Source organism: Hyperolius riggenbachi, chromosome 1 (genome assembly GCF_040937935.1).
Source record: "Hyperolius riggenbachi isolate aHypRig1 chromosome 1, aHypRig1.pri, whole genome shotgun sequence".
Taxonomy (NCBI): Eukaryota; Metazoa; Chordata; class Amphibia; order Anura; family Hyperoliidae; genus Hyperolius; species Hyperolius riggenbachi.
In genome coordinates this window covers 344,007,475-344,151,653 of record NC_090646.1, presented here as the reverse complement: position 1 = coordinate 344,151,653, position 144,179 = coordinate 344,007,475, and the positions used below count along the sequence as shown (strand labels likewise).

Genomic DNA, 144,179 nt, shown 5'->3' with positions numbered 1-144,179 from the left:
GATTTAGATCTGGACTTTGACTGGGCCATTCTAACACATGGCTATGTTTTGTTTTAAACCATTCCATTGTTGCCCTGGCTTTATGCTTAGGGTCGTTGTCCTGCTGGAAGGTGAACCTCCGCCCCAGTCTCAAGTCTTTTGCAGACTCCAAGAAGTTTTCTTCCAAGATTGCCCCGTGTTTGGCTCCATCCATCTTCCCATCAACTCTGACCAGCTTCCCTGTTCCTGCTGAAGAGAAGCACCCCCAGAGCATGATGCTGCCACCACCATATTTGACAGTGGGGATGGTGTGTTCAGAGTGATGTGCAGTGTTAGTTTTCCACCACACATTGGGGTTGATTCACAAGAGAGTGCTAACAGTTTTTTCACGCTAAACAATGACGTTTTCGCGCGCAAACGCAAAATCGATATTGTTTTCACGGGACAATTTGCGTTTGCGGGCAAAAAATTTATCGGTTCGAGCAAAAATTCGCCAGCGCGCGCAATGCGAAAATTCACGCGAAAACGGCCCTGCTAACAGTTAGCACTCTTTTGTGAATCAAGCCCTTAGTGTTTTGCATTTTGGCCAAAAAGTTCCATTTTGGTCTCATCTGACCAGAGCACCTTCTTCCACATGTTTACTTTGTCCCCCACATTGCTGTGGCAAACTGCAAACAGGACTTCTTATGCTTTTCTGTTAACAATGGCTTTCTTCTTGCCACTCTTCCATAAAGGCCAACTTTGTGCAGAGCACGACTAATAGTTGTCCTATCGACAGATTCCCCCACCTGAGCTGTAGATCTCTGCAGCTCGTCCAGAGTCACCATGTGCCTCTTGACTGCATTTCTGATCAGCGCTCTCCTTGTTCGGCCTGTGAGTTTAGGTGGACGGCCTTGTCTTGGTAGGTTTACAGTTGTGCCATACTCCTTCCCTTACTAAATGATCGCTTGAACAGTGCTCCGTGGGATGTTTAAGGCTTTGGAAATCTTTTTGCAGCCTACACCTGCTTTAAATTTCTCAATAACTTTATCCCTGACCTGTCTGGTGTGTTCTTTGGACTTCATGGTGTTGTTGCTCCCAATATTCTCTTAGACAACCTCTGAGGCCGTCACAGAGCAGCTGTATTTGAACTGACATTAGATTACACACAGGTGCACTCTATTTAGTCATTAGCACTCATCAGGCAATGTCTATGGGCAACTGACTGCACTCAGACCAAAGGGGGCTGAATAATTACGCACACCCCACTTTGCAGTTATTGATTTGTAAAACATGTTTGGAATCATGTATGATTTTCGTTCCACTTCTCACGTGTACACCACTTTATATTGGTCTTTCACGTGGAATTCCAATAAATTTGTTTCATGTTTGTGGCAGTAATGTGACAAAATGAGGAAAACTTCAAGGGGGCCGAATACTTCTGCAAGCCACTGTACCTACCTACCTGTTGTTCACAGTGCACCCACCCACCTACGTGAGTTGAGCGCACGCAGTGTCACTGTGCCTGTCCGCTACCTGTCTGTGTGTTACAGGTGCACATCGTAATACCCATCACTGCATATACCTACCTACCTGTTGTTCACAGTGCACCCACCCACCTACCTACGCGAGTTGAGCGCACGCAGTGTCACTGTGCCTGTCCGCTACCTGTCTGTGTGTGACAGGTGCACATTGTAATACCCATCACTGCATATACCTACCTGTTGTGTTCAGTGCACCCACCTCATCACTGCATATACCTACCTGTTGTGTTCAGTGCACCCACCTACCTACGTGAGTGCACGCAGTGTGATATACCACTCCGTGCATACCTGTTAACTGCACCTGTGTGACTGCACATTGTATTAGTCAAGTCAGTGCATACCTTTTCACTTCATCCCCCCCGATACGGACACAACAGACAAAACAGGCAGAGATAGAGGCTGACCCAGAGGAAGGCCACCCGGCAGGTCTGTGCAAGGTAGTGTTGATGTGATTTCGTGCGGCCCTGGCCCAAATTACAGTGCTCAGAAGAAGGCATGTCCCATCAACTCGCAAGATTTTTTAGGACGTGGTTGACTATTTAACACAGAACACCTCATCTTCCGCAGCTACCAGCGCTACTTCAAGCACCACGTCCGTTGCATTTGACACTTCGCAGGAGTTAATTAGTGGGGAATTAACTGATTCACAGCCATTATTATTACAACCAGATGAAGGCGCTAAGCAAGTTACACCACCTCATATGTCTGAGTTAGGCGGCGACACTATGGACGTAATGTTTGAGGAGGAGGAGGATGAAGTACCTGCTGTTGGTGCAGTTTTGGAGGTGTCTGAGGCAAGCAAAGCTGGGCAGGATGATTATGATGATTATGATGATACGGATCCCACATGGGTTCCTAATAGACAAGATGACCAAGGGGACAGTTCAGAGGGGGAGTCAGAGAGGAGTAAGAGGAGACGAGTTCCTGAAAGAAGCAGGGGGAGCTCGTCGTCAGAAACAGCTGGTGGCAGCGTCTGGCGCCATGTATCGCCACTTATGTACAGCCAGCCAACATGCCCTTCAACGTCAGCTGTTGATGCCACCATAGTGCCATCACCCCAGGGGGGCTCAGCGGTTTGGACATTTTTTAATGTTTGGAGCAATGCCATCTGTTTTCTCTGCCTCCAAAAATTGAGCCGTGGAAAGGCCTACACTCACGTAGGGACAAGTGCCTTAAGAAGGCACATGGAGAAAATGCACAAACTGCAATGGGAAGAGCACCTGAGCAAAAGCAGCACACAAAAGAAAAGCCACCCTCCTTCTCCTCTTCCTCCTTCAGGTGCAGCATCTTCAGACGCTTTCTCTCTTGCACCTTCACTGCCACCCTCCTCCACTCCGCCTCTGTCCTTGAGCGGTTCCTGCTCCTCTTCCCACAGCAGCCAGGTGTCCGTGAAGGAAATCTTTGAGCGGAAGAAGCCAATTTCTGCCAGTCACACCCTTGCCTGTCGTCTGACAGCTGGTGTGGCGGAACTGTTAGCTCGCCAGCTTTTACCATACAAGCTCCACACACTGTAGATGCCTGGAGAGCGCGTCCAACAGGTTTAGACAAACCTGTAACTAAAGCCGGTGCCTTGTTCCAGCCGGATTGCTCCCACGGCTTTAGGCAATACCCAGAAAGACACAAGAGACGGCACACTACTGGCTGCAAACAATTTTGCTGTATTGGATCAAGTACACTACATGTTACGGATATTACATCCTTCCTCAGGTGTCAAACAGCAAATGAAACATACACCATTATATATCATTATATATCATCAGGAGAGCAACCACACCCATCATGGCTAACTCCACCCTCTCCCATAATCACCAATGTCCATCTCCCAAAATAGTCTTTGCGGTCATCTGGCACTCCAACAGGCTACCAATAATACATAGAAAAAACTGACCGTCATTCAGGCACTTCCAACGATGGACTGCCACTACTCCACCTAAAAATGACATGCAATACATAAATAACATGTATACACTGGCAGCGTTATACACACATCTTAGAATTATACAGTATACCAACATCTTTTTATAAAAAACATTTGAGAGGTAGCCTCTCATTCATACCTCTCAGGGCTACAACATCCAGCATATGTATCCATCTGGATTCTTTTTGTTTTAATACTTTCTCTAAATCACCCCCTCTATTCGATGGATTTAATGCCTCCAAAACACACCATCTCAGCTGTGATGCGTTGTGTCCCATAGCAGCAAAGTGTCTTGCTACCGAAGTGTCATAGCTCTTTCGTTCACCTTCAGCAAATTTGCTGATGGACCTCTTATGCGCCTGTATCCTGGTCCTCACTGCTCTAGTGGTCTCTCCAACATACATTAGCCCGCATGGGCACTTGAGCCCATAGATAGCCCAAGGTGTAGAGCAATAGTGTCTTCCTTCCTTTGACACTTCGGTAGCAAGACACTTTGCTGCTATGGGACACAACGCATCACAGCTGAGATGGTGTGTTTTGGAGGCATTAAATCCATCGAATAGAGGGGGTGATTTAGAGAAAGTATTAAAACAAAAAGAATCCAGATGGATACATATGCTGGATGTTGTAGCCCCGAGAGGTATGAATGAGAGGCTACCTCTCAAATGTTTTTTATAAAAAGATGTTGGTATACTGTATAATTCTAAGATGTGTGTATAACGCTGCCAGTGTATACATGTTATTTATGTATTGCATGTCATTTTTAGGTGGAGTAGTGGCAGTTCATCGTTGGAAGTGCCTGAATGACGATCAGTTTTTTCTATGTATTATTGGTAGCCTGTTGGAGTGCCAGATGACCGCAAAGACTATTTTGGGAGATGGACATTGGTGATTATGGGAGAGGGTGGAGTTAGCCATGATGGGTGTGGTTGCTCTCCTGATGATATATAATGGTGTATGCTTCATTTGCTGTTTGACACCTGAGGAAGGATGTAATATCCGTAACATGTAGTGTACTTGATCCAATACAGCAAAATTGTTTGCAGCCAGTAGTGTGCCGTCTCTTGTGTCTTTCTGGGTTTTACCATACAAGCTGGTGGACTCTGAGGCCTTCCGTAAATTTGTGGCCATTGGGACAAAGCAGTGGAAGATACCAGGCTGCAATTATTTTTCTAAAAAGGTGATACCCAAACTGTACCGTGAAGTTGAGAGGCAAGTAGTGTCATCTCTGGCACACAGCGTTGGGTCAAGGGTCCACCTGACCACGTCGTCCTCCTCCTCCTGCTTGGCTGAGTGGCACTTCAACTCTACTGGTGCTATGATCTCCTCTCCAGCTACACAGCCCCATCTCCCCAGGGCCTATGCTGCATGCCAGGTACGACGGTGTCACTCCATATTAGACATGTCTTGCCTCAAAGCGGAGAATCACACTGGACCAGCTCTCCTGGCTGCTCTTAACAAACAAGTGGATCAGTGGCTGACCCCGCACCAGCTGGAGATCGACATGGTGTGTGACAACGGCAGCAATCTCCTTTCCGCATTGAATTTGGGAAAGCTGACACATGTACCCTGCATGGCACATGTGCTGAATCTAGTCATTCAAAGATGTGTCAAAGTACCCAGGCTTAGAGGACGTCCTGAAGCAGGCCAGGAAGTTGTGTGGGCATTTCAGGTGGTCTTACACGGCCATGGCACGCTTTGCAGACATCCAGCGGAGAAACAACTTGCCGGTGAGACGCTTGATATGTGATAGCCCAACTGGAATTCGACCCTGGTCATGTTCTCTCGCCTGCTAGAACAGGAGAAAGCCGTCAACCAGTACCTTTACAATTACAGTAGGACACAATCTGGGGAAATGGTTCTGGCCCCCGAACTGGACACTGATGAGAAATGCATGTAGGCTCATGCGGCCATTTGAGGAGGTGTCCAACCTGAAGAGTCGCAGTGAAGGCACCATCAGCGACTTGATCCCGTACGCTTACTTCCTGGAGCGTGCCATGCGTAGAGTGGTGGATCAAGTTGTGGAGGAGTGTGAAAAGGAACAGTTATGGCAGGAACAGTTGTGGGAGCAATTTACATCAGAATCAGATGTTTCCTCAAAACCTGCGGCAGCACAGAAGGGGGAGGAGGAGGAAGAGTTGTGTGGGGAAGAGGAGTCAGACTTGGATGATGAGGAAGGTGTTTCTTTGGAGGAGGAGGAGGAGGCGGCGGCAGAAGAACAACCGCAGCAGGTGTCGCAGGGGGCTTGTGCTGCTCGACGTTCCCGTGGTATTGTTCGTGGCTGGGGGAGGAGGAGGACTTACCTGACGTCACTGAGGAAGAGCAAGAGGAGATGGATAGTACGTCTGCATCCAACTTTGTGCAGATCTCGTCTTTTATGCTGTCCAGCCTGTTGAGGGACCCCCGTATAAAAAAACTTGGACATGTTACCAACTCACCAGAAGGCAGAAAGGATGCAGCACATGCAGAACAAGCTGGCGACTATGCTTTACAATGCGTTTAAAGGGAAGGTTCAGGGAGGGTGGGTAAAAAATAAAAATCAATTTCCACTTACCTGGGGTTTCCTCCAGCCCGTGGCAGGCAGGAGGTGCCCTCGCCGCCACTCCGCAGGCTCCCGGTGGTCTCCGGTGGCCGACCCGACCTGGCCAGGCCGGCTGCCAGGTCGGGCTCTTCTGCGCTCCAAGGCCCGGAAATTCTGCCTCCCACGCCGGCGCGCTGACGTCATCGGACGTCCTCCGGGCTGTACTGCGCAGGCGCAGTAGTTTTGCGCCTGCGCAGCACAGCCCGGCAGACGTCCGATGACGTCTGCGCGCCGGCGTGGGACGCAGAAGTTCCGGGCCTTGGAGCGCAGAAGAGCCCGACCTGGCAGCCAGCCTGGCCAGGTCGGGTCGGCCACCGGAGACCACTGGGAGCCTGCGGAGCGGTGGCGAGGGCACCTCCTGCCTGCCACAGGCTGGAGAAAGCCCCAGGTAAGTGGAATTTGATTTTTATTTTTTACCCACCCTCCCTGAACCTTCCCTTTAAGGGTGATGTCACAGCACAACGCAATAAAGGTACCACTGCCAGTAATCCTTCTCCCATGTCCATGCAGGCAAGGACAGGACGCTCCAGCGATCTCATGGTGATGTCGTACATGCGGACATTCTTTAGTCCAACGCCTCGCCTTAGCGCTTCCGGATCCACCCTCCACCAACGCCTGGACCAGCAGGTAGCCGACTACCTGGACTTAAGTGTGGATGTAGACACAGTGAGCAGTGATGAACCCTTGGACTACTGGGTGCGCAGGCTTGACCTGTGGTCAGAGCTGTCCCAATTTGCCATCAAACTTATGTCTTGCCCTGTCTCAAGCGCCCTGTCAGAAAGGACCTTCAGCGCAGCTGGAGGCATTGTCACTGAGAAGAGAAGTCGCCTAAGTCACAAAAGTGTTCAGTACCTCACCTTTATCAAAATGAATGAGGCATGGATCCCGGAGGGCTACTGCCTGCCCGAAGACTAAGTCAGTCCCCACACACAGCATCTCTGCCTGCACGCCATGTGACTGGCTGCCTGCCCCAAGACTAAGTCGCTCCCCACACAGCATCTCTGTCTGCTTTCTCCGCCACCACCAACAGGGTCCAGGACTTCAGGCGGATTCCTGAATGTTAAATTTTTCTGGTGCGTGTAAATGCTTGCCTAATTTTTCTGGGTGCACTGCAGCTGCAATGACAAAACAAAAGGCATGTACATGTGACCATTCTCCTTTGTGATCATTACCTTGCTGCAGTGAAGAGGCTTCCATATCACACTGAAGCAATGACCGCCGGCTATATGAGTGTCTCGGGGGGGTGGCACACCCAAGATAATAAGGTCGTTGCTTCATTGTGGCCAGACCAAATTTGATCAGCTGGACAGTCACTGTTGTTCTATCATTGAGCTACCACAGCCCGGCGACCATATGGGCTTGAAAACCACCACACCCTGCACTCTGGCCATGGTGCGCACCAGTCCAGCACGGCCGTCACTATGCAAACAGCTGTTTGCGGTGCGTTACACAGTGAGTTTAGTGTGTCAGTGTGAAGCAGTACTTTAATTACACTCCCTGATTGATGTATACACATGCAAGATGTTTTAAAGCACTTTAGGCCTGCAATTTAGCATTCAATGTGATTTCTGCCCTTAAAACGCTGCTTTGCGTCCAATCTGGATTTTTCCCAGGGACTTTTGGCATGTATCTCACTCTGCCATGCCCCCCTCCAGGTGTTAGACCCCTTGAAACATCTTTTCCATCACTTTTGTGGCCAGCATACATTTTTCTAGTTTTCAAAGTTCGCCTCCCCATTGAAGTCCATTGCGGTTCACGAAAGTTTGCGCGAACCAAACTTTCGTGGGAGGTTCGCGAACCCGGGTTCGCAAACCGAAAATCGGAGATTCGGGCCATCTCTACTTACAATACGACTGACATCTGACTCATGTGTATGACCCTGCCTGTTTATTGACTACGATATTGCCTTGCTACTCTGTACCTCGATACCTCTGACTTTGTGTACGACTACGGCCTGATCCTGACTACGCTTTACGTACTACTGTTTGTGTATACACTTGTACGTTACCTCATCACGTATCAGCGTGATAGTAATTGCTTTTGTTTCAGTTTGTGACTAAAAAGAATACACAAGACATGGGCCTCAACCCTAAAACTCTCTAAACTCTATTCTACAACTTATCAGGGTTAAAATGTTACCACATACTGTATGTCTTTTGTAGTTTTGCTAAGACTTTCCCAAGTTTGATCATAATTTTGAAAATTACTTTTTTATGTTGGATTGTGTTTGTCCCTTCCCATTTTTTATGTGATGTGCGTCCAAGCTTTAAGACACACCAAAATGTATTGTACAACTCTTCACGGTTAAAATGATACCACATGTGCCTCATTTAGTAACAAACTAGTGGTGCACGCTCCACAAATACACTAGACAAATATATTCATCCAGTTAGGCTTCAGGCTGGTTTTACACCTGGCCATTGCTCCGCCCTATCACACGGCAACACAAAAATTCATTCATATGATTCTGCAGAAGAGTGCCCCTCCTCCGCATGTCTTTGCTGCCCCTCGCCCAGCGACATACTCCCTGCTGGACAGGAAAAACATCACTGGGATTCTCGTGTTTCCCCGTCGTATTCTCATCGTTCCGAGCATGGGTGCCGCACTGCTGCTGACAGTAAATTTAAAATCCCTACTTTGCTCATGGACTTACATGACTTTCTCCATCGCATCCCTGCAGAAGTCCAACAGTAATGAGCTGTTGACTTTGCGGCGTGTTGACAGACTATCGGGAACTTTCGTCGAGATGCAACAAGTGTGCTAGGCCCCATTGCCTTGCATTGTGTTGTGTTACCCTGCAGAAAAACAGGGTAACACAATGCACACTTGCAAGGCAAATGTAAAAGGGGCCGGAAAGTTGGAGGTTCACTTTACATTTACTGGACTTGAATGGAACAGGTTTGGAGTTGATTGCACTGTTTATAACGAACACATGGCTGTATTACTGCATGTGCCACTAGAGGGCACTTAAATCTCACATCCAGTCCCCAAAGACAAAAGCATGCATACATATGGTGACTTATGAATGCAGTTTGCTTGTTAGCGCAGGAAACACCCAGAGCAATAAAGCTGGTGGGCATACATTATGAAATTTGGTTACATGATTAGATAATAACCTTTAAAGAAAACATTTCCTTTTTACAGCTGATACAAATCCTGCAATAAGTCTCCAGTGTGTCTACTTCCTGCTTTCTTGGAAGCAGTCATATTGCTAACATCCTATGTTTACAAATTAGCAGCTGTGTGGTGGCAGAGGAGATTCCTGAGCTGACACAGCTGAAGAGATTAAATTACACTGGTGATTAGTCACAGATGAGGGGGAATAAGACAAGCTAAACTCTCTGAATACATATGGGGTGCAATTCTCTCTGTTTTCCTTCTGTCCTGTGCAAGCGTTCAGATCCACTTTAATAAAAGCACTGAATTACAAAAAAAATTAAAATAAATAAAATCTATCAAAAGTGAAGGCCCTCAAACAGTGTTCAAACATTTAGGGTAGGAACACACTAGGCAGAATCGCATATGCGGTTTCCATAGCACATAGTGAAAACACACATATGCGATTCTGCCTAGTGTGTTTCTACCCTCAATAGATTTATCGTTGATTGGTAAAGCCTGTTCTTATCTTTATCAAGCAAGGTGGAATTGCAGGTGAGGGTGTCATAAGCGGGAATGATGTGTAACCCATACCTCTCTGTGTTGTCCTTTAACCGCTTGCCGAATGCGTCATGCCGATGGGCGTGGATGCAGCCCCAGGACCGCCTAACACCGATCGGCGTAAGGTCCTTGGGCATGGTTTGCAGGAGATCGCGTGCGCCGATGCACACGCATCCCTGCGCTCTGCCTTCAGTCTCCCAGGGGCGATCGCCACTAGGAGACTGTTAGATGGCGAAACCGCCCTCTAATTAACCTGTAGGCTACTTACACACCAAGACGTTGCGTTTTAGGGGATGTTATGGTCGCATAACGTGCCCCTAACGCAACGCATGGTGGTGCGGGAGAGGGCGGTAGAGTGAGCCGCGTTAGGCGGCTCTATCCGCATAAGGTCTTCCAGGGTGGCGCTGATTGGCCGGCGGGACCACGTGATACGGAGCGAGACACTCCGCATCACGTGGTCCCGCCGGCCAATCAGTGGCCGCCAGTGCAGTGCATATTAAGTAGCCATGTGCGCGGCTACTGTAGCGACATCTCCCCGCCTCCTCTCCGCCCCCCACTGAGCATGTGCAAACAGTCTAACACGGCTAAAGCCGCTAGAATGCACAGCATGCTGCACTTTCACTACAACGTGCAGCGTTACATGGAACGCAACGTGGGCAGTGTGAACAGCCCACTTGTGTTACATTGCTGTGCGTTGGGGGAGCGTTACAGGCTGCACTAACGTGCGCCTGTAACGTCCCTGTGTGGAAGCAGCCGTATAGCTCTGCGATCTAAGGAAGCGCTGTACTGGGGACACGGCTGTCCTCTCCAGAGGCAGGGAAGTGATCGGCTGTCATAGGCTGAAGCCTATGACAGTCGATCACGCTGATTGGCTGGTGGAGGGAGGGGGGAACATAAAAATTAAAAAAAATGTAAAATTTAATAGTAAAATTAACAAATAAATATTGACAAAAAAAATAAACACTGGGAGAGCGATCAGACCCCACCAACAGAAACAACAGAAAGCTCTGTTGGTGGGGAGAAAGGGGGGTGGATCACTTGTGGGCTGAGTTGTGTGGCCCTGCAGTGAGGCCTTAAAGCTGCAGTGGCCCAATTTCAGAAAAATGGCCTTGTCTTTAGGGGGATTTAACAATGCGGTCCTCAAGTGGTTGAAAATCAAAAGTACAACTTTGGCCCCACACCTTTTTTTCTCTGCACCCAGAAAGATACTGTTAGAAAGAGTCAGGGAGCATACTAGGCAGTGTGGGAAAGGTTGTGTTTTTGCAGCATATGTGTTTGTGCGTTTTGTTTGCGTTTTGCGTTTTTTCCCTGCACATACGTTTTCTTGCGTTTTCCGTGCGTTATAATGCGTTTGCGTTTCGCATATATAAATCACATATGCGTCTTGTATGCATTTTATCCAAATCACTAGGAAGTCAACAGGAAGCAGAAATACATCATCAAACTTGTTTTTTGGGGGTTTTTTTTAAACATACAAAAAGCATCAAACAAATATTAAAACTTGTAAGCAACTAGTGCCCTCTTGTGGTAAGCTGATTTTCAGTAGCTCTCATGCTTAAAGGACTTACGAGGCCAAGTCCATAAAAATAAAATAAAAAAAGTTAGCTACCTGGCTCAGCTTGTAAGGCACGGAGGACGCCGTCCGCGCCCTCCGTGCCGTTCCGCCTGGTCCCCGCCGCTGCACAGCTCCCCGAACGGTCCCCGACCGCGCCGCCCGGGTCGGGCTCCCCAGCCTGTACCAAGATGGCCTGCGGAGCTGGCCGCGGCTGCGCAGTCCGCATAGCCGCGAGTGCGGCTGCGCAGCTCTAAGGCCAACCCCCCGATCCACGCTACTGTTGCGTGGATCGGGGGGTTGGCCTTAGAGCTGCGCAGCCGCACTCGCGGCTATGCGGACTGCGCAGCCGCGGCCAGCTCCGCCGGCCATCTTGGTACAGGTTGGGGAGCCCGACGCGGTCGGCGCGGTCGGGGACCGTTCAGGGGGCTGTGCAGCGGCGGGGACAAGGCGGAACGGCACGGAGGGCGCGGACGGCATCCTCCGTGCCTTACAAGCTGAGCCAGGTAGCTAACTTTTTTTATTTTTTTTTATGGACTTGGCCTCGTAAGTCCTTTAACTCTATTGACAATTGATGTGCTGTATGGTAGGAATAAATTCCTCTCTGACCAAATTCAGATTGATAATATGGCACATTGGGTGGAAATCTATGTGTATAAGGCCACTTTATGGCAGTGTAAAGGTGCCCAATAACGGTACAATTTTTTAACCAAATGTGATCTTTCAAAGCAATTTTAATGATCAAATTGTATAGAAAATTTACGGTTTATGAAGGCGATAAGGAACGATCCTTTGGTCGATTGCTTAAGGCTACTTTCACACCAAGACGTTGCATTTTAGAGGACGTTAAGGTCGCATAACGTGCCCCTAACGCAACGTGTGGTGGTGTTGAAGTTGGACATCAGATTGAAACGCGTTATGCAGCTCTCAAAGCAGCCGCTCCAGGATAGTGATGGGAAGTCCGGATCTTTTTAAGGATTCGGATCATTTGAATCGGATCATTGAAAAGATCCAGATCTTTGAACCGAATCATTTGAATAATGGCAGTATTTGTATAGCGCCTTTCTCCTGTCGGACTCAAAGCGCTTGCGAGGCAGCCACTAGAGCGCACTCAGTAGGCAGTAGCAGTGTTAAGGAGACTTGCCCAAGAAACTCCTTACTGAAATAGGTGCTGGCTTACTGAACAGGCAGAGCCGAGATTTGAACCCAGGTCTCCTGTGTCAGAGGCAGAGCCCTTAACCATTACACTATCCAGCCATTTGAATCATTTTACTAGGGAAGCAGACTGGGTGAATGATTAGCAGGACAGGACTTTCCCTGCACTGTGAGGTTGTGTGGTGAGGAGCTCCTAGAGGTCTGCTGGTGGATTGCTTGTAGCCGACTTTGCTGCTTCCTTTTGGGCTTGTGGTGAACTTGAGGTCCCTGCTCCAGGCCTTGGGCCTAGCAGGGGCCTTGTCGATTCTAACCGGCCGCTCCAGGCATGGAGCGGCCGGCTCATACCCCCCCTATCACTTCACCTTACCTGGGGGGAGGAGAGATAAACGCTGATAAGGTGGTGGCCTGGTTCCAGGAGGTGAAGGAGCTCTCTGAAAGCCTGAGGGAGTTGGAAAATAACTTTAAAAGCATCAGGTACAGACATGGGCTCAGCTGGAAGCCAGAGCTTCTAAAGACGGATTCAACTTTAATATGCTTGAAAGCTGAAATTAAAGACAGGAAGAAAAGGCTGGCTTATCTGGAAAGTATTGGCGGTCCCCTGTCAGAACAGACAATGCACAAAAAGCGTTTTAAAAAAATGCTGCAGCCGATATCGGATCTGGAATCTGATGATGATAACACGGATAAGTGCGCCATAGTGGAGAGTGACAGTACATCCAAAGAGGCCACCCCATGGGTGAAAACCGTGCAGCCCGAGGGGAGTGTGACTGCCGTCAAAGGTGAGGAGGAACAAGTACCCTGCTCTGTGGTGGGTGCCCGGGAGGGTGTGAGCGGTGCCTGCACTGCTGCTGCTGGGGGGGTGCATGCCACTGCAGGACTGGGTGGTGTGTCTGCCGCTGGCGCCCCTGAGGTGGCGGTTGGTAGTGGTGTGGGTGCTGCAAGCACCAAGGCCGCGGTGGCCATGTACCCCTCCCCACCATTTGGAGGTGGTTGTGCTGAGGCTGTAATGGCCTCCCTGGGTGCCCGCACGGTCTCCCCCCCTGGTAACCTTACTATCACTGAGTCTTCCCTGGATAATGCCTGTGGTCCTTTGCCGGGCTCCCTGGTGGTGTCTGGGGTCGATTTGGGGGGTGAGCTGTGCACCCAGAGTCCAGAAAGGGAAAGTCCTCCTCAGCCGCATTATGTGCCACAAGATGGTGCTGACCGCGAGGAGAGGACGCCAAGCAAGCTTCCTGTGACGTCAGAGGGGGCGGAAGTGCCTTTTCTGCCATTGGCAAGTGGAGTTCCGCGTTCTGGAACGGAGGTCCGCGATGTGGATGCGGAAAACCGGTCACATGAGCGTGGAGATTCGGAGAGCCGCCAGGACGCGGAAAACCAGCCGCATGCACAGGTGGAACTTAAACATGAGGTTGCAGAGGACCAGCCGCAAGCGGATTCCGTGTGTGGTAACGCGGAAAACACCTCAGCTATGGAGGAGAAGAGTCAGGACAACCCTGCAGTAGAACAAAAAGTTGGTGTGGAGCTTATGGACTCTCAAGGGGCCCAGGAACAGTGCCCTCAAGCAGCAGATTTTGCAAACAAAAGCACTAACGATGGACAGGACTGCCTGGAGGAGGAGCTGGTAGTTAAATGCAAGACAGGTGAGAAAACAAGTTCTAATACTAAACAAATTAGAAAAGGCAGAAACAGGGTTAACAAACCAAAGAATTTATTTGTTGGAGATGGAGGTAGTAAGAGAAATGTTTATACTGAAAATGACTGTTCCTCTATGGACGAGGATTATGCACCTGCTTTGTCAAAAAAATCTGTTAAGAAATTTGTGAAGGAAGGAGGTGGGAAAGTTTATGTAAATAAGAGTATTGCTGTTCAAAAGCCAGCTCCTGATAAAAGCAATGTGTTGAAAGGTGTTGTTCAGGAGGGTGGGGCGGGGCATGCAAATGTCCCTGCAAGTGATATCTCCTTAAGTGTTTCAGCAGGAGATGAGGGTACACCTTCATCTCCTATTGACAATACTACAGAAAGGGCTTCTGTCCTTTATAGGGAAGAAAATGGAGAAATAGCAATGGTTACTAAACAAGGAAAAAAATTAGGAGGAGAAGCTCTTGACAAAATGTGGGAACATTTTTACTCAGAGAATGAATCTGAATTTGATGTTCCCAAAAAGAAAAAAGAAAAAAAGAAATATTGTGATCCTCCACCAGTGGAGAAAGAAAAAATTGTAACAGAATTTAAAACTATGAATAATCTGTATAGGTTAGAAAAAGAAAAACTAATTGTGATTGATTGTCATAGTAATGAATTTAAGACATTTTTTGTTGAGCCAGGAGGAGATTATAATGGTCTTTACCTTATTGGCATAGGAAAAGCAGATGTCGGTAAGCAAATTGAGTTCAGAGCAAATGGGAAGAGAGTTCTAATTGAAAATGAAATAGTAAAATGGTATTCTTTTGGTGGTGAAATGGAACGCCTAGAAACTATTTTTGGCCTCGGGCCGAATGCCCCTAAATATGAGGCTCCTCCTCCTGCGCCTACAGTGGTTTCCAAACCTATTATTGATGCTTCCAGGGCTGATGGTGCAGGTGCTGAGCAGGGGTTGCCAGAATTGGAGAGCGTGACCAGGGTGGGCTTTGATTTTCCTGCCCTGGGTCCTGTCTCCAAACCGGGTGCACTTGCGTCCATGGCGGCTCCTGCTCAGACTACTGGTACGAGTCAGCCTAGGTCTTACTCCAGGGCTCTGAGAAACAACGCTTCGGGGAGAAGAGCCCTGGCTCCCCTGGAGTCAGAATTGGAGGCTATCGCCCCCGGCAGGAGAAACGTGGTACGACTTAAATGGGAGCAAAATTCCACTGTTCCCAACAAAAAAGATTTTGTTAAGTTCCTCCTGGACATGGGGGTGAGGCCTGTAGATTTATTTGCAATTCTGGCTCCAGGGGATCCTCCCACGTACTACGATGTGAGCTTTCTCTCTTTGCATGGCATGGAATCTTTCCTTGAAGAAAGGCAAAAGTACTCAAAAAATAATCTGTGGCATGGGTTTTCTGTCACGCCATTATCTAGACAATCTTTGGAGAAGAGAGCTCACATCGTGGTACAAAATGAGAGTATCCCGGTCCGTGATTTGTTGGCCTGGGTCCAGCATTTTGCTGACGTGGTGTCCCCGCTGCACCGGGTTCTGGATGACCTGGGTATTTGGTGGGGGGAATATGAGGTGGCGATAAAACTTCATGCAAAGGAAGGGGTAGCCACCCATATTCCCCGTTCTGCTCTTATTGGTCGTGATAAAATCATAGTGTATTACCCGGGTCAGCCCAGAACCTGCAACAGGTGTGGCAAAAGGGGTCATCTCGCCAGCAACTGCCCCGATCCCAGATGTAGCCGGTGCCAGGAGTTCGGGCACTCCTCAGGTGGTTGCCGCAAGATAAAATGCAACTTTTGTTTTGAGTTTGGCCATCCCTATACGGAGTGCCCGACCTCCTGGTTGGCTATGCCTGCGGATCTCAAGAGAGCCATGCTAGACCAGATGGATGAGGAGAGCCAGCCTGTCTCTGTGCCAACTCCAGATGTTTCCGTACAGTCAAATCCAGTCCCTAATGTGTCTGAGTCTACTGTGTCTCCTTCCTCTGTTATCCCTCCCGCTGGTTCTCCTGTTATATTCACGGCTGGCGTGGCCTCTAAGGGGCAGTCTGGACTCAGGCAGTCGGGTCGCATCCGGGATGCTGCTCAAGGTGGGGAAGGCTCTTCTCCCAAGCCTCAGAGACCTAGACCTCTAAAGAGGTCTGAGAGGGGCAAAAGAGGTGAAGGTTCCACAGAGCCTCCCTCTGCTGCCCCCCACAAAAATTCTACCCCTTACCCTTTTTCCCTTCCACCCTCTAATCCTCCCCCTCCCCCCCCCTCCTCCTCCTCTTCCTCCTGATACTAACAATTCCCTTCCTCCCCCTCCTGATATTAATAACCCCCTTTCCCCTCCTCCCCCTCCTGATACCAGAAATCCCCCCCCCCCTCCTCCTCCTCAACCCGATCCCCCTGACCCAAATATTATCCCTGCCTCCCTTTCCCCTCAAACAGCCTTTCCGGGTTTTGGGTGTTTTCCCTTGACACCTCGTGGCAGGGAGCATCTAACACCTGAGGAAAAAGAGTTTCTAGAGAGAAAACATATAACCAGAGAGAAAAAGAATATAAAAACAAAAAAAGGGAAAACTTTTTCTCTCACGGAAAAAAACCGTGAGTCCTTTTTACAAAAAAGGCAGGAACTCAAAATCTCTAACAGATATGAGATTTTGTCAGGAAATCCTCTCTCTTCCGAGGAAGAGGAGATGGAGATAGGTGGTACAGCTCCTGAATGAGGAGGTACTGTCCTTTTGTGTTTACGTTTTTTCATTTTTGTTGATGTTGTGTTTTTTTGTTTCCTTTTTTGTCCTTGTGTAAAAAACACAAAGAGAAGCCTTAAATTATTCTGATGGCGGTTCCCCCACCACTAATGTTGGCAACAATCAATGTTGCTAGCATCAAAACATCTAGAGCTCGAAAATTGGCATATGCAATTCTGGCCGAACTGGAGGTTGACATCTTTTTCCTGCAGGAGACCAGGCTCACCTCAATGTCCGACCTTTGGTTGGCAGAGAGGGACTGGTTGGCTGGTCCGAGTTTTTGGTCTCTTGCGGGAGAGCCTGGCAGTGGTGTGGCGGTCCTGTTTAGGGCCGATATGGTGACATGCCGGCGAGTAATTGAGGTGGAGATGGGAAGGTGTCTGGTCTTAGACGTCTGCGTGGGAGGGCAGAACCTCAGGCTTATTAACACCTATGCCCACCCTGGGTCTAAAGGGGAGAGGAAACGCCTTTTTACGCAGATCAGGCCATTCCTTTTTTCCACTTATCCTGTGATCCTAGGTGGTGATTTTAACACCGTCACTAGGGCAAGGGACAGGTCAAGTACCAGGGTCCGGATAAGTGTTGATGGTAAGTATTTAGATAAACTAGCTAGAGAGGCTGATCTGGTGGATGTGCACATTCGCCACTCACCGGATCTCACAGGGTTCACTTTTTATAAAGGCGAGAGTAGATCTAGAATAGATAGGTTTTTTGTTTCAGAGACCCTCATCACTTCAACCCCCAAGTTGTTGGCGGTGGAGTTCTCGGATCACCTTATTCTATCGGTGGGTTTGAATGCTTCGGATGCTCCTCCCAGAGGTAGGGGTATCTGGAGAATTAATTCGTCCCTGCTGCTGGAAGATGAGATAAGACAATCCTTTCAGGAGTTTTTTCAGGCACAGGTCACCATCCTGGACTGTTTTAACAATAGGTCTGAGTGGTGGGAGGAGGTCAAAAAACGTGCTGCCAGACTTTTCAAGAGTCTAGCGGTCCGGAGAAGTATTGTTAAAAATATTGCTTACCAGCGTCTGAGGGGGGAGTTGAACACTCTCGTTTCGGAAGGCGGAGATCCGGGGGAGATCTCTGAGGTCAAACTTCACCTCAGGCAGCAGCAGTATGACCGACTGGCTTCTTTGACTCTGGAGAGGGATCATGGCAAATACCACTCGCCTGATCCTTACCAGAGTTTCAAACAAAGCTCAGCGCTTAAGACGGTCCGTGGTTTCAGGGATGGCTCGGGATCTCTGGCAAAGTCCAGGTCGGAGATTCTATCCATCGCTAGAGATTTTTATGCTGATCTGCTTGGGAGGAAACCACTTGACCAGACGAGAGTGGAAGACTTCCTGGCGTCCATACCAGGTTTGGGAGATATTGATATTTCTTCCATAAATTTGACGGCAGAAATTACTGCGGAAGAAGTCGAGAGAGCCATTGCTGATCTCGCACCCAAAAAGACCCCGGGTCCGGATGGCATGACGGCCGAATTTTATAAGGCTTTTGTGTCCATCTTGGCCCCTCAATTGGCTGGTGCCTTTAATGACTGTCTCGCTGAGGGCCAGTTACCACCCTCCATGAGACAATCTGCAGTGATTCTGCTGTCAAAGGGTCGTGATCCTGAGATGATTGAGAACTGGCGTCCCATCAGCCTTCTCAATGTCGACAGAAAGATCTTGGCAAAAATTTTATTCTGGCGTTTGTCCCAGGTAACAGACATACTTTCCTGCCATCAGTACTGTTCTGTCTCTGGCAGGAGTACACTCTCAGCACTATTAGCTATCCGGGAGGTCCTGGAGCGGTGCAGGGCTGAGGGTTGGGGAAAGTTTTTGCTAACATTGGACCAGTCCAAGGCTTTTGATAGAGTCAACCACGAGTACCTATGGCGGTTGCTTAGTGTATACGGTTTGCAAGACGGATTTGTGGATTGGTTACGAACATTGTACAAAGAGGCTGAGAGTTTCATGCTCATCAATGGATGGGTTGGCCAGCCTTTTGAGGTGAGCTCGGGGGTCCGCCAGGGTTGTCCTCTAAGTTCTCTGCTGTATGTGTTCGCCATCGACCCTTTTGTGAGAAGGATAGAGGGCAGCACGCTCGGTGGAGTTCCGGTGGGCATCACTGGTGTCTCGTCTCTAAAGGTGGTGGCTTATGCTGATGATGTTACCGTGGTAGTCTCGAAAGCAGAGGAGGCGTTGGTGGTTGCTGAAGAAATTGCCCGGTACTCATTGGCATCTGGTTCAAAAATCAATCCAGATAAGTGTGAAACTCTTTGGATGGGTAAAGATGGAGAATCCTTTGTACTTCCCGGTTCCTTTCCCGTGCCTCAGGATGAGATCAAAATTCTTGGCATCAAATTTGGCCCAGGCGATTATGGTCTGCGAAATTGGGAGAGCAAACTGCAAGATGTCAGCACTAAAGTGGCTCGCTGGAAGGGTTGGAAGTTGACTCTTAGGGAAAGAGTTGACTTAATCAAAACCTATCTGGTACCAATCATGTTATACGTTAGCTATGTTACAATTTTGCCACCATCTCTGTATACCAGGACCTATGCCTTGTTTTTCCAGATGTTATGGGGAAACAGGTTAAACCATGTGCGGAGAAATGTTACCTACAGAACTAGGCGAGAGGGTGGCTTAGGAATGGTCAACCCAATTGTTTTCTTCTCTCTGATTTTTATCAAATTTAATTTTGGTAGTTATCTGGCAGAGAGCCCGCCTATTTGGGTAGGTATCTTTCAGACCTGGTTTGAACCTTTTCTTAGAGACTGGAAGAGCGGTGGCTCAGTGAAAAGTCTGAATGCACGTCATGGCTATCTTCCGGCCTATGTTATACCCTGTGTGAAAAAACTACGGCAGTGGGGACTGATGGTGGAGGACATCAGGTCGGTCGAGAGGAAAGCCCTCTCGATTAGGGTGATGGACTCTTACTTTTCTGAACCACTGGCCTTAAGGGATTGCCCAGGCACAATTTTGGAGGAGGGCTTACGTTTACTTAATTCGCCGCGTATTCCGAACAAATTGTGGGACATCGCCTGGCTTACTTTCCAGGGCAAGCTTTACGTTGGAGGAAACATGAAGTGTCGAAGGGTGGAGGAACGTGTTTGTCCCCGACAGGAGTGTACTGTTGAGGAGGACATGGACCACTTTTTGATGTCGTGTCCCTTTAATGTAGAGGTATGTAAACAGGTGGGAGGGGCCCTAGGTGTTCCCTTTCTGGAGCATCTTAGTTATGCTGAGTGGGCTTATGGAGCATTCAATCAACGCCAGGGTTTTGATTTGTGCACGTTATACATAGTCAGTTTAGTGGTTAGGAGACACATGTGGCTTGCACGGTGTGATGTATCGATTAGGAAAAAAATCTTGCCTGTCCAGGTGGTGGTGAACGATATTCTTGGTGAAGTTGGGGTTATCAGGTTCTTGGAGAGAAAGAAGCTGGGGAGAGGAGCTTGGGTTCTGGCTTGGCAGAACATCAAGCCTCCTTGACTTAGTGAAATCTCTCCTGGGTGCTGCTTTTCTGTCACTTTCTTTGCACCCTAGTTTTTTTGCATACTTTTACTTGAATTTTTTAGTGTCTGGCCGCAGACACAGTGAAAATCGTCCCTTTGTGTTTTATATTTATTTGTAGGTGAAAGGGTTTTTTCCCTTTTTTTTTTTTTTTTTTTTTTTTTTTTTTTTTTGTTTGTTTGTTTGTCCTGTTTTTGTTAATTAGTTTTGTCCTGAGGTTTTCTTTTTGTCTTTAGTCTTGTGTATTATTTATTTTGTTATGGGCGTAAAAGTCCCTTCCTTTGTTTTGGGTATAAAAGACCCATAATTTTTTGGTATGACTGTATAGTATGTTTGATGTAATGTGGGTATTGACATCACTTTTTTGGCAATGGGTGTGGTTTTTTTTTTTTTTTTTTTTTTTCCTCTTTGTATGAGTGCTATAATGTAGGTGTCGTCATTGTATTTTGGTGGTAGTTCATGTTGTGTGTTTTTTTTTTTTTTTTTTTGTCATTTAGTGGCATGAATGGAGATGAATGGTACCTCCTCATCATCTGTTTAAATTATGATTATCTCTGCTCATGAAATTAAGTTTCTCTGACGTGATGTATATATTGTATATACTGTATATAGATTTGTTCTTGTGAGTCCTATTACAGTTTTGATTTGCATTTCTTTGCTTATGTTTTGATATTTTGTTTTGCACTATTTTGTTCATGCATACTTTTAATTTATTTATTTCATTTGTATGCTATATACATTAGTTATTCTTAAATAAAAATTCCCTGCACTGTACATTCTGTATGTTCCTGTTTCTTCCAGACAGACATCCACTGTGAACCGAATCCCAGCTCACTGCATCTTACTACCTGTTGTGTTGAGTGAACCCACCTCACTGCATCTAAGTACCTTTACTGTTCAGTGAACCCAGCTCACTGCATCCAACTACCTGTTGTGTTGAGTGAACCCACCTCACTGCATCTAAGTACCTTTACTGTTCAGTGAACCCAGCTCACTGCATCCAACTACCTGTTGTGTTGAGTGAACCCAGCTCACTGCATCTAAGTACCTTTATTGTTCAGTGAACCCAGCTCACTGCATCCAACTACCTGTTGTGTTGAGTGAACCCAGCTCACTGCATCTAAGTACCTTTATTGTTCAGTGAACCCAGCTCACTGCATCCAACTACCTGTTGTGTTGAGTGAACCCACCTCACTGCATCTAAGTACCTTTACTGTTCAGTGAACCCAGCTCACTGCATCTTACTACCTGTTGTGCTTATTGAACCCACCTCACTGCATCTAAGTACCTTTACTGTTCAGTGAACCCAGCTCACTGCATCCAACTACCTGTTGTGTTGAGTGAACCCACCTCACTGCATCTACCGGTAAGTACCTTTACTGTTCAGTGAACCCGGCTCACTGCATCTAACTACCTGTTGTGTTGAGTGAACCCACCTCACTGCATATACCTAGCATCCCCCCGAGATGGACAAAATGGACAAACCAGGTAGAGGAAGAGGTAGAGGCAGACCCACAGGAAGGCCACCAGGCACCGGCAGGTCTGTGCGAGGTGGTGTTGCTGTGATTTCGTGCGGACCTGGCCCAAAATACAGTGCTCAGAAGAAGGCACGTGCCATCACTTCCCAAGATCAGGACGTGCTTGACTATTTAACACAGAAAAAAATACATATGTTTACCTGGGTACTTCTGCGCAGTATAGGTGACTAAGCATAAGAATGCATTCTTCTGTGAACTAAAACCCCGGCTTTTAACTTAGCTGTAGGGATAACAGTTGTGCCTGGATGAGTGAATCTGTGAATGCATTTGTTTGAACATTTGCATGCGAGAGTGCGAAGGGTTAATAGATTTTTGCTATTTAACACAGAACACCTCACCTCCCACAGCCACCAGCGCTACAACAAACACCACATCCGCTGCATTTGACACTTCGCAGGAGTTATTTGGTGGTGGTGGTGAAATCACTGATTCACACCCACTACTGCAACAACAAGAAGAAGGCGCAGGTACACCACCTCATACGTCTGAGTTAGGTGGCAATAGTATGGACGTAACGTGTGAGGAGGGGGATGATGAACCACCTAAGTTGGTGCAGTTGAGGAGGTGTCTGAGGAAAGCGAAGCTGGCCAGGAGGATTATGATGACGATTATACGGATACCACATATGTTCCCGGTAGAGGAGATGACCAGGGGGACAGTTCAGAGGAGGAGTCAGAGAGGAGTAGGAGGAGACGACTCCATGATAGAAGCAGAGGGAGCTCGTCCTTAGAAACAGCTGGGGGCAGTGTTCGGCGCCATGTATCGCCAGCTATGGCCAGCCAGCCAACATGCCCTTCAACGTCAGCTGCTGATGCCACCGTAGCGCCATCACCCCAGGGGGGTTCAGCGGTTTGGAAATTTTTTCACGTGTGTGTCTCAGATCGGAGCAAAGCCATCTGTTGTCTCTGCTTCCAAAAATTGAGCCGTGGAAAGGCCAACTCTCACGTAGGGACAAGTGCCTTATGAAGGCACCTGGAGAGAAAGCACAAACAGCTATGGCAAGAAAACCTGAGGAAAAGCAGCACCCCTCAAACACAGGCCACCCTACTTCTCCTCTTCCTCCTTCAGGTGCATCGTCTTCATCCACTTTCTCCCTTGCACCTTCACAGCCACCCTCCTCCACACCGCCTCTTCCCTTCAGCGGTTCCTTCTCCTCTGCCCTCAGCAGTACCCAGCTGTCCGTGAAGGAAGTATTTGAGCGTAAGAAGCAAATGTCTGCCAGTCACCCTCTTGCCCGGCGTCTGACAGCTGGCGTGGCGGCACTATTAGCTCGCCAGCTATTACCATACAAGCTGGTGGAGTCGGAGGCTTTCCGTAAGTTTGTGGCCATTGGTACACCGCAGTGGAAGATACCAGGCCGCAATTATTTTTCACAAAAGGCCATACCCAAACTGTACCGTGCAGTTGAGAGGCAAGTGGTGTCATCTCTGGCACACAGCGTTGGGTCAAGGGTCCACCTGACCACGGATGCCTGGTCTGCCAAGCACGGGCAGGGCCACTACATTACATACACAGCCCATTGGGTCAACCGCGATCTCATCTCCAGCTACACAGCCCCAGCACCCCAGGGCCTATGCTGCATGCCAGGTTCGACGGTGTCACGCAGTGTTAGACATGTCTTGCCTGAAAGCGGAGAGTCACACTGGAGCAGCTCTCCTGGCTGCTCTTAAAAAACAGGTGGAGCAATGGCTGACCCCTCACAAGCTGGAGATCGGCAACATGGTGTGTGACAACGGCAGCAATCTCATTGCTGCGTTGAATTTGGGAAAGCTGACACACATACCCTGCTGCCTGCAGGGCACATGTGCTGAATCTGGTCGTGCAAAGATTTGTGTCCAAGTATCTAGGCTTAGAGGACGTCCTGAAGCAGACCAGGAAGTTGTGTGGGCATTTCAGGCGCTCTTACAAGGCCATGGCACGCTTTGCGGACATTCAGCGTAGAAACAACTTGCCGGTGAGACGCCTGATTTGCGATAGCCCGACTCGCTGGAATTCCACCCTGCTGATGTTCTCGCACCTGCTAGACCAGGAGAAAGCTGTCACCCAGTACCTGTATCATTACAGTACAAGGACACAATCTGGGAGGATGGGTCATGGAGCCCTTTGAGGAGGTGACCAAACTGGTGAGTGGCGATGAGGGCACCATCAGCGACTTGATCCTCTACGCCTACTTCCTGGAGCGTGGCGTGCGTAGTGCGGTGGATACAGCTGTGGAGGAGCGTGAACGGGAAGAGTTACGGCAGCAGGAGTCGTGGGAGCCATTTACACCCGAAACCGATGTTTCCACAACACCTGCGGCAGCACAGAGGGGGGAGGAGGAGGAGGAAGAAGAGGAGTCGTGTGGGGAAGGAGAGAAGTCAGACTCTGATGATGGTGATGATGAGGAAGGTGTTTCTGTGGAGGAGGAAGAGGCGGCGGAAGAAGAACAACCGCGGCAGCCGTCACAGGGGGCTTCTGCTGCTCCACGTTCCCGTGGTATTGTTCGTGGCTGGGGGGAGGAAGAGGAGTTGCATCCCGTCACTGAGGAAGAGCAAGAGGAGATGGAGCGTACGTCTGCATCCAGCTTTGTGCAGATGTCCTCTTTCATGTTGTCCAGCCTGTTGAGGGACCCCCGTATCAAAAAACTCAAGGCGAATGACCTGTACTGGGTGGCCACGCTACTAGACCCTCGGTACAGGCACAAAGTGGCGGACCTGTTACCAACTCAACACAAGGCGGAAAGGATGCAGCACTTGCAGAACAAACCTGTCAATGATGCTTTACAATGCGTTTAAGGGTGATGTGGCTGCACAACGCAATCAAGGTACCACTGGCAGTAACCCTCCTCCTCCCAAGTCCACGCAGGCAAGGACAGGATGCTCCAGCGATCTCAGGGTGACGTCGGACATGCGGACGTTCTTTAGTCCAACTCCTCGCCATAGTCCTTCCGGATCCACCCTCCACCAACGCCTGGACCGGTAGGTAGCCGACTACCTGGCCTTGAGTGTGGATGTAGACACTGCGAAAAGTGACGATGAACCCTTGGACTACTGGTTGCGCAGGCTTGACCTGTGGCCAGAGCTGTCCCAATTTGCCATACAACTTCTCTCTTGCCCTGCCGCAAGCGTCCTGTCAGAAAGGACCTTCAGTGCAGCTGGAGGCATAGTTACTGAGAAGAGAAGTCGCCTAAGTCACGACAGTGTTCAGTACCTAACCTTTATCAAAATGAATGAGGAATGGATCACGGAGGGCTACTGCACGACCAAAGACTAAGTCAGTCCCCACACACAGCATTTCTGCCTGCAGGCCGCTTGCCTTCTCCGCCACCACCAACAGGGTCCAGGACTCTAGGAGGATTCCTGAATTTTTAAGGCCGCTGCTAGCAGCACTAATTTTTCTGGTGCGTTTACATGCCTGGATAATTTTTCTGGCTGCACTGCGGGTGGCTGCAACAAAAAAACAAAAGGCATGTACATGTGCCCATCCCCCTTCGTGATCATTACCTTGCCGCGGTGAAGGGGCTTGCGTATCACAATGAAGCAATGACCGCCGGCTATTTGAGTGTCTCGGGTGCGGGTGGCACACAAAAGATAATAAGGTCTTTGCTTCATTGTGGTCAGACCAAATTTGATCAGCTGGACAGTCACTGTTGTTCTATCATTGAGCTACCACAGCCGGCGACCATATGGGCTTGAAAAACGCCACAGCCTACACTCTGGCCACGGTGCGCACCAGTCCAGCATGGCCGTCACTACGCAAACAGCTGTTTGCGGTGCGTTACACAGTGAGTTTGGTGTGTCAGTGTGAAGCAGAACTCTAATTACACTCCCTGATTGATGTATACCCATGCAAGATGTTTGAAAGCACTTTAGGCCTGCAATTTAGCATTCAATGTGATTTCTGCCCTTAAAACGCTGCTTTGCGTCAAATCCAGATTTTTCCCCAGGACTTTGGGCATGTATCCCACTCCGCCATGCCCCCCTCCAGGCGTTAGACCCTTTAAAATATTTTTTCCATCACTTTTGTGGCTAGCATAATTTTTTCTATTTTTTAAAGTTCGCCTCCCTATTGAAGTCTATTGCGGTTCGCGAACTTTTACGCGAACCGAACCTTCCGCGAAGGTTCGGGAACGGGGTTCATGAACCGAAAATCGGAGGTTCGCGACATCTCTAGGTATATGTGCCTTCAGTATAGGATAGCTGGGTATATGTGCATTCAGTACAGGATAGCTGGGTATATGTGCCTCAGTATTGGATAGCTGGGTATATGTGCCTTCAGTACAGGATAGCTGGGTATATGTGCCTTCAGTACAGGATAGCTGGGTATATGTGTCTTCAGTATAGGATAGCTGGGTATATGTGCCTTCAGTACAGGATAGCTGGGTATATGTGTCTTCAGTATAGGATAGCTGGGTATATGTGCCTTCAGTACAGGATAGCTGGGTATATGTGTCTTCAGTATAGGATAGCTGGGTATATGTGCCTTCAGTACAGGATAGCTGGGTATATGTGCCTTCAGTATAGGATAGCTGGGTATATGTGCCTTCAGTATAGGATAGCTGGGTATATGTGCCTTCAGTACAGGATAGCTGGGTATATGTGCCTTCAGTACAGGATAGCTGGGTATATGTGTCTTCAGTATAGGATAGCTGGGTATATGTGCCTTCAGTACAGGATAGCTGGGTATATGTGTCTTCAGTATAGGATAGCTGGGTATATGTGCCTTCAGTACAGGATAGCTGGGTATATGTGTCTTCAGTATAGGATAGCTGGGTATATGTGCCTTCAGTACAGGATAGCTGGGTATATGTGCCTTCAGTATAGGATAGCTGGGTATATGTGCCTTCAGTATAGGATAGCTGGGTATATGTGCCTTCAGTACAGGATAGCTGGGTATATGTGCCTTCAGTATAGGATAGCTGGGTATATGTGCCTTCAGTACAGGATAGCTGGGTATATGTGCCTTCAGTATAGGATAGCTGGGTATATGTGCCTTCAGTATAGGATAGCTGGGTATATGTGCCTTCAGTACAGGATAGCTGGGTATATGTGCCTCAGTATAGGATAGCTGGGTATATGTGCCTTCAGTATAGGATAGCTGTGTAAATGTGCCTTCAGTATAGGATAGCTGTGAATATGTGCCTCAGTATAGGATAGCTGGGTATATGTGCCTCAGTATAGGATAGCTGGGTATATGTGCCTTCAGTATAGGATAGCTGGGTATATGTGCCTTCAGTATAGGATAGCTGGGTATATGTGCCTTCAGTATAGGATAGCTGTGTATATGTGCCTCAGTATAGGATAGCTGGGTATATGTGCCTTCAGTATAGGATAGCTGGGTATATGTGCCTTAGTATAGGATAGCTGGGTATATGTGCCTTCAGTATAGGATAGCTGGGTATATGTGCCTTCAGTATAGGATAGCTGGGTATATGTGCCTTCAGTATAGGATAGCTGGGTATATGTGCCTTCAGTATAGGATAGCTGGGTATATGTGCCTTCAGTATAGGATAGCTGTGAATATGTGCCTCAGTATAGGATAGCTGGGTATATGTGCCTTCAGTATAGGATAGCTGGGTATATGTGCCTTCAGTATAGGATAGCTGTGTATATGTGCCTCAGTATAGGATAGCTGGGTATATGTGCCTTCAGTATAGGATAGCTGGGTATATGTGCCTTAGTATAGGATAGCTGGGTATATGTGCCTTCAGTATAGGATAGCTGGGTATATGTGCCTTCAGTATAGGATAGCTGGGTATATGTGCCTTCAGTATAGGATAGCTGGGTATATGTGCCTTCAGTATAGGATAGCTGGGTATATGTGCCTTCAGTATAGGATAGATGTGAATATGTGCCTCAGTATAGGATAGCTGGGTATATGTGCCTTCAGTATAGAATAGCTGGGTATATGTGCCTTAGTATAGGATAGCTGGGTATATGTGCCTTCAGTATAGGATAGCTGGGTATATGTGCCTTAGTATAGGATAGCTGGGTATATGTGCCTTCAGTATAGGATAGCTGGGTATATGTGCCTTCAGTATAGGATAGCTGGGTATATGTGCCTTCAGTATAGGATAGCTGGGTATATGTGCCTTCAGTATAGGATAGCTGGGTATATGTGCCTCAGTATAGGATAGCTGGGTATATGTGCCTTCAGTATAGGATAGCTGGGTATATGTGCCTTCAGTATAGGATAGCTGGGTATATGTGCCTTCAGTATAGGATAGCTGTGTATATGTGCCTCAGTATAGGATAGCTGGGTATATGTGCCTTCAGTATAGGATAGCTGGGTATATGTGCCTTAGTATAGGATAGCTGGGTATATGTGCCTTCAGTATAGGATAGCTGGGTATATGTGCCTTCAGTATAGGATAGCTGGGTATATGTGCCTTCAGTATAGGATAGCTGGGTATATGTGCCTTCAGTATAGGATAGCTGGGTATATGTGCCTTCAGTATAGGATAGCTGTGCCTTTATTATAGGGCGGGCATGGTTATCTCCCTCCAGCGGTGGCGTCCTGACTTCACTCCCTCAGCCGCGGCTGCCTGGAGGGCAGATATGCAATTCGGCGGCTGAGGGAGGCTCCGGTGGGCAGCATGAGTGGAGGCAGAAGTCTCGCTTCAGGTGCCGCCCCTAGCCATGACACTGTGTCATAGGAGAGCCGCCCCTGGCTTCTCAGCCACGCCTCTCTCCTCCCGATTGGCTGCGCCTCTTTCCTCCCGATTGGCTGTGGCTGCGCTATCAGCGACCAGCAGCAGAATCTGATAGGACACGGCCAATCGGCCGCGTTCTACAGCTGCTGGCCGCAAAATTCAATGGGACATGGCCACGAGGCCGCGATCTACCAATCAGGCAGACCTATTGGGCAGCCCTGCTCTAGAGTATAAATGTGCCCCCCTGTGTATGCATATATACATTTCCTGTCCTGTGTTGCCCATCGCACGCTGCCAATCTGTCTTCTGAATTCCCCACTCTTCCATTAGTGCTATACATTCCGCCGGCGCATAGCATGTGGCGCGTGTGTGTCACACATGCGCTACACCGGCAGCATGTATACTACTAATGGGAGAGCTGGGGATTTCGAAGACAGATGGGCACTACGCAGGGGCTGGTAGAAGCTGCAGGGGGCTGGTAGAAGCCCCAGGTAAGTGTATCTCTTTTTTATTGGCGTAGCTAAGGAGCAATGGGCCCCGGTGCAAGTTTTCAATTGGGCCCCTAATGTACTCTATACATAACAATTGATGCAGCGCACCAAAATCTGCCAAAGACAACTACAGCGTCAGAGGTACAAGAAGCAGATGGAGGACAGTTTGTTAATGGTTATCACTATTTAAAGCATCTATAGATGTGAGAATCACCAGCACAGGACCAACAGAGAGCTAATACTGCAGTTGAGGGAGGGATCCTTGAGGCCTCTCTGGCCCAAGGGCCCCAGTTCAGTTTAGGTTCACTTTAAGTAAAGTTTACTAGGGTGACCAGGCGTCCTCTTTTGCCCGGTCAGGTCCACTTTTTCCATCCTGTCCGGGGCGTCCTGGCGGGTTCTAGAAATGTCCGGGTAGTACGAGCATGAAGAGCCGTTTGGGAGCCGAATGAGCCGGCTCTTTAGGAGCCGAGTGGCCGAGCCAGAAGAGCCGATGCTTTCTAAAGAGCCGGAATTGCCATCACTAGACTGAGCCTCAGTCTAGTGATGGGAATTCTGGCTCTTTAAGCATCGGCTCTTCTGGCTCAGCTCCCAAAGAGCCGGCTCGTTCGGCTCCCAAACGGCTCATCATTGCAGGCAATCAATCCCTGCTGCTCTGCTCCGCCTCCGCTCCCATCCACTGAGAGCAAATAGCGGAGCAGAGGGGCGGCGGCGAGGGGCGGAGTTAGTCAGTGTCAGTGAAGTCACGCTGGGCTGTTGTGGCCTGTGGGAGCAGTAATTTATTTATATAAGCTGAGACACAGACGCAGTGCAGAGAGTGCAGACTGCAGAGGCCAGGGATCAGAGCAGAGAGCGACACAGACAGGGAGCAGCAGTGGCCGTGCAGACTGCAGACAGGCCAGGGATCAGAGCAGAGAGCGGAGCAGTATAGCAGGAAAAATGCCGAAGCATAAGTGCAGCTTCACGGATTAACTGCAAAGAAAATTTCCCACATACCGACCCGGTCGGGACAAGTGGGAGGCAGAGTGCACCGGAGCCCGTGCCGATCGTCCTCTTTTTTGGAAATCAAAATATGGTCACCCTACTGTAAAGCAAAAAAGTTTCACTGACTTGGGGCTTCCCCAAACCCCCTGCAGTCGTCCTGTGCCCTCACAGCTCCTTGAGTGTCCTCCAGTCCCCGCCGCAGCTTAGTTTCGTTTTCGGCCGACTGACAGTCGAACTCCGGCAAAGCGTCCTCTTCTTCTCCTTCCCTGCCATCAAGTGCGTCATGCGCAGTACGCTTGCGCCTACGCATGACACGCTTGACGGCGGGGAATGCGAAGAAGAGGATGCGTTGCTGGCCAAAAACAAAACTAAACCGCAGCGGGGGGACCGGAGGACACTTGACGGAGGGCTCAGGACAGCTGCAGAGGGCTTGGGGATTTATTATTATTTAGTAGCATCTTTCACAGTGAGTAACATGAGTATGTACAGCACTGTGAAAGATGCTACTAAATAATAATAAATAATAACAATATTTATATTGATAATAATTTATAATAATAATAATAATAATTAATAATGGTCAGTCAGACAGCACCATTGTAATATTACTTATTGCGCTGACTGCTCCCTGTCACCCTTAGGCAGCGCGATGTGTAGTTTGCACGCTTCCCTTTTCAGTAAATAGCTATGTGTAGTTGCCTCCGCTGGCTGCCTAGTGCGTGCAGTTGTAGACCGTCCCTCTAATGGTTAGTGTTGCCGCTGCTGGTTCTCGTACAACGAGGTTGGAAGTTTGCCTACTCTCCCTGGACTGCGGCCAATCAGGTACCCCCTTGCATGTTGGCCCCGCCTGCCGCTTAGATCCCAAGTTTCTCCTCCGAGAATAAGCAGCGGAGACAGTGGGGGTAAGCTGGGGTCTATCGGGGGGCACTTGGATGCCGGGGAATGTGGGGTGACCGGCCAGCAGCGCAAGACTGATGCTACCCTCTGAGGTGGTACCTGGCACAGGGCCTGCTGCTATCATCTGGCACGGGGAGGGGTAGCTGGGAAGGATGACGTGGTGGGGATGCGGGCTAGGGGGTTCGTCCGAATGGGCACATTTGGAGCAAAGTCTGAAATGCATAGATAGAACATATGTAAAGCTGATAACCAGGACCTGCATGTAAGTGGGAGAGGTGGCGCATCTGGTATAGGGAGAGTAGAAGTAGCCGTGGTCATCAGGGTGGGGTTTGACTATGATTCCGGTTAGGTGAAGGTCCGGAAGAAGGGACGATCATATGGCATCAAGTAAATAAAGTTTATTTTCATAATAACAAATGGTCCTCCTTATTTACAAGCAGTAGCGAGTGCATCTCTCATGTCTGACATGATAATGGCTCACCCTGTGGCCTCTCAGTTGTGTAGGTGAGAAATGGCACACACAATACAATTACTGGGTTATCTGCTTCATTATCTTAACTATCAACACAAAAGGTTACCCTGAAAGGAAGCTTCTTAGCTCTTAATTACCGGGGTTTATTTCGGGGGTGTTCTAGAGCTGTTGGAACTCTACAGTTGATGATGGTCAATCTGTAATAGAGAATCCTATGATTTTGTCATTAATCCCCTAAACCCACCTGCTATGAACCTAATTTAAGTTAGTTAGCTGATGTTAGCTAAAATAGATAAACTATGGCCTAGTAGAGTGACTTTCCCCAAATGTGCCTGGCTAATGGCTTTGAATTCAGTGTTGATCATGTGTAATGTGACATTGTAAAGATTTTCTTTACATGTGATGTTTAATAGTAATAATTTTAAATTAAAACAATGTTTAGGAACAGTAACATATGTGGGTTAGTGAGGTTGTGTTTTTGCTTGATATTATTATGGTTTCTTAGTGGAAATGTAAGATCTTGGCTAATTGCTGTAAGTTTCTTGGACTTTACCCCAGCAATCTTCATCATTATTTGCATGGTTTAAAGGCTCAGGTATTCCGCCATACTGATAGTACTTAATGGAAGATTTTTTTCTCCATATGACTTGCTGTGTAGCATCAAAACAGTAGGAGGCCAAACAAATGTAATTGACATTCAAGGATTTTTCCTGTGACTCAGGTAGATTTGTCAAGGCAAGTGCAAACAAACTTTACCAATGTAGAGCAACTGCCAGAACAACCAATCAGGTTTCCAGATGGCAAACTTAAAAAAATCAGGTTAGTTGCTTTTTGCATCTGCTCTACATTTTACCCCAATATAATTTGAACCTGGCTTCACAAATTAACTAGTCTGTAATAGGCCAATTTATCCACTGTTAAACCAGATGTTAAAAGTCAGTTCCATGTAGCCTATGCATATGGAAATCATCCTTCATGTGAGGTTTGTAAAAGATAAAATCTCATCCCTGCCTTTCTGCTTCAGAAGTCAGGTGACTTTGGTAAACTTTTTTTTTTTTTCTGAAATCGTGTACTATTATACTAATGGGTTTAAGTACACTCCAAGTGTTGCTCCCCTAGTGTTTGGGAAAGATGAGAATATCATCCATTGATCATGCCTCGTGTCTAAAACAAACCTCCCTTTGTGCCATAGTGGAGCACTGACCCTGTGTACAGGCACACTTTGGGGAGTGTCCCCTCCTCCTTGGAAGCATCCAGTAGCTTTGAGAAGGGGGGATTCCAGCTGCCATATTAACTATTGAATGACCAGCCTCAAAAGGTTTAGTACAATACTGTGCAGCTGACAAGATCGGCCTCAGGCGTGATATGCCATGCTGGCTGTTTACAAGTGTTCTTAGAGACAAACTTTCATTGAGGACGTCTTCCATGGTTACAGCTCTTTTGCTTAGTTCCATTCTACAGTTTGTTTTCACTATGGCGTACTATGTAGCAGATCAGATCTTCTAGTTGAAAGTGCTGCTTCTCTGAAAAACCTCCTGTATAGCTGATCAGGCCCTGCCACAGAGAGTGTGTGTGGCCAGTGTTGGTACATTTCCGCATGCTCTGCAAAGCATGCCTGTTTGGTTCAAGGAAAGTGTGGGTGTGAAGTCTCTTAACTGGCATACATGTTGTAGAGCTGTGTAGCACACTGGCATATAATCAGTTAATCCAGCCTATCTGCTTAGATAATTAAGAGCTAATGTCCATGGGGGAGGGGGGTATACTGCCCCTCCTTCCATTAATTCTTTCCCCTTAGGTCTCCCACCCAGTTTCCAGTTGGTGTATTTGTTTAATCTTTGAACACACAGTGTGGAATCCCTCATCTCCTTATACAATTGACTGCCTGGACCTACTGTGCTGGTCAGTGGAGCAGCTAGTACATGTATACACATTCATTTTTCAGGGAGCTATTTGATGGTCATCTCATAATTGAGGGCTACTGTAAGATTTATTTTTTCCTGTAAAGTGGGAGGCACTGGTGTGTTGTTACAGACAGGCTTTTTCTCTTTGACCTGCTAAATCTCCTGCTTTGGTAATGTCTAATATTTAACCCTCTTTGCTACTATAGGAATGTTACACTCACAGGGACTGCTAGAAATGCAGTGGTGTGTGTATCATGTTGTAGTAAGCTGTCTGGCATAGGAAGGGTTGATTGCTGTGCTACTCCGTCTAAGTTATGTTAGCTGTACTGGCCTTTTTTTTTTTAAGGAAATGCATGGATCCCTCTACCAGCAGGGTGGGGGATGGGGACATTTTTTTTCCCTTTTTAATTTCCTCTTAGTTTAAGAACACTTACCCCTTTCTGTTTGTTGAAAAAAATGCTCTATAAGGGTAATAGTGTTTCTGTACTACATGTAGATTTACTTCCCTCACATGCCTTCAGTGGGGCTTATTGAGGCACTGCGCACACTGTGCTTTTTGTGCCTGTTTTCGTATGCGTTTTCCCCAAGGATAGCACATCTAGTGCTTTCTAGTCCTAAAGTTTTTCATGTCCTGTTATTTAAACGTGGGTTGTAGAAAACGCACTGCAGGCGCAATTTAGTGTCTCATTTCTGCACAGCACCTAACACTGTACTGGACAGGCTGTACAAAATGACATAAAATGCATGCTGCTATGCACTTTCTCATCCACTATTGCATCAGTTTATGAATGTGTATAGTAGTGTGAACAAGATGTTAATAATAATTTTGAGTTCATGCAAATGTATGCAGCTTGACTTTGGTTCGTTGTCAGGCTACATAAATTTGCATAATGTTTGTGCCAACTTATTAGCCTCTCATTGACCATCCCTACTTAAAAAAGGTGATGATCTGCAGAAATAGTGCTATTTTGGAGATATGTATTGATCATACTGTTGAAAATTGCAATCAGCTGAAATGATCATAGCTTCAATCAGGCCTCTTTTCCACGAACTGTTTACAGGCAGTGAAATGCCTCTCAAACTCTCACAACTGCTGGCTGCCGCCTGGTAACTGCTGGCTGCCGCCTGGTAACTGCTGGCTGCCGCCTGGCAACAGCTTGCTGAGCACTCAGCTCAACAGTTCGTGGAAAAAAAGGCCTAAGGCTATTTTCACACTGGGGCGTACGTGAAAAGTATGGTTCATTGTTCAGTTAATGTGCACATGGTCAGATACCATACAGCATGTCTCACTTTATTCCAACTGATATATTGCACCGCACTGCTAACACTCCAATATGAACCTACAGGTACAACATAATAGCATTGCGTTTATGGGATTGTATTGTCCGATGCACCGCATCAAGTCGTAATTATCAGCAATAATGTCATGGTCACCATATTTATAAAGGACGAATAGCTCATTACTGTTTTATAGGTCACCAAATAGTGTGCGTTGCTTTCAGGGAGGGAAACGCCATCAGGCCTCGTTCACATTGCGTTGTGTTCGCATGTCTGTCCGCGTTGGGCAGGTTTTGGGGCTTTTTTTTTTCTTTTTGTGATTACAAATGTTTGATGTTTTGGGTTTTTTAAAACTCTTTTCTAAGCGGTTTTGCTGATCGATTGCGTTTTTTCACTTCCTGACGTTAGTCAGGAATTGAACTTTTTGAACCGGAAAAAAAATACAATGTATTTATTTTTAAAAACGTTAATGTAATCGCTGTACAAATCGATTTTGCGAGAATTTTGGGTTTCTTCTATACCTTTCATTGAGGTGGAATCGCCTCAAATGGTCCACGGCCCGCGCTGATATGAACCTTCTCATAGACATTCATTGCAGAAGCCTTTGGGGGCGGTTTTTAAAAAAATATTTTTATCGCCCGCGTGTGAAAAAGGACGAAAATGCCTCCAGTGTGCACGAGCCCTCAGTGTAAATAAGGGAAGAGCTTAAAGGGAAGATCCGCGCTGGAAATATAAAACAAACTGCACTTACCTGGGGCTTCTTCCAGCTCCTGGCAGTCGATCTGTACCCTCGTAGCAGCTCCTGCGTCTCCCGGTGTCCAGCGGTGAAGAAGCCGACCTTGCCAGGTTGGCTTCATGTGCACGGGGCTGACATTATCAGGCAAAAAAATGAGTTTCACTTACCTGGGGCTTCTCCCAGCCCCATGCAACCATCCTGTGCCCTCGCAGTCGCTCACTGCTGCTTCGGTCCCCCGCCGCCAGCTAGTTTTGTTTTTGCCGACCTCTGGGTCAGCGGGCCGTATTGCGTACATTTTTACGCATTCCCGCTGGTGCAGGAACATCAATACATACATTTTTACACGTTTGTGGTTTAATGCGTACATTTTTACGCATTGAACCACTGACGCATAAAAATGTATGTGTTAATGTTGTTGTTTTTTTTGTTTTTGTTTTCTTTTTGCCTGATAATTCCTTTAGGAAAGAGTTTGTGTCAAGCATGTGTTTGCTGGTCTGCAGCCATTTGTAATTTTTAAACATAGTGATCATTGGCTGCAGTACAGGAAAATGGGCTGTATATTGCATTTTAAACAGATCTAGGTACAAATGGAGCGCTAAATGGTGAAATATCAAAGTGTAACGTTATTCGCAAAGTGATAGGGTACTCATAAGGTAAAGCTGAAACACTCGCATATCAGCGGTACAGCCAACCCTGGCAGGCCGATGACAGCGCGATCGCTGGGGGGTGGGCGTGGCTGCAGTCAGCGTGTATCTGACATCATTACGCTGGTCGTGCGGTCGGCAAAGCAGTGCGTGGGCCAACTTTTGGGGCGAATCAGCGCAAAACTCTCACAAAATCTTTGTGTAGTAATTGCTTTTGCGAATACTTTTTTTTTTTTTTTTTTTGGTCAAAGAGTTCACTTCCTGACTACAAGTCAATGACTACAAGTCAGGGAGTGAATTAAAAAAACGCTTGGGGAAAAGCACAAAAACGAATCGCCCACCCGAGCGCCAGGAAGAGAAAAAAAAAACCACCTCCAAAAATGGCCAAAGCGAACGGCCACGCGAGCGGAGTGCAATGTGAACGAGGCCTAAATGACAACTGAAATGATAGGTGTATGGAGGCTGCCATATTTATTTCTTTTTAAGCAATACCAGTTGCCTGGCTATCTTTCTGATTCTCAGCCTCTAATACTTTTGTACCACAGACCCTGAACAAGCATGCAGCAGATCAGGTGTTTCTGATATTGTCAGATCCGATAAGATAAGCTGCATGTTTGTTTCTGGTGTAATTTGGCCTCCATATTTATTCCTCTCACTTCAGTTTTCCTTTAAAGAGACTCCGTAACAAAAATTGCATCCTGTTTTTTATCATCCTACAAGTTCCAAAAGCTATTCTAATGTGTTCTGGCTTACTGCAGCACGTTCTACTATCACCATCTCTGTAATAAATCAACTTATCTATCTCTTGTCAGACTTGTCAGCCTGTGTCTGGAAGGCTGCCAAGTTCTTCAGTGTTGTGGTTCTGTGATGCATCTCCCCCTCCAGGCCCCTCTCTGCACACTGCCTGTGTATTATTTAGATTAGGGCAGCTTCTCTCTTATCGTTTACAAGCTGGATAAATCCTCCTCTGAGCTGGCTGGGCTTTCACATACTGAGGAATTACATACAGGCAGAGCTGTCTGCACTCTGCAGCAAGAAACAGCCTGACACTTCAGTGGAAGATAGCTGCAGGGGGAAAGAAACGCACAAATGATCTCTTGAGATTCAAAAGGAAGGCTGTATACAGCCTGCTTGTGTATGAATGTATTTTCTATGTGTGGACATACTGTACATCAACCTACTTCCTGTTTTGGTGGCCATTTTGTTTGTTTATAAACAAACTTTTTAAAACTGTTTTTAACCACTTTTAATGTGGCGAGGAGTGGCAGAATTGTGACAGAGGGTAATAGGAGATGTCCCCTAACGCACTGGTATGTTTACTTTTGTGCGATTTTTAACAATACAGATTCTCTTTAATAAAACACATCCCTATAGTGCTTATGCATTTCACCTGATAAAGGGGTAGCTGCAATACTCACATAGTTTTCATCTCTGAAGAAAAAAATGTAACTGGAAAATTCTAGATCCATAAATAATTAGAGGAAAATTCAGGAGTAATTCATGAAAACTGAAACCTCAGACACAGGTAAAATATGCTGTTGGCTAAGTAAGCAGAGTGCCCCAAATGTTACCTCTTTATGTCAAGTGGTGCATCTGTAGGCTGTAGCTCTGAACATGAAGGAGATAACAGCAGGCTTTGTGGAGAGGATGCTGTGTCACAGACAGAGCTGATTGAGAAGATGACAGCCTGCACCTCTGGAAGTCTGTGCTGTAGGGAATGGCTGCTAAAAGCTCACCTGAGTAGTTTGTTTGCAATAATGAGAAATGCATTTTGCTATTTTTGCAAATTATCTTCTCATTTGTATATATTGATCATAACAATGAGTACATTAAATGACAATGCGGTGATGTAGTGGCTGGCTCCCTTGCTCTGCAGCCTAAGGCCCCTTTCACACTGGTGCGTTGTTACTCTGTTTTGCTGCAGGGTAATGCTATGCCAATAAAAGTCTATGGGGCATTTCATACCTGGTGAGACGCGTTCCCCCAGAAGTGGTTAATTTGCAGCGGAAATCCCCTGAGGCTTTTTTTTTTTTTTTAAAGCATTGTGGTGTGATGCGGTCATCGCACTGCAACATTCAATGACGCCGGTTGGCAGTGTGAAAACCAGCCTAAGAATCTATGGTCTGCATGGAGTTTATATGTTTGCATAATGAATGCATGCTTCTCCTCGCACATCCCAAAATCATACCCTGGGATAGGTTGATAGGCTACCCTCTCAGAAACTGATACTAGACTACGCTAGGGTAGCGGATCTATTGAGCATACTGTTAGTGCCCGCAGCTCTCCTTAGCTCAACATGCACATTGAGTGCCAAAGGAGAGAAGCCCTTAACAAATGTTGCTTCGGTATTTTTTCTTTCATATGTAAAACCAATTTCTGAAGCATTTTTACCATTGTTACACATTTGTATAGTGTGGTTATTTTTTCCTTGAACTGTTTTTACAAAGTTAATTGAATGCCACTAATTCCCTTGGTTGGGTTTACCACATGATGTTCCTTCCACTGTCTAGGACCAGAGGGAAACCGTTATCTTGCCAGCTTGTTTTTAGCCTGTGGGAGGAAAACCCAGCATCCAGAGGAAGCCCATGTAGACATAAAATATTTTGTGCATGCAGTTTGTTGTTCACACCCAAGTCTCTAGTTTTGAAAGGTATGAATGCTAACCACAGATATGTTGATGACCGGATCGCTGCCTTTCAGTTTCCTGATCTGTGAATTTGCCACAGCCATTAAGATGAGAGATTGCTTGATATTTTACTAAAATCATTACTATAGACTCAGTCTTGTGTATACACCATGAAATTAGATAGATGGGTGTAATTGATAATTTCCGACAGGTTCGATCTGATCCTTATGCTGGGAATACACAGTAAGTTTTTGTGGCTCGATTCTGCAGCCCGATCGATTCCCCGCTCGATTCCGCGGGCTATTCTTTTATCTTCCACTCGTTTTCCTTATCTTTTTCCATTGTCCCCCATGCGGAATTGAGCGTGGAATCGATCGGGCAGGTGATTATCAATTGAGCCATCTAAATGGCTCAATCGAGTGGCAAAAACTTACCATGTATTCCCAGCATAAAGCTCAACACACACCATACAATCTTGGTTGTACAGATTTACCAAATCTGTAGTATAAGGGCCAACAGATTGAAAATACCTTAAATGATTGATTGGATAAGCTCTTATACTACATGAAAGTGGTAAGATTGAACAACCAGAATTGTATGGTGTGTGTGTTGAGCCTTATTCTGATTGATTTTGTATAGAAGTGATCGAAAAGTTGATAGATTTAAAAAAAAAAAAAAAAAAAAAAATGAACAAACTGGGTCGGACATGTCGGAAATAATTGATTCAACCCATCTATGTGAGGGTAAATTGCATTGTGTGTACCTTTACCTGGTCATATACCCACATTGGAGTTTGGCCAACGATTTCCTGACATTTTGAATTGCCCCCTGAGCCCAAGTATGGTAGTACCAATGGTACACATGTACTATGTGTTTAGGACCTGTACACATGTACATTGCTGGAGGTAGCACAGGTAAACACAGTTAAAACAACAATTTTTGTGGCCTGTGGCCGCCACCCTCGTGTGTGTGTGTTTGTGTGTGTGTGTGTGTGTGTGCAGGCCGTGATAAATTGCAGCAGTTTTTTACAGTGCACTATTGGAGTTTCACGGAGGAGGCACAGCGGGTAAACACACGGTTTACCTATTTCTTCACAGCCGGCTTGCAAAGTTTTCAATTTCTCTGGAATATTAATACATGTCCATGGAAAACATACTAGTGTATTCCCCTGAATGTATGAGAAGCCAGGTGGTGACCACCAGCCCTCACTTGAAATTGAGATATCAGATGTTTGTGGTCTGCTCCTTTTTAATATCAGTATGCTGATAATCCTCCATTGTATATGACCTCTTCTTGTCCTAATTCTGTTTCTCTTTTTCTCTTTGCAGAGGCCATCCTTTCACTTCAAGCCAGGGTATTTTTCTCTCTGGCACTTCACAAAGACCAAAGCATGAAGAGAACCTTAGTGTATCCAAGCTGAGTCCTCCTTGCTGCCTGCTTCCAGTTTTGGACTGCGGTACAGGTCTCCATCAGCAAGTTTCAGTTTCCTCAGAAGGTGGAGGAGGCAGTACGTGGCCCCCCTCGCCCGCCTCACCGCGCTATGAAGCTGCAGGCGGTGATGGAGACGCTTCAGCGCCAGCAGCGGGCGCGGTTGCAGCAGGAGATGGAGGCAAGGCAGCTTCAGCAGGATTCTGTAGGTTCTATCCCCGATGGAGGTTATCCTGCTAATGGTACTGATGAGGCAGAACCAGAAGCCTTGAAAATCCAAAGAGCACAGGCTGCAGCACTGGCTGCCATGAGGGCTGCTGCTGCAGGACTTAGTCAACAGGCAAGTCCCGCTGCCTCGGAGGAAGAGGATGAAGATGAGGGGGAGAGCATGCCTTCAGAGGATGAGAGAGACAGGGATGGTGAAAGTGAACATTACCAGGACATGGGATCAGAGGAAGAGGAACTGTAAGTGCTTGTTTGTATGTTTGGGTTGCAGTATATACCTGTTACATTTAAAGGACAAACTGTACTCTTGAAGCATTCTTCACAGAATAGTTTAGATTATCCTGATTACAGTGCAGAAATTACATATGTTTTGACCCCATTATCTGATATTTCTATAGAAGGATGTCTCCATCTGCTGCTATTCAGGGAGATCATTGGCTTTATTGTAAAGAAGACTTCTTTTTATGCTCCCCTTCCGATTGCTTCAACGCAATGTTGAAGCAATCGGAAGGGGAGCATAAAAAGACTTTAGTCTTGGTGGGTTGGGGGAGCCTCTTAAGGATCCTGATTTTTTTTTTTTTTTTTTTTTTTTTTTCCCCTACAGTACGAAAACACATTGCACATTTTTGGATTGCAAAAAAGTATGCGTTTCCTTGCAAGTGTAACCCCTACCTTAAAGGGAACCTAAAGTGTAGTAGAAAAATGACAGTTCTATTAACCTGGGGCTTCTTCTGGCCCCTTGCAGTCGCCCTGTGCCCACGCCGGTTCTTGTACTGCCCAGGACGCTCCTGGCGACGGGAGCGAGGGCACGCAGGTACAGTGGCCATCGACTGGCCAGTCAGGGGAAATCAAAATTTGGCCACAGCAGGGGACCAGAGGATCGAGAGTACCAGTGTGGGCACAGGGCGACTGCAGGGGACCAGTAGAAACCCCAGATAAGTAAAACTGCCTTTTTTTTTTTTTTTTTTTTTTTTTTTTTTTTTTTTTTTTTTTTTTGCTACACTTTAGAAACAAGTATGCAGATAGTCTTCTGACTGATGCTTCCAGTTAACATAGGTGATCCAGTGCACTGGGCTGTCAGTGAACCTAGAACTACTTTTCCCATGAGATAAAACTGCTGCCCAGTGCCTCATGTGAAGAGCATTTGTGCTTTTTACGCACCTCAGCCAGTCATATTTCTTGTCTTCTTTGCAAAGCTCTTCTGTAACTTGACAGTTGGAAGAAAGACATGTGTTTCAGGGGAACCAACAGTCATTTTTATATACACTGTAGACAGCCAATGTAGGGCACAGAGCCACAGACTTCCTGTTCCCCCATGGGAAAATGAGAGAATTAGAAAATCAACATAAATGGGTAGCAGAGCAATTCTTGTTATCACCCATTATAGCTGTATACTGTATACATTTAGTTTATTAAACTGATTTTGACACATTTTTGTGTTAGACACTGCAAATAAATCCTATTTGGACTGTGATACATGATCCACTCGTTTTCATAAGTTTTTCTTCATGCTAAGTTGACGCTAGCTTTGTAAAAGTGTGAATATTTTATACATCATCTTTTAAAGAACAATCTAATGAGATTCTCTTTAAAAAGAAGCCACTTGAGTATTCTGTTGATGTAACATGGATCGGGAAAGCCTGTTCTTGCTGCAGTTTGATGTGCTGGGTGCGCAGGGGAGCCATGGGTAGGAGTGTTGTGAGAGTGGGCCTGCATTAGCTTTGTATTGCAGCAGGCAGCACAAAGCTTGTAATGCCAGAGATATTAGATGAGAGCTGTGCTGAGTTCCTGTATTGGGTAGTGCAAGGGGGCAATTGATCTTTATCTCGCAGATATTGAGCATTCTACCTCATTGTAAAGTGTGTGGCTCTGCATAGTCTGAAAGGGAAAGAAGTAAAGGATTGGTGTAAATGCATGTACAGGCAGCCTGTGAAGTGTTAACAGCTTAAACCACTGAGCGTTTGCCTTTCATTAATGCCATCTCTGGTGTCTGCTGTGGTACATTGTTAAGAATCTGTGTGGTAGCGCTTAGTGCCCTGCATATGACCTAGAGAAGCAGTGCGTGCCAGAAGCTGGCAACGGGCCCGCTAGTATTGGCTGCCGGTCAAAGGCGGCTAGAAACCTCAGACAGATAGGAACTTTTTTGAAGTAGTATCTCTCTGTTCACACTGCCTCTGCCAAGTTCTATCATCTTGGCAATGATGTTGTTCCCTGCTGTGTTTTCTGTGGTGTTAGTCCTTTGCACATTCAGCAATTACTGCAGATCATGTTGCTGTGAAGATATACAACTAGCTCTGGATTATTTCACAGAATCTAGCTACTGAGAAGCCTTGTTAACCATGCAGCAGTTCCTCCGCAGCAGTATCTCACATCTCACATGACTGTCAGTGAAAACTTTTGCATTCTCCATTGTTTTTCTGTTATTGAGCTTTATGAACTCTTAGGCTGGGTTGTATTTCAAATTGTTGTTTGATAGCTATTGTTTTGATTCAGTGACTTTTGGAATTCTTTTGTAAATATCTTGGTATACCTAATGGAAGTATTTCAAAATTCAATTGTACTTCAAAGCAAACCTTTCTTTGGGTCATACCTTAAATATGTTGCATTTTTTTTTTCTTCATGTGAGCAGCTATCTCACTGGTCAGGTCATCCCTCCCTATGCACAAAACAGGGAGAATACATGACCGGTCCAAAGCTAGGCATGTACTGTGATTTATGCCCACACTGGGTACAGTCAATAAATCCCTGATAGATTATTCATCATGGAAATTTCACTTGTTTTACCATTTTCATCTGTTTATAGTCAATACAATTTCTGCCTAAATCAGTTTGAATATCTATAGCTATCTTTGTACTTTTAGATACAATGCAAAGCTATCAGAGTTTTTCTCTTACCTTAGGTCACCTCTGCCTATTAGCAGAAAAAGTGTCAGGGTAAATTAGTTCGCAATTCTTGCTTTGCTTGTATAAGGTTTACATCTTAGTTAATCCTGAACCATTAAAATTGGTTAGCTGTTCACTTCAGCACAGGAGCTGCACTGATGAAATAATCAATATAGTCAGTGTGCTGTCTTATTTGCAAACTTCCTTCTGAAGCAAGGTGTATGTTAGGTATTCTAGAAGCTCTCTTCTTTGTTCCCTTATGCAAGTAAATGCCTTAGAGCCATGTCAGAGCGAACACGGTAAATCCAGCGCTGGAGACTTGGGCGCAGCAGCGCAGGAGACTTGGGCGCAGCCGGCGCCACCATAGGCCGTAATAGGAACTACGGCTATCGCAGGCACATGGAGTAACTTCAGCGCCGTCAGAAGACGGATCTGAAGTTGCTTTTAAAACAATAATTCGGCTTCCAGCTATTGCTGGAAGCCGAATTATTTCATTCCCCCACTATCCATGTCGGCCTGGAGGGGGAATAGTAATTAACACGGCCCGGACTTGTGCGGCAGCAGGATTAGCCATATACTGGCTGTGTCCTGCGCCCAAGTCTCCGGCGCCGTTCTCTCTCGTACGCCGTCAGAGGGGCAGCTCAGTCACAAAAACTAGTAGCTGTGATGAGGCTTCATGGATTACAAATGAAATTGACAGCAACCAGGTGCTAGCTGTAGCAATTACCGTATTTTTCGGACCATAAGACGCTCTGGACCATTAGACGCACCCAGGTTTAGAGGACAAAAACCAGGAAAAAAATGTTTTATTAAACCTGGTGCATCCATGGAGCAGGGGCATCTTGTGCATCTTCTCCTTCCCTTAATTATGTCCCCCTTTTGTAGTTTGTGTGTCTCCTTTCTGTCCTCTTCTGCCCTGCCTGTGTCCTCTGTCCCCATCTCTGCCCCTGTCCTTGTCCTATGTGCCTGATGTTTCCCTATATGTGCCTGTTTCCTCATCCCTGCCCCCTGCGTCATTATCTCTTCCCCTGGTGTCCTTTATATTTGCCCCCAGTGTCCTTATAGCCGCCCCCTGTACTTATAGCTGGCCCCAGTACATATAGCTGCCCCCCTGTACATATAGCTGCCACCCTGTACTTATAGCTTCCCCCTGTAGTTATAGCTGCCCCCCAGTGTCCTTATAGCTGCCCCCTGTACATTTAGCTGCCCCCAGTGTGCTTATAGCTGCCCCCTGTACTTATAGCTCCCCCTGTACATATAGCTGCCCCCCCCCCCGTACATATAGCTGCCTCCCTTACATATAGCTGTCCCCCCCATTCATATAGCTGCCTCCTGTACATATAGCTGCCTCCTGTACATATAGCTGCCTCCTGTACATATAGCTGCCCCCCTGTACTTATAGCTGCCCCCCTGCACTTATAGCTTCCCCCCCCTGTACTTATAGCTTCCCCCCCCCCCCCTGTACTTATAGCTGTCCCCCCCTGTACTTATAGCTGTCCCCCCCTGTACTTATAGCTGTCCCCCCCTGTACTTATAGCTGTCCCCCCCCCTGTACTTATAGCTGTCCCCCCCCCCCTGTACTTATAGCTGTCCCCCCCCCTGTACTTATAGCTGTCCCCCCCCCCTGTACTTATAGCTGTCCCCCCCCCCCCTGTACTTATAGCTGTCCCCCCCCCCCTGTACTTATAGCTGCCCCCCCCCCCTGTACTTATAGCTGTCCCCCCCCTGTACTTATAGCTGTCCCCCCCCTGTACTTATAGCTGTCCCCCCCCTGTACTTATAGCTGTCCCCCCCCTGTACTTATAGCTGTCCCCCCCTGTACTTATAGCTGTCCCCCCTGCACTTATAGCTGTCCCCCCTGCACTTATAGCTGTCCCCCCTGCACTTATAGCTGTCCCCCCCTGCACTTATAGCTGTCCCCCCCTGTACTTATAGCTGTCCCCCCCTGTACTTATAGCTGTCCCCCCCCCCTGTACTTATAGCTGTCCCCCCCCCCCTGTACTTATAGCTGTCCCCCCCCCCCCTGTACTTATAGCTGTCCCCCCCCCCCCTGTACTTATAGCTGTCCCCCCCCCCTGTACTTATAGCTGTCCCCCCCCCCTGTACTTATAGCTGTCCCCCCCCCTGTACTTATAGCTGTCCCCCCCCCTGTACTTATAGCTGTCCCCCCCCTGTACTTATAGCTGTCCCCCCCCTGTACTTATAGCTGTCCCCCCTGCACTTATAGCTGTCCCCCCTGCACTTATAGCTGTCCCCCCCTGTACTTATAGCTGTCCCCCCCTGCACTTATAGCTGTCCCCCCCCCCCCCCTGCACTTATACTTTCCCCCCTGCACTTATAGCTGCCCCGGTGTATTTATTTCTGCCCCCCCCCCCCCCTGTACTTATAGCTGTCCCCCGTGTAGTCATATCGGCTTCCCCGAGCGCCGTCCTTAATGCTCTGTGTCCCGCCTGCCTCTATGTAGCGTGAGGCTTACCCCATAACGCCGCTATGAGTAGCGGTAATCCTCCTTGTAAAGCCGCTGAGGGGTTCACGCTCGCAGGCAAAGTATTTCCCTCTTCACTTCCGCATATGTCACTAATGCGGAAGTGAAGGGAAATACTTTGCCTGCGTGCGTGAATCCCTCAGCGGCTTTACAAGGAGGATTACCGCTACTCATAACGGCGTTATGGGGTAAGCCTCACGCTACATAGAGGCAGGCGGGACACAGAGCATTAAGGACGGCGCTCGGGGAAGCCGGCATGACTACACGGGGGGGCAGCTATAAATACACGGGGGTAAGCATAACGCTACATAGAGGCAGGCGGGACACAGAGCATTAAGGACGGCGCTCGGGGAAGCCGACATGACTACACGGGGGACAGCTATAAATACAGGGGGGGGGGGGGGGGCAAGCAATAAGTTCACCGAGGGCAGCCACAAGTGAACCACATAAGGAGCCGGGGGAAAACAAGATAAACGCCTGGGGACATTGCCGACAAGCAGATCGGAATGTTCCACTTCCACTTCTTAAGGGGAGGCAGGTCTGTTTTGGTAAATTTGGACCATAAGATACACCAATATTTTCCCCCTCTCTTTGAGGGAAGTAAAGTGCATCTTATGGTCCGAAAAATACGGTACCCACTGAGATTAACGACTCAAGAGATCGGACTCTTAGTGATTAAATATTACAGTAAACCCATCCCCACTTACATCTGTTAAAAATAATTCAAGGTGTGTACCACGTAGTTTGTGCCAACCCAACCAGCTTTGGCTTTCTAAGAATAAAGACCCCACCTCCTTCATAGTTTCCAGTATTTGCACAGCTAATCATTCCACTCTCCCCAGAACTCTGGGTAACTGGGTTTTTCCCACTGTAAAATCGGTTGTTTTCTTTGCCCACAGTTCAATTTCATTTATAGCCATTGTTCTTAAAAAGTTGGAACATTGTCTAAAATGTAAAAGACAGAATGCAATGATTTGAAAATTGTACAAACCTATTTGTGGTTCACCATGAGCTTGCTGGGTACTCTGTAACTCTGGGTGTGTCAAGTCTTACCGCATAGAGCCACATTAATCTATGCCATGCACTGATGAAGCTCAACCAATCCAACCAATTTCTCTATAAAATACACTGAGGGCACATGGGGGAAATAGGAGAGAAAGAGGGGGACACTGCAGGCTCAAGGGAACAGAGGGGGACACTGGAGGCACAGTGAAGCAAAGAGGCACAGGGGATGCATGCATGCAATTAAGGCACCAGGAAATTGGCCGCAGGGCAAAGTTGAAAAAGTCTCACCCTACTTCTGCAAAAGTCTTGGTAGCATTAATTACTATACCCCCTCTAGGCCGTCGTGGATTTAGGGGTAAGACGTAATTCAGGTGCCTGCTATTGCTGGCAGACAAATAACTGTTTTTATAGTAATCACAAATTACTGTCTGAGCGCCACTGTAGCCATAACTCACATTACAGCCTATGGTGGTGCATAGTGCACCTACATTTTTTTTGCCTTTCTCGACAGGGGACAGAGATGGCAGTGTTTTGACTTCTGAAAAGATTCAGGTTAAAGAACTGTAGTGCGCGGTATGAGTATGGATGCTGCCATATTTATTTCCTTTTAACCTCTTGCCGACTGCTCCACGCCAATTGGCGTGAGCAGTGCGGCAGCCCCAGGACCGCTCCATGCTCATTGGCGTGAATGGCCGTCTATGGGGCTAACAGGACATCGCGCGCAGGATGCGCGCACGTATCTCCTGCTTGGGGGGGCGGAGCTCCGCCCTGCTTTCAGTCTCTGAGGGGCAATCGCTGCTCGGGAGCCTGTTAGACGGCGAAACCGCCATCTAATTACGTTGTATAGCGCTGCAATCTGCAGCAGCGCTGTACTGGGGACAGCCGTGTGACACGGCTGTCCCCCTGGGGGACTCAGAAGTGATCCGCTGTGATAGGCTGAAGCCGATCGCAGTGATTGGCTGGCCAGGGGAGGGAGGGATTTAATACAAATTAAAAAAAAAATAGCACATTTTATTAAAAAAAATATTTACAAAACAAAAATTAAACATGGGGGAGCGATCAGACGCCACCAACAGAGAGTTCTGTTGGTGGGGAGAAAAGGGGAGGGGGAATCACTTGTGTGCTGAGTTGTTCGGCCCTGCAGCTTGGCCTTAAAAGGATACCCGAAGTGACGTGTAACATGTGATAGACATGGGTTATGTACAGTGCCTAGCACACAAATAACTATGCTGTGTTCCTTTTTTTTTATTTCTCTGCCTGAAAGAATTAAATATCAGGTATGTAAATGGCTGACTCAGTCCTGACTCAGACAGGAAGTGACTACAGTGTGACCCTCACTGATAAGAAATTGCAATTATAAAACACTTTCCTAGCAGAAAATGGCTTCTGAGAGCAGGAAAGAGATAAAAAGGGGGAATTTCTTATCAGTGAGGGTCACACTGTAGTTACTTCCTGTCTGAGTCAGGACTGAGTCAGCCACTTACATACCTGATATTTAACTATTTCAGGCAGAGAAAAAAGATCACAGCATGGATATTTGTGTGCTAGGCACTGTACATACACATGTCTAGCTCATCATGTCACATGTCACTTCGGGTATCCTTTAACGCTGCAGTGGCCATTTTATTAATAAATGTCTTGGTCACTAGGGGGGTTAACACTGCAGTCCTCAAGTGGTTAAGCAATCCCAGTTGCCTGACTATCCTGCTGGTCCTCTGCCTCTAATCAGGGCTGTGGAGTCGGTACAAAAATCTTCCAACTCCGACTCTTCAGTTTATGAAACCACGACTCTGACTCCAACTCTGGGTAACCAAAATGACTCCGACTCCTTAGTCTAATATTTAACAGGGCTGTGGATTTTGTACAAAAATTTCCCGACTCCGACGACTCAGTTTATGAAACAACTCCGACTCCGGGTGCCCAAAATTGCTCCAACTCCGACTCCACAGCCCTGTCTCTAATACCATAGTCCCTGAACAAGCCTGCAGCAGATCAGGTGTTTATGACATTTATCAGATCTGACTGGAATAGCTGCGTGCTTGTTTCTGATGTGATTGACACTGCTGCAACCTAGTGATCAGCAAGGCTTCCAGGAGACTGGTATTGTTTAAAAGGAAACCAGTATGGCAGCCTTCATATCGCTTTCACCTTGTGTTTACTTTAAAGGACAACTGTAGTGAGTGGTATGTGGAGGCTGCCATGTTTATTTCCTTTTAAACAGTTCTAGTTGCCTGGCAGCCCTGCTGGTCTATTTAGCTACAGCAGTATCTGAAACACCAAAAACAAGTATGCAGCTAATCTAGTCAGATCCAACAATGTCAGAAACCTCTTCTCTGCTGCATGCTTGTTCACGGCCTGTGGCTAAAAGTATTGATCAGCAGGATAGCCAGGCAACTGGTATTGCTTAAAAGGAAATGCATATGGCAGTCTCCATTTACTTCTCACTACAGTTGTCCTTTTAATGGTGTACTTGGATTTTGTGAAAAGACTATCCTATAGAGTCCTTTATAAATACAGATGGGACAGGGTACGCCACTAAGTGAGCAAGTGTGGTTTACTATAATGTAACATTTCCAAATATGCAAATCTCTTTGACCCCTGAAAGCACATCTGTACATCCAGAACTGTTGGTGTATAGTGGGCTTATAAATTTTATAGAGCCGCATCTATCCAACATGCATATAGCCGGTTTCAAACAGTGCAAAGGCAAATATTAGAACATTGAATGCAAACCTGTGACATTTAAAAAGGAAAAGCCACATTTATCTCAGCCGAGGGCAACTTCTGGATCCTCCAGAATCTTCCCCTGTCCCCCTCCACCTCGCCATTCCAGCAGTGGAACCCCTGAAGCTCAAGGCTGTGCTTCTGTACAAGTACGAGCGCAAGAGCAGGGAGTCGCTGCTTGGGCTCTGACAAAAGTCAAGCCTGTTCGGCTCTGTGCTAGTGCACTGGACAACGGGCTTTGGGGGGGTTCTGTCACTGGAACAGCGAGGAGGGGGGCGGCGGAAGCCTCTGGATTGTTCAGATGCTTCCCCCTAACTAGACAAATACCTAATTGGGGGGCTTTAGGTGGGAAGGACAATTTGCCTTGTTGTTAGTACACCGTTCAAAAACCAGCATCTGTGATGGTGTGAGGGTGCATTGGTAACACACACACACACGTGAAAAAAAAGCACCACTAATGCTGAACAATATATGCCGGTTGTAAATCTACATTTGCTGCCATTCAGTCTTTTTCAGATACCTTGCTGATTTCAGCCACTGCCAAACCACACGTACTTATTGTAGCATGGCTCCAAAGTAAGGCCTAGTACACATGAGGAAGTCTGGCAAAGGTTCGGGCAGTTAATTAGGCTGGAATCAGACCAATATACACGTGTATGATTGGCTCAGTGACTATTTTTGTCACCCACAGGCAGGGCTGCGGAGTCTGAGTCGGGGCAATTTTGGGTGCCTGGAGTCGGGAAAAAATGCTCCGACTCCTAATAAATTTAAACTGTAATTAAAATAGAAAATTATTATAAAATTTTCTATTTCTCAGATAATAGTCATCATAAATAATTTTTACATACAGTAATAGCTGTGCTTAGTCCACAAAAATGAAATAAACCAATCAAAATTAGTTACTTGTGCTGCTTCAATAAAGCAGTCCCCGTATTTTTAAAGTCAGATTTACACATCTGATTGTGTTGTACAGTATATATGATGTGTACACAGGAATCTCTTATATATACTAAATAACATCTATGCTGTAAGTATAAAGCCTGATGTGTAGCTGTGTCACTAATAGAGATGGTCAATGAGGGAAATAATTCTGCGTTGATTCTAATTTATGCAAATGTATGCACTCTCTTTGCTCATGAAATAAAATAATTTAATATGTTAAAATTTGGTTTGGTGACTATGAATTAAATGGTACCTGAGAAGGCTGAAAATAATTTTTTTATTTTTTTTATACATACCTGGGGCTTCTTCCAGCCCCTTTTCAGGCTAATCAGTCCCTCGCTGTCCACCTCCACCACCTGGATCTTCTGCTATGAGTCCAGGTAATTCAGCCAATCAGCGCAGTCCGGCTGCATGCCGCTTCCACGGCCAGGAGCGTTCTGCACCTGCGTAATAGTGCTGCGCAGGTGTAGTACGGTCCCATCGGCGGAGTGTGTGCATGCGCACTACACCAGACTGGCTCAAGTACCTGGACTCATAGCAGAAGATCCAGGTGGCGGAGGAGGACAGCGAGGGACTAATTAGCCTGAAGGGGGCTGAAGGAAGCCCCAAGTATGTATAAAACTTTAATTTCATCTGTCTCAGGTTTACTTTGTTACACAGTAGTACTTTACTCTACATATGCACTCTCCACAGAGCGGCAGGGAATCCACTGAGAAAGTTGTGCACATTGAACACAGAGGTGTTGTCTGTCACCCATAAACCTTGTTCAGATTGTGCATGAATAATGTGTAATAGAGGAAGAATCTCCCTATTCCCCTGCAGAGTACCTGCACATCACTCTTACATGTACCCACACTTACATTGCCTAGGGCCTGATAGATGTTCTTTGTTCCGGTTTGTACTTTTTACAAGTACTCTTACCAAGGACTAGTTTTAGTCTAAAGGGAATAAATATAGTAGTCTCCATAGCCTTCTCACTTCAGTTGTCTTTTTAAAATACCTAAGCGTTGGCAGTTAAGAGACGATTTTCATGTTACATACTTTCAATCAACAAGATTGTAATATGCAAATTAGAGGAGTAGGATTCGGTGGATTTTAGTACCGACTCCACATCCCTGCCCACAGGTCTATTAGTACACATAGGTAAGGGTTGCTTGGCATCCTAGGTAACAGGGGAAGCAAGAGCCAGACTTGTCTGTACTGTTGCTACTCTCCACAGCTGTGTCACATAATGAGTATCATCCCACCCACATCAGCTAGCATCCATCTTTATATCAACCAGTCCTGCACAATGCACACTAGGATGTATGCAGGAACAATCAATACCTACCAAAGCTAGGATCTGTGCAGGAACAATCGATAATCACCAACTTGTTCAATCGATAAACTTCTTGTTCATTTCTGATTGCCAGAATAATTCACTTCCAATTAAGACAATGCTGTCCTTTTTTTAATACTTTGTTTGGCAGTGAATATTGTCAAGATACTAAAATGGCTTGCATGCTGTCCAGGCCACTTTGTCCATTGAAATCATTTGGGTCCTTTTTAACACATAAAATATGATAAAGGAGGCCTGATATTTTTGAACAGCTGACATCTTATTTCAGGGAATAGGTGATGTTACAAAGTGGTAAACCTAACCGTGTTACAATTTTTTAAAATCGGTTTCTGGAACAGTTCAGTTGCACGGCACTATGAGGAAACTCGAATGCTCTACAGTTAGATGGTGGTTTTGTTTCGTTGCTATATAGTGTGTGTGTGTGTGTGTGTGTGTGTGTGTGTGTGTGTGTGTGTGTGTGTGTGTGTGTGTGTGTGTGTGTGTGTGTGTGTGTGTGTGTGTGTGTGTGTGTGTGTTGCTTATTCACTTTTAAGTCGTCGGGGATGTTGGGGTTAATAATGTTGGGTGTAAAATAAGAAAAAGATCGGGATGGCCAATCGTGTACGATCGTATGGATGTCAAGCTGTCCAATTGTACTTCATCTGTTATGTGCACTCTATATAATTTCATGTCTGGGATATTATGTCTCTCTCTTTTTTTTTTTTTTTTTTTTTTTCCCTTTACCCAATAATCTGGCATCTTATTCAAAATAAGTATATATTTTGCATAAAATAAAACATCTAACCATCAGATTAAATGGTGTTTTTGTAACATTTTCAAAAATAATTTACGGTTTAGTTGATTTGCAAATCCTCGCTCTCTGTATTTGGTTATAGCTTACACAGTGTCCCAACTCCTTTTGAAATGGAGTTATTTTATACCCTGGAAGTACAAAAAGTTGTGTTGATTATTGGCCATTACCAGGTGACAGATTAAATAGGTCAACCTGCATTTTTAGGTTATCCTAGCTCGTGACCTTTCATTCCTTTTTCTTTTGTTTCTCTCCCCCCCCCCCCCCCCCCCTCCAAACCTTTTATAGGAAGGGAAAATGGGATGAGGATGATTTTGAGGAGGAGGAAGATTATGAAGATATGGAAGAGGGTGTTGATGTAGGTGAGACTGGCAGATCTGCTAAAGGTTCAGTTCTTCCGCCAAAACACCCTGCCCAACAGGCATTACCAGCTCAGCGGCCATCAGTGGGAGCAGAGCGTCCAGGACTGCCCCCGAACACTCACCCTCAAATCCAGGACCATGGGGACTGGACATATGAAGAGCAGTTCAAACAGGTAGGTCACTGGTAATGGTTTTTAATTAAATGCTACTATTGTATTGCCAATGGCTAAGACCAGGTTGTACAGGTCAGCTTTGCTAACAGTTTTGTCTATGAATAGCATGTATGGTATACAAAACTTGTCCAGATATTTAAACCTTTCCTTTTTTCCTTTTTTTTTTTCCTTCTAAATACATGTAACAGTAAGGCTTTGTTCACATTAGGCAACGTATATGGCCGTGCGCTCGGGACATAAGCACACCCAATCGAATGCCATATGCATTGCACTACTGATCCCATACAGAGAATGGGATCAGCCATGCGCTTTGACAAACATGCGTGCATGCAGCAGTGCGATAGCGCTTTGCACTGCTGCGCAGCGCACATAGTGTGAACGGCAGAAGTACTCTCTATGCACTCCTGATGTTTTTGCTGATCGCATACCATACGCGCTGCCGAAATGCGCACCGCAGCGCGTATAGTGTGAACAAGCCCTTAATTTGCTTTAAATGGAATTAGAGAAGGTTGTGAGCACAGTCCCTTTGTTGTGCAGTAAATATACCTTATTTCTAGCAGCTAACCCATGGGGTTGGAGGAAGCCCTGGGTAAGTATCAAATCTTTTTATTCCGACATCTCAGGTACACTTTAAACGACAGTGACTTGCGAGCACACTGTTTCTCTTCATACTTCTTTACTTCTTCTTCCAGAAGCTGTATCTCTCCTCCCTCTTCCATAGTAACAGACATGTTCTCTATCAGAGTGAGTTTTTTTGCAGTTTGGGGATCGCTGGCGATTCCCCAGGACACTTTGCCAATGAAAGTGAGTGAGGGGGAACCCATTAGTGCGATTGCGATTAGGTGTAGTTACAATCGCAGGACATTCAGCATTTTGAGTGCATTAGTGCTCAATGCAATCTATAAAAGCGCTGCATAAATTGCTTATCAAAGTGATTATGCAGCGCTTGGGGGCCCCAGCGATTAGCATTACATAAATCTTTAATATTCTAACCAAGACTCTGTATTTCTGTCTTCTGTCCGTAGCCCCACCCCCTAAAGGAAGAGTTCACAGGCACTTCTCTGGTCATGGAGAAGCACATATGACCCCTTCCTTTAGGGGGCGGGGCTATCGACAGAAGGATGCCTAGTAAGTATATGGTTTATTTAAAAAAAAAACGGAAGAGCTGTACATGTCAATTGCCGTTGCAATTGCCCTAAGAATCGCTGCACACAGCGTTGTGGTGATTTTAAAGTGCTGCCGTGATTCCTATTGGGGCCAAGGCCTAAGGTAGATCTTGTGCTTAGCCCCCAAACTGTGTTCTAAAAGGATTGTGACTCCACCTCCTTTTGGGAGACAACCATTGTATGTTTGTTTCTTCCTTCCAAGACTGGTTAACATGATGCGATTTCCCATCAGATTGACTGAGTGATCGAGAACAGGATCGAATTTCACTACTGCACAAAATAGATCTCGTTCTCCATTGGGAGCAAATCTGACATGCCAAAAATTACAGCATTGTGTGTACTAGACATTAAGTACAGAGGTACAGGCTGCTGATTACTAAAAATATGTCCTCTAAACATTGTCAGTGATGAGCTTAAAAACAGAACATTTACAGCTAAATACACACAATTCAATTCCCCTTCTGATTGATGGGAATTGGACGATTACATGTCCGATCTGCTCCTGTTTGACAGCTGGGTCGATTTTCTGAAGGTATAATGGATAAATCGATCCCGCTATCGATCGGGAGCAGCTTAAACATGTACACACGATACAACTTCCCATCAAATTACCGATTGTTTGAATGGTTCATTAAGCATAATGCTAGGTACACACGATGCAATTTTCTGACAGATTTACAGTCAGATCGATTTATTTCTAATATGTCCGATCTATTTTCCAATTGCTTTTTCCATGGAAGTAAATCGGAAAATTGAAGTCGGATTGCACATGTTGGAAATAATCGATCTGACAGACAATCTGTCAGAAAAATTGCATCGTGTTCTAGCATTAGGCCCTATTCACACTTGCGGTTAGAGTCCGCATGTGTCCGGGGGCCGCAAAGAGACCGTACGGGTCTCTGCGGTGGCCACAAGTTGCCACCAGTTGCGGATCCGGAATGTATCAGTTCCGGCTACAATAAAGTAGCCGGAACTAGATACATTGCAGTGCCAGAAAGGCACTGCAAGCATGGGGGATACCGGCGTGTAGTCCGGGCCCCCCAAGTGGCATAGGACCGGTGCTGGAAGCATCCGGTCCTATTGCCAGTGTGATGAGAAACAGCCGTTTCTTATTGCACAGCATGGCCGCATGTTCGGGTCAGGATCCGGCCAGGGTCCGCAGCCGCACCGGGACGGACTGAAAAATAGCGCATGTTGGAAAAAAGCCGGATCGTCCCGGAGCTGCGTTCCCGGATCGGATCCGGACGGTCGCACGAGTGTGAATGGATACATTGATTAACAATGTATCCATTCACCATCCGCTGTGTACGGAGCATTCCGGGTCCGGGGAAGCCGGACCTGGAACGCTAATGTGAACCGGGCCTTAGAGAGCTGATACTTTTTTAAATTTGTAAAATTTCAGACCTTAGGAGCAGATTACACTCCTGTATCACCAACAGGAGTGCACAATCTGGTCATTGCTATGGAATTTGCATGTAATATGTGGTTTCATTAAAACCAGTCCATCTACTATACAGCACCACACATGCACAGCTTTGCTTCCACTTCTTGTGTAATAATTGCAGTATTTGTATTTGTACTAAAATCTGGCAGGTTTAAAGCAACAAATTTTATGTGCCACTATTAATTTGTTTTTTCTTTCCTCTGACAATATTGGTATATTGCTATTATTTGTCATTTCTTTGTTAGACTTCTTTTATTATTACTGATTAACTGGATAGCTGCATTGATTTAGTGGGGGTTGTTAATGCCATGGTTAAAGCAGGAGCTTGTGGTCCCTACAAGAAGAAAAGCTTTTTGTTTTCTGTGTCTCACTACACACAATTCCTGTTGTTCTTCTGCTGCTTTGACGCATTAAACAAAAGATTTGGGATTTACAAATGTAGTAGTTGTCAGATGTTAGTTTAAACGAAAACGAAGGTATCCAGATTGGCGCGTATCTGTACGTGCTTTCCCCTTCTGTTTATATTGGTAAATATGCATGGTTTCACGCTCTGTATTTATTTAGCATTTTCAGTAATATTTCTACAAACGGATGCATGGATTTCTGTACCGAGCCAAGTCTAATCAGTCCAGCTGTTGACATTTGGCTGCACTTCACCAATGCAAAGTTTCTGTGTTTAGTGCTCATTTAGCTTGGTGTGTGTGTGTGTGTGTGTGTGTGTGTGTGTGTGTGTGTGTGTGTGTGTGTGTGTGTGTGTGTTTAAAAAAAAAACAAAAAAAAACTGGTTTACCATTATCATGTGTTACTTGTTGAGCTGTTGTCAGCTGAAACATTTTAGTGTGTTGCATTGTAACTGTACGCTGTCATGTTGTCATTCTGACTAGCAGCAGGTATTGCGTGACTAGATCCTTGTTTATATCGCTGTGCTTCCCCTCTCCTCCCCTGATAATGCTTCTCTGTGTGGGTTTTTCTCTCTCACTTCCTGTAGTGGGGGAGGGAGGCATGCTGGGAGGGAGAAGGGTGTGACTGTGTGGGGGGTGGGCACAAAGGGGGTAGCTGGAGGTGTGCTAGTATTATATGAATAAAGTGCAGGACAACATAGAGGAACAACTGTTTAGTGTAGATACTAGCAGATGTTTTTTTTTTCTTTCTTTTTTTCCCTATCATAAGACAGATCTACAAAGTGTACTTTTTAAGACCATTTCCTATCTAGAAACTGAGCTTGGCACAAAATGCATAGTGTGTTTTCTTAAGGTGATGATGAGCATAATGATTTTGCATAAAAGGACTTGTTTTTACGTGTGTGTGTGTGTACTGGCTATTCAACTGGTCTGTAAATTCCTAAGACGGTTATGCAGACTGATGGTCACTGAGCTTTGCCATGTTACAATGAGGCTGCAGGGGAAATTGAAGTCCTTACAGGGTGAAATGTGAGTCATTTTCATGCTGGACAGGAAATATCTCTGGAAGTGTGGCAGACTCAGGGCCTCATTGATCAGTGTGTTTGCAGTAAGAGCCGTCTGTGTTGACTCAACAACTAATCAGATATTCATTTTCCATCGCTGGTATATTTGCATGGCATATTTATATCTCATTGGTAGACAGAACTTGTTTCAGACCTTTTGACAAAGAAGACTGCGTACATCTTAGGTTTTTTTTTTCTCTGCTTGTGGTTTTTAACTGAATCATTCAAATCCTTGTGTGAAATTCATAAAACTTACTAAAATTAGAACTCCAGGCTTGATTCTCACTAAACCCCATTCACACATTCAGGTGCATTTTCAGATGCATACAAAGAGCGTTTGTGTTTTAAGCTGTGTATGGCTGTTTATGATACAGGTTAATACCAAAACATGAGCAGTGTGTGGAAAAAACTGAACCGCACCAAGTGTAACACAGTGTGAACCAAACTTCAGTTGATGACATCAATTTCATGGGCTTGGGTCACTTGGAAGCTTCCAGTCTAGGTCATTGCCACAGTGGCGCACATGCTGTGGACAATTTAGGATTTAGGGCAGTGGTCCTCAAACTAAGGCCCGTGGGCCGAATGCAGCCCCCTGAGGCTTTCACTGCCGCCCCCCCCCCCCCCCTCCAAACACAAAATGTATAACTCATAGATGTGGCCAGCTGCATCTTTAAATATTGGCGCCCTGCACCACCCATCCACATACTGTAGAAGCCAGCGAGCAGTCATTCCCTGGTTTCCAATCCAATTCTGCATCAGGTGACACTGCTGTGCAACTGGATGGCAGGTTGTCACCTGGGTATGCTTCAGTATCTGGTGCATAAAGATGTACATCGGACGCACATGACTGTATGGCTGCTGCTGGGAGCTCTCCTCCGGGCATAATTGGGGGGGGGGGGGGGGGGGGAGAATACATACCTAGATTCAATGTAATAGTTTTTTCAACACTATTTATGTTCCGGGCCCCCTCAGCAGTCTGAAGTAGGTTGACCCGGCCCTTGACCTAAAAAGTTTGTGGACCTCTGGTTTAGGGGCTAGGGTGTTTGCCTTTTGCATTTTTTTTTTCCTCGATTTTAATAGTCATGCATTTGCAACTTTGTTCGCATTTAAAATTGTTTCAAGAGCCCTTTTTGGAGGGATTCAGGTGTTCCCTGATGTCTACAGATAGCTTATTAGTGATTGGACTTGCTGAGAAGCATGACTAATCATTATTGTTATGTACTGAAACAGACCCCGCCACTTGCTCCTGGTCATCCTCCTCCTATCTCCACAGAGCAGAACACGCTGATTAGCAGAGACCCAAACAGAATGTTTGTGCAGCGAAAACACATTCAAGAGTGATGATTTCAGATGACAATTCTTGCCATTGTAGTACCATTCGATAATGTGAAATGTAAGGTAGTCAGGAAACCACCCTACTCACAGCTGATTCACATGCAGGACGTGTCTCCTCAGGACAAAAGGGGCAATTGCTATTGTGTTTAAGACTGAAGTCAATCTGGAGTTTAGCTTGATCTGTTATTCTGTAATATAGAAAGAAAACTGTGTACAGTTGGCCATTAAAGGTAATACCTAAATCAACATTTGTTGGTTTGACGTCGGCAGATGTGCTCCACACTGAACCATACAAAGAGCGTTTTGTGTTATAAGCAGCCATGCACAGCTTACAATACCGGTTAATACAAAAAAACTCGCTCTAATATAATGCTGTAGGAGTTTGTTAATTTTAAAGCTGTGAACATACGTGAGCCAACAAAACTGGGCAAATTTAGGATTAAATTGTGTATTTTTTTTGCAAAATAAAAATACCTGCTTCACCAACTCCCTTTCTCTAAGACCAACAGATGCTGTAAAATTTACACTGATGGTCCCTCAAAGGAACTCAAGTAGTAAAGCTATCCAGCTATACATGGGTCAGTAGAGGCCTTGTATGGCATAAGATTGCTTAATTGTCAGTTGGGAATCAGTTGTGAAGTAGTGATCGGTTTACCACTCCAGTCTCCATCAGATCTCAGAATATGCGAATCAAACGAATTCTGCTTTTTCTAGCATTGTACTACTTTTGCCTCCTTTTCTAGCTATTAAATTGGACAATGTACCTGGAATAATTTTTTTCTTTTTCTTTAACGAACCTCTCCATAGGGAAGCATTGTGATAGTGTGCTGTGGGGGGCATAATTGCTTATGTTGGGGGTGCTCCTTCTCTTGCCACAGGAGTCACCATCTTGATATGAGCATGTATGCAGATCATGTTTGCCCATAGGAAAGTAAGTGGTCCATTCTGTTTATCCACTACTGTCTGCTCTGGGAAGCAGTCTGGCAGCAGATCAGATCCTGATATCCCATGTGCATCCCGGCCGCATCCGCCTGTTAAACCGCTCGGTTAATGTATCTCAATGAGATGGTGCACACCGGCGGTTTGAGGATTATAGCAAACCGCAAACGTGCCTCCTGCTGCACGTTTGCAGAAGCGTTTCTGCCTCAATGTAAAGGATAGGAAAGACGCAAACTGCTCTGAAAAACGCTACTTCAGAGCGGTTTGCAAGGCGTTTTTGTTACAGAAGCTGTTCAGTACAGCTTTTACTGTAACAATTTGTGTAATCTGCTACACAAAAACGCAGCCAAAACCGGTAGGCATGTTTAGAAATCTGCTCTAAACATGCCTAGAATCGCTCTGAAATCTGCTCCCAAAACTGCTAGCGTTTTCCAGATCTGCTAGCGGTTTTGGTGTGCACTGGGCCTGAATCTGATCCCTCGGGCAATATTGCAGGGCTGACATAGTGCGACGTGTTTGGTTGCAATGGGCAATGCAGATCCATGTTAGTGTGAAGTTGCTTGGCTGGGGGTGAGGTGAGGGGGAGTGGGTACAAATCTTTTAGCCGCCATTTGGATTGCTGTACACACGCGCTAGATTCTAGGCTGAGGCGGTCATAATCACCTCAGCTGTGTTTTTAGTGTGTATGGGGCTGCTCTTGCATATGGTTTAGGTTTTTAGACCCTGCCATTTTTGTTGCAGTGTTTGTAGCAGTGTTTTTCATCAGCTGAGTGATATTCGTTCTGATTCTATGGTAAGTTGGAGAGGGATAACTATGCAAATACAACTTCTCAAGCGTTTGGAGGACTTTTTATAGCCCGATGTATGCATCCTTTCTGGTATCTGCAAATTGTAACAGAACAGTACTTATACGATGTGTTTATATTCCTTTGGTTAACTGCTTTTTGTTCCGCTGGATTTCCACTGCATCGTTATAAGCAGGTTATGTAGTCACAAGTAATATCTCGTAACTGCATTACACGATTGTCAGTGCGCGAGCTCTCTCCAGGAATCCTGGTTTGGCGTGCTGCCCGTCTGTGTGGTGATTGTTTCCCGTCTTCGGTTTGGACTTGAGCTATGCTCAGTGAAGATGAATTATTTCAAATACCTCACTCTTTGATGTGTCTGCTGCTGCCGGTTTCCTCAAAATGACATTGTCAGGTGATAACTTTGTTTTTCTGGCTTGTACCTCATTAACCATTACGCAAAGCTGTTTATTTGGCTGTAGCTAATCACATTGACTGTGTGTGTGTGTGTGTGTGTATGTGTGTATGTATGTGTGTATGTATGTATGTATGTATATATGTATATGTGTATATATATATGTATATGTATATGTATGTATGTATGTGCTCACACACAATGGTTACAGTCAGCTGTATATAACTTGGGAGGTAACTGGTTAACATCTCTCAAGGTCGAGAACGAAAGTAAATCCTGGTTTGCGCTTCTAACATCACCATTTGAATCTCTGAACGGCTCTCAGTGCATATGCGCAATAATGCCTTTTCTGTAAATAACAGTATTTACATAATAGCATTGGAGTCTCACCCTTCCAGACACTCTAGGTGTTTACTTTATACTATTTTTACAGTCTGTGAAATAAAATTAACCTGTGAAAAAATCATGCATTTACATCTTATGATTGATTCATGTCTGGCTTGAATATGTTTCTTTGCTCTGAATTTAATGTGTGTAGAGTAGAGGTGCAGATCTTTCTGATTGACTCTGATCAGAGAGAGATCTCTAGTTTGCCCATACACTGCAGGAAGATTCCAGATCGATTTCTGTATGAAATCGCTTGGGAATCGTCCTCAGAATGTTAATGCCCCCCCCTTCATGCCATGCATTGAAATCATACCTGCTCCAAGTCTCCTATGCTGCCCATTGTAATGTGTAAGTTTATTTATACAGGGAGATTCACAAATGGTTGTGGGCTGTTTGGGGCAGCGGCAAGCATTTACTTACCTTCAGGGGGCTGCTGGTTAGCCCTCTGTATGTGGGCTTCCATCTAGCCTGTCCCAGCTGCCGCTGTTTGAAGTGGCTGCAATGATGTCACAAGGCCCTGACCACTGCAATCCATGCAGGGACATTTGGTTCAAGAATCTGATTCCATGTGATGAATGTGATTGTTTTTGTGTGAAAATTCACATGCTAATTCTCAAACATAGAACACAAGTGTTTTGTGGAAACGTAGCCTTAAAGCAGATCCGAGATGGAAAACTAACTATAACAAGTAACTTGTCTATATATCGTATCTAAAGTTGGGATAGTTTACACAGCAAATCTAGCTGCAAACAGCTTTAATAGAAAATGATAATTTCTTCCTGTGATACAATGACAGCAGCCATGTTGTTTGTAAACATTACACAGGGTCGGCTTATCTGTATCTTGATCACTAAGCCTGTAAAAAAAGAAACCTAATCCCCCCCCCCCCCTCCTCCTCCCCTCTGCATCTGAAATCAATGGCTAGTAACACCTCCTCCTCCTGCCCAGACTGAGCTCCCATGAGCCCTTGCTACTGCCTTGGCTCTCTGAAAACCTGTGGGCGTGGTTTATTTAGTTTATAGGAAATTAGAGTATTAAAACAAAAACATTGGCTTGAGGAATGCCCTTTAAACAATAGGAAAGGAATACAATTATGCAATGAGTAAAAGTTCACCTCGGATCCATTTTAAGAGGTGAATTTGACCCAGAGCGCTAAGCTGTTTAGCCAAATCTCTGGGTCACTCGCTGCTCATTTCCAGTCAGAATTCTTTGTCTCCTCCCACAGATTCAAGGCTGGGAGGGAGTGGAGGAGAACTGGAGTCAGGGATTATGTGCAGGAGGTGTGCCAGGGAGGACATGTGCAGGTGTATCCACCAGGGACGACATAAAGCCCCATACACATGCTAAATGAATCTTGGCCCTGATGGCCATTAACAACTGCCTCTGCTGAGAATCGAGCATGTGTACAGCAGCCCTGGGTTACGAGGTGAGTAAGGAGAACAATGCACTTAGCCAGTGATCGGTAGACCCGATCTGCCTGAATGATTGCTGACCAAGGGCATTGTTTGCCTTACTTGCCTTACACACCATGTCGGGCCATATAATGTCACACGCGCGGCATCAGTCTAGCAGTTTAGTAACGTATTTGTACAGTGTCGGCCCCACACTGTTACCTGTGTGATGTGTATGAGGCTTAAGAGTAGCTAACAGATAGTCTAGGTAAGTAGGCTTGCCAGTCCACCCCACATCACAAAGCCAATCTTTATGGGTTGAGGTGTGCCATGCAGTTTTTGAACAGACTCCCTACATGTGGTGTTCGAATAGCATGCCCAGTTGAGTTATTTGAGGAACATGCTATGATTTTTGCTGTGTGCCTGACCTATTGCCATATAAATACATTTCAGAGACTGCTCTCTTCGAAAGTCCTCAGGTAAGTCTTGCAAGTACACAAATGTTCTTTGGAGAGCTTGGTTTTGTGTCAATCTTCCACCTTTCTGTGTTGTCTGACTACCAACCTGGGTCTACGGACAACTGCATTAACCCTTTTGTCTGGATTTCGGATCTCAAATGGCAATGGAAGTTTCTGATCATGGCTAGCAGCTTTTTTTTTTTTTTTTTTGTCTTTTGATCTTGCAAATTTTTTTTTTTTTTTCAATGATATTGTTGTATTATAGTATCGCGTGCTACACTCCCAGATCAGCCTAGAAACCAAGCTTCCTCTTGTGGCTTAAGACAGCACCCATATAAAACCACAGAACTGCACGTTACAGGCACTTAAATATACAGTATATTAGACTCTGGTTGTAGTCTGCAATTTTGTATTCTCACTTTAGAAATATATTCAGTATCCTACACAATGGGTCAAATGTGTAACTTCTAACTTCTGGCCCTAATGTACATCAGGCTGCTCGGACACCCAGGCTTATGATGGTGAAGCTATTATGTTTTTTACTGATAATGTTAAAGCCCTTGTTCAGGCTTGTGCTGTTTAATGCATATCATGTGGATTATATCAGAATGTGTAATGCACAAAGTGTTTTGCATTGCTTATGAACTATTTTTTTCATTTACGTATTTGTTTATTTTTTCCTTGTGGACTGGCTGAGATTGCAATTCTGACGTCCTGTGCTAATGTCAGATGCTGATTGGCTGAACAGAGCAGTTTATGAGCTGTCCAAATTCCTCCCCCATCCCATCATCACACATCGACTTGTCAACACAACTGGTCACCATGAGTCTCAGGAATCACGGTGCCCCTTTCCCACTGCGGTGATCAGGCATGATGTGAGTTTTACGTAAATGCTATTTGCACGGCTTGCTATCGTTTTTTTACCACTGCGTTTTTAGGTTATAGTCTTTGAGAGCACTTAAAAATCACATAGCAAGTGCTGTACCAGCAATTTTTGTTCGACTTACCCATGTGGTGCAAAGCTTCACCCCTCATGTCCCAGAAATCGCACTATACATAATGATGATCGCACAAAATAATTGCACTGCATGTATGAGAAATTGCAATCAGTATTGCCAGCTTGTTTGTGAATGCGATTGTGATTTTTAGTGGAAAAGGGCTCTGACATAGTCCTTTTCACCTTTGACAGTGAAAGAGAAGCGTGAACTAGGGTTTAAATGACATTTTAAAAAGTCCTGAGTTGCAGAACTGCTCTTCCAAGTTTCACAGGAGAGTTGCAGTTAATGCAAATACATTCCATGTTGCAGCTGGTGGGCCTTGCATTGCCTCCAACTAATTTGTTTGCCTTCCAAGCAACAATATGGAAAGGAAAAATAAACAGAACTATTTTTTTTTTCATGTTTAAAGTGGACCTGAATTCTTGTACAGGACAGAAGGAAAACCGAGAGAAATGCACCCTGTATGTATTTAGAGAATTTAGCCTAATTCCCCCTCATCTGTGACTAATCACTAGTTGTAAATTAATCTCTCAGCTGCCAGCTGACTGTCATAGCAGAGATGGCAGATAAGCTAATTTGAAAGCACAGGCTGTTAACAATATGTCCGCTTCCATAAAAGCAGGAAGTATCTATATGTATATGTATATGTGTGTATATATTCAGATTTATTTTAGGATTTGCATCAGTTGCAACAGACTATTAATTTTTTTATTTTTTTAAGGTTCTTATGCTGTTGCGTATCTTTTAGAGAAGAAAGTTCTTAGTTCAAGTCCGCTTTAAGAGGAAACTGGGCCCATATGGAATTAACTTTTTTTTTTTTTTTTTCCCCTACATTTCCTCCTGCCTTTTAAACCACTAGCAAGCAAGCAAATGCAGTACTCAAAATAATTTTTATAGAAAACTTTCACCTACTTTTTGGTTGAAAAATTATCTCCTAGGGGAAAAAGTGAATTGCATATGGGTAAAGGGTATCTGGTTCTTTCCAATAATTATGAAAATGTGGAGGTACATTAATATACAGTAACTGCTACTGTACACACACACATACACACACACACACACACACACACACACACACACACACACACACACACACACACACACACACACACACACACACACACACACACACTATGGTTTCTGTATGTGGATTGTTCCCAACTATTTTATGTGTACATGCCCTAACCCATAAGCCCACACACACACTATATTAAGCGCAGCAGGGATTGGCAATAATGAACTCCTATGCCGAGAATCCAGAGTGTGTTCAACTGCACACAACCAGCAATCATCGCTATCTGTGAGTCCTCCCTAGTAACAGATCACTGCCGGCTAGCGACACATCTTTACAGCTTCGGCCCTGCAATGTCTCCTGAGGGATCTGTCCCGATCCCTGCTGGGTGGCATGCCGGAAGACTTACAATATTTATATTGCGCTCATCTCCTGATGGACTAAAAGTGCTTCAAAAACTGCAGCCATAAAGGGCACGTTCCACGGGCAACAAGGATCATTAGGGAGCCTTGCCCACAGACTCCTTACTGTTTCTGCCTGACAAGTTTTATATTGCAGATTAGTTAATTGAAACCTATACTTGGGGCCCATTTCCACTATCGCAAATTCGCATGCGAATTCGCATAGCCAATACAAGTGGATGGGACTGCTTCCACTTGTCAGGATTCCTTTGCGTTCTTCTGTGCAAAAAAAATCTGCACGGCAGAGCAATCAGAATTCGCATACAGCTATGCGAATCGCATGCAATGTATTTTTAATAGGGAATTTCGCATGCGGCATTGGTATGCAAATTTTCATGCGATTTCGCATGGAATCAGTGGAAAAGCACACAGGCACTACCATGGTTAAATTCGCATACATCGCCATCCATGCGAAATCGTATGAAAATTTGCATACAACCGCATGCAAAATTCGCATCCGCATGTGAATTTTTACCATGGCGATTCCCACCGCACAAGTGGAAATGGGCCCTTAACTATTGCAAGCTCATCCTTCATGTTTTTATTTTTTAAAACAGCTATGTGTAAATGTTGTAAAATATGGCCTTTCCATTGCAGATGATGTAGGTTTTAGTTTTCTTTAGCCACTGGATTGCATCACAGTTTGATTTGGTGTCTGTTACATTCCACGCTGTTTTTCCCTCTTCTCTTTAACTGAGGGCGGAGGATTGTGTGGGTGGAGGGCTGGGGAGGTTAAACGGTAACTTGTACTCTTATCGATTGTGTCCTCCCTGTTATTGGCTGTCATAACAAATTACATTACTGGTCAGGGACATATTTACTTTATAATTCTCAGATTAAGTGCACTTGCATTGTAGTATTCCTATGCCAAAACGGATTTGTTTTTGTTTTCTGTATCAGAATTAAACCTACATCATTTCCATATCCTCTGAATGGCAGCTGCCCAGATATGTTGAAGGTTTTCCTAGGTAGTGTGTAATGTCTGTCAGACAGCAAGGCATATTTTTCCAGATGCTTTCACAAGGACTAGGTGTTAGAAGGGAACAGGCCTTTAAGAGGCAGGACAAATTGATAACATCCGGATGAATAGGAGGTGAGGGTCCCTGCTCTGGTGTTGGACCCTTCACACAAAGAACACGTGGATCAGGGCGTGACCTTTACAAACTGAATTCACTTTGTACAATGGGGGTATACCCTCAGTCTCATTTAATGCATCGGTGACTGTGTTTGGGAAAAAAGGGAGCTTGAATTGTTTGGCGTGAGGGTGATAGCAGTTATGGGCTTAGTTTGGGAAAAAATAAGCTAATGCCATAATGGTGAATTCCACTATTATAGCATATTTTGCACGTTTTCTGATCATTAGACAAAATGTAATTGTAAAGATACCGGAGTAGCCATAATATTTATTTATTTTTTTTTTTTTAATGGCTTCATTTATTTAAACAACATTGTGCAACATAGGCATCCATGAGAAAAAGGAAAAGTCGCCATCAACCTAAAGTAGTAGATGAACACTGTAAGCACATTTTTTTTTTTCTCAGCAGGCATCGGTTATAGCAACATCATTTGTGTCTCTACATCTTCAAATTCCACAGATTCTGTGAACCCATGCACATTTGGCATATATTACATAAAATTGCATATCCCTAACCGCTCTCTAAGTCTCAACGTGCATTTGAGGTTAGGATGGTTAACAATAGTTATCCTAGTAGTTATGCTGGGCATACACAGCTCAGTTTTTGCTGCTCGATCGATTCCCCGCTCGATTCTGCGGACAATTCTCTTATCTTCCGCTTGTTTTCTTATCTAAGCGGCGAAACGATCGGACGTGTCGGAAATTATCGAGCCATCTAAATGGCTCAGAATTGAGCCATGTATTCCCAGCATTAAGGAGAAGATGGGGGGAGGAATACACACCTCAAGGACTATTTTTACACTATATACAACTTGTTGCATTTTTTTTTTCCCATCAGTAAAAATTGCAGAATGCAATAATCTCTTCAAAGTAAAGTAAATCCCAGGAACCTTTTTTAACTACGGACATGCAATTTTGGCGAATGTTAACTTCCTGCATGCTGTATTTCTCGGTCTTCCTCGCAGTAGGAGAAAAACACAATCACAGGTAAATCAAATTACAAACCAATCCCATTTTTTTGTTTGAAATTTGCAGCACTTTCTGGGAGAACTCTTCTTACATTTTTTTTTTGTTAGTTCTTTTTTTTCCTCCTTTTCTCCTGTGTAAGTTTTTCTGCACAACTTGTGTTTCCATTTGGGGAAACGAGTGCATTTATCTTCATAGCAGCTAATGTAATAGCAAAAACTGCTGTCAAATGTGTTTTTAGCTAGCAGAAATACAAGCTAAATGGGTACTACTCCATTGATTAACATTGGCTCTCAGTTTTCCTATCCAGAAAACATGCATGTAAACAAGTGTGGTCCCAGCCTAGCGCCTGTACACACTGCTGCTTTTTTTTTTTTTTTTTTTTTTTTTTTTTTAAATGGCTATCCCTTATCAAGGGGCAGAACCTGTGGTTGAAAAATCGCCATTGCATAGCACCACAATCATGATTTTCACTGTGTACGGTCCCTTATGGCCACCTTAACATAGGAGTGTGTAGAGGTATACTATGTAATATATTCCTTATGCCAACAAAGAAAACATTCTGTCATCCAGACTGTAGCATCAGATTGCTTCATGTGTGCCATGCACTAGCCAATGTCTGCCTTCTGTATGTGGCCATATTCAATATGTATATCTAACAGGAGCATTTTCAGTACTTAAAAGGAACCCGAGGTGAGAGACATGGAGGCTGCCATATTTATTTCCTTTCAAGCAACACCGGTTGTCTGAAAGTCCTGCTCCTCTTTCTGGTGAGTAATGTCTGTAACACACACCTGAAACAAGCATGCAGCTAATTCAGTCAGCCTGATCTGTGCATGCTTGTTTAGGATCCATGGCTAAAAGTATTAGAGGCAGATGATCAGCAGGACTGCCAGGCAATATGCATTGCTTAAAAGGAAACACAGGTCAGCCTCCATATGTATCTCACCTAGGATTTCCTTTAAATAGTGTAGTAACTATGTATTGCGTTTGCCAATAGTATGCATGTGAAAAGCAAGATGTAAATTATCCACTGTTTTTTAGTTTTGTCCCATTGCAGGAAAATCTAAGGCCTACATTAATCATTTCCAATTTTCACACATATGACCCATAATAACAGGTGGTAATGTGTTCATTGGATTAAGACTTGCAAGTACAGCCTAGTAGCTGAGCTATCTTTGTGTAACGGATTAGAACATTCGTCTGCAAATTGTTGTTGCAGAAGCATACACGATTTAGTTTGTAAGCTTCTTTGACATCATTTTATGTTTGTACATATTATCTGTCTAGCTAATCCAAACTGCTTCCGAGCATGTTCAGTACCTGGCATAACAAATGCTTTGTGGAGGTTTCAAATTGTGTAATATTTTTTGTATATCTGCTGTGCTGTAGCCCGCAGGGCTAGATTAATTTGGTATATAATATTTTTTTTTATTTTAAACTACTTGTAGCATCTGGTCTGAGTACATAGCATGGCCTGAAGCCTTGAAGACATAACAGCTCAATCTGTGCAGCATCAGTATTTTTTGATTGAAATAATGGTCAGAGATATTTGATCAGTGCGTCAAACTGCCACTATTTATTTTGTACGACTTCATGCAGTGCAAAGGTTGCCTATCTACAGATGTTAGATATTTGTGATCATATCAGGTAAGAATCTAGCATCAGTAGAGATCCGCCCAGCGGATCGCTCAGAAACAGCCGTATCAGTCCGCCGACAGTGCGTACGCACGCCGGACTGTCGTTGGAATGCCCACCCAGCGGGAGGTGACGACGGACCCTTCGTTACCTCCAGTCCGGCGTGTGTATGGACCTAAAGCTGGCTACTAACGGTCCAATTTCTAGCGAAAAATCGTTCGAGCGATCAGAAATTCTGATCGGATTGGTTGTAAATCTCCATTGGTGGAGACAATCGATTATGAACGAGTGAAAAAAAATGTCGCCCGAATGAATTTTCGTCGAACGAAAATTTGGATTTTCTTGGTGGTCGTGATAGATAGGAAGCAATGATTGGTTAGTTGATGGTGTAGTGAACGATTTTTCGTCCGATCAGAATTTCTGATCGCTCAAATGATTTTTCACTAGAAATTGGACCGTTAGTGGCCAGCTTAAGTCTCCCATTTCTTCTCAGAAAAGAGGTTGCTCTTCTGTGCAGAAATTGTTGCTAAAGCTGTCATTTAAAATTTCATTACAGCTAACAAATAAGTGGTTAAGAAATTGGTGAGGGGAGAGATTTGGGTATCTAGAAAACTGGGCAGACTTTTCAGTCAGCTGCAGGTTCTACAGTAGGGTTGGGCTACGATAATTGTCTGAAAATTCAACCAGGCAGATTGCCAGTTGGTTCAGACCCTCATGTAGACAACCATTGACCTGTCCAGGTTATGAAAATTGATAAGGAAAAACAAAAATACACTAGCACGCTCCACAGCAAGACCATGATATTTGCTTCCATAGATAGAGGACTGAGAAGATGTGACTGCCACCAGTTGTAAGCGATCCCTGAGAACAGTCTGATATAAACAGAGCACTGGTATGACATGAGTGCAGCATTGGTGTATGCTGAGTGAGCAGGAGGTGCTGTGTCTGTGTGCATGGGATATGGATATCCCGGGACATGTGACACTAATAATCTGAATTCCAGAGCTCACAGTCATCAGAAGCTGGGGGAAGGGAATAGGTTCTACACAATGCAAATGAAACATACAGAGGCTAAAACTGTTCTGGAACACTGTGAAAATAGAAGTGGCTCTGCAACTTTCCCACAGACATTTTGTAAACAGAGATATGGCTTTGAAAGCTAAAGTACCATACTGCATGAGCAGAATTGAAATATAAAGGGCAATGCTCATTTCCTGCTGTTTATTTTGCGTAAATGTGTCACTGTGATATCTAGTACTCTTCTCTCAGTTGTCGACAAGGAAAGCTTGTTTTAAGCCCCATCTACACGATACGATTCTTTGTGCGATTCGATTACGATTCTATTTACGATCCGATTAAATCCGACATTTCCGATGAGGATTCGATTCAATCCGATTTGCTATTTTTGCAATGGCAAATCGGATTGAATCGAATCCCGATCGGACATGACGGATTTAATCGGATCGTAAATAGAATCGTAATCGAATCGCACAAAGAATCGTATCATGTAGATTGGGTTTAAGACAGTGTGTAAAGTCAGCCAAACATGGGTCAATAATGGCCCAGTGTGGCTAGTGATGGCTCACTCCCCGATTTTTTTAGAAATCAATGTACCATCTTTCCCCTTGCAGTCTCCCCAGAAATCTGATTAAAAACTGTTAAAATGAGACACACACACTAGCTTTGTGTTGTTTGCCACAGTACACACCTATGTATCCTATGATCCCCCACAGCTTACCTGCCCGGACTTGGACACCAGTTATTGGCTATGTGGAGATCTGTTCATGTTTCAGGATTGCTGCTGCTTTTGTTGGTGGTCTCCCGTGTTTTTCCCCACATTGCTCACCCAACCCTGATCTCTCGCTAATGTAACACTTCTGATATTTAAATGGACTCCGAGCAGTGCAGAAACTATGGAATGATGCATACCATTTTGAAGCTATCTTTCTCCTCTTTCCAACATGTATAAACCACCGCCCTACGCCTTTTAGTTTTCGTCCGCCACGATTTCGAACGCAAAAATATCGGAAAATAAAAGGCGTAGGGTGGCGGTTTATGTGTCGTTGGAAAGAGGAGAAAGAGAGCTTCAAAATGGTTTGCATCCCTTCCATAGTTACTGCACTGCTCGGAGTCCCTTTAACCTTCCTGGCGGTAACCCCAAACGTAGTTCGTGGTAAGCCGCGCAGGAGGTTTTCTCAGGCCCTGCTGGGCCGATTTGCTTAATTTTTTTTTTTTTTTTTTGCTGAACGCAGCTAGCACTTTGCTAGCTGCGTCAGCACACCGATCGCCACTGGCCCGCGCTCGAATGCCGCTATCCGCGACGCCCCTTCGGCTCGCTACATGATTTAAAAAAAAAAAAAAAACTGCTGCGCTGCCTCCTGGTGGAAAACATTAGATCGCCAGGAGGGTTAATTCTGCCCTGCAGCCACAATGAAACATCTCCCCAATTAAAAGCCATTTATGGTACCTAACTTTTAACTTCCCTATGAAATCTCTTCCTGAGGACTAAGTTTAATATTCTAACTGTAACTAATAATGTTAAAGTGAACCTCTGGACTAAAAATCTACACAGCAGCACTGAAAAGGCATATGGTGTTTCTTTAACAGTTTTCAGCATCAGAACTTTGTTTTTCTTACTCAAGCCTCATTTTTAGCTGCACAGAAGAAAACTGCCCGGGCATGTTTCCCCTGATGCTGTGCAAAGCATGATGGGATTTCTGATGTTATTGTTCTCCTTCTGCAGTTTTGGCACAATTTTTTTCATTTTGAATTTGAGATCCAAAGACTAGCGCGCATAGCTGGGAGGGGTGATCAGGACACAGGACAGTTGGAACTGTCTCATGCTCCCTGTCACTTCCTTTCAACAAAAAATATGGCTGCCCCCATGAAATCACAAACCTTTGCCTGTTCTTTTAACAGAGTAACCAAGCAGCTCAGGGTGTGTAATAGTGTTATGCTTCATACACACTTGAGATAACAGTCTTTGGAAAAGGCAAGATTACAGACCAATTTTACTCCCTTCCATGTAGTATGAGAGCAATACTCTACACCGTCTATTCTATGGAGCTGCACTCCCCATCAGATAAAATCTTTGCAAGATGCTGCACACACAGATGCCCATACACACTCAAAAGATCATTTTCTGCAAAAGATCTGTTCCTGCAAAAAATCCATTCCTGCAAAATGCATTCATAGTCTGAGATCTGCAGATCCTCATACACACCTGGTTTAACAGGCAATCATCTGCAGATCATCTGCAGATCAGATCCACCAGGATGGATTTTCAGATCTGCAGATGATTGCCAGATATGCAGATGAAGTCTGTTAAACAAGGTGTGTATGAGGATCTGCAGATCTCATAGACTATGAATGCATTTTGCAGGAATGGATCTATTGCAGGAAAAGATCTTTTGCAGATAATCTTTTGAATGTGTACGGGCATCTTTGTGTGCAGCATCTTGCAAAGATTTTATCTGATGGGGAGTGCAGCTCCATAGAATAGACTGTGTAGAGTATGGCTCTCATACTACATGGAAGGGGGTAAAATTGGTCTGTGATCTTTCATTTTCAAAAGACTATGGTCTGATGTGTGTATGAGCCTTTACCTATCTATTTTAATTAACATAACTAATTTAACTTAATGACAGTATGTTTGTTTGTTTGTTTAGGCTGAAGTTCCCCTTTAACTCTACCCTATCCCATAATCCTCTCAACAGATGCCTAATCTCCTATCCCTAGCAGAAACTTGCCTTGTGTTGTCTTCGCCTGTGACTGGTTGCATCTCCAACACCCTGTACACTGCCCCTCTGCTGGAATATAAATTGCCCAACTGCACAGCCAAAGTTATTATTACATCCCCGCTGTGTGGCCAAAACCACTGCCATGTTGCCAAAACAGGTGTTTTTGCTTAGCACTGGAATCCAATCCTAGAGCATTAAATCTAGCTGCTTAACTTGAACCTGAAATAAGCCAAACATTAAAAGTTACTTACCTTAGTGGTGGGAAGGCTCTGGACCTACTGCCACTCCTGCTTCTCCCCCAATTGTCAATTTTTCCTTCTCTGATCATTTTGATAGATTTTCATTAAAATTCAGATATCACATGTTGGGGCATACATTTTTGGCAGATTCAATCAATGCTAAAATCTGCTGGCAATGGAACTTACAGATCTATGTATTATTATTTATTATTATTATTATTATAGCGCCAACATCTTCTGCAGCGATGTACAGAGCATATAGTCTAGTCCAGGGGTAGGAAACCCGCGGCTCTTTTTCACCTTTGCCGCGGCTCCTAGTGTGTGTCAGTGGCTGCGGCGCGCGTGTGACGTGTGCTGCCGCTGGCTGGCAGCCTATCAGAGAGGCCGCCAGACCGGTGCAGTGCAGGGCTTCGGGCAGCCAATTTCCTGTAGCCCTGCAGTGTAATGCAGGCAGGACGTGACGTCGGGAAGGAAGAGGATCGTGGGAGTTGCGCGCCACAAGGAGGTCAGGACCGGAGGTCGGGACAGGAGGAGATCGTGACAGGAGGTCTTCTGACTAGGTGAGTAAATGGGTTTTTCTTTTCATATCTGCTGAAGGATTGTGCATATTGGGGGCAGATCTGCTGAAGGATTGTGCATATTGGGGGCAGATCTGCTGAAGGATTGTGCATATTGGGGTCATATCTGCTAACGATTTGTGCATATTGGGGTCATATCTGATCCTGTATATAGCATTAAGCTAAGAAACAATAAATGCAGTGTTAGATTTGTTTTATAGTGGTTTTGCAGCTCCCAGTTTTTTTTTCTCTTTTCGGAAACGGGTCCAAGTGGCTCTTTATGTCTTAAAGGTTGCAGACCCCTGGTCTAGTCACTAACTGTCCCTCAGAGGAGCTCACAGTCTAATACCTACCGGATTCCTATGTCTGTGTGTATCGTTTAGTGTATGTATTGTAGTCCAGGGTCAATCTAGGGGGGAGCCAATTAACTTATCTGTACGTTTTTGGGATGTGGTAGGAAACCGAATTGCCTGGAGGAAACCCACACAGACTGGTATGTATGGCTACCTTTAATCATTCCAGGTGACCATCTAGTGTGTACAGGTGTCCCCATTTGGGTAACATGCCTCGTACTTGTATACTGGCCATTATGCTAGTACCACATCTCCAGAGTCTATTCAAGCGCACACAATATGATCAGACTGACAAAAAATTGGACGGAAATGCTTTAGCAGAGTGATGGGTTTTTATTTTTTTTTTCTCAATCACTTGGGTATGAAAATCAGTCATTTCAGTTATCTATCATGCTGGAATTTTTTTTTAATCTGAACTTGGCTAAGCTGCGAATTATTATTATTTTTTTTTAAACCTTTAAAATTGGTCTACCGATTTTCTCAAGGCATCTTCTGATGAACTGTTCCTGATGATGAAATAAAAAAAAAAAACTATCGTCTGCCCTGCTTGGCAAACTTCTGAAATCTCTTCGTAGACTGTTTGCAGATTTCTCTGAAGTGATGTACTGGTTGGATATTGCACCTGTAAATTGCTGAAGATTCGACCGATAGATATACAGAGCAGAATGAAGTGGCATTGAACAAACTAGGCTTGTGTAGAGGAAGAGAAGTCAGGGGGTAAAGGCAAGAAAAGGCCTATCGATGAGGATATAATTAGCAGGTACAAGGCAGTGGGTGTTAAGCGATATGTAATTCATCTTAACACATGTACATGTCTGTTATCTGTGATATGTATAGTCAGCACTTCTGTCATAAACATATTACAACTTATTTTAATGTCAGAAAGCAATACAACTATGCAGTAGCTATACCCACCTTTCAGTATAATTATGAGATTTCTACATTTATTAAGCTTACAAAACTTTTTTTTTTTTCAATATTGCATTTAGTAATGTGCAATGATGTGTTAAAAAAAATAGATGAAGAAATAGAAAATTCATCAGCACTTCACTTCTGTACAGATTTTCTCAAAAACTACAAGTCCAATTTGAAAAAAAAATGTTTTGGCTTGTTCCCATGGAAACAAAGAATCCATGCCGTTCGTATTGGCAGGTCGTTCGTAAGTCGGGGACTACCTGTACATATTCAACTTCCCGGACAGCACACCTATCTTGCTTCAATGGCTGTGCAAAGTCTAGTCCGTGTGGCTAGCACAGACTTGATATAGACCAAAAGCAAAAAAATGACCAGCACTTGCCGAATTCTTAAAAAGCCGATTTATTCACAAAAAATTGTGAACAAAATGTAGCCATGACATCCGGTCTTCCAGAATGTAATTATAGCTCAGTAGTAGTAGTAGCAGCTGTTAGCTGCATACAGATGCATGAAGATCTCCTCAGGTATAGGTTACGCCTTCATTGCAGCCCAATTCTGCTCACAACGGACTGTCGACGTTACGAACAGATCAACCGTTCTTTGTCAAGTGATGGCACTACCTGTACTGTAAAGTCTAAGGTACCGGTATATGCTTCATTTCTGACATATAGACTTGTTTACACCATGAAAATTGTGTACAAGTAATGAACATTGAACAGATGGGACATCAGGGTCCCTGAGGCTTAAAGCACACGGCAATATATATTTGCGTTTAATTACACATGATAGCACAGTACTCAAGTTGTGTGCAATTAGTAGTGGATACATGATACTCTGTTTTACATAATAAGGAGCCTGCTGTTTTTCCTTCTGGTTTAGTAATTATCTTTGATTAGCTATGTGAGATTTAAATAGTCTGATCATGCTGCCAAGGCCTATGACACACATACTTTAATGGGTGATCCCTTGCTGGTGATACATAGCTAGTAAGCTTTTACCAGAATATGCAGAATGCTCTTACATTGCAACTACAGCATGGTTAGCTGGAGCTGTTATGTGAGCTGTTTGATTTTATCACTAGCAACTGAATGTCCGTAGCTTTTCAGCTAGCAATGACAAACTGGCCCTCTTGGTAGTGGAAACTGTTTAAAGGGGAACTGAAGTAACAGGTATACGGAGGCTGCCATATTTATTTCCTTTTAATCGACACCAGTTGCCTGGCAGCCCTGCTGGTCTATTTCTCTGAAGTAGTATCTGAATAACACCAGAAACAAGCATGCAGCTAGTCTTGTCAGATCTGACTTTAAAGTCTGAAACACCTGATCTGCTGCATGCTTGTTCAGGGGCTATGGCAAATAGTATTAGAGGCAGAGGATCAGCAGGGCTGCCAGGCAACTGGAATTGCTTAAAATGAAATAAACATGGCAGCCTCCCTATACCTCTCTCTTCAGTTCCCCTTTAAGCGATTTCCTGCCAATGATGACTGCTTGCCTCCCGTGTAGTACAGAAGGTGAGAGGGAATCTCGTTATTGTTCATACACACAGCAATAAAGATCTCGCAGATGTTCTAGCCCACCGTAAATAGAACAAAGGCCCTGGTACCCATAAGGGGATTTGTGGCCAGCCTTTCAGGCGATCGACCCCCCCCCCCCAAGTGTACAAACTGTGCAAAGGTTTTCCAATTCATAACACTTGCATCCAATAAGTTATTTTAGATGTCAGTTTGTACCATTCAGTCGTTAGCAAAAAGACACGCCTTGTTAGCTGCCCGCCCCACCATGAATAGTTGCTGCCATGGCGTAGTGTGAAGTGACAAGAAAAAAGATAAAGGTATTATCTCCGATTTGGTTGGTAGAAGAATTTGCTCCCTGGAAATGGTCAAGCCAATTCATTTCACAAGGATTCTGAATAGAATCAGAGCAGACAAGATGGTCAGTGTGATGCTAATGATTGTAGCTTGCACAGTACAATGGAGAGAGGAGGAACAATGAGGTGGTACACATTTCAGTGACATCCTTTCTCATGAGAACAAATGAAGAGTATGCACTTGTTGGTTGTTTGTTTTTAGAATTATTTTTTCTACAAGATACGCCCTCTGTCCTTATATAGACTTATTGCCCGGGGTGGCTGAGCTGGTGAGCATGGGGCCTTACCACCTGAACTATACAAACCCACATGGGTTTGTAATGCATACTTGTCTGTGGCTGTTATCCTGTGTCTGGCTTCACTGAAGTAGTACAGTCATCCAGCCTGTGGATTCTGTGCTCTCCCATCATCATCATGCATGCATGCATGTTCTAGCTCAGTGTCTTACTAGGTAGAGGAACCAGGTTGAGGAGGATGGCCATGTCATCAATTTTTAGAAATACATTGAGCAATGTATACTCCAACATTTAGGCCTCTTTTTTTCCATGAACAGTTGAACTGTGTGCTCGGCAGGCAGTTACCAGGCAGCAGCGAGCAGTTACCAGGCAGTTGTGAGAGTTTGAGAGGCATTTCACTGCCTATCAACTGTTCGTGAAAAAGAGGCCTTAGGACTCATTTCCACAGGCAGTTGAGCTGTGTGCTCAGCTAGCAGTTACAAACCAGCAGTGAGCAGTTGCCAGGCAGCAGTAAGCAGTTACGAGGGCTGGAACCCACTAGAGCGAATTTTTTTTGTTGAGCGTTTAGGGAGCGTGATAAATCGCTAACGATTTTCCTAAATGCTCTGCGAATGTAAATTGATGGTGCAAATACCACAGAAGCGATTGCGATTAGCAAAATCGCAAACGCAGGACATGCAGCATTTTGTTTGCGTTTGTACTTCAATGTAAAGTATTTAATCACTGGCGTAATCGCTCATTAAAACCTGCATGGATCGATTTTGCTAGCGTTTTTAAAGTTACTGTACACATTAACAAAATTAAAATTAACTGAAAGGACCAATCAGACTTTAAATCGCTACACAACCGCTGACAAATTGATTACACTTTTTTAAAATCGCTCCCTAAAACATTCATGAAATCTCTTACAAACTGCTCACACAACGCTAGCGATTGCGATTAGCGATAGCGTTTTGTAGTGGGTTCCAGGCCTCAGTGTTTGAGAGACTTTTCACTGCTGATAAACTGCTCGTGGAAAAGAGGCCTTAGATGTAAGCAGGTTATGTGTGAACAGCTTTCATGATTTGCTGATCCACTCCCTCGCTACCCCCTGCATATGATAAATGATGCAGGTTTGTCACATTTATTAGAACCCAAATACCTGTTTTACTTCAGAGGTGGACTTAATTTTGAGTTGATTCAAATGGAAGCTATTAACATTTCCACCAACGCGAAATTATTAGCTTACTTTTTGGCCATTTCTACCTCTAAATACTGGTTAGGTGGCCTGATGTATACACTGGTTTACAAAACTGATTCAGATCACAAGATATGGTCAGTGAAGCGCAAAAGATTCTGGTTTGCATGCAAATTGTGTGCAGTTTGGACTTGTTTCAGTAAAATGTACCTCCTGGAGATTCTGATTGGCCCCTTTTAAAGCTGCATCCAGTTTGCATTAAATTTGCATGCAAGCTGTAATTGTTTGCACCTTGTTTACCATCTCTAGTGACCAAACCAGTGTATACTACTGCTGTAGGGGTGTCTGGCAAACCGGTGATTACCCTGCTGTCCCTCAGACTTCTTTTTCCCCTCACTATGTGGGTATTCTATGTGGGTCAGGTTGGGTAACGGTAAGCAGTGCTTTCTTCACAAGAGGGTTACACGCATGCACCCACAGCTAAAGCCCCATACACATGTTAGATACGTCGGCTGAGGAAGCCAATAATGAGTGCCTCAGCCATTAATCTGGCGTGTGTACAGTGGCCCCCAAACCCTGACAACCGATTGACAAGCGATCCGTTGGGTGGATCAATTTGCTCAAGCAATGGCTGATAACTGTGTGCAAGCCGCTCGCCCCACAATTTGCGTGACATCACGTCTGCCCTGCTCTGCCAGCCCTCCATTTCTCATCAGCTGTACTGCTGACTCCATGTCTGTACAGCCTCGGCACAGCGATGGTGACATCAGTCACATGTGTATGGGCATTAAGATGTAAGTTGCAGACCTGAACTGTAGAGTAGCACACCATGGAGACCACAGCGCAGAACGCAGCAGTTTATAATAACTGAAGGGTTTAATTAAAACAATTACATTCAATAATTTACATTCGACAATAGGCCGTTCGATTTGAGCCTGGTCACACTGAAAGCTGCACAGACCCTTTCTTTGATTAGACTTGGGCCACGTTCACCGTGACCATTGCGTTTCCTGTGACAGCAGGAATGCAGCACAATGGATCGCGACAGTGGCACAGCACGTGTTGTCAGGTACAGGGAAGCATACAGTCTATGGAAAGTAAGCTTCACTTCTACTGTTTTATTGGTAACACACTGTATGCAGTGTGTTACAGTATACCTAGTTGCAGCATTGTAACACTCCCGCCGCACTGTGAACGCTGCATAGATGGTGCATTACAGTGCAATAAGCCGCGTTACAAACCTTCCATTACACTGACTACACCACTGTGAACGTGGCCTTAACCCCTCTGGCGGTCTATTAAGAACCGCCAGGGGGCAGCAGAGCAGTTTTTTTTGTTGTTGTTTTTTTTTTAAATCGTGTAGCGAGCCCAGGGCTCGCTACATGATAGCCACTGCTCAGCAGCATCCCCCCGCCCGCTTCGATCGCCTCTGGCGATCTCCGATCAGGAAATCCCGTTCAGAGAACGGTGTCACGGACGATTGCGGGGACGCAGGCGCGTCCTGGACGACCGTGAAGAAAAAGCAATCGCACTCGATTCCCTGCATAGATTGCGCTTCAAAACGGTACAATCTGGGTTGAGTGTGTAGGGACAGCTGAAGTCCTTTTCTTAGCAAAGAGAGCACCATTCCAAAGGCTGGATGGCTCTTTTGATATGCTAATGAGCCTGAGCCTAATCTGCCCCAGAGAGTCCCTGGCTTCAAGCTGTGCTGATGGCCCATCCATCAGGTATAAGGTGACAAGCACCATGGCAGGAGCAATCTAGTTGGGCTAAAAGCCAGACCCACTGGCTCATTCCCAGCAGGGGAGGCGACACCTCGCTGGCTGCTCCAAACTTCAAAGAGCCTTTGCCTGGGAATAACCTGAGTCTCATAGCAAATCCATAACTTCCCAGATCTGTCATATTTCTGGGGTTCCTGAGATGGCAGCTTCACCAAACGTGGGGGAAGTGTAGCATGAGCCCCGGTGCTGGTTCTGAGGAAGTTTCAGAACCTTCGGAGGTAAGGACTGCCAGCTAGGCAGTTTCAAAGTGCCCTGATGATACCACAGGGGTCCCACCCCTCATGTCTGGTATCAGGGCGCTGGGTAAATCGAGACAGACCTGAAAATGTTAATAAATCTGCCCTGACCTGTACGGTTCGGTGAGATAGAGCCCATATATGGGTAGATATGATTTCTAGCCCCAGTACAAGGGGAGGGCTCATCTCATCTTTGAGGGGGGTGTATGGCTCCCCGCCCTCACTCCCTCCTACTGAGGCAGGGGCATAAGAATGGCTGAGGACCCAAACTCAGTGTCCTCCACACTGAACCATCTTGCACTCATCAGATGCCAGCTTGAGGATATGCTGGCATCCACCTGGTCTGAACTCTGGACTTTGAAACCAAGAACTTTATGATTCTTCCCACAATAAGGACATCTTTCCAGGAACTAAGTATTTTTCTCCCTTCTTTTATTTTTTATACTGGCTATTACTGTTTTAATAATTGTTGATTTTCATAATTGTCTGTATATATTAATTATTTATATTGCGTGAATAAACGACTTTCCCCAAGTCATTCACTGTTTCGCTACCCTGCTTATCAGCACACACAGAACTGATCCCGGAAGATACGCTACTGTTTGTCTGTTGTTGGCTAGACAGAATATCGTGTGTTTAACCGTTTTATCCGCAGGATTAGTCAGTCAGTTAGTGGGCTCCACGGTCCCATGATAACCGCGGTGGTGGCAGTTTACTCTGAACCAGTGGGTGAAGTGGTAATCACCCGTGTCTCACAGGCTTCCTTCTGAGTTGTCTGCGGCTAATTCTTAACGGTTCCTGCGCATTGACTGCGACCAGAGTTCGCACGATCTGTGCGCTGGCACCGTTTAGAAGGCTAAGTGCGGTCAGCCACCAGGGCTCCTTGTGACAAACGGGATTTCCTGGAGGGCTTCCCCCGTCGCCATGGCGACAGGCCGCATGACGTCATCGACGTCGTGACGTCATTGGGAGACCCGATCTACCCCTCAGCGCTGCCTGGCACTGATTGGCCAGGCAGCGCACAGGGTCTGGGGGGGCGCGGTGGGCAATCGGCGCAGAGCGGCGGCGATCAGAGGGCACACGCAGCTAGCAAAGTGCTAGCTGCGTGCTGCAAAAAAAAAAAAATTATCAAAATTGGCCCAGCAGGGCCTGAGAAATCCCCCTGCGCGGCATAGCCCGTGCTCAGCACGGGCTTACCGCCAGGGAGGTTAACCACCTTGGTGGTAATGACTAGCTCAGCTCGTCCATTACAGCCGCGGTGGATTTCTCAGGCCCTGGAGGGTCTTTTAGCACAAAATTTTCGGAGGGGATGTAGCTAGCATTTGGCTAGCTACATCAACCCTCCGATCGCCGCAGGCCCGCCCTGATTCCCCCCCCCCCCCCCCCCCCCGATCACTTCTCTTTTGAATTACACCCCCCGAGCAGCCTTTCCATAGCCTCCGGGGTCGCTATGCCGGCGATTGGAACTGTGCATGACGTCATGTCCTTTCGTCACCATAGCAACGCCTGAAGCTATGGTGGAAGTCTCGGCCATCGTGGCATCTCGGCCAGGTAAATATTGCCGGCGGCGAGCAGAGGGGGTGACAGTGTCAGGGGGCTTGGGTGCAGAGTGTAGCTAGCCTAGTGCTAGCTACACTAAAAAATAACCATAAAGAAAAAAAAAAAAAAACACCCACGGCCGCAATAACCTGAACGCCAGGGTGGTTAACCTCTTTCCCTTTCAATCATTAAAGGCCTGTAAACATTTGGCAGTGCACACAGGAAATGCTATTTCTGTAAGGGCAGTACTGTTGTATAACACGTAGTCTGAAAAACGATCAAGCCCTGAAATGTTTTTTTTTTTTTTTTTTTTTATGCTGATCTTTGGAAAGATGTATGTCCAGTTCCTAACTTGTTCATGGGCTGAACTTGACAGACTGGTCTGTGCAGTGAGGATGGGGGCTATGTGGGAATAAAGGGCGGATGTGTGCGAGAGCTGGGGGTTGTGTGTACATTAAATGCCTGAAAGACTTTACTTGTTGTGGGACTCTGTAAATGAAGTGATAGCAGTTGCATATTCTTGCCTGGTCTCCTGTTAAGGCCTCAGAGAAATATGCTTGCTGCTGCTACCTTACACATTTTGTGCTTTTTACATGCTGCCCATAGAGCTGTATATTAATAGCAGATATATTATCTATTTTTCTGAATGTTTTGAAGGCTTTCTTTTTCATTTCCTCTTCTACCCTTCCTCTATTTAGTAAGCTGTAAGTTCTTCTCCTGCTGCCATATCATTATTTTTGATCTCTAACCCCCGCCTTCTAGTTTAGCTGATGCTGCAGTAGCTCATTAAATAATTAATCTTGAAGTGGTGTATAGCCATTCTCATCTTTTATTTATCTTGGCTTTTGAGGGAAGGGCGCCTAGTAGATACTAAACACCACCTCTCTGTGTTGTCAGGCAATAAAGCAGTTGCTCGGCTGACTTGGCGCTAGGCTTGTTCATGTAAATAGTGATGGTGTAAGAGAGACTGCATGTGTTTGCAGGGTGAGAGTGGAGGTCTGTGGGTGTGTTGTTTACTCTTTACTATATGAGTATTGCATGCAGAAAGCATTTGTTCAGCATTTGTTGGTCCTTTCCCCCCCCCCCCCCCCACACTTTTTAAGTGTTAGTCTTTCAAGGGAAACTCAGTTTCAGGATAAGACAGTTGCACGTTTCCTTCTGTTTTTAAGATGGCAAATCTCACCAAGCATTGCTTTTTTAGTAGGAGGGCTTTTCGGTCTATTTTAGCCCCCTATTTTCCTAGTGGTTTGGGTCACCCCAAGCTGCTTGGTTACTCTGTAGGATAGGACAGTGCAACTTGAAAAATTGTGGGGGTGTGGAAGTGGTGGTTGGGGGGGGGGGGGGGGAGGGTAACTGGAGGGGAACAATGCTATCTCCGTCGCTCAGTCAAAGTAATCCTCCAGGATCAATCACTGGCTCAGTGGTCGGTGAGCCTCAGCAGAGTTTCATCTGCTATTTGTAATGCTGGGCATACACGGTTCGTTTGAAATTATCAATAGAGCCACTGATGGCTCGATTGATAATTTCCGACCTGTCGATACCGGCAGGGAGAACAATGGAAGCAAACGAAACTCTGGTTAGCAGCGCCCGCGGGGACGAGCGGGAATCGATTCGCACGTGCGGACGAGCGGTGACATGCCGGCATCGAGCCACTGGCTCGATACTGGCGCATTCTCGAGCCGTGTATGCCCGGCATAAGGGCCTTAAGTTTGTAAGCTCACAGTGGCGAAACTCTCCCATCCTTTTGTGTCTTGGAATTTGTAATAAGTTTGTTCATCCGGTTTCGTTTCACTGTAATTAATAAAGTGTATGGATAGACTTATACACTATGCTAGGAGTGATAGGGTATCTCTGCAGTCTCTGCAATATGTAAGGGTGCTGTGGAAGATGACCAACGTCGCTTCCACAGTCTAAGGGCTGAGACCCACTACAAATCACAATCACTAGTGTTTTGTGCTAATGTTTGCAAATAATTTTAGAAGCAATTTCCCTTAGAGTGCAAACGCTCACAAAATGCTGCATGTCCTGCAATTGCGATTAGCTTTAATCACTTAACTTTAGCTCAGAGGAGCTCACAATCTAATCCCTACCATAGTCCTATGTCCATCACAGCCTAGGGGCAATTTAACGGGGAAGCCAAGGTAAAAAAAATTGGTGGTATACTACTCACACCCTATGGTTAGGACCGTGCTGGAACTTGGACACTTGATCCCAGTTGCAAAATGGTGTGGACCATTTTTTCTTCTGTGTCCAACATTATACAAATCTTTAATCCGGACTTATCCTATAAAAACACTAGCAAACACAAGTTAAAATTATAGCCAATTAACTTCTGTTGGTTTTTGGGATGTGGGAGAAAACCAGAGTGCTGGAGGAAACCCATGAAGACACAGGGAGAACAAACAAACTAAGTGCAGGTAGTGTCCTGGCTGGGAATCGAACTGGAGACCAGGTCTGCAAGGCGAGATTGCTTTCATGCTATCCACTATGCCACCATGCTGTTTCTTGAAATCGGGCTTCAGCCTGCTGTCACCTGATTAAATATTTGGCATGGAGACGCCTAGATGTTTTATCAGTCAAAGAATAGCTGCACTTGAGAATAAACAAGCCTACCAGATCATCTTTTTATACTCAAAATGGGAAGTCTTCCGCAGTTGTCAAACTGTACACATCAGTTGTTTTTTTTTATCTTGTAATTTTTAACAAGAATAGTCTTCACGGTTATGCACAGTTGTGTATTCCAGTACACCCAAGTTCTGTCCTCTGGGGCAGTTCAGTTTCATTAAGACTGAAATAAGGAATTTACATAATGTTTTTTTTTCTCCTCTTCTTTATCTTCCTTTTTCTATTCATAGCATCTGTATATTTCATTTGAAAAGCTGCCTCGTGGATATTCTGTTAGCATTTCATCATCCCTCCTCTCTTAACTGTTCTTTCTGTGCTCCATTACATTATTTCCTAACTTTACATTAGGGATCTGACATGTTACATACAGATCAGCCCTTTTTGTTCAAGGGATTTGTAACCCGATTTGTATCTGCATATAATGATTTTATTGAAACTTTATATGTCCAGTTTTTAAGATGTGAGATAATATGGGAATTTGGATTCAATATAGCTTTCTCCATATTCATATTATTACGATTATTTATAAAACGCCAACATATATTCCGTGGCGCTGTACAATATAAAAAAACAACCAAGGGATACATAATGATACAGACCAGTGCTGTCCAACTTCGCGGGCATGGTGGGCCGGTTTTTTTCCCCCAGGCCACATGGTGGAGGGCCGGAAGACACCCACCCCCACCCCCGCGGGGAAAAAAAATCTAGCAGCAGCTTCCCCACAACATGCAATCATATCAGGAGCAGATTTACCCACAAAACGCAATCAGGATTGGCTGCAGATTTACCCACAAAGCGCAATCAATCAGGATTGTCTGAAAATTGCCCCACAAAACGCAATTGATCATAATTGACTGCATATATACCCACAAAATGGCGTCAGATTGGCTGCTATAATGTAAATTTACAGCCCCCCCCCCTTCGCTAGTCCCCCCCCCCCCCCCCCCCCTCCGTGCTGCTGCTGACGCCTCACCTCAGAACAGCGGCAGGCAAGAGATAGCAACCAGCCAGACCAGCGCACGGCAGCCGCGCGGTGAATTTAAATGCAGGAAGTGACATCATCGGTCACGTCCAGCATTTAAAGTCCCTGTGCGGCTACCGTGCGTTGATCTGGCTGGTTCCTATCTCCTGCTGCCGCCGATCTGAGGTGAGGCGGCGGCGGCAGCAGCACGGGGGGAACGAGCGGGGCTGTACATTTACATTACAGCAGCCGAGGCATGGGGGAAAAGGTAAAAAAAAGTCCCTTCAGCTCTGGGGACTCGGGGCTAACACTGCTAAAGCAGAGGGGCCGCAGCAGAAGGCCTGGGGCGCTGGATGCGGCCCGCGGGCCGCCAGTTGGACAGCACTGCAGACAATGATATACATCAAATATGAACACTGGTACAAAATGCAGAACAAGTGGTTACAATAGCAAATTTAACATGACTAAAGTGTATAAATGTCTAACAGAGTGCAAGAAATTAAAGTAACATTCCATGACACAAAAGGGTAAGAGCCCTGCCCTCGTAAGCTTACAATCTAAAGGAATGGGGTGGAAACGAGGTGAGGGAAGTATACAGTATATGTGCAGGCAGTGCGTGATTAAGTTATTTAGTGAGGAGTAAATGTAGATGCGAGGTTGAAGGGTGCATGGTCTAAGCTAGAGAATATGCTTGCCGGAAAAGGTGGGTTTTGAGGGGCGTTTCAAGATTTCAAAGGTGGCAGAGTGGCGGATGTGCTGTGGAAGGGCATTCCAGAGGAGGGGTGAGGCACGTGAGAAGTCTTGTACCCTTGAATGTGAGGTGGTAATTGTAGAAGAGGATAATAGAAGCTTGTGTGCAGATCTGAGATTGCGATTGGGTTGATATCTGGAAACTCGTGAGATGTACAGGGGAGAGAGATTGTGCAGAGCTTCATATGAGAGAAGATGAAACTATTGAGAGAGGTTTTCTAGCCACAGAGGAGAGGACATGAGGGCAAAATGTCCTGTTGATTTTTTTTTTTTCTTGAGAAAATGAAAAATGTGCTTGCAGGGCCTGGTCAGAATTTGTGCATGTATTCATCTTAAAGGATATCTGAGGTAAAAAAAAAAAAAGTAAAGCTTTACTTACCTGGGCCTTATTCCAGCCCCTAGAAGTATCTGGTTCAGCGCTGCAGTCCATCTGCCCTTCATTCTGCCACTGTCCCCTCCATATGATCACCGACCAGGGGCGTAGCAATAGGGGGTGCAGAGGTTGCAAGCGCATCGGGGCCCTTGGGCCAGAGGGGCCCCGAGCGGACCTCCCTCAACTTCAGTATTAGCTCTCTATTGGTCCTGTGCTCATAATAATCACTGTTATAGATACTTTGAATGGTAGTAATATCAACAAACTCATTAACAAAACGCCACCAGAGCGTGATCACGAGATTGCAGAAGCCTGCGACCCAGCCAGGGGTCAGCGATCTTACGGAGGGGACAGCGGGAGCCTGGAGGACAGCGCTTGACCATATAGACGACTTGCCCCAGGTAAATAAAATGAAGCACATGGCAGTGAGTGTAGAATTAACCTATTTGTTTTAAATGGGTCTATTCTCACTAGCTTTGGCAGCACAGATGCAGACACATTTCCCAGATATTGCACACGTCTGCCCTTCATAACGTTGAATGTCAGCTGTGCAGCACTGGAAAGGCTGTGCGTTGTGTTACAGTGTAATAGCAACACAGATCTAGTGTGAAAGGACTGAGCAGAGTACAAAATGAGATACTTGCCTAAAGAGAGGTAAGCCTCAGTATTCTATTGAGGCTTCCCTCTCTATTCTAATGTCCCTTTGTCACTGAGCACACCCCCACCCGCTCAAGATTAGCAACAATGCATTGTCGCTAATCATGGCCTCGAAATCCCGCCTGCTCATGCATAGTAAGCCAGAGCCGAGGACTCGGTGCTGCTACGCATGTATGGCCACGCTGCAGGATGAGAAGGAGCGTGGCCCCTATCTGGAGGGGAGCCGCGCTCCACGACGGACATCTGAGTAGAAAGGGAAGCCTCAATAGGTTCCTGAGGCTTCCCTCTCTTCAAGTGAGTATCTGATTTTGATCCTGAGCTTCGGCTCAGGATTGCTTTGACTGCAGGTGTGGCTGATTGTTATGGGTTCCTTATCTGGGTTGGAGGTTTAAAGGGAAGGTCCAAGCAAAATAAAAAAACGAGTTTCACTTACCTGGGGCTTCTACCAGCCCCATGCAGCCATCCTGTGCCCTCGTAGTCACTCACTGCTGCTCCAGTCCCCCGTTGGCAGCTTGCCGACCTCGGAGGTCGGCGGGACGCATTGCATACATTTTTACGCATTCCCGCTACTGCAGGAACATTAACACATACATTTTTACGCATTACTGTTTCAATGCGTAAAAATGTACGCATTGAACCAGTAATGCATAAAAATGTATGTGTTAATGTTCCTGCACTAGCGGGAATGCGTAAAAATGTATGCAATGCGGGTCGGCAAGCTGCCAGCGGGGGACTGGAGCAGCAGTGAGTGACTACGAGGGCACAGGATGGCTGCATGGGGCTGGTAGAAGCCCCAGATAAATTAAACTCATTTTTTTTATTTTGCTTGGACCTTCCCTTTTAAAACTGGCCATAACAAACCCTAGAGTGGCCAGGGTGAAACATGTTAACTGTAAGACCCGGTTCCCCTAGTGCAGAATATGCAACATTTTCCCGCATGCAAGTCGGGTGGGGAAATGCTGCCTACTCAATCGATAGGACATCCGAATCGCATGCCGGGGCAGTTTGCCTGGCATGCCGCTGGTGGGATTTGGATGGCATGCTGCAATTTTCTGCAGCACACAAACCCGAATCCATACAGCTGTGCATGGCACTGCTGTAGCAATTTGGCTGCGTCGTCACAACAGCAGGGGTGCTGCGTTCGATTTGGAAAACTGACACGGCACCACAGTGGAAATCGGACCTTAAATTATTTGCTTATGGTGTTACTGGTGGCACTGTTTAAAGTATTTTGGTATATGTGAGGGTCAGATTAAGGCCCAGTGCACATTGAAAACTTCTAGCTGATCCGCAAAACGCTAGAGGTTTTCGAAGCAGATTTTCAGAGCGATTCTAGGCATGTTTAGAGAGATTTTCTAAACATGCCTAGCGATTTTTTTTTGTTTTTTTTGTGTAGCAGATTTCATATTTTGCTACAGTAAAGCTGTTACTGAACAGCTACTGTAACAAAAACACCTGGAAAACTGCTCTGATCTAGCGTTTTTCAGAGCGGTTTTCCACTTTCCTATACTTTACATTGAGGCAGAAACGCATCTGCAAACCACAAAAATGCTGCAGGAGCCACGTTTGTGGTTTGCTAAAAACCTCAAACCGCTGATGCGCACCATCCCATTGAGATACATTAGCCAAGCGTTTTCACAGGCGGCAGCGGTTTTGAAAACTCTACCAAAAAAGCTTGTTGTGCACCAGGCCTTAGGCCACATACAGACATCAGACCATAGTCTTTGGAAAATGAAAGATCACAGACCAATCTTACCACCCTTCCTGTAGTATAAGAGCCATACTCTACACTGTCTTTTCTATGGAGCTGAACTCCACATCAGAAAAAAATCATTGCAAGATGCTGCACACACAGATGCTGTACAGACACAAAAGATCAGTATCTGCAAAAGATCTGTTCCTGCCAAAGATCCGTTCCTGCAAATTGCAATGATAGTCTATGAGATCTGCAGATCATCATACACACATGATTTAGCTGACATTCATCTGCAGATCTGAAAATCCATCCTGCCGGATCTGATCTGCAGATGAATGTCAGTTAAATCATGTGTGTATGATGATCTGCAGATCTCATAGACTATCATTGCAATTTGCAGGAATGGATTTTTGGCAGGAACAGATCTTTTGCAGATACTGATCTTCTGTGTCTGTACAGCATCTGTGTGTGCAGCATCTTGCAAAGATTTTTTTCTGATGTGGAGTTCAGCTCCATAGAAAAGACTGTGTAGGTATGGCTCTCATACTCCATGAAGGGTGGTAAGATTGGTCTGTGATCTTTCATTTTCCAAAGACTATGGTCTGATGTCTGTATGTGGCCTTAGACAGACAGGGATCTAGCTTGGAGACCCCCACCTAGTACTATGCTGATGGCCTGGGTGCATACACTTTCACAATTTTCCTTCATGTGGTTGTAATCCCAAATTAATGGAATCGCAGTGTGTTGTCTTAAATTTGTAGACAACCATCAGTTGTGATTCTGCAATGAATTGCAATGCATTGGTGGAAGCTTCAGCCAGTGCAGTTATGAACTTCTGATGTCTCCTATGACTCTGCGTTGCAAAAAACACGATCAGCAAGCATGAGTGGGGAAGGGGTCTTATAGTGCTTTACGAGTTGGTTCCCACAGCATCCATTCCACTAAGTTGCAGTGCAGTAAACGCTGGATTTGAAAAAGACAATTACAATGGATCTATGTGTTACAGATTACCCAGCAAGCTCATGGTGAACCATGAACAGCAGTAACTCAAGTGCTTGTCTGCGAACCATTTAGGTCTGAAACTCCAACGTAATTCACTGCCCATTGTTATCCAAAGTGTTCTGAAGCTCTGTGGCCACCCCCATCTGCGTTGCCGTAGTCCACCCCTCGCTCGGTAGCTGTTCTATTCGAGCCCTTGCCAAAGAGTTTAAATCCCACATCAATTTCCTGCCTAGATTCCCCTCCCTCCATCCATCCATTCTATCTATCCATCCATAATAAGTGTGTGTAGTGTATGTGAGTCTTTTTTAATAATCTTTTCAATCGGAGTTGAGCGCTTAGTCATTTGTTTTGACATATTCACAGCAGAAGTACTGAAAAATGCTGACTGGCATGTTTTATGTAGGCATTGGCTGCTGCATTTAAAAGGGTGTTGCCTGGCACATAAGTTTTCACTGAAGCATACTGGCATTTAACTGGCTATTTTTTATGTACAGTACTTTCTAAGGTTTATTACCCTTGCAATTTAGAAAAGCTCTAAAAAGTGCTAATGAATTAAGCTAGATCTGTCGGTCAGATGTTACCGTATTTGGTGGTAATCGTCATTGGCAGAAAATATTTCCTAACCAGCGGGCTGGAATTAGGTTAATAGACATCCCTTTGTTTTTGTTTTTGTTTTTCTTTTTTATTTCGTTTTGCTTAGGGCTTTCTGCTGTTACTTCACTTTGCTGTGTATGCCTGAGCCTCCTGAGGCAGGCAGACTGGTGGGTGCGCATGAAGGAGTTAAACCCACAGTCTAATCGTTCTTGGCAGACTTCTCATGTAAATGAGTACACTGATTCTGGCAGATTTGCACATTAAGGGTGGCTGTGTGCCAACTTTACTCAACCACATGCTCTCACTGAAGAGGTAAACATTGAGTTACACACGTGTATCTTGTCATACTATCTCCTAAACGATAGTGCTTTTGTTGTTGGGGCATCTGACACTGCACACTTCTGTGGGAACTGTAACACCCCCCCTCAGGTTATTGCCCCACTGACAGATGCTGGATGTGTGCCAGGAGATGTCTATCTCTGACTCATTCATTCTGTCTGCCGCTTTCATTTCCTCCTTTACAGTAGCAGCAGATGTTAAGGATGTGTTCACTTTTTTACACTGTCTCCCATGCTCCCTGGGGATGCCTAGCTGAAAGAAGTTTTATTCAGCAGAGTATTGCTTCTCAACATCTGGCGTGTGCCCCTGAGCTGTTTCCAACAGGTTGAGAAGCTACATTAAGCACTGTATCATGGTTTAAAAGAATCATAAATGCAAAATCTTCTGCACAGTAACCAATGCAATTGCCTTAGCTATAGAAAGCATTGGCTGATACACATCAATAAAATTACCTGTATTGGGACCAAGCTTGGGACCAAGCAGGTTCACTGCATGGCTTGAGGGTACATGAGCAGTGCAAGTACAGAGAAAATGCACTTGTTTGTAACTATTATAAGAAGGATTCGGCATGCCAGATTGCCACATATTATCATGGGACACCTGTACCTACAGGATTCTCAGGCGGCACCTTGTGGAATGTTGTCTCAGCTGAGTTTTTCTAGCTTTACCCTCCCTGATAACTAATTAGAGAGTTTAACCACTTAAGGACTGCAGTCATAAAACCCCTTAAGGACCAGAGCCTTTTTTTCCAATCGGACCACTGCAGCTTTCACGGTTTATTGCTCAGTCATACAACCTACCACCTAAATGAATTTTACCTCCTTTTCTTGTCACTAATACAGCTTTCTTTTGGTGCTATTTGATTGCTGCTGCGAGTTTTACTTTTTATTATATTCATCAAAAAAGACATGAATTTTGTCAAAAAAATGACTTTTTTAACTTTCTGTGCTGACATTTTTCAAATAAAGTAAAATTTCCTATACATTTGAGCGTGAAAGTTATTCTGCTACATGTCTTTGATAAAAAAAAAAAACATTCAGTGTATATTTATTGGATTGGGTAAAAGTTATAGCGTTTACAAACTATGGTGCAAAAAGTGAATTTTCCCATTTTCAAGCATCTCTGACTTTTCTGCGCACCTGTCAGGTTTCATGAGGGGCTAAAATTCCAGGATAGTACAAATACCCCCCAAATGACCCCATTTTGGAAAGAAGACATCCCAAAGTATTCAGTGAGAGGCATGGTGAGTTCATTGAAGATTTTATTTTTTGTCACAAGTTAGCGGAAAATGACACTTTGTGACAGGAAAAAAAAAAAAAAAGTTTCCATTTCTTCTAACTTGCAACAAAAACAATGAAATCTGCCACGGACTCACTATGCTCCTCTCTGAATACCTTGAAGTGTCTACTTTCCAAAATGGGGTCATTTGTGGGGTGTGTTCACTGTCCTGGCATTTTGGGGGGTGCCTAATTGTAAGCACCCCTGTAAAGCCTAAAGATGCTCATTGGACTTTGGGCCCCTTAGCGCAGTTAGGCTGCAAAAAAGTGCCACACGTGGTATTGCCGTACTCAGGAGAAGTGGTATAATGTGTTTTGGGGTGTATTTTTACACATACCCATGCTGGGTGGGAGAAATATCTCCGTAAATGACAATTTTTTTTATTTTTTTTACACACCATTGTCAATTTATAGAGATATTTCTCCCACTCGGCATGGGTATGTGGAAAAATACACCCCAAAACACATTATACTACTTCTCCTGAGTACGGCGATACCACATGTGTGGCACTTTTTTGCACCCTAACTGCGCTAAGGGGCCCAAAGTCCAATGAGTACCTTTAGGATTTCACAGGTCATTTTGAGAAATTTCGTTTCAAGACTGCTCCTCACGGTTTAGGGCCCCTAAAATGCCAGGACAGTATAGGAATCCCACAAATTACCCCATTTTAGAAAGAAGACACCCCAAGGTATTCCATTAGGAGTATGGTGAGTTCATAGAAGATTTTTTTTTTGTGTCACAAGTTAGCGGAAATTGATTTTAATTGTTTTTTTTCACAAAGTGTCATTTTCCGCTAACTTGTGACAAAAATAAAATCTATGAACTCACCATACTCCTAACGGAATACCTTGGGGTGTCTTCTTACTAAAATGGGGTCATTTGTGGGGTTCCTATACTGCCCTGGCATTTTAGGGGCCCTAAACCGTGAGGAGTAGTCTTGAAACCAAATGTCGCAAAATGACCTGTGAAATCCTAAAGGTACTCATTGGACTTTGGGCCCCTTAGCGCACTTAGGGTGCAAAAAAGTGCCACACATGTGGTACCGCCGTACTCAGGAGAAGTAGTATAATGTGTTTTGGGGTGTATTTTTACACATACAGATGCTAGGTGGGAGAAATATCTCTGTAAATGACAATTATTTGATTTTTTTTTTTACACACAATTGTCCATTTACAGAGAGATTTCTCCCACCCAGCATGGGTATGTATAAAAATACACCACAAAACACATTATACTACTTCTCCTGAGTATGGCGATACTACATGTGTGACACTTTTTTGCAGCCTAGGTGCGCTAAGGGGCCCAACGTCCTATTCACAGGTCATTTTGAGGCATTTGTTTTCTAGACTACTCCCCACGGTTTGGGGCCCCTAAAATGCCAGGGCAGTATAGGAACCCCACAAGTGAACCCATTTTAGAAAGAAGACACCCCAAGGTATTCAGTTAGGGGTATGGTGAGTTCATAGAAGATTTTATTTTGTCACAAGTTAGTGAAAAATGACACTTTGTGAAAAAAACAATAAAAATCCAATTTCCGCTAACTTTTGACAAAAAATAAAATCTTCTATGAACTCATCATACACCTAACAGAATACCTTGGGGTGTCTTCTTTCTAAAATGGGGTCACTTGTGGGGTTCCTATACTGCCCTGGCATTTTACGGGCCCAAAACTGTGAGTAGTCTGGAAACCAAATTTCTCAAAATGACTGTTCAGGGGTATAAGCATCTGCAAATTTTGATGACAGGTGGTCTATGAGGGGGCGAATTTTGTGGAAACGGTCATAAGCAGGGTGGCCTCTTAGATGACAGGATGTATTGGGCCTGATCTGATGGATAGGAGTGCTAGGGGGGTGACAGGAGGTGATTGATGGGTGTCTCAGGGGGTGGTTAGAGGGGAAAATAGATGCAATCAATGCACTGGGGAGGTGATCGGAAGGGGGTCTGAGGGGATCTGAGGGTTTGGCCGAGTGATCAGGAGCCCACACGGGGCAAATTAGGGCCTGATCTGATGGGTAGGTGTGCTAGGGGGTGACAGGAGGTGATTTATGGGTGTCTCAAGGTGTGATTAGAGGGGGGAAATAGATGCAAGCAATGCACTAGCGAGGTGATCAGGGCTGGGGTCTGAGGGCGTTCTGAGGTGTGGGCGGGTGATTGGGTGCCCGCAAGGGGCAGATTAGGGTCTAATCTGATGGGTAACAGTGACAGGTGGTGATAGGGGGTGATTGATGGGTAATTAGTGGGTGTTTAGAGGAGAGAAGAGATGTAAACACTGCACTTGGGAGGTGATCTGATGTCGGATCTGCGGGCGATCTATTGGTGTGGGTGGGTGATCAGATTGGCCGCAAGGGGCAGGTTAGGGGCTGATTGATGGGTGGCAGTGACAGGGGGTGATTGACGGGTGATTGACAGGTGATCAGGGGGGATAGATGCATACAGTACACAGGGGGGGGGGAGGGTCTGGGGAGAATCTGAGGGGTGGGGGGTGATCAGGAGGGAGCAGGGGGCAGTTTAGGGACTAAAAAAAAATAGCGTTGACAGATAGTGACAGGGAGTGATTGATGGGTGATTAGGGGGGTGATTGTGTGCAAACGGTGGTCTGGGGGTGGGCAGGGGGGGGGTCTGAGGGGTACTGTGGGCGATCAGGGGGCAGGGGGGGGGGCAGATCAGTGTGTTTGGGTGCAGACTAGGGTGGCTGCAGCCTGCCCTGGTGGTCCCTCGGACACTGGGACCACCAGGGCAGGAGGCAGCCTGTATAATACACTTTGTAAACATTACAAAGCGTATTATACGCTTCCTATCCGGCGATCGTCGGGTTAACAACCCGCCGGCGCTTCCGATTGGCCGTCGGGTGGGCGGAGCCTATTGCCGGCGGATGCGCGCGCATCCCAGCGCGCGATCCCCGGCCAGAGAGTGCCCCAGGACCTGACGCCAATCTGCGTTACGTGGTCCTGGGGCTGCCACTTTGCCGCCGCCAATATGAAGTAGGCGGTCGGCAAGTGGTTAAAGTGGACCTGAACTCTGGCACAGGTCAGAAGGAAAACATACAGAAATGCTTCCTGTATGTATTTTGGAGAGTTTAGCCTGTGTAATCCCCCCCCCCCATCTGTGACTAATCACAAGTTGTAATTTTCAGCTGTGTCACCTGACTGCCACTGCAGAGAGGTATTTTGCAAACACAGGATGGTCTGCTTCCATGAAAGCAGGAAGTAGGCAACCTGCAGATTTATTGCAGGATTTGTATCAACTGTAACAAAGCAATGTTTTACTTTAAAGTTTATTATGCTGTTGCTCATCTTTTAGAGCTAAGATGAAGTTCTGAGTTCAGGTTGGCTTTAAAGTGTACCAGAGCTGTAAAATTAAAAAGATTTTATACATACCTTGGGCTTCCTCCAGCCCCATCCTCTCCGATCACCCCTTCCGCTGCCCGCAGCTTCAGGAACCGGGTCCCGTCACTGACGTCAGTCGGAGCCAGTCTGGCGTAAGAGAAGGGTGCCCTCTATCTGCAGCAGCTGCTGGAGAGATACGCAAAGAACGCACTTCTCCTGCGTAGCTGGCTGCGACTGACGTAAGGGACAGGAACCCAGTTCCCGAAGCTGCGGGCAGCTGAGGACGGCGACGTGGGCGCGATCGGAGCAGAAGGGGCTGGGGGAAGGTATGTATAAAATCTTTTTAATTTTACAGCTGAGTCCCTTTAAGGCCTGAGACGATTTTTCTAAAAATCATGTTCATGGTGAATTTGCCACCATTTTTTTTTTTTGCAATTTTTATTCATTCGGTTGTTGTTGTTGTTGTTTTGTTTTAGTTTTTTTTATCTTAATGCTGACTTATCAAAAAGTGCTTTGCAGTGTGTCAGGCCTAAAAGGTGAGAACAGGGTACAGGTAAAAAGTTCAGTAGGTTATCATTAGTCTAGGTGGGAGCTGATGAAGCATTAAAAACTGCTGTCATGCAAGTGAGGGCTGGTGCACACCAGAAGAGCTTTTCTAAACGTTTTGTGATTTTAAAAGCTCCTGCTAATGTTATCATATGTGTCTGTTCTCACTGGAGCGATGTGATTTTGTAAAAATCCCCCATAGCATTGTATTAGACACGTTGTCTGCCTCCTGGCTAATGACACATCTATTGCTATGCAGGGTGCTGAGTGAGAATGAGCGTTTGCAACGGAGAGAAATCCAGCAGGGAGAACCGTGCAAGTGTGGGGTGCTCAGGTGTCAGGAATCGCTATAGCTACTTAGGCTGCGTCCACACTAGGTCCGGAAACGTATCCGTGGCTGCGTTTTTCAAACCTGATAAAAAACGGAGTCCCGGATACTAATGTTTAAAATAGCAGCCAGCCTCACCCAAGTAAAAAACGGATCCGTCTGCGTTTGCGGGGACCCGTTTTCAAAACCTGAACGGAAGGTCCAGACCTGCTGCATTTTCACGCAACGGATCAGGACCACGGATACACGCAGGGGTAGTGAAAGCAATGAGAAACCGCAACTCCAGCTCCACAGGCAAAAAACTGATGTGAAAACGGATAGCCTGAGCTTTGATTGGCCCAAAAAAATCCTCCCACTCCTTCCTAATGATAGACGTTTTCTGTCAGGAAAAAACTGAACGGAAACTGATGCAAAACTGATGCACCTTCATCAGTTTGCAGTACAGATTTACTTCCCCTAATCTTCCCCTGATCCGGACTGCAGTGTCCGTCCTGCAACTGTGTCTAGTGTGGACCTAGCCTTACTGCACTAGGTGGTCGGGAAAACTTCACTTGAAGTTCCAGGGCCGTGAATCTTCATCTTCAGCAGCGGCAGCTCCCGCGCGTGCCACTGTCACCGCCGTTAGTGGGGAGATGAATGAATGGGAAGGCCATTCCCATTCATTAATCTAAGTCCCCGTGTCAGTGAACGCCGGCATCTGTTAGATGCCTGCTTCGTTGTATCTTCCTGGTGTTATACTGCCATGCATTACTTTCGATTGACAAACTTGCGTACGTGAATTGTAAATAATGAATGAGGACATCTTGTGGCCAAATCGTAAAATGAAATCAAAATGCATTTTAGTTAATGAAAATACCAAGACTGAGTTCTAAAATTAACGATTACCCTCTGACACTCGCCCGAAGTACTCAAACTTTTTTTTTTTTTAGTATAGGAAAAAAATGTACATAAAAAAATACATAGTTACCTTGCTTAGGGACTGAACTTTTTTTTAATATGTATGTCAAGAGGGTATATTACTTTGGTTTTTTTTTTTTTTTTTTTTTTTTTTATGTATGGGCTTTTAAATAGTGATGGATGCAAAACTGAAAAAAATGCACCTTTATTTCCAAATAAAATACGGACGCCATAGTTTGTACTAGGGAAATATTTTAAACGTTGCAATAACAGGGACAAATGGGCAAATAAAATGTGTTGGTTTTATCCACAGTAGAACGTTTTATTTTAAAACCATAATGGCTGAAACCTGAGAATGTTTTCCCCCTTTTATTTCTCTTAATATTCTGATTAAAATGCATTTAGAATAAAATAATTCTTAGCATAATGTACCTCCCAAAGAAAGCCTAATTGGTGAAAAAAACAAGCTATAGATCATTTTGTTGTGATTAGTAGTGATTAAGTTATTAGCGAAAAAATGGGAGGGTCGCTGAACGTGAAAATTGATCATGTCATAAAGGGGTGAAAACCCCTCAGTGGTCAAGTGGATCTTTAGCAGACGTCGTTTGGCAGCTGGACACATCCTGGTTTGACTCCTGATTGTTTGCCATGGCATTCTTTATCCTCTGTCACGGGCAAGTTTAGACCAGCGTGTTTATGTAGAGCCTTAGGCCTCAATTCACTAAGCTTAACTCCTGTCTTTAATAACTCTTCTGAGCTGTTTTACATTATATCGCCATGGTGATAACTGTAAAACAGCTCAGAAAAGTTATTAAAGACAGGAGTTAAGCTTAGTGAATTGAGGCCTTTGTCTGTTAACTGCTCCCCTGGATCTGCCTGGTGCCAACAGGCATCTACAAGCGTTTGGCAAAGGCAGTGGCTGGGTGGCAGCCGCCTACTACATGTGTTTTTTTTGTTTGTTTTTTTATGTACAGTTACTGCATCGGTTTTCAACTGCTGACACATGGTTATAAACACTGCTGTTTGGTTGTCTGAGTGGTACTCATTACCAAGCGAATCAGCAGCTAACTCCTCAACTCTGTGTGCCAATCAATTGTGAAAGGGGTCTTAACATGCAGGTTTTTTTTTTTTTTTCCAGATTTAATCTCTTGTTCACTTTTAATGCAGTTGTCAGTGAAGGACTGCATTTCTGTCAAAGGGGGAGCAGTGTGGGATCAAAGGGTATATAGATGTGTATTGCATTTACAGTGGTTGTCAGATTGCTGCTAAAATCTGCCCAGAACCAAATTGTACAGTGTGGTGCATCAGTCCCTTCTCTTTCATACAAAAAAAATAAAAATTGTGTCAATAATATCTGAGTGTATATGTTACCATGACATTTAGGCTGGTTTCACAGTGGGACGTTACAGGCACATGTTAGAGCAGCCTGTAACGCAGCCCACCGCACAGCAATGAAAAATCAATGGGCTGTTAACAGTGCCCACGTTGTCTTATGTCGCAGCGTTACTAAGTAAGACAACGTACTGCATGCAGTACTTTATAAGCGGCAGAGCCGCGTTAGACTGCTTGCACATGCTCAGTAATGTTGGGGAGGAGTGGAGAGCGGCCAGGCACATGGCTAATTAATATTCACTGCACTCAGTGACGTGTAGTGTTTACTTCCTGGAGCGGCCGCTCTGTGCGGCGATTGGCCGGGTGGGACCACGTGATGCCGCATGCGTCCAAGAGTGCGCATCACGGACGCCAGAGTGAGCTGCACAACGCGGCTCACTCTGACGTCCACATTAGAGAGCACCAGGCGTTGCGTTAGGGGCACGTTATGCGACCATAACGTCCCCTAAAACGCAACGTCCTACTGTTAAACCAGCCTCATTCAGCTTTGATGTCAGAATTGCATAGCTAAAAAGAAAAATTATCACTTGCAACATGTTTGCTGAAACGTCATTAAATATAGTTTTGGATTTTCTAAGTTTGCTTTGACTAAAGCTAGTCATACATCTAGCAATGTTGGGCAGATTCCAAAGACAAATCTCTCTCTGATCGAATTTTATCGAATTGAGATCTGTCGGCTGCCCATACAACGGCTGATTCCTGATCAATTTCAGCATGAAATCTCTAGGAAATTGGCCAAACTTGCTGCATCCTCTGCCTCGCCGCTGTGTAAGTGTGTGTGTGTTTCATGTTTAAACGTGCTGTAATGTGTATTTATACGTTACCTGTCCTGTGTTGCAGTGGCCGTTTGTCTTCTACCTCTCTTCAATCATCTGCATACACGATGCTAGCGTAGAGCTGGTGTATTGCGCTGGCAGCATGTATGTAGGTAATTGAAGAGAGTCGGAAGACAGACTGACACCATGACACAGAACAGGTAATGTATAAATGCATGTTACAGCACATTTACACATTACACACGCGCACACATTGCGGGAACAGCACCGGGGGAGTTTGTCGCTCGTCCCGATATTGCTCACCGTTACTGCTGGGCACCCGATCGAGTAAGTCGGCCCTATATATTGCAGCATGTCCGATCAACTAATGCGACCAATTTCAGCTCACAATTGGTCACGTTGTCTGTTGGTCGTACACTTAGCAGTACCGATTTTCATCCAATTATAATAATCAAATCGGATGGTCAATCTGCCACCATGTTGCCTGATGTATGGCTACCTGAAGGCATCACTTCCACTTGCATATTGCTGATTGCGTTTTCAGCAATGCACAGTGAAGCGATCCGCAGGGGCATTATAAGTGCACAGCTCCCGTCCATGCGCTGCATGCATTTCTGCACGTTCATGGTACGATTCCATTCATTATAAATGGATGGTATCACAACCGCATTGGGGGAAATCGTGGAGCCCAGAGCTATGCGCCTCGACTACCACCTGCGTTTTCTGCAGCCTGTACATGGAAATTAAGGATATCTGGCGCTCCTGCTTAATCATATAAGTTAGCTGACAGTGGTATTCCTGTGTATGTTCTTTTAAAGATAACCGTATTATTAGTACTATAGATAGAATGTTGTGTACTACATAATTTTCCTCTTTAGCTGTGATGTTTCTTTCTATGTCTTTGTCAGTTTTTAATTTTATATTTTGTTTTGACAGCTTTATGAACTGGATGGGGACCCAAAAAGGAAAGAATTCCTGGATGACTTGTTCAGTTTTATGCAAAAGCGAGGCAAGTAGAGCTCTTTGGATTTTCTTTGTTCATGCCTATTGTCTGTACAGGCTCTGACCCCTACTTAGTGTACAGAGCAGAAGGGGCTGCTGTTTGATGTAAATGGCCTCACCCACCTGGGAATGCAGCATTCCAACCCCCCACACCACATAAATACACACCTTTTACCCTCAGGGAGACTTGGTCTTATCAACAGAGCAATTAGTGGAATATGCTGGGCTACTGGCAAGGGTAGGAAGGCTTGTTAACACATCATTTGCTGGTATGAAGATTAAATTTACTTGCTTGTAAAAGTATCCCTATTTGTAAAGGAGACCATAGGCTAACATCATTTTCAGAACATTAAATTAGATTAGATTAGGTATAAACATGGAATCTGATGCAAATCAATTGAAACTGTGGCATTTCTGATCATATTGTATATAGATTAGAAATGACAGTTTTTTTGGGTTGCTCTATTCCATCGGGATTGCATGTGCAATCTAGGTTCTGATTGATGTAACAAGATGTCTTCTGAAATCTTGTATAATATGTGAAGGTGCAGAGTGGTAGAACAAGTAAACAACTGACATCTAGAAGATTTTATTATTTTTATTACTGCTTTATATAGCGCCAGCATCTTCTTCTGTGGCGCTGTACCATTATAGCTTATGCAGAGAACAAATCGATCACAGATTTTCACATGAAGATATGCACATTACACAATGTGAGACAAAAGGCGAAGAGAGCCCTGGCCAATTGGTCTTATAATCTAATGGGTTAAGGGACAGGACAATACGTGAAAGGAAGCAGTATATGAGATGATAAAATGGTGGGCATTTGCCAGGGTGTCCTAAGAGAGAGCGTATTCTTGACTGAAGAGTTGCATTTTCAGGTTGCGCCTAAAAAGGGTAAGTGTGGGTGAGTGGCAGATCTGTTGAGGAAGGGTGTTCCATAGGAGGGGAGAGGATTGAGAACAGTCTTGTAAGTTGGAGTGAGAAGGTGACCAGAGAAGAAGACGGGAGAATATTGTTAGCAAAGCGGAAACTGCATGTAGGATGGAATATGGAAATAAGTTTATTTAAATAAAGAGGAGTATGGTTGTGAAGAGCTTTGTAGGCAAGAATAAGGATTTTTAATTGTATTCTTTGTGTAATTTGTAGCTAGTGAAGGAACTGACAGGATGGGATAGGACTGGAGAAACGGGAGGAGAGGTGGGTGAGTTGTGTAGCAGAGTTCATGATTGGGCCAAATGGTTAGCAGGTAGGCCACAGATCAAAGAGTGCAGTAGTCTAGGCAGGAGATAATCAGAGCATGTACAAGACGTTCGTGAGAAAAGGGCAGATGTGGGAGGGTGTTTTGTTTTGTTTTTTTTGTTTTTTTTTAGGTGGAGATGAGGATAGTTTGTCAATGTGTGGTTTGAATGACAGTCGAGTCCAGTATTACACCTAGGCAATGCGCCTGGGGACGGGTTTTTTTGAAGTGCAATCAACCGAGATTGTGATGTTGGGTAGGGGCGTTGCATTGTAAGAAAAATACATTTTAGAAAAATAACCATTTTGTTCTTGTCCATGTTGAGTTTCAGAAAACAAGAGGATATGGAGGAGGAGATGGCATTGAGACAGTCAGGAACACGAGCTGTTAGAGTAGCCAAGTCAGGAGCTGAAAGGTAGATTTTGGTATCGTCCTTATATTGGTACTGGAAGCCAAAGGAACTGATAAGCTGACCAAGACCGTAAGTGTAGATGGAGAAAAGGGGAGAGTCCAAACCTGACCGTTGGGGAACTCACAGCAGTGAGGAGGCGGGGAGAGGAGGTTGTGCTGGAGTGAGCGATACTGAAGGTCCTATCTGTGAAACAAGAGGAAAGCCAGGAGAGGGCAAAAACCCTGAATGACCATGAGTGAGAGGATTTGAAGACTGAGAGGATGGTCTGTGTCAAAAGCATAAGACAGAGCTAGAAGGATGAGGCCTTTATATTTCGCATGTGCCGTATCATTGGTTACCTTGAGTAGGGCAGTTTCGGTTGAGTGGCTGGGGAGGAATCCAGATAGGTCATCAAAGTGAGAATTAGCGTAAGGTGGTGGACCAAGTCAGAGTAGAATCACGTAATTTGGTACAGAAAAGTAGGAGAAAGGTCAGTAGTAGGGCAGGGAAGAGGGGTAAAGAGAAGCTTTTTTTTTTTTTTAAGTATAGAAGTGATGAGCACTGTTTGCTAACAGTATTCTGATTTCTTCCTTCACACAGGAACCCCGGTAAATCGGATTCCTATAATGGCCAAGCAGGTTTTAGATTTATACATGTTATACGTACTGGTCACGGAGAAGGGAGGGCTGGTGGAGGTTATCAACAAGAAGCTATGGCGAGAAATCACTAAAGGTCTAAACCTGCCAACCTCAATCACCAGTGCAGCCTTTACCCTCCGCACACAGTGAGTATGCATAACAATGTGTAATACGAATTATTTTATAGTATAAAACTCTAGATTATGTACATTTCCTGACTATAGTAGTAAAGATGAGAAGGAAGATTCTCACAGGCTAAATTGCTTAATCTCAAAACAGTGGAGACAAATTAATAGGACCTGAGCACTAAAGTTTCTAGTTATAAACGTTCACTTCAAATGCTATGTTTCTTTCCTGGCAGACCCTGTAGACACCTTGCAGTACCATGTGCTGAAAATCAGTAGTATCTAGGCTAATCCAATGTACCCCATCCTGAAGGAAGATAACTGAATGTTACGTCACTTCCTCCTTCTGTCTGTACAAATGTGTTATGACAACCCCCGTGACATGGAAACGTAAGAAGTGTTTTCCCTTGGTTATTTTTGAGAAATGGCTTCTTTTATGCCTCACCTCATTTAGACTATTGCACCTATATTTCAAGGGACCCTGAGTGGTGGCAAGAAAACTGGACTTGCCTTGGGTTTCCCTTCAGCCCACTGTAGCCAGCGAGGTCCCTCAGCATCCTCCTGGCCCCTTTCATGGTCCTGGTAATGTGGTTACTTCGAGTGAAGTTGCGTGTACGCGCCCCTGTCACCCACCTGTTGTGTCATTACGTTGATCACTGTAAGAGTCCTGCGCATGCGCAGTTCTACAAAGACTGAACAGCAGATGTGCAGCACTCTTATGCCGACCAGCATGATGAGGCAGCGGGGGGCGGGTGCAACTTCACCCGAAGTCACCGCATTACCAGAGCCACCAGCGGGACAACGGGAAGGGGAGAGGAGGATGCTAAGGAACCACATACACACACACACACCCACACACCTGGCTAGATATATAGATAGATATATAGATAGATAGATAGATAGATAGATAGATAGATAGAGATATATATATATATATATATATATATATATATATATATATATATATATATATATATATATATATATATATATATATATATTTTTATAAGAGGATGCTAAGGAACCACATACACACACCCACCCACACACCTGGCTAGATATATATACAGATATATATATATATATATATATATATATATATATATATATATATATATATATATGTATATATATATATATATGTATATATATATATATATATATGTATATATATATATATATATATATATATACACAGATATAGATATATAGATAGATATATATTTCTCCATGCTCCATAATGTCTAGGTCTAAACTAATGAGAATTTGACACCTGCCTCTTAACCTGTAGGACTTCGAGCCTCTTCCTTTTGACCAGTGTATGTGGTGGGCATAATGCCATGTGAGGAAAAGTGATTGACAGCATAACCTAACATGCCCTAAACATAATGGACACATAGGGGCCTCAAGGATTGTGAATGTGGGACTACAGTGCAATGGAGGGTTGTGGGGAAGAGCCAGAAGTTTTCCTAGCATGGGGCTTTGAACATTTTCTTGGGAGCCTTGACTGAGCTATCTGTATTAGAGGGGGTCAATGAGATGCAAATAATTTCGAGTTGATGCAGCATTATGCACATTTTGTATGCAAATTTGTGCCGCTTGAATAGGAACCAATCAAATCCTGCTGAGGTAAAATTTGATTGGTCCATTTTCAAGCTGCATAAATTTGCATAAAAAATGTGCATTGTATTCCATAACCATGAATTACTTTATTCTTCCATTTATCAGCCACCAGCTCATTGGAGAATATAACTTGCTGGATCAAGTCCCTGAATTATCCTCCAATTTTAGGAAGTGACTACCGTATTTTTCGGACTATAAGACGCTCCGGACCATAAGACGCACCTAGGTTTAGAGGAGAAAAAAAACAGGAAAAAAAATATACTAAACCTGATGCGTCCATGGTGCAGGGCGTCTTGTGGAGTTTCTCCCCCTGAGCTCCTAAGGTCAGTGAGTTGAGTCAGGCTAGGCTGAATTCACCAATTATGGTATAATATATCAATTAATAATACATTAGAGCAGCTTAAAAAAACAATTAAGTGCAAAGTGCAGTTAGTGCATATAATAAGAGCTGAAACCAGGTAAATGGAGAGAACACCTTAAAAAAACAATACCACCATGTTTGATAAGTACTGTTGTGAATAAAATAACATGTATTATATAATGTATAAGTAAAAAGAATGGAGCAGTGAAGTGAGAGACCATGTGCTGGGAAATGCTGCTTGCTAGCAAGAATTAAAAAGTAAAATTAGAGAGGCTGTGTGGAGATGGAGAAGAGTCAGCCTAGAAATATTGATAGAAATCAGCCTGCCTAGGAAGGATAGGAGAGAAGCGCCATCAGTGTCACTCACCCTGCTCGTCCCAGGAGCAGTGACAGTGGTGTCCCCAGGCTAGGCTCCAACTTCTTCCTCTGTTTGCATCGTGGCTGCAGCTTTTAATGTCACTCACGCTGGTGCTGTGGTGAGCGGTGATAGTGGTGTCCCCAAGCTAAGCTCCAGCTTCACTCTCTGTGTGCAGATCGACACTTGCCACTCACGATGCTGGATCCCGGGAGCTGTGACAGCCACAATGTCCCCACGCTAGGCTGATACCTCCCGCTCTATCTCCGTGCACAGCGGCTGCATCGTGGCTGCAGATCGTCACTTGCCACTCATGCTGCTGGATCCCGGGAGCTGTGACAGCCACAATGTCCCCACGCTAGGCTGATACCTCCCGCTCTATCTCCGTGCACAGCAGCTGCAGCCCGAACAGTCTGATCGCGCTGAAGTGTCCCGAGTGCAGCGGCTCTTCTTTCCATAGCCCGGCAGGTGTTGCACTTTACGGTAATCTACCGTAAAGTACAGTAATCTACCGTAAAGTACAATGCCTGCCGGGCTATGGAAAGAAGAGCCGCTGCACTCGGGACACTTCAGCGCGATCAGACTGATCAGACTGTTCGGGCCTCAGCTGCTGTGCACGGAGATAGAGCGGGAGGTATTCTCCTAGCGTGGGGACATTGCGGCTGTAGCAGCTCCCGGGATCTAGCAGCGTGAGTGGCAAGTGACAATCTGCAGCCACGATGCAGCCGCTGTGCAGGGAGATAGAGCGGGAGGTATTAGCCTATCGTGGGGACATTGCGGCTGTCACAGCTCCCGGGATCCAGCAGCGTGAGTGGCAAGTGTCGATCTGCAGCCACGATGCGCACACAGAGAGTGAAGCTGGAGCTTAGCTTGGGGACACCACTATCACCGCTCACCACAGCACCAGCGTGAGTGACATTACACGCTGCAGCCACGATGCACCGCTGTCACTGCTCTCTGTTTAGTCTCCAGCCGCAGGGCTTCCGAGGGAGGGAGGGAGGGAGGAGAGACGGGACCACTAGACTACCAGGGATTAATTTTTACGGGAGGCAGTAGTTGCACATTCGGACCATAAGACGCAGGCACAATTTCACCCTCCTTTTTTGGGGGAAAAAAGTGTGTCTTATGGTCCGAAAAATACGGTAGTTTACATAAAAATAAATAAAACCTCATTGGAACAAAATGTAGGTGTTTAGTATTTTTAAATACAATGTAATTGTATATGAAGAGTTAAGTGTTAAAGTACTTTTGCAAGAAGCTGTATATCCCACAATTGTTAGTGTACTTGTAGCTGTTTTGTTGTGGTCATATCTGTATCTCTCTTTCTTGCAGATACATGAAGTATTTATACCCCTATGAATGTGAGAAGAGAGGCCTTAGTAATCCTAATGAACTGCAGGCAGCCATAGACAGTAATCGGAGGGAAGGTCGGAGACAGAGCTTTGGAGGCTCTCTTTTCACATATTCCCCCAGCGGAGCTCCAAGTATGCTCTCTTCCCCAAAGATGCAGGTTTCTGCCATGGCACTGGGGGGCACTGCAACCAATGGAAGCTCTCTTACCCCAATGCAAAAGATAAAGAAGGGTGAGTGGCCAATTGGATTAGTCAATTCTATTTAAAGAGAACCCGAGGTGAGTGGTCTAAGGAGGCTGACGTTTATTTCCTTTTAAATAATGCACATTGCCTGGCTATTCTTGCCTAGCTGTCCTGTTGAACCCCTGCCTCTAATACTTTAAGCCATAGACCCTGAACCAGCATGCAGATCAGAGGTCTATGACCAATCTGACAAGATTTGCTGCATGCTAGTTTCAGGTGTGTGATTTAGACTCTACTGACCAGAAAGATCAGCAGGATTGCCAGGCAACTGGTATTGTTTAACCACTTCCCGACCGCCTAACGCACAGGGGCGGCCGGGAAGTGGAGCCCGCAAGGACCAGCTCACCCACAGAGGCGGCGGTCCTTGTAAGGGCATGGGCGGAGCGATCGCGTCATCTGTGACGCGATCCTCCGCCGGCGCCTGTCTCCGCTCACCCGCCGCAACATCCCGCCGGCCATACGGAAGCGCCGGTGGGATGTTAACCCGACGATCGCCGCATACAAAGTGTATAATACACTTTGTAATGTTTACAAAGTGTATTATACAGGCTGCCTCCTGCCCTGGTGGTCCCAGTGTCCGAGGGACCACCAGGGCAGGCTGCAGCCACCCTATGTCGCACCCAAGCGCACTGATTTCTCCCCCCCCCCCCCTGCCCACCCCCCAGACCCCTGTTTGCACCCAATCACCCCCCTAATCACCCATCAATCACTCCCTGTCACTATCTGTCAACGCTATTTTTTTTATCCCCCCCCCCCCTGCCCCCTCCTGATCACCCCCCCACCCCTCAGATTCTCCCCAGACCCCCCCCCCCGTGTACTGTATGCATCTATCCCCCCTGGTCACCTGTCAATCACCCATCAATCACCCCCTGTCACTGCCACCCATCAATCAGCCCCTAACCTGCCCCTTGCGGCCAATCTGATCACCCACCCACACCAATAGATCGCCCGCAGATCCGACATCAGATCACCACCCAAGCGCAGTGTTTACATCTATTCTTACCTCTAAACACCCACTAATTACCCATCAATCACCCCCATCACCACCTGTCACTGTTACCCATCAGATCAGACCCTAATCTGCCCCTTGCGGGCACCCAATCACCCGCCTACACGCTCAGATTGCCCTCAGACCCCCCCTTATCAATTCGCCAGGGCATTATTTACATCTGTCCTTCCCTGTAATAACCCACTGATCACCTGTCAATCACCTGTCAATCACCCATCAATCACCCCCTGTCACTGCCACCCATCAATCACCCCCTGTCACTGCCACCCATCAATCAGCCCCTAACCTGCCCCTTGCGGGCAATCTGATCACCCACCCACACCAATAGATCGCCCGCAGATCCGACATCAGATCACCTCCCAAGTGCAGTGTTTACATCTGTTCTCTCCTCCAAACACCCACTAATTACCCATCAATCACCCCCTGTCACTGCTACCCATCAGATTAGACCCCTATCTGCCCCTAGGGCACTCAATCACCCGCCCACACCCTCAGAACGCCCTCAGACCCCAGCCCTGATCACCTCGCCAGTGCATTGCTTGCATCTATTCCCCCCCTTCTAATCACACCTTGCGACACCCATCAATCACCTCCTGTCGCACCCTAGCACACCTACCCATCAGATCAGGCCCTAATTTCCCCGTGTGGGCTCCTGATCACTCGGCCAAACCCTCAGATCCCCCTCAGACCCCCTTCCGATCACCTCCCCAGTGCATTGATTGCATCTATTTTCCCCTCTAACCACCCCCTGAGACACCCATCAATCACCTCCTGTCACCCCCTAGCACTCCTATCCATCAGATCAGGCCCAATACAACCTGTCATCTTAAAGGCCACCCTACTTATGACCGGTTCCACAAAATTCGCCCCCTCATAGACCACCGGTCATCAAAATTTGCAGATGCTTATACCCCTGAACAGTCATTTTGAGACATTTGGTTTCCAGACTACTCATGGTTTTGGGCCTGTTAAATGCCAGGGCGGTATAGGAACCCCACAAGTGACCCCATTTTAGAAAAAAAGACACCCCAAGGTATTCTGTTAGGTGTATGACGAGTTCATAGAAGATTTTATTTTTTGTCAAAAGTTAGCGGAAATTGATTTTTATTGTTCTTTTTCACAAAGTGTCATTTTTCACTAACTTGTGACAAAAAATAAAATCTTCTATGAACTCACCATACACCTAACGGAATACCTTGGGGTGTCTTCTTTCTAAAATGGGGTCACTTGTGGGGTTCCTATACTGCCCTGGCATTTTAGGGGCCCTAAACCGTGAGGAGTAGTCTACAAAACAAATGCCTCAAAATGACCTGTGAATAGGACGTTGGGCCCCTTAGCGCACCTAGGCTGCAAAAAAGTGTCACACATGTGGTATCACCGTACTCGGGAGAAGTAGTACAATGTGTTTTGGGGTGTATTTTTACACATACCCATGCTGGGTGGGAGAAATCTCTCTGTAAACGGACAATTGTGTGTAAAAAAAAAAAAATTAAAAAATTGTCATTTACAGAGATCTTTCTCCCACCCAGCATGGGTATGTGTAAAAATACACCTCAAAACACATTGTACTACTTCTCCTGAGTACGGCAATACCACATGTGTGGCACTTTTTTGCAGCCTAACTGCGCTAAGGGGTCCAAAGTCCAATGAGCACCTTTAGGCTTTACAGGGGTGCTTACAATTAGGCACCCCCCAAAATGCCAGGACAGTAAACACACCCCACAAATGACCCCATTTTGGAAAGTAGACACTTCAAGGTATTCAGAGAGGGGCATGGTGAGTCCGTGGCAGATTTCATTTTTTTTTTGTCGCAAGTTAGAAGAAATGGAAACTTTTTTTTTTTTTTGTCACAAAGTGTCATTTTCCGCTTACTTGTGACAAAAAATATCTTCTATGAACTCACTATGCCTCTCAGTGAATACTTTGGGATGTCTTCTTTCCAAAATAGGGTCATTTGGGGGGTATTTATACTATCCTGGAATTCTAGCCCCTCATGAAACATGACAGGGGGTCAGAAAAGTCATAGATGCTTGAAAATGGGTAAATTCACTTTTTGCACCATAGTTTGTAAACGCTATAACTTTTACCCAAACCAATAAATATAGGCTGAATGGGTTTTTTTTTTCCATCAAAAACATGTTTGTCCATATTTTTCGCGCTGCATGTATACAGAAATTTTACTTTATTTGAAAAATGTCAGCACAGAAAGTTCAAAAAATCATTTTTTTGCCAAAATTCATGTCTTTTTTGATGAATATAATAAAAAGTAAAAATCGCAGCAGCAATCAAATAGCACCAAAAGAAAGCTTTATTAGTGACAAGAAAAGGAGCCAAAATTCATTTAGGTGGTAGGTTGTATGAGCGAGCAATAAACCGTGAAAGCTGCAGTGGTCTGAATGGAAAAAAAGTGCCTGGTCCTTAAGGGGGTTAAAGCCCAGGGTCCTCAAGTGGTTAAAAGGAAATATATATGGCAGCCCCCATATCACTCATCTCGAGTTCCTTTTCAACTCTGTATTTAAGTGTATATTGAATTGAAAGAGCATTGTGTTATAGAGGGTCTAAATATATGTTTTCCTTTTAGAAGAGGAATCTCCACTGTCGTTGACGGTGCCGTCCAGGATCCCTGTTACTTTGGCTGGGCATTCTATGGTGGCAGCTCAGGTAGCTGCACAGGCAGCAGCACTAGAGCAGCTGCGAGAAAAGCTGGAGTCAGGGGAGCCTCCTGAGAAAAAGTTGTCACTGGGACCCGAGGATCAGCAGCGCCTGGTGCAGCGTGCTATCCAACAGAACCTTTTGGCCATGACCACACAATTTCCTATGAACATCCGCATTAACAGCCAAGGTGGGTTGAAAAAGTTTTGCACTTCTGATTAGACCTTGAGTCTAATCATGTAGCTGTGACCAGGCTGATCAAGTAAACATGTATACAGTCTCGGTTATCCAGCACCTATGGGGATCGGCTGATGCCAGAGAAGTGTACTTTCTGGTTGCTTGAAACTTAAAGGGGCACTATGGTTAAATTATTTTTTAGTTACTGTAATATTTGTAGGTGTATGTAGAGCATAGTAGGTTACATGTAATGAGGCGGGTGACTTTTTTTTTTACACTGGCATACTGCTTGTTTACTTTTAGTCACGTCGGCAGATTTAGCTTACGCAACTGCCGTGTGAGGAAGAACGCAGTATCACTGATGACGCTGCGCAGCAAGGACCCCTGAAATATAAATGTAAAGGTAACCATAGAAACTGACAACAATAGATGTCCGTTTCATTGCCAGCTTCGCTACAGGGGACCTTGCTGCGCAGCATCATCAGTGATGCTGCGTTCCTCCTCACACGGCGTTGCGTCCCACCGAGGAGGGATGATGTAGTCCAGTCTGCGCAGCAGATTAAATTCTGCTCTTTACGGCGGATGGGGGATTTCTGTAACTGCACGATTGTGCGGTTGAGATTAGGAACTATCCAAACAGCGCAGCAGAGAGGGGTAACCAGTAACGGCAGGGACAGATGCCTCCTACAACTAAATGGATTGCTCTGAGTCGCCTCAGTAAGCTAAATCTGCCGACGTGACTCTAAAAGTAAACAAGCAGTATGTCAGTGTAAAAAAAAAAAGTCACCTGCCTCATTACATGTAACTTACTATGCTCTACATACACCTACAAATATTACAGTGACTAAAAAACAAAGAATTTAACCATAGTGCCCCTTTAATGTTAAGGGCTCTTTCACAGTGCAACGTTAAAGTCGCACGTTACAACAACATGTAACGCGCAATAACTTACAGCAATGAAAAATCAATGGGCTGTTCACAGTGCAGACGTTGCATTGGTGTCTAACGCTGCACGTTAAATGAAAGTGCTGCATGCAGTGCAATATACACGTTTTTAGCTGCGTTAGACTGTTTGCACATGCTCAGTAATGTTTTGTTAACGCATGCGCCGTTTTCGTTCTATCACTATGCGACGAAAACTGTGCACCAATTGCAGGGCTAAATAACGTCCAAGTTATAGTCTTTCAATGCGTTGCATTAGGAGCACGTTATGTGACCTTAACGTCGCATCAAACGCAATGTCTTACTGTGTAAGAGGCCTAAAAACAGGTCTAGCTAATACAGTACTATACCCCACTCTATATACATACTTTATATAATACAGAATGCATGGTATATTAACCTTGGTGGAACTGTGGAACCCAGTTTTTAAGCACAGCAGATTCCACAAATGGCCTAAGATGTTGGCCTTCACCACTGTGAGTACTGACGGTGATTTGTGCTGGTTGGATGAGGCTGCTGGTTAGTTGAGGTCCAGAAAACTGGGAATATACTGAATTTGTTGGGGGGGGGGGGGGAACTGTTTGTAGTAAATGTGGTATCACAGAGTAACAGTTTCTGTAATCATTTATACATACCTGGGGCTTCCGCCAGCCCCATGCGCATGGATCACTCCCACGCTGCCGTCCTCTACTGCCTGCTGCTCCAGTATCGGTACCGTAACTTCCTCCAGTCGCAGCCAGTCTGCGCAAGAGGAAGTGCGCTTTTTATGTATCTTTCCAGCGCCCACTGGAAAGATACATAAAGAGCGCATTTCCCTCTTGCGCAGACTGGCTGTGACTGGTGGAAGTTACGGGACCCGATACTGGAGCTTCAGGCTGCGTGGGAGCGATCCGTGCGCATGGGGCTGGAGGAAGCCCCAGGTATGTATAAAACGGTAAGTATGCTTCATCTCTGGTACACTTATTAAGTTTCTGTTCAAGACCGATTTCATGAGCACAAATCCACGGATACAGGCGGCTTCAAAATTCTGGACAGTGCGTCTGTATCTCCATAGGCATGCATGGCGTGGCTACAGGGATTTGGATGCATAATCTGCGTGCACAAGCACCAGCATCCGTCTTATAGATGGACAGTCGGCGCTAGTGGAAATCTTCCTTGCATTCAGCTTTCTTTGCAATGAACTTTTGTGCCGGAATTTAGTTAGCTCATTTTCTTTTTTCTCAGGAAAGACAATTGTGCAGCATATGGATTATTAATGACTTATAAAGTTCCATTTTCTTCCAGTGCTCTGTATACCATAAGATGCAAACGTGATCGGGTAACATATTGTAGAAATCTGTTTATTAGTAAACGGTATGTATCCAGTTGTGGCAATGCCTGTGCAGGAATAAGAAACAGTAGGGGCTAGGCTCATATCTTTCCAACCCTACAATCTAGGGTTAGAAGAATAAAAATCAGCTTGGATTTAATTCAGAGGTCCTATTGAGCAGGGATGTAAATAATTCCATCTTTCATACAAATGCAATTTGTATGTAGCACAAAATTGATTTGGATTATTACAAGGTGTTTGAAAGCTAGAATTTACAACTAGTTTCATTGGCTATCTGCTGGTGAGTATGGAGGTATTGGAAGGGAGGGTGTCCCAAATTAGCTAAAATGTGTGTGCGGGGGGGGGGGAATGTTGGATGGGGAGGAAGGAGATGAAACCAAAAGTTGTGTGTTGGGAATTTTAATTTGATGCAGACACGTGTGTGTGTGTGTGTGTGTGTGTGTGTGTGTGTGTGTGTGTGTGTGTGTGTGTGTGTGTGTGTGTGTGTGTGTGTATATATCTCCCTCTAACCAAAAGTGCAGGATGAATAACGTATGCCTGGAGATACAAATGGATGTAGAAACTATATATGTATTGTGCATCCCATTACTCCCTATGTTCTCTTTTTTTTTTTTTTCAGCTGAGGGCAGACAGGACTCTGCTGTTAACCTCACTACCAATGGCACTAACAGTATTAGTATGTCCGTGGAGCTCAACGGTATTGTATACACAGGTGAGCTAAGGATTTGTTCCTCAGTTCTTTTTCTTGCTTCTTGTTTTGTGATCCCTTTGGGTTGTAAAGACACCAATTTTCTGAAGCGGCGGTTGGCCAAGGAAATTCCCAGGACCGCAACAAGTACTATCACTACTGGGTCCTGAGTATAAAAGAGAGCGTAAACTTCCAGAACATTGGCAAGCAACGGAGCTGAAGTTTCACATTTTACTATGCAGAGATTCTGGGTGGGTAGCACTAAACGTATTTTTCAGACGCACAGTGTTAACATAAAATATCTATAGTAGCATTCGGTATAGTTAGAATTATGCTCTATAGTATTGTTAGTTATAGTTGGAATTATTGCATCTCATGGACTGTCTCCATTCTTATAATAGTTCTCCTTGTCTTCATTAAACAATTAATAAATATTATGGCATTTTCATTACAAAATAAAGAGGAGAGAAAGAAAGAAAGGGTCCACATTCAAAGATAGCACTGTTTAAGGAGCTGGAGGTTTAAAGAGAACCCGAGGTGGGTTTGAAGAATATTATCTGCATACAGAGGCTGGATCTGCCTATACAGCCCAGCCTCTGTTGCTATCCCAAACCCCCCCTAAGGTCCCCCTGCACTCTGCAATCCCTCATAAATCACAGCCACGCTGCTGACAAACAGCTTGTCAGAGCTGGCTGTGTTTATCTCTATAGTGTCAGTCTGCTGCTCTCCCCGCCTCCTGCAGAACTCCAGTACCCGCCTGCATCCCTTCTCTCCCTGCTGTTTGGAGGGAAGGGACAGGGGCAGGGACCGGAGCTATGCAGGAGGCGGGGGAGCAGCTGAGACTGACACTACAGATGTAAACACAGCCTCACAGCATGGCTGTGATTTATGAGGGATTGCAGAGTGCAGGGGGACCTTAGTGGGGTTTTGGATAGCAACAGAGGCTGGGCTGTATAGGCAGATCCAGCCTCTGTATGCAGATAACCTTCTTTTAACACACCTCGGGTTCTCTTTAAGGCCGGTTTCACACTACATATTGGTGGTAGCGGTGCAGCCCACACCTTTCGGCCTTCGTTAGTATGCAGTAATCCACTCCTGGCTGCCCGGCAAGCAGGAAGTGACACTCTATTCCTGTGGTCGAAGTGATCACATGTGCGGAAGGATATTGCTAAAATATGCTTTTGCGCATGCGGGACGCGTACTTTCCAGCAGTCATTAAAAAAAAACGCGTCGCCATAGACTTGCATGACTTCCGGCCCTCTGCAAGAGCCGCGCTGTAACGTAAGTGTGCGCTTGCTTTAGATAGGATACTGCCGGCGCACCGCAGGCAATACATTTCACTTACCTGGGGGCTTCGACCAGCCCCCTGCAGCCATCCTGTGCCCGCAGCGTGCCAGACTGATTCTCCGGTCCCCCGCAGCGGTTTAGTTTTGTGGGCCACTGTGCCTACACAGCCCTATCCTTGCGCATCCTCGTTCGTGCAGTGCAGCGGTTGTCTCTTAGTAATCCACCCTGTAGTAATTGTGCGTCATACAGGAAGTAGAGAGGAGACTGCTGCCAGTGGGGACACAGGCATGGAGCAAGCGATCGGGTAATTACACACTGACCACTGCTCCAGCTATTCAGGGAGGCAGAGGAGGGGGGCCCCATGTGGTGGGAGGGAGAAATGATGTAGCATCCCCCCCCCCCCCCCCCCGATGCTTCCTAACTGCCAAATAACGTACTAGGTACGTTGTTGGCAGTTAAAGCACTTACCTGCCAACTTGTATGTGCCTGTATGTGTTTGGTAGTGAATGGGTAAAAAAAAAAAAAAAAAAACAGGGGGCTAAAATTCTTGAATAAAAATTTGATAATTTTGAAATTCTTCTTTCCTTTATAAGATAAATACAGAAAATATATTCTGCATTTTTATTTCTATTTTCTTAAAACAAAAAAAAAAATTCTAGAATTAGAGAGAGCCATGTTTGCTGTGAAAAAAAAACACCATTGTGACAATTTGCCATTTGGAATGAAAAGCAGAAACTAATATGCTGTAGTTCTGAGGTGCAAAAAATTGGTACCATACTTCATGGTCGTATTTCATGTTCAGTATATCCTGTAAGCGACTGATATTTACCTGGTATTGATGATTACCTGGTCTCCTGCCTTTCAGCCTTTTATTAGACAAAATTACAGTAGAAAATATCACTTGGGATTGTCCTAGTTTTTCATAAATTGTTTTCTAAAAGTTTCTTTTTTTCTAAAGTCTGATTCACTGTAGTAAAAATGTTGCACAGGAAATGGTAGAGAGCATTATTTGTTGGCATGAAATCAATCCTCCTAGCTCTAAGTTGTCCAACTAAATAACGTGACAAATAGAAATCCTTCATGAGTTAGACTGCTTTTTTTTTTGTGACGGTGACTTCTCATATTTATGCAGAACACACTGTGAGACTGGTTGTTCTGATACAAACTAGAGCTAAGCATACAACCACAACAAAAAATGTAATCTGTGAATTGGTTTTGGACTAGGTTTTTAGTAAATGATAAATCCTTATTTGTGTGAATAGATTTATTAACTCCTATGAGAAAGAACCTTTGTATAATAGTATGTATGGCTGTGGGGTATGTTTGGTTTGTAGTAATATGTAAGCCATTTTTAGTCCTGTTTTCTTTATCTAGCATATCTTCTATATAATATAACTGCTTGAGAACAAGTGGCTTTTCCACAACTCAAGCATTGTTAAACCATTTAGTTATTTACCCAAAAGATCAATCTATGAGGAAGTAGTCTGCTTAAGAAGCATATCAGCTTATCAAACATATGCATAATAACAACAGCAGATCTAGGCATAACATTGCACTATGCCCATTTGGACTATGACCCAGTAGTGTCACCTCCTGGTTATCATACAGAATTTGTTTGGGTTGAGTTAATGTTTTTACTCAGAGGTGTTTTATGGAAAAATTGTCATTATTAATGCAATTCTTGGAAACTGCTCAGCAAATGTAATATTTGGTCATCCCACACAGGGAGCAGCTTTACACATACAGTAAACTGGCAAAACTGTACAGTTTTTTTTTTGTTTTTGTTTTTTGCCAAATTAGACATTTGAGTAGACTTAGTAGTAGCTTTTGGGCGACTGTAAATTGAAGTAGGGTAAAACATTTGCTATCGATATTAAAGTGGGATGAAACTCTATTAACTGAAAAAATTGAATAAATCATTAAATAAGAAATGTTTTTAGCTTGCCTATCCTGCTGTTTTAGTGTTCACTGTCAGATTTAAGAGAAATGTGATCTGAACAAAGAAAATAATAAATCTGCTGGTTTCCATCTCGACTGCTTCTCTGTGATGCCAAAAGTGACATCCCTTCTGCCGTTTTCTTCCTTTTTTTCTTTTTTCTTTTTTTAACCAAGCTCAGTGTTAATTTACTGAATTTACAGATTCCTGACCCTCGCATAGCAAATATCACCTAGATAACTTGCATCACTGTGTAAACTCTTCAAAGGAAGGCGAGATTCAATTACTATCTGGTCATCGGGTCTTTATCTTATCTGAAATGGGAAGTTTCTGTTAGAGAACACAAGGTGGGTTTGAAAAATCCTATTAGGACAGAGGCAAGTGCTGTATCAGCTTTCAAGTAAACAGCCAGCTAGCGGCAATCTGCGTGTCGCTAGCCTGGCAGGTTTTTTTTATGGGGGACAGCAGAGCCCGGGAGGAGCGTGGAGACAGTGTGTAAGGACACAGAGGCTGCTCATTGTATACAGCACTTGCCTCTGTGTCCTAATAGGATTTTTCAAACCCACCTCGGGTTCTCTTTAAAGGGGAACTTCAGCCTAAACAAACATACTGTCATTAAGTTACATTAGTTATATTAATTAGAATAGATAGGTATTATAATCTCTTACCCACCCTGTTTTAAAAGAACAGGCAAATGTTTGTGATTCATGGGGGCTGCCATCTTTGTCATGGGGGCAGCCATCTTTTTGGTTGAAAGGAGGTGACAGGGAGCATGAGACACAGTTCCAACTATCCTGTGTCCTGATTACCCCTCCCAGCTGCACGCGCTAGGCTTCAAATGTCAAATTCAAAATGTAAAAAAAAAAAATGCACCAAAACAGCAGAACGAGAACAACAAAATCAGAAATCCCATCCTGCTTTGCACAGCATCAGGGGAAAAAAGCCCGGGCAGTTTTCTTCTGTGCAGCTAAAAATGAGGCTTTTATAAGAGAAACAAAGTTCTGATGCTGTGAAACTGTTAAAGGAACACAAAGCCTTTTCAGTGCTGCTGAGTCGATTTTTAGTCCGGATGTTCACTTTAACCTCTTGAGGACTGCAGGGCTAAACCCCCCTAGTGACCAGGCCCTTTTTTAGTAAAATTGGCCACTGCAGCTTTAAGGCCAAGCTGCAGGGCTGCACAACACAGCACACAAGTGATCCCCCCCCCCCCTTTTCTCCCCACCAACAGAGCTCTCTGTTGGTGGGGTCTGATCGCTCCCCACATGTTTTTTTTTTTTTAAATAAATATTATTGTTCGTGTTTTTTGTTTTGTTTTTACCCTGTCTCTTTAAAACCCTTCCCTCTCTCCCTCCCCACAGCCGGCCAATTACGGCGATCGGCTGTCATAGGCTTCTGCCTATGAGAGCCGTTCGCTCTCTTGTCCCCCAGGGGGACAGCCGTGTCACACGGCTGTCCCCAGTGCAGCGCTTCTGCTGATCGCAGCACTGCACAGTGTAAATAGACGGCGATCACGCCGTCTAACAGTCTCCCAAGCGGCAATAGCCGCTCGGAGACTGAAGAGAGGTCGGAGCTCCGCCCTCCGAGCATGAGATGTGCGCGCGATCTCACGCAAATTACAGCCCCAGGACTTTACGCCAATCGGCGTTAGGCGGTCCTGGGGCTGCTGCCGCGGCCACGCCCATCAGCGTGACTCGGTCGGAAACAGGTTAAAGGGAACCTGAAGCGAAGAAAATTATTTAAAATACACACATGACGTAGCTACAAATGAATATTAGAATCAGAATCATTTATTTCGCCAAGTACAACGCGGGTTATACCCGGAATTATTTTTGGCTCATACAGGGTTGGTGATAGTACAAACGCATACAAACGATCCTTCAGCACAACAATCAGGTACAGTATGGTACATAAGTAAGCATACACATATATAATACAGCACATGACTAGTGGAGGACGCGTGGGGCGGACTGGAGTGCTGTGTGAGGGGAGCAGCCACATCTACCGGCGGTGCTCGCTCTGCTCTGCAGCAATTCCAGATGCCCCGCAGTGTGTAAAGGAAAAGTGTCAAGAAAAAGAGAGCGAGAATCAGAGTAGTGTAGGGAGATATTAGAGAGATAGTAGAGAGAGTCCCTGGGGTTTGTCTGATGGCCTAGTTACATGTCCCAGTGGCAGGGTATTAGCCCTAGATCAGTCTGGAGGTATAAAGTCCAACAGAGGGGCTGCGGGCACCCAGCTTGATGGTGGAGCTTCTGGCACCCCTTATGTGCCTGTGGTGTAGAGGCTCTGGCAGCGGTTGAAGGGGCACAGGTACCCGGGGTCTGCGGTGGCTGCGGCATAGTCCATGGCCTTAGGCTGGAGGCCTAGAGTGCGACAACAGGCTGTGGGCGCATGGGACCTGGCATGATGGTGGGACACAGGTCTGAGGTGCTGTAGCTCTGCAGCGGTGGAGTACCTGTGGCTGCACTCAGTGATCCAGCTCCTGGCTTGCGGCCCAGTCCAGTGAGGTGGGTTGGCGGCCTAGGCAGTGAAAAAGTTGCAGCTAGTGTGGTGAGGGTGGCTGCAGCCCACGTGGAGAGGCCAGAGTCCCAGGTCCCCTGTGGCTGTGCACCGCAGCATGGAGATGGAGCAGGAGGCGCCGGTGGGAAGGACAAGTCTGGCACCAAGAGCCAGCGAAGTTAGCAGTGGAGAGCGGCGCGCGGCAATGCAGCAGCCCCAAATTCCGTGGTCGGCCCCGCAGACTCATGGAGGCCGCGCGTTTCTCCGTCATGGCAACGGACAGTCCGGGGCAGCGGCAGCCGAGAAGGCTGCATCTGAATTCCCACCAGCTGAAGAGGAGCGCAGCTAACCTCACCGCCAGTTCCTCTCAGAAGCTCACCATTTTCTTCTTACAGTGCTCTCCTGCAGTTCTGACAATATTTTGTCAGAACTGAAATATACCAGTTGCTGTCAGTTATATATAAGCAGCTGTCAGTTATATATAAGCAGCTGTCAGTTACAACTGAATCTGCAAGGTAATGGCCATGCTTCTCTATGGCTCAAGTGGGCGATATTACAGTTTAACAGTGTGCTGACTAGGAAGCTATTATGGGGTATCGGCCATTTTCACAATGGAGGACAGAGAAATCCATTGATAACAGTGGATAAACAGGACGCAGGAGAGGAGAAAGCAATTTAGTAGACTACACAGGAGGGAAGTATGACCTGGGTATGGTTAATTTGACTTTATTTTCAGTTCAGGTTCTCTTTAAACCCCATACACACGCTCAACAGCGGTCTTTTATGCAGCGCAATTATCAAATTACTTTTGTTGTGAAACAACCCAAAGAAAAATTGTTTGCTATTGTTCAAACAACTAATAAGACGTCAATCCAACAGTTGGATTGACGTCTTATGTCACCTCACAGCCCATTCATACATCACTAGCTTTTTATGTGCCAGCAAAATGCTACTGCTGGTCACAGTAACTACAATAATGGTCCTTTTTTAACTGGTGTGGGTGGGCCCGCTGGTGGGACCATGGCACCATCATTGGGACCAATCGCTGCACAGAAGTCAGTGGGCATTGTTTCTTGGTTGTTTAAGGAACAACACCCACTGGCATCTAATAGGTCACTGCTACTGATGAGTGCAGTGATGACTGCGCTATGGTCCCGCCTGCAAGACCATCAGCACCAGTTGAAAAGGATCACAGTTAAAGTTAAAAGTAGAGCAGTGGGCAACCATGATTGGGAGCGGAGGTTGCAGCAGAATGCTGCTGCAGGTACTTGTGGGGGACACCTGGCGTCTGTCCAAACTGTGCTATTCGGAATATAAGATGCACTGACTTTTTCCCTCCAATCTGGGTAGAGAAAAAGTGCATCTTATGTTCTGGAAAATGCTGTCATTTTACTGTTTGAAATGACCACACTTTTAGTGTTTGTTTTATTAAAATATTTTGTCTTTTAATGTCTTCCTCCAATTAGGTGTGCTGTTTGCTCAACCTCCTACCTCAACGCCTGGAATCAGCAAAGGGATTGTCACCCGGACTGCCAGTATGGGAGGAGCCAGTGGCACATCAGTTTTTCCGCCCCCTGCTCCTCCAGCTCCCTCTTCTAATAGCTCATCACCCTGACAGTGCCGCTAAACCTCAACACAGCTGAAGCCAAAAAAAAAAGGAAAAAACACAAAACAAAGTAAAGAAAATACTCTGTTTCATACTCAGGTTTATTACTCCTCGCCAGTGGGAAGATGCCGGAAAGCAAAGCAGGGTTCAGAGGGGGTCCAGGCTGAGCCAGTAAGGGTTCTGAAGCATCAGACGCCTTATCCTTTGTGAAAAGCACCATATACCTCACTGCTTGCACTGATTATTTCCTTTTTTACCTCCAATCACCAAAAAACAACACTGCCTCTCCCTCACCCTGTCTGTGCTCTCCGGTTCCCACAAACATGCAATTTTTCCTTATTTAAAACTTTTAATACCAACAAGAGAAGGAGACAAATATATGGGTTTTTGTGTAAATGGCTTTTATTCGTGAAGGAATACAAATGTAAACTTCTAAAGAAATCTATATAAATATATATATAATTATTGCTGTATCCCTGGCGCTGGACTTCAAAGGGGCACAGAATATCTTTCCGGTGATATGTGCCTGCTGCTCTTCAATAGGCTTATTTGACCTTTTCCACCCCTCACAGATTCTAGAAAGCAATTGAGGGATTTGGGAAAGGTAGATCTCTGAATGTTGGCTTTTTATACATATATAGATATTATATATATTTTTTTTTTTATTCCTGTGGTTGCCTGAAGTTTTGGGGTTTGGGTAGCATCTGAACCTCAAGTAGCCTCCACCATTCCATTGTCTCCTACCCCAATACAACTTTTTATACGGGTCATATCAGTTGGCAGACATAACTTGCCACAAAGCAGAATATTTATGTTTATCACATTATTTTTTTCTGCTTTTAACTAATATCTTAGAACTTTCTCTCTGCTCAGCTGGTTCAGCATTTACATTACATCGCTCTTTGAACTTGAAGACTGCTTTAGTGGTGTGGATGGAATACAAAGTATATTGTGGAAAACTAGTTAACAGATCTATATTGCCTAATGTGTGTGTGCCCAAACTCGGTCTGTACAGCCTAAACAATAGTGGTCCCTTGTGCTTCACACTATGTCCTGACTACTGTTGTGTTCATTTCTAACACTTTTAAACTTTCATACTTAAACGGATGCAGTTTGAATACCAAGAAACTATAATGGATGCTTCTATATTTATGCAAGTTTCATATTACATCTACATATAGAAGTCACGTGTTCATTTTCAGGTTCGGCAAATATGAATTAGGGCCTGTACACACTTAAAAACGCAAGCAAAATCGCATGCGTTTTTAAAATCGCAAGTGCATGTAGTTTTAAAAACGCATCGTATGCCTGCGTTTTTGATGCGTTTTTCTTGTAATTGCTGATTGGCTAAAGAATCCTTTGGTTTTTTTCTAGTTTATATTTCAACAGGAATCAGGAAATTGCAGAGTCATCTGGGATACTGACTTCTGAAAAACGCAGGCAAAAACGCAAGCTCATGCGTTTTTAATGCGTTTGTAAAAAAGCGCAGCAGGCACTGCGATTGCGTTTTTCTAAAAACGCATCGCACCAGTGTGTACAAGTCATCACGATTTTCATTCTTTTACAAAAGACCTTGCGTTTTTAAAAACGCATGCGTTTTTAAAAACGCAGCGCAAGCGCAGCAGTGTGTACAGGCCCTTAGCCTTGTTGGACTGGAACAGTCTCAGTGGCTTCTGGCTTCCATAGGGCCTCTGCATCCCTCCAGCACACTAAGGGTCTATGCTTTGGCTCTGCAGCCTAACTTATTTTAATATGTTCCCCTCCCTCCTACCCTTATTTTTTATTTTAGCTCTGGACATTGTCATGTTTTAACTAGATCCCCCATATTATTTTTTACTTTATTTGCATTCTTCTACCAGAAATTTGAGAGCATTTCCTTTGTGCTTGCTAGATGATCAAGTACACCACTGCGTGAATATGCAGTAATAAAGTATTTGTACTTATTTTCAGGATAAAATGGCGCTACACATTTTTGGACAAATTATAACATCATATGTCTCCTGAACATTTAGAACTTGAATCAGTTAGCCACCCAGAGGGGAGAGTTCAGGGGTTTTTAGTAACCAAGTTTAAGGAGTAACTCCACTTAAGTACACAAATCTATATAATATCACTACACAAGCCATTTTGTAAATTAATGGCATTAAATATTTTCTTTTAACTGCAGTTTCCAGCTGCTATATAACATCTTTAATTTTACAGTGGCAACAATTTACCACGCACACACACGCGTTGGGGATTTGTATACGTAAGTAGGAGCAGTCACTACTTAGTATTGCTGACCCATGCTATTAACTTGGGAGTGGACCTCTGTAAGCCCCAAAGTAGTTGTGCAACAAATTGTTAAAAAAACAAAAATAACAAACTTTATAGAGTTGTTTTGATAAGGATAGGTTGGGGTTTTTGCTTTAATTAGAGAGAGTGCAGATACTCTTTAAAAGGATACTGTAGGGGGGGTCAGGGGAAAATGAGTTGAACTTACCCGGGGCTTCTAACGGTCCCCCGCAGACATCCTGTGTTGGCGCAGCCACTCACCGATGCTACGGCCCCGCCTCCGATTCACTTCTGGAATTTCAGACTTTAAAGTCTGAAAACCACTGCGCCTGCGTTGCCGTGTCCTCGATCCCGCTGATGTCACCAAGAGCGTACTGCTGAGGCCCAGTATGGTCTGTGTGTCTGCGCAGTACACTCCTGGTGACATCAGCGGGAGTGAGGACATGGCAACGCAGGCGCAGTGGTTTTCAGACTATAAAGTCAGAAATTCCAGAAGTGAACTGGAGGCGGGGCCGGAGCATCGGTGAGTGGCTGCGCCAACACAGGATGTCTGTGGGGGACCATTAGAAGCCCCGGGTAAGTTCAACTCCTTTTCCCCCGACCCCCCCCTACAGTATACCTTTAAGCTTGGTGTACACATTGAATGAAGGTTGCCCAGTTTGACCATTTATGTTGGGAAATATTTGATGTCTATACAGGTGTCCCTTGATGTGCTGGCATAACTCTGCTCAGGGAAGAAGCTATTGGGTAGGTTGGGTTTTCTCTGTTGATCACCAAGAAAGAGTAGCAGCAGACAGGGCTGTTTGATGGTGGCTAGCCAAATGTTACATGGCGTTTGCAAGTCTGTACCTAGCTGTAGGAATCTCCCAGCCATATTTTCTTTTTCTGTCCACATTGGAGTATCTCTGCTCCTGTTCATACAGATTCCATGTCAGTTGTGACTCCCTCAGGAAGCATGGGAAAACCTTGTGACTGCTCCACCAGTACTTGAGGTCTTGTTACTGGAGTCCCTGGGACACCTATGTTTTAAGTTGCCTAATATAGCAAAAGCATTCTAGCATGCTGTGTAATGCTCCACAGAATTATGAATATTGCATATCTTGGATGATGCACAAACTCAGCCTTTCCCAAACTTATCTATTTTGGTTTATTTTATTTGTAATCTCTAGGTTTTAGTACCATTGATCTTAGGCCTGGTACCTCATATGTTTTATTTTTATGGATATTCCTTTCCATTTCCATGGTTGGAGATGATTTCGGAGCAGTTATTCAACTGAACTGAATAAAAACAGATTACAAAAATGCAGTGTGAGATGTCAGAGCGGCCTTATTTTGGAGGTGGGCAAACCGGTGAGTCACAACCAGGAAAAAAAGTGTTAAATTCTTTTCCTAAGGGCATTTTATCCTTGCATTGGTAAGGGTGGAGTGTGTGCTGGGCAGGGTATTGTCAGACTCTGGGTGTTTGTTTTTTCCTCCACTTTCATCCTCTTGCTGCTTTTTCCCTCCACGCCCTTATTTTTGGGGTAGGGATAGATCGTTTTATGAAATTTTCTTTAATATATATATATATATAAATATATACATAGTGTGTGTGTGTGTGTGTGTCTTTACAGGAGTTGCTCCATGTGAATCTGAGGCAAAGCTGGATTATAACTCAGGGGATATATTGTTTTTTCTGGCTCTGCCTCTTATGCCTAAGGGGGGGGGGGGGGGGGGTTAAGTGATTAGCTATGACAATTTTATTTTTTTTTGATCGTTTTTGTTCCTACACATTATATTGGAGTAAGTGTGTTTTATCTCAAACAGTTCCCATTAACCTTGTTAGACTGCTTCAGAGAAAAGAGCTATAGGGGTGTTTGCATAATATTCCTTTCAGGATTTGGGGCTTCTTGCCATCTAGTAATTGATGATATAGTCACCTCCCCATGTGTCTTACAGCTGCATACCTACAGTGTGCAGGTTCCTCTGTAGTGCTGAAGGGGACAGTGCATGGCGGATTGCATTTGCACATTGATAAAGTGTATTATGCCATGCCATCCTATGTTGTATGCTATTGTCAACCCATTAGATAAAAGACCCATTCATACTTGTATGGTTTCCAGCTTGTAGAATTTAATTTTTCCACTGTATGGAGACTACACTACACAAATAATTCTCATACCATTCTTCTTATTATTTTTTTACTTATTTTAAACCCATGTTTCTTGGGTGATAATTGATATCTTTTTGATCATTCTGAATGCTTTGGAACCATATAAATGTCATATTTTTGTGTAAAGGGAAAGAACAACCCAGCAACTGTTTAATACTCAAGTTTTGCTATAAAATGCACACATCAGCACACTTAAGAGAGCACTGAACCATCATTTAGCTTCAAAGGTAAAAGTTTGAATGGGGACTAATTGGTAGCTGTACATTGACTTAATATGCATTACAGAGTAGGAGGCCAAATCTCCATAAAAATTACCTCAGGTGGATCCTTCATGTAGTTTGTTTTTGCTCGCTGTGCATGTCGTTTTGACCTGTGAGTCCTCAAGGATCCATTTATTTTTTTCAATTCAGGTGTCTGATTTGGCTGAAAGTCTGCTTTTCCAGTAGCCCTTATATTTTTACTAGTCCTACACTGAGTTGACTTGCAGCGTTGCCCCTAACCTTCGCCTCAGGGATTCTTTGTATCACCTCTTCACATTTAATTTATGCTTTTTGCCCATAATGCAGCCTGTTTTTTTCTGATGCACTAAATGCCTTCTCTTTCTACCATGGTGAATTGCTGAGGTAATGATGCCCAGAGGCTACATTTAGCCTGGAATCAGTGGAACACCCCAGACCTGTCCGACGGCATGGGACACATTTCTTTTTGTCTTGGCTTCTGTTTGTATTTTAGGGGTTAGTTAGATTATTTAGCAATGTTTGTGAAATATCTTTTGATTATTTCTTGCTTTATGGAAATTTTCTCTCTTTTTTTTCTCTATTCTGGTCAATATCATTTCACCACATTGTCCTGTGGCCCTGTGAATATTTTACTCAGCGTAAAGGAATTGACAGCTGTTGGCAATGCAAGCAGCCAGATTCCTTTCATTCTGTGTAAAGCAGGGCTATAACATTTAGTGGTGAAAACAATAAACTGCAGGTAACTTATAAGAACCCCATTTATACCAGAGTGGCCTGCATCTCTTTTTTTGAGAGTGATGCAAGCCCTTCTGGTGTATGTGGAGTTGATCTCAGGAATGTCACTTCTCTACCTCAAAACTCTGGGCATAATTGCCCGCATTGCTGGAAACATATTTCACAGGTTTGTTTGTTTTATTTCCACTCAAATTCTACAGGTATTAAAGCCTTGTGATTATAAATAGTTTAATGTATAAAAAAAAAAAAAGTTTAAAAAAACCCTGAAAGTTTACATTTTATAACATTATGCAGATTGTATTTAAACTTCAGAATATTTAAAGAGAAAAAAAAGACCGTTGTAACTCTTGAGCTTGATGAAATATATATAAAAATACCTTTTAAAATGTTTTGTCTCTTTGTATTATTATTAGTGTGTGTATAGTGTTGATCATAATGTAAATGCGAAACAGATTGGTATGAGGACAGAAAGCATTTGGACACTTGTGATTGGATATGTGTGTTATTGTTGGTTGTGTTGTGGTAAAACACAGAGTTTTGGAGAGTTGGGAGCTCAGGACGACTATAGTCTCAGGCTGCATGGTCTAAAGCCTGGTACACACCATGCAATTTCCCATCAGATGGGTTGAATAGATCATTTCCAACAGATCTGATCTGATTTCTGGTCGTTTTTCTGATCGATTTGCATATAAGTGATCGGAAAGCTGATTGGATCTGTTGGAAATTATCTATCAACCAATCTATCTGATGGAAATTGCATGGTGTGTACCAGGCATAAAGACCGTGACTGGATCTTTTATATGGCTTTTGATTTTGTACAATCCCTGTCCTGAATACGTTTGAGGAGGACTTTAAAAAAACCCAGGAGGAAAAGTATATTATTGATTTACTAGGCATTAGGCCCATTTGCTAACGGGTGCTAGCTTTTAACCACTTGAGGACCGGCGACTAAAGCAGCTTGAAAAATGTATAGGTCCCCCATTTAGATAGTCAGTCCAGTATAGATAACTAGGTATGGGTGTCCCCAGTATAGGCAACAGGTATTACTCACCTCCCCAGCTCCAGCGATGAGCAGTTCTCCCCGCCTCCACACTGCCAAAAGTTCCAGGTCCCGGCTTGATGACGTCCTGATGCCGAGACCTGACACTAGAGGCATTGCGTGGCTGGGTGCCAGGCAGAGCGGAGGGTAAGCGACAATCTCCAGAGGAACATCAGGAGATGAGCCCTGGTCCTCTTTCTTCCTTCTGCCGCTGCTGCTTCAGTGGTCACTACGATTGGCGATCATAGTGATCAGGAGCAAATTGCCATAGCTCCTGATCAGTGAGGGGAGATGTCAGCTTAATCTCCACTCTCAGGTGCATGCAATCGCATCGGGAGCGGCGGGATTTCAAGGACGTTATTTATGTCCTGTCACCAGCAGGCAGCCACACAGAGGACGTAACAGTAATGTCCTTTGTCCCAAAGGGGTTAATCATATATTGCATGCACACAGTATGGGGGTGGCGGCATACACTAACTCGGGTGGACTCAGAAACCTGTGCTTTTATTAGGTAGGATGTTATGCTAAAGTAGTGTTCTTGTAATATTATAATACAAAGCTAGAGTAGTTTTAAACTCTGGTATGAATAAGCCATAAAATGCAATTATGGTTTTGATGACTGAGCAACAGAATATGTAATCAGAGATGGCTATGAAATGTAAAATGCGTTGAACTACTTACACTATATAATCAATATGCACTTTGACAAAACAGTCCTTTGTGGGGAAAAATAACACAATTGAGAATCATCAAGTAAAAGGAATTATGGGCTAAATTTAAAAAGAAACCTGTGACAGAAAATGAAGTGCCTCCTTAGGAAGGGCTCTCCTGGACCCAACCGCGCTTCTCCTCTTTCGGGTTTATCCTTCAGTCTAGTGGTGTAGTTTACAGCAAGTCTTTCCTTACAACTCTCCCTACTCTGTATCTCATTGACCATCCCTACAGAACAAGAATAATCAGTTGATGTACAATTATGCAAATTGTGTATGCAGCTTGAAAACTGACCAATCACATACTGCCAAGGTTGAATTTAATTGGTCCATTCTCTATTCCAATGGTTTTACGTTGGACTCTGGTGATGGTCAAGTTATTGGATCCTTTTGATCTGAGGCTGTGGGAGGTGTGACACAGTTGCAACAAATCTTTCAGGTATCCAGGGCCTAGACGTGTAGGGATTTGAATGCTGGCATGCCAGTTTTAAAAAGGATTCTCCATTTTATGGATAGCTAGTGTAGTGAGCAATGAAGTGGTGTTACAGTGCATCTGGAAAATATTCACAGACAGTGCATCACTTTTTGCACATTTTATGTTACAGCCTAATTCCAAAATGGATTAAATATGTTTTCCTCAGAATTCTACACACAACACCCCATAATGACAACATGAGTTTTGAGGTTTTGGATGATTTATTAAAAATAAAATTACTGAGAAATCATTTGTACATATAAGTATTCACAGCCTTTGCTCAATACATTGTTGATGCTCCTTTGGCAGCAATTACAGCCTCAAGTCTATTGAATTTGATGCCACAAGCTTGGCACACCTATCCCTGGCTAGTTTTGCTCATTCCTCTTTGCAGCACCTCTCAAGCTCCATCAGGCTGGATGAAAAGCATCTGTCCACAGCCATTTTAAGATCTCCCCAGAGATGTTCAATCAGATTCAAGTCTGGGCTCTGGCTGGGCCACTCGAGGACATTTACAGAGTTGTCCTGAAGCCACTCCTTTGTCAACTTGGCGGTGTACTTAGGGTCATTGTACTGCTAAAAAGATGAACTGTCACCCCATTCTGAGTTGAAGAGCACTCTGGATCATATTTTCATCCAGGCTGTCTCTGTACATTGCTGCTGTCATCTTTTTACCTTTATCCTAACCAGTCTTAATTCCTGACACTGAAAATCACCCCCCCACACCCACATCATGATGCGGACACCACCATGCTTCATTGTAGGGTTGGTATTGGTATGGTGATCAGCGGTGCCTAGTTTCCTCCAAACGGGACACCAAAGAATTCAAACTTTTGTCTCATTACACCAGACAAGTTTGTTTCTCGGGGTGTCTTCCATCTGGCCACTCTGATTGGTGGATTGCTGCAAAGTTGGTTATCCCTGTGGAAGGTTCTTCTGTCTCCACTGGAAAATTCTCCTTTCTCCACAGAGGACCTCTGGTTCTCAGTCAGGAAGGTGACCAAGAACCTGATTGTCACTCTGTCAAAGATGGCCAGCCAGCTCTAGGAAGAGTCCTGGCGGATTTGAACTTCTTCCACTAACATACGATGGAGGCCACTGTGCTAATTGGTACCTTTAAAGCAGCATAAAATTCTCTACAACCTTCCTCAGATTTGTGCTTCGAGACAATCTTGTCTTGGAGGTCTAAAAACAATTTCCTTTGACTTCATGCTTGGTTTGTGCTCTGACATGAACTGACAACTGTGGGATCTTATATAGACAGGTGTGTGTGCCTTTCCAACTACTATCCAATCAACTGAATTTACCACAGGTGGACTCCAATTAATGGAATACTGTAGGTGGGTCAGGGGAAAATGAGTTAAACTTACCTGGGGCTTTTAATGGTTCCCCGCAGACATCCTGTGCCCGCGCAGCCACTCGACGATGCTCCGGGCCCCGCCTCCAGTTTACTTCTGGAGTTTCAGACTTTAAAGACTGAAAACCACTGCACCTGCGTTGCCGTGTCCTCGCTCCTGCTGATGTCACCAGTAGAGTACTGCGCAGGCACAGGCCATACTGGGCCTGCGCAGTATGCTCCTGGTGACATCAGCAGGTTAGAGGACATGGCAACGCAGGCGCAGTGGTTTTCAGACTTTAACCACTTGAGGACCATGGGCTTTACACCTCTTAAGGACCGGCCACTTTTTTTCCATTCAGACCACTGCAGCTTTCACGGTTTATTGCTCGGTCATACAACCTACCACCTAAATGCATTTTGACTCCTTTTCTTTTCACTAATAAAGCTTTCTTTTGGTGCTATTTGATTGCTCCTGCGATTTTTACTTTTTATTATATTCATCAAAAAAGACATGAATTTTGGCAAAAAAATTATTTATTTTTTTTACTTTCTGTGCTGACATTTTTCAAATAAAGTAAAATTTCTGTATACATGCAGCGCGAAAAATGTGGACAAACATGTTTTTGATTAAAAAAAACCCATTCAGTGTATATTTATTGGTTTGGGTAAAAGTTATAGCGTTTACAAACTATGGTGCAAAAAGTGAATTTTCCCATTTTCAAGCATCTATGACTTTTCTGACCACCTGACATGTTTCATGAGGGGCTAGAATTCCAGGATAGTATAAATACCCCCCAAATGACCCCATTTTGGAAAGAAGACATCCCAAAGTATTCACTGAGAGGCATAGTGAGTTCATAGAAGATAAGAATTTTTGTCACAAGTAAGCGGAAAATGACGCAAGTTAGAAGAAATGGAAACTTTTTTTTTTTGTCACAAAGTGACAAAAAAAAATGAAATCTGCCACGGACTCACCATGCCCCTCTCTGAATACCTTGAAGGGTCTACTTTCCAAAATGGGGTCATTTGTGGGGTGTGTTTACTGTCCTCGCATTTTGGGGGGTGCTAATTTGTAAGCACCCATGTAAAGCCTAAAGGTGCTCATTGGACTTTGGGCCCCTTAGCGCAGTTAGGCTGCAAAAAAGTGCCACACATGTGATATTGCCGTACTCAGGAGAAGTAGTATAATGTGTTTTGGGGTGTATTTTTACACATACCCATGCTGGGTGGGAGAAATCTCTGTAAATGACAATTTTTTTAATTTTTTTTACACACAATTGTCCATTTACAGAGATCTTTCTCCCACTCAGCATGGGTATGTGTAAAAATACACCCCAAAACACATTATACTACTTCTCCTGAGTACGGCGATACCACATGTGTGGCACTTTTTTGCACCCTAACTGCGCTAAGGGGCCCAAAGTCCAATGAGTACCTTTAGGATTTCACAGGTCATTTTGAGACATTTCGTTTCAAGACTACTCCTCACGGTTTAGGGCCCCTAAATTGCCAGGACAGTATAGGAACCCCACAAATGACCCCATTTTAGAAAGAAGACACCCCAAGGTATTCCGTTAGTAGTACGGTGAGTTCATAGAAGATTTGATTTTTTTGTCACAAGTTAGCGGAAAATGACACTTTGTGAAAAAAACCAATAAAAATCAATTTCCGCTAACTTGTGACAAAAAATAAAATCTTCTATGAACTCACCGTACTACTAACAGAATACCTTGGGGTGTCTTCTTTCTAAAATGGAGTCATTTGTGGGGTTCCTATACTGTCCTGGCATTTTAGGGGCCCTAAACCGTGAGGAGTAGTCTTGAAACAAAATTTCTCAAAATGACCTGTGAAATCCTAAAGGTACTCATTGGACTTTGGGCCCCTTAGCGCAGTTAGGGTGCAAAAAAGTGCCACACATGTGGTATCGCCGTACTCGGGAGAAGTAGTACAATGTGTTTTGGGGTGTATTTTTACACATACCCATGCTGGGTGGGAGAAATAACTCTGTAAATGGACAATTGTGTGTAAAAAAATCAAGATTGTCATTTACAGAGGTATTTCTCCCACCCAGCATGGGTATGTGTAAAAATACACCCCAAAACACATTATACTACTTCTCCCGAGTACGGCGATACCACATGATTGGCACTTTTTTGCAGCCTAACTGCGCTAAGGGGCCCAAAGTCCAATGAGTACCTTTAGGATTTCACAGGTCATTTTTGTTTCAAGACTACTCCTGACGGTTTAGGGCCCCTAAAATGCCAGGGCAGTATAGGAACCCCACTAATGACCCCATTTTAGAAAGAAGACACCCCAAGGTATTCCGTTAGGAGTATGGTGAGTTCATAGAAGTTTTTATTTGTTTGTCACAAGTTAGCGGAAATTGATTTTAATTGTTTTTTTTTCACAAAGTGTCATTTTCCGCTAACTTGTGACAAAAAATCAAATCTTCTATGAACTCACCATACTCCTAACGGAATACGTTTGGGTGTCTTCTTTCTAGAATGGGGTCATTTGTGGGGTTCCTATACTGCCCTGGCATTTTAGGGGCCCTAAACCGTGAGGAGTAGTCTTAAAACAAAAATGACCTGTGAAATCCTAAAGGTACTCATTGGACTTTGGGCCCCTTAGCGCAGTTAGGCTGCAAAAAAGTGCCAATCATGTGGTATCGCCGTACTCTGGAGAAGTAGTATAATGTGTTTTGGGGTGTATTTTTACACATACCCATGCTGGGTGGGACAAATACCTCTGTAAATGACAATCTTGATTTTTTTACACACAATTGTCCATTTACAGAGTTATTTCTCCCACCCAGCATGGGTATGTGTAAAAATACACCCCAAAACACATTGTACTACTTCTCCCGAGTACGGCGATACCACGTGTGACACTTTTTTGCAGCCTAGGTGCGCTAAGGGGCCCAACGTCCTAATCACAGGTCATTTTGAGGCATTTGTTTTCTAGACTACTCACGGTTTAGGGCCCCTAAAATGCCAGGGCAGTATAGGAACCCCACAAGTGACCCCATTTTAGAAAGAAGACACCCCAAGGTATTCCGTTAGGTGTATGGCGAGTTCATAGAAGATTTTATTTTTTGTCACAAGTTAGTGAAAAATGACACTTTGTGAAAAAAAAAACAAAAATCAATTTCTGCTAACTTTTGACAAAAAATAAAATCTTCTATGAACTCGTCATCTCGTCATACACCTAAAAGAATACATTGGGGTGTCTTTTCTAAAATGGGGTCAGTTTCTGGGGTTCCTATACCGCCCTGGCATTTTACGGGCCCAAAACCGTGAGTAGTCTGGAAACCAAATGTCTCAAAATGACTGTTCAGGGGTATAAGCATCTGCAAATTTTGATGACAGGTGGTCTATGAGGGGGTGAATTTTGTGGAAACGGTCATATGCAGGGTGGCCTTTTAGATGACAGGTTGTATTGGGCCTGATCTGATGGATAGGAGTGCAAGGGGGTGACAGGAGGTGATTGATGGGTGTCTCAGGGGGTGGTTAGAGGGGAAAATAGATGCAATCAATGCACTGGGGAGGTGATCGGAAGGGGGATCTGAGGGTTTGGCCGAGTGATCAGGAGCCCACACGGGGCAAATTAGGGCCTGATCTGATGGGTAGGTGTGCTAGGGGGTGACAGGAGGTGATTGATGGGTGTCTCAAGGTGTGATTAGAGGGGGGAATAGATGCAAGCAATGCACTGGCGAGGTGATCAGGGCTGGGGCCTGAGGGCATTCTGAGGGTGTGGGCGGGTGATTGAGTGCCCTAGGGGCAGATAGGGGTCTAATCTGATAGGTAGCAGTGACAGGGGGTGATTGATGGGTAATTAGTGGGTGTTTAGGGTAGAGAACAGATATAAACACTGCACTTGTGAGGTGATCTGACGTCGGATCTGCGGGCGAACTATTGGTGTGGGTGGGTGATCAGATTGCCCGCAAGGGGCAGGTTAGGGGCTGATTGATGAGTGGCAGGGGGTGATTGATGGGTGATTGACAGGTGATCAGTGGGTTATTACAGGGAAGGACAGATGTAAATAATGCCCTGGCGAATTGATAAGGGGGGGTCTGAGGGCAATCTGAGCGTGTAGGCGGGTGATTGGGTGCCTGCAAGGGACAGATTGGGGTCTGATCTGATGGGTAACAGTGACAGGTGGTGATAGGGGGTGATTGATGGGTAATTAGTGGGTGTTTAGAGGCAAGAATAGATGTAAACACTGCGTTTGGGTGGTGATCTGATGTCGGATCTGCGGGCGATCTATTGGTGTGGGTGGGTGATCAGATTGCCCGCAAGGGGCAGGTTAGGAGCTGATTGATGGGTGGCAGTGACAGGGGGTGATTGACAGGTGATCAGGGGGATAGATGCATACAGTACACAGGGGGGGGGGGGTCTGGGGAGAATCTGAGGGGTGGGGGGGTGATCAGGAGGGGGCAGTGGGGGGGGGAATAAAAAAAAAATAGCGTTGACAGATAGTGACAGGGAGTGATTGATGGGTGATTAGGGGGATGATTGGGTGCAAACAGGGGGGTGGGCAGGGGGGGGGTCTGAGGGGTGCTGTGGGCGATCTGGGGCAGGGGGGGAGAAATCAGTGTGCTTGGGTGCGACATAGGGTGGCTGCAGCCTGCCCTGGTGGTCCCTCGGACACTGGGACCACCAGGGCAGGAGGCAGCCTGTATAATACACTTTGTAAACATTACAAATTGTATTATACACTTTTTATGCGGCGATCGCGGGGTTAACATCCCGCCGGCGCTTCCGTATAGCCGGCGGGATGTTGCGGCAGGCGAGTGGTGACAGGCGCCGGCGGAGGATCGCGTCACGGGTGACGCGATCGCTCCGCCCATGCCCTTACAAGGACCGCCGCCTCTGTGGGTGAGCTGGTCCTTAAGGGCTCCACTTCCCGGCTGCCGCTGTGCGTTAGGCGGTCGGGAAGTGGTTAAGGTCTGAAATTCCAGAAGTGAACCGGAGGCGGGGCCGGAGCATCGTCGAGTGGCTGCGTGGACACAGGATGTCTGCGGGGGACCATTAGAAGCCCCGGGTAAGTTCAAATCATTTTCCCCCGACACCCCCCCTGCCCCCCCCCCCCCCCCCTTTCAGTATTCCTTTTAGCTGCAGAAACATCTAAAGGATGGAATGGAAATAGAAACACAGTACCTGGCACCAAATGCAGCAGGGCAGACACACCGGAGATGGGAATCGGAGCGTGCACGTCCAGAAAACAGTTGAAATCCAATGTAGTAGAAAGCAAAGGAGGAGGCACCGCTTATTTAAAATCCCTTTACAATCTGCCTCTGAGGAAGCTGGTTTAAACCAGCGAAACAGCTGTCCGGCATCTGATACCCCCACTGCTATGTACCTGCTATTTTTCCCACCGGAATAAAGGGATTTTAAAGAAGCGGTGCCTCCTCCTTTGCTTTCTACTACATTGGATTTCAACATCTAAAGGATGATGCAGGGAAACAGGATGTACCTGAGCTCAATTTTGAGCTTCATGGCAAAGGCTGTATATACTGATGAACTCAAGCTTTCACACATTTTTTTTTATTTTTAATACATTTTCGAAACTCAAGTAAACTTTTTAATTCCTGAAGTTCAATTCCCCGTCAATTGGTAAACCCAAGCTTCTTCTGTTATGAGATTGCCATTAGAATTAGAAACTGACCTTTGCTATTGGGAATTCTGTGTCTTCTGGAGCAGTCACCATTTCAAATCATGAGAAGCCGTGAAATCATGAGGAGTTCAAGAATCAGAATCCTACGATCTGTTGCTTTGCTACCAGGATGGGGGGGGGGGGGGGGGGGGGTGTAGGATGATGTGACGCTTATGGGATGTCTGGTGCCTCTCTCCAAAATAATTTAATCAATATTTAGCGGCTAGAATGAAAGTGATTGAATCAGCCTGAAAAATTGGTGCATAGCCAGCTTTAGACCTCCATGTGTACCTCCTATAAAAGAGTTGGTGGTAACAGTATCTCTTTCAGTTTGCTAGTTTTGGAGGTTGCCACAGCTTTAAGCTGTTTCCAGGTTAGCCTGTCCTGAAATTGCACACCCTGACATCTGAAGTAATCACAAGCTTTAGTATCTGGCACATCTGTGTTTATAACACTAGAGTCTTACTCTCATACCTCCTTTTGTGTGCCTGTGTTTGAAGAGCAGGCAGCCCTTGGTGTCATAATTGAAATGGTTTACTGTTTAATTAGTGTTGAGTTGAATAGATGGCAGGAAGGGGCTATGCTTGCACAGGATGTTCTATTGAGAAGTGGAAAAGCTGGTAACCTAATAAAGTGTCTAATTTCAGTCACTACTCTCCAATATTTGGTTAGTCCTAAAAGCCTGCTAAAGTAGATGATGCCATTTACTTGACTAAGCTATCTCACACACACACTGGCCACTTTATTAGATACAACATGCTTGGACCATATTTTACAGTCAGAACTGTCTTAATTCTTCATTACATAAGATCAACAAGGTGTTTAAAACCTTCTGTGATTTTAGTCAATCATGCAGTTGCTGCAGTTTTCTTGGCTGCACGTCCATAATGCAAATCTCCCACGCCACCTCTTCCTAAAGGTGCTCTATTCGATCAAGATCGGGTGACTGTGGAGGCCATTGCAGTACACTGACCTCATTATATTCCAGAAACCAGTTTGAGATTGTGAACTGTGTGACATGGTGCACTATTCTGCTGGAATTAGCTACCAGTAGACTGGTACACTGTGGTCAGTTATAAGCATAATTTGAGGAGCCAGAGGCATGATGGGATTTGTAGTTTTGTCACAGCTGGAGTGCCAAGGTTAGCCATCACTGCCCTATCATCTGAATGTTGCAGCTTAAATTGAATATCGATCAGGTAATGTTTTTCCAAACTTGTATTGCACACACACACACACACACACACACACACACACACACACACACACACACACACACACACACACACACACACACACACACACACACACACACACACACACACACACACACACACACACACACACACACACACACACACACACACACACACACACACACACACACACACACACACACACACACACACACACACACACACACACACACACACACACACACACACACACACACACACACACACACACACACACACACACACACACACTTTCTACACAAATTGGTCATAAGATGTGATCTGATCTTCATCTATAGGGGCCCATACACTGGTCGATTTTAGCCATCGATCGATTCTATAGAATTGATCGATCGATCCAAAATCGATTCTATCAAATTCCCCATTCGGTCGATTTGTGGCCAATTTTGATCGATTTCTATTGATTTGATCTATCTGACAGGATGGAAGATCTAGGTCGATCTGCTGCTGGCAGCAGATCGATGGCCCATAGAGTTGCATTGGATCTAATGGTCCAATAATGCATGTAGATTGATTTTCAATAGATTCCCAATAGATTTAATTGTGAAATCTATTGGAAATCTGTTCCTAGTGTGTGGCACACATAAGATTCCTGTCAGATTGTACTTGACAGGCATCTGACAGAAATCTAACTGATGGTCGAATCTGCTGTAAATCTATAAGTGTGTGGCCACCTTAAGTCACAGCAATGGACAATCACAGTCTGTTTAACCACTTGAGGACCCACCCTTTACCCCCCCTTAAGGACCAGCGCTGTGTTGAGTGATCTGTGCTGGGTGGGCTCTGCAGCCCCCAGCACAGATCATGTAGCAGGCAGAGAGATCAGATCACCCCCCTTTTTTCCCCACTAGGGGGATGATGTGCTGGGGGGGTCCGATCTCTCCTGCCTGCATGTGGCTGGCGGGGGGGGGCACCTCAAAGCCCCCATCCGCGGTGAAATTCCCCCCTCCCTCTCCTACCTGCTCCCCCCCCCGGAGATCAGGGCTGCACAGGACGCTATCCGTCCTGTGCAGCCAGTGACAGGACGTCCCCTGTCACATGGCGGCGATCCCCGGCAACTGATTGGCCGGGGATCGCCGATCTGCCTTACGGCGCTGCTGCGCAGCAGCACCGTACAATGTAAACAAAGCGGATTATTTCCGCTTGTGTTTACATTTAGCCTGCGAGCCGCCATCGGCGGCCCGCAGGCTATTCACGGAGCCCCCCGCCGTGAATTGACAGGAAGCAGCCGCTCGTGCGAGCGGCTGCTTCCTGATTAATCAGCCTGCAGCTGGCGACGCAATACTGCGTCGCTGGTCCTGCAGCTGCCACTTTGCCAACGCGCGGTATGAGTGCGCGGTCGGCAAGTGGTTAAACTAATACCACACAAATAACTACATTTTTACATGTTTTTTTATTGAACACACCATGTAAACATTCACAGTGAAGGTGGAAAAAGTATGTGAACCTTTGGATTTAATAACTGGTTGAACCTCCTTTGGCAGCAATAACTTCAACCAAACATTTCTTGTAGTTGCAGATCAGAGGTGCACAATGGTCAGAAATAATTCTTGACCATTCCTCTTTACAGAATTGTTTCAGTTCAGCAATATTCTTGGGATGTCTGGCGTAAATCCTTTTCTTAAGGTCATGCCACAGCATCTCAATCAGGTTGAGATCAGGACTCTGAGTGGACCACTCCAGAAGGCATTTTTTTTTTTTAAGCCATTCTGTTGTTGATTTACTCCTATGCTTTGGCTTGTTGTCCTGTTGCAACACCCATCTTTAGCTGGTGGGCAGATGGCTTTAAAGGAGTTATCAGGGCACAGAGTAAAATGAGTGGTACTTACTGGGGGCTTCCTCCAGCCCCAAGCTCCCAGGACCTCCCTTGCCGCAGCTCTGCTCGCAGCCGGAGCTCTGACCCGGTCCCCGGTGATGACGTCAGAGCGACCTGGAGGTCGCTCTGTACTGCGCCTGCAAGATCGGCGCTGTCAATCACCGCCACGTGGGCCAGAGCGGACCTCCAGGTCGCTCTGACGTCATCGCCGGGGACCGGGTCGGAGCTCCGGCGAAAGGCTGCGAGCAGAGCTGCGGCGAGGGAGGTCCTGGGAGCTTTGGGCTGGAGGAAGCCCCCGGTAAGTACCATTCATTTTACTCTCTGTGCCCTGATGACTCCTTTTAAGTTCTCCTGCTAAAATAGTTGATAAACTTTGGAATTCATTTTTCCTGCAATGATGGCAATCCGTCCAGGCCCTGATGCAGCAAAGCAGCCCCCATCCCATGACCCCACCACCATACTTCACAGTTGGGATGAAGTTTTGATGTTGGTGTGCTTGTGCCTCTTTTTTTCCCACACACAGGCCAAATGCAATTTACTTTTTCTCCTGAGTTTTCACCTAGATTATATTTTTACACCTTGCCATAAAATGCCTTTTAACCTCCCTGGCGGTAAGCCCGTGCTGAGCACGGGCTATGCCGCCGGGAGGCACAGCTCAGGCCCCGCTGGGCCGATTTGCATAATTTTTTTTTTTTGCTGCACGCAGCTAGCACTTTGCTAGCTGCGTGCAGTGTCCGATCGCCGCCGCTACCCGCCGATCCGCGTCGCCGCAGCTGCCCCCCCTCCCAGACCCGGTGCGCTGCCTGGCCAATCAGTGCCAGGCAGCGCCGTGGGGTGGATCGGAGTCCCCTTTGACGTCACGACGTCGGTGACGTCATCCCGCCCCGTCGCCATGGCAACGGGGGAAGCCCTCCAAGAGATCCCGTTTTTTGAACGGGATCTCTTGATCTCCGATCGCCGGCGGCGATCGGAGGGGCTGGGGGGATGCCGCTGAGCTATCATGCTGAGCTCAGGGGATGCCGGCTATCATGTAGCGAGACCTCGTCTCGCTACATGAAAAAAAAAAAAAAAAAAAAAAAAAACGTATTTGCTGCCCCCTGGCGGATTTTTACAAACCGCCAGGAGGGTTAAACCACCAGCAAGCAAGAAAACACTCAAAATAAAATTGATAGTGCTTTTTCACCAACTTTTGGGTACTTTTTTTTTTATTGAAAAATGCTGAGAAGTTATTTTATAGAGAAGATGAAAAATATCTGCTAGGAGATAACTCAGGTGAAAACGTTAATTGCATATGTGCCATAGTGTTGTGGAACATCCAGGTACTCTTTTGCAAACTTTAAACGCGCAGCAGTGTTTTTTTTTGGGACAGCAGTGGCTTCCTCTGGTATCCTCCCATGAACTCCATTCTTGGTTAGTGTTTTACGAATCGTAGATTCGCTAACATGGATGTTAGCATGTGCCAGACTTTTGTAAGTCTTTAGCTTGCACTCTAGGATTCTTTTTCACCACATTGAGCATTCTGTGCGGTGCTCTTGCAGTGATCTTTACAGGACGGCCACTCCTAGGGAGAATAGCAGCAGTGCTGAACTGTCTCCATTTATAGACAATTTGTCTTGGAATCAGTGCACACCAAAAAGCGCTAGCGTAATCGCAAACACTCAGCGCTTTTTAAAGTTATTTTTCTAGGCATGTGCCTAGTGATTTTCTATTTATACGTAGCGTTTTTTGGAGTGTTTTTATGTAGCATTTTGTTTATGTACAGTACAGCTGCTAGTGTACTGGTCTTGTCACAAAAACGCTTGGAAAATCACTCTGATCTAGTGCTTTTCAGAGCAATTTTCCGCTTTCCTATACTTAACATTGATGCTGAATCGCTCAGAAATCAGCAGAAATGCTGCAGGACCAGCGTTTGCATTTGGAGAAAAAACAAATCACATTGCTCTGGTGTAATCCTCATTCTAATACATAAGCCAAGCACTTTTTAAAGTGCTCGGAAGCGCTGTTGGTGTGCACCGGACTTTACTGTGGACTGATGAATTGCAAGGCTTTTGGAGATACTTTTATAACCCTTTCCAGCTTTATGCAAGTCGACAATTCTTTATCGTAGGTCTTATGAGAGCTCTTTTGTGCGAGGCATTCACATCAGGCAATGCTCCTTGGGAAAAGCAAACCCAAAACTGGTGTTTTTTTTTTTTTTTTTTTTTTTTGTAGGGCAGTGCAGCTGTAACCAACACCTCCAATCATCTCATTGATTGGACTCCAGCTGACATGCCACTCCAATCAGCTCTTGGAGATGTTATTCGTCTAGGGGTTCACATACTTTTTCAACCTGCACTGTGAGTGTTTGCATGGTATGTTCAATAAAAAACATGGAAACATTTAATTATTTGTGTGGTATTAGTTTAAAGAGAGTCCGTAACAAAAATTGCATCCTGTTTTTTATCATCCTACAAGTTCCAAAAGCTATTATAATGTGCTCTGGCTTACTGCAGCACTTTCTGCTATCACAGTCTCTGTAATAAATCAATGTATCTTTCCCCTGTCAGACTTGTCGGCCTGTGTCTGGAAGGCTGCCAAGTTCTTCAGTGTTGTGGTTCTGCTATGAACTCCCCCTTCCAGGCCCCTCTATGCACACTGCCTGTGTATTATTTAGATTAGGGCAGCCTCTCTCTTCTCTCTTATCTTTTACAAGCTGGATAAATCGTCCTCTGAGCTGGCTGGGCTTTCACATACTGAGGAATTACAGACAAAGGCAAAGCTGTTTGTAGGAAGAAACGAGCAGCCTGAAACTTCAGTGATTAAGAACTGCAGGGGGAAAGAAACACACAAATGATCGCTTGAGATTCAAAAGGAAGGCTGTATACAGCCTGCTTGTGTATGGATGTATTTTCTATGATTGGACATACTGTACATCAACCTACTTCCTGTTTTGGTGGCCATTTTGTTTGTTTTAAACAAACTTTTTAAAACTGTTTTTAACCACTTTTAATGTGGCGAGGAGCGGCGAAATTGTGACAGAGGGTAATAGATGTCCCCTAACGCACTGGTATGTTTACTTTTGTGCGATTTTAATACAGATTCTCTTTAAGCAGACTGTGATTGTCTATTGTTGTGACTTAGAACTGAGTGCTTCTGAGTGCTTTTAAAAACGCCAGTGCTTTGAAAAGCGCTTGGCTATTGTTTTTTAATGGGATGGATCACACCAGAGCAATGTGATTTTTTTTTTTTTCCCCCAAACACAAATACAGGTCCTGGAGCATTTCAGCTGATTTCTGAGGTGATTCAGCCTCGGTGTTAAGTATAGGAAAGTGGAAAATCGCTCTGAAAAGCGCTAGATCAGTGTGATTTTTCCAAGCTGTTCAGTTACAGCTACAGCTCTAGTGTAACAAAAATAAAAACCGCTACACCAAAGCGCTTCAAAAATCGGTAGGCGTGATTAGAAAATTGCTAGGCACATGTCTAGAATTGCCTAGAAAAATCACTTCAAAAATCCCTGAGTGTTTGCAATTACGCTAGTGCTTTTTAGTGTGCACATTTTATGACCAATTTGTGCAGAAATTCATACAGTTTCAAAGGGTTCACATACTTTTTATTGCATACAGTATTGCATAATAGAGATGGGCCGAACGGTTCGCCGGCGACCGGTTCCAGGCAAACTTTGGGGGTTTGCATTCGCCTGGAACAGGCGAACTTTTGTGGAAGTTCGATTCGCATCATAATGCATTATGAGGGTCAACTTTGACCCTCTGCATCACAGTCAGCAGGCACATTGTAGCCATTCAAGCTACACTAAGCCCTGGAGCCCCACCCCCCCTTAGATAAGGCAGGCGCCGGCGGCCATTAGCCTCACTCGTGTGCCTGATAGCCTGCTAGAGACAGACTAGGGACAGCTGCTGCAGACTTGTTCTTCTAGGGACAGATTAGTTAGGTTCTTGGCTGCTTAGCTTGCTCCTGGCTGATTATTATTGCTTTTATAGCACCCCTCAACAGCTCTTTTCAGAGCTCATGCTGTACTTTTTTTTTTTTCTGTGTGTCAAACTGACACTTTTGTTGCATGCACAGCCTTGCTAATTCATAGTGTGTGTGCCACTGCCAGCAGCCCAGCACATTCAGTGACTACCTGTGTGTGTGACAGGGAGCTGCACATTGTACTACCCAGTACTGCATATACCCAGTACCTGTTGTGTTTACTTAACCCACCTCATCACTGCATATACCTAGCTTTGTGTTGAGTGAACCCACCTCACTGCATCTACCTACCTGTTGTGTTGAGTGAACCCACCTCACTGCATCTAACTATCTTTACTGTTCAGTGAACCCACCTCACTGCATCTTACTACCTGTTGTGTTGAGTGAACCCACCTCACTGCATCTAAGTACCTTTACTGTTCAGTGAACCCAGCTCACTGCATCCAACTACCTGTTGTGTTGAGTGAGCCCACCTCACTGCATCTAACTACCTTTACTGTTCAGTGAACCCACCTCACTGCACCTAAGTACCTTTACTGTTGAGTGAACCCACCTCACTGCATCTAACTACCTGTTGTGTTGAGTGAACCCACCTCACTGCATCTAACTACCTTTACTGTTGAGTGAACCCACCTCACTGCATCTAACTACCTGTTGTGTTGAGTGAACCCACCTCACTGCATCTAAGTACTTTTACTGTTCAGTGAACCCACCTCACTGCATATAACTACCTGTTGTGTTGAGTGAACCCAGCTCACTGCATATACCTAGCATCCCCCCGAGATGGACAAAATGGACAAACCAGGTACAGGAAGAGGCAGACCCAGAGGAAGGCCACCAGGCATCAGCAGGTCTGTGCGAGGTGGTGTTGCTGTGATTTCGTGCGGACCTGGCCCAAAATACAGTGCTCAGAAGAAGGCACGTGCCATCACTTCCCAAGATCAGGACGTGCTTGACTATTTAACACAGAACACCTCATCTCCCGCAGCCACCAGCGCTACAACAAGCACCACATCTGCTGCATTTGACACTTTGCAGTAATTTGGTGGTGGTGGTGAAATCACTGATTCCCAGCCACTACTGCAACAAGAAGGCGCAGGTACACCACCTCATACTGCTGAGTTAGGTGGATGGACGTAACGTGTGAGGAGGGGGATGATGAACCACCTGAAGTTGGTGCAGTTGAGGAGGTGTCTGAGAAAAGTGAAGCTGGGCAGGAGGATTATGATGACTATTATACGGATGCCATGTATGTTCCCAGTAGAGGAGATGACCAGGGGGACAGTTCAGAGGGGGAGTCAGAGAGGAGTAGGAGGAGACAACTCCATGATAGAAGCAGAGGGAGCTTGTCTTCAGAAACAGCTGGGGCAGTGTCCGGCGCCATGTATCGCCAGCTATGGACAGCCAGCCAACCTGCCCTTCAACGTCAGCTACTGATGCCACCGTAGCGCCATCACCCCAGGGGGGCTCAGCGGTTTAGAAACTTTTTAACATGTGTGTCTCAGATCAGAGCAAAGCCGTATGTTCTCTCTGCTAGCAAAAATTGAGCCGTGGAAAGGCCAACTCTCACGTAGGGACAAGTGCCTTACAAAGGCACCTGGAGAGAAGGCACAAACAGCTATGGCAAGAACACCTGAGGAAAAGCAGCACCCAAAAGACAAGCCACCCTCCTTCTCCTCTTCCTCCTTCAGGTGCATCGTCTTCATCCGCTTTCTCCCTTGCACCTTCACAGCCACCCTCCTCCACACCGCCTCTTCCCTTGAGCGGTTCCTTCTCCTCTGCCCACAGCAGTACCCAGCTGTCCATAAAGGAAGTATTTGAGCGTAAGAAGCAAATGTCTGCCAGTCACCCTCTTGCCCGGCGTCTGACAGCTGGCGTGGTGGAACTATTAGCTCTCCAGCTATTACCATACAAGCTGGTGGAGTCAGAGGCTTTCCGTAAATTTGTGGCCATTGGGACACCGCAGTGGAAGATACCAGGCCACACTTATATTTCACGAAAGGCCATGCCCAAACTGCACCGTGCAGTTGAGAGGCAAGTGGTGTCATCTATTGCGAAGAGCGTTGGGTCAAGGGTCCACCTGACCACGGATGCCTGGTCTGCCAAGACGGGC

General features: G+C 45.1%; 1 protein-coding gene across 1 annotated transcript; it reads left to right on the top strand.

Moving 5' to 3' along the window:
- Positions 1-30,705: 30,705 nt before the first annotated feature.
- On the top strand, positions 30,706-122,852 carry ARID3A (AT-rich interaction domain 3A). The gene is made up of 9 exons (XM_068271229.1): positions 30,706-30,772; positions 39,753-40,317; positions 52,534-52,780; positions 99,891-99,963; positions 102,188-102,371; positions 106,022-106,272; positions 109,875-110,135; positions 113,014-113,106; positions 120,268-122,852. The coding sequence occupies exons 2-9, from the start codon at positions 39,965-39,967 to the stop codon at positions 120,414-120,416; spliced, it is 1,611 nt and encodes a 536-aa protein (XP_068127330.1). The 5' UTR covers positions 30,706-30,772; positions 39,753-39,964; the 3' UTR covers positions 120,417-122,852.
- The last annotated feature ends 21,327 nt before the right edge of the window (positions 122,853-144,179 follow it).

Excerpts from the sequence above, each read along its gene's own strand:
- ARID3A (XM_068271229.1), top strand. The coding sequence starts at position 39,965 with ATGAAGCTGCAGGCGGTGATGGAGACGCTTCAGCGCCAGCAGCGGGCG. Across the intron at positions 102,372-106,021 it reads GCCTTTACCCTCCGCACACA|ATACATGAAGTATTTATACC; the intron begins GTGAGTATGCAT and ends TCTTTCTTGCAG. Across the intron at positions 106,273-109,874 it reads AATGCAAAAGATAAAGAAGG|AAGAGGAATCTCCACTGTCG; the intron begins GTGAGTGGCCAA and ends TTTTCCTTTTAG.